The sequence below is a fragment of the Mirounga leonina genome, unplaced genomic scaffold, assembly GCF_011800145.1.
Source record: "Mirounga leonina isolate KUSES-001 unplaced genomic scaffold, KU_Mleo_1.0 Mir_127, whole genome shotgun sequence".
Lineage (NCBI taxonomy): Eukaryota > Metazoa > Chordata > Mammalia > Carnivora > Phocidae > Mirounga > Mirounga leonina.
The window spans coordinates 31,372,922-31,517,100 of NW_023270316.1; the positions used below are offsets into that span (position 1 = coordinate 31,372,922).

General features: G+C 37.9%; 3 protein-coding genes and 1 pseudogene across 7 annotated transcripts in view; 2 read left to right on the forward strand and 2 right to left on the reverse strand.

Annotated features, from left to right (window-relative positions):
- Positions 1–18,481: 18,481 nt before the first annotated feature.
- UCHL3 (ubiquitin C-terminal hydrolase L3) lies at positions 18,482–62,082 on the reverse strand. Of its 2 annotated transcripts, none has more exons than XM_035003229.1 (9): positions 61,758–62,082; positions 61,637–61,643; positions 53,196–53,329; positions 50,152–50,308; positions 49,707–49,792; positions 47,872–47,919; positions 24,508–24,583; positions 19,291–19,349; positions 18,482–18,693 (listed from the first exon to the last, which is right to left on the reverse strand). In XM_035003229.1, exons 1-9 carry the CDS (start codon positions 61,797–61,799, stop codon positions 18,610–18,612), a joined length of 693 nt encoding a protein of 230 aa, XP_034859120.1. In that variant the 5' UTR covers positions 61,800–62,082; the 3' UTR covers positions 18,482–18,609. The 2 variants fall into 2 exon arrangements, with proteins under 2 accessions (XP_034859120.1, XP_034859119.1); XM_035003228.1 differs by having other exon boundaries at positions 53,196–53,324; positions 61,632–61,643; positions 61,758–62,079.
- A 13,362-nt stretch (positions 62,083–75,444) lies between these two features.
- Positions 75,445–92,487, forward strand: COMMD6 (COMM domain containing 6). Of its 2 annotated transcripts, XM_035003231.1 has the most exons (4): positions 75,445–75,589; positions 75,679–75,690; positions 88,508–88,660; positions 92,156–92,487. In XM_035003231.1, exons 1-4 carry the CDS (start codon positions 75,548–75,550, stop codon positions 92,204–92,206), a joined length of 258 nt encoding a protein of 85 aa, XP_034859122.1. In that variant the 5' UTR covers positions 75,445–75,547; the 3' UTR covers positions 92,207–92,487. The 2 variants fall into 2 exon arrangements, with proteins under 2 accessions (XP_034859122.1, XP_034859123.1); XM_035003232.1 differs by lacking the exon at positions 75,679–75,690 and having other exon boundaries at positions 75,481–75,589.
- An 11,096-nt stretch (positions 92,488–103,583) lies between these two features.
- On the reverse strand, positions 103,584–104,458 carry LOC118009336 (annotated as a pseudogene).
- Positions 104,459–117,600: 13,142 nt separating this feature from the next.
- Positions 117,601–144,179, forward strand: part of TBC1D4 (TBC1 domain family member 4) — a 178,139-nt gene continuing 151,560 nt past the window's right edge. For 2 of the 3 annotated variants that reach the window (XM_035003234.1, XM_035003235.1), the window contains exon 1: positions 117,778–118,275. In XM_035003234.1, the coding sequence (XP_034859125.1) occupies positions 117,778–118,275 (498 nt within the window). Of the gene's footprint in view, positions 118,276–144,179 lie in introns of all 3 variants that reach the window. The other variant, XM_035003233.1, reaches the window with a different exon arrangement.

Below are 144,179 nucleotides of genomic sequence, written 5' to 3' on the forward strand. Positions count from 1 at the left end.
TCCTGGGTAGGTGCGCAGGGCTGGAGGGTCGGAGGCTCCTGGTTTGGCTTATGTGAGTTCTTTTCACACAAAAATCAAATCTTCGGAAAGGAACGTGTTCTTTGGTCCAGTCTCCCTGGGACCTCGCGTGATGCTCCTGAAGCCCTATTCAGGCCACATGTTGATGGCGTCACCTTTGGAGGAGGGTAAAGATCAGTTCTTACTCTCGTAAAGGAAACAAATCCTTATTTTCTATTTTTTTCCAGTTGATTGACGTCGTTTTTCATCATACGGAGTAAACAAGCATAGAGCAGGAGACTAATGAATAGCTAAAACCTAGCTCCTATATTGAACAATCATTTGCATTCTGCCTTATTTACTTCATCACCTTCATTTCCTGCTTAAAGATAGATATTATTATATTTCACCCCTAAATATTACAATATACATCTCTTCTACCTAATCGTATTTCCATTTTCACACCTAACTAAAGCTAACATTAATTACCTAGTAGCAATTTATACCCCATCCAGACTCAAATTCCTCCACTGATCCCAAAATGTCTTTTACAGCTGTCTTACTGAGACCAGAATCCAAACAATGACCACACAATTGCATTTGGTTAGGTCTTTTTTTAGCCTAGAATAGCCTCCTCCTTCAACCAACCCCCACCCCCATGGCTTTTTTATTTTTTATTTTTTTTTAAGGTTTTATTTATTTGACAGAGAGAAAGACAGCCAGAGAGGCAACACAAGCAGGGGGAGTGGGAGAGGGAGAAGCAGGCTTCCTGAGGAGCAGGGAGCTTGATGCGGGGCTCGATCCCAGGACCCTGGGATCATGATCTGAGCCGAAGGCAGACGCCCAACGACTCAGCCACCCAGGCGCCCCTTAATTTATTTTTTATTACTAAAATATTTTTTTAATTTTAAGGGTTTAATTTCAGGAGTTAGCATACAGTGTTATATTAGTTTCAGGTGTACAATATAGTGAATTCAACACTTCCATACATCACTCTGTGCTCATCAGGACAAGTGCCCTCCTTAATCCCCACCACCTATTTCACCCATTCCCCTCCCCCCACCCCTCCCATAACCATCAGTTCTCTATAGCTAAGAGTCTGTTTCTTGATTTGTCTCTCTTACTTTTTTTCTTTTAATTGTTTGTTTTGTTTCTTAAATTCCTGCTTTTTTTTTTTAGAATAGCATTGTCTTGTTAGACACTGACTCCCATGTACTTCTAGTTCAGGAGAGGGACAGACATTCCCCAAGCTTCATGAGAATTATTGTTACTACAGTTACTATGTACATATACTCTATGTTTAAAGCCGCTGCTATGTAACTTGACTTAAAGCTTTGGGGGTAACAGCCCAGGATGGTAAAGAGCACATAGACTGGAATCTGAATGACTAAGGTTACCAAGTTACCAGACGCACTGACCTTCAATTTCCTCATCTGAAAAATGTGCTGATAATAACTACTTCAAAGGGAAGTCGTGAGAAATAGGATGATATATGTAAAAGCCTAAGGGCATTGCTTGGCAGAGAGTAGGCACTTAATAAACAATGGTTATTTCCCTTTAGTCTCTCTCTAACAACAGTGTGTCAAATATGAATTTTTCCTTATAAATGGTAATTTCATTTATTTGCTCAAATACTCACATGGAAAGAGCTATAGGGTATTGTGAACTCTGTTTCAAGTCCGTTCAGGCACCAGCCATTTCTGTCTCTTTAATGATGCAGTTTACATCTCAGAAGTCCCAAATCCAAATCTTTGCCTTCTACTATCAGTCATTAGAGTGTTTTATCCTTCTGGAAAGATTTCTACAGCTCTATAGGGAAAGGTAACCTACTGCAAGAATTTAAAATTAAATTCACAACAATAAAACATCAAGAATATTATTCATTTTCCCAAAGAATTTGAGGTACCTTCCAGTATTTAAAAACAGTACAGTTGTCATGTGTTTATACGTTGGTGATAAACTGTTGGTGGGAGAAAGTGATACACTCTTTCTTGAAGGTAATTTGGCAAATATTTAAAAAAAATTTTAACTACTCATACTCTGTTGCAGCAATTCCACTTCTGGGCATTTATCCTAAGAATATGAAGAAAGATCTGTGCACAAAATGAGCAGCTGTGGTGGACACAGAGTCACTGGCCAAACCTTCTTTTGGAGATAGCTGGAGGCTGTCTGCTGACCAGCCCTTTTGAAGTCTGCCTCAGCTGCAGAGTGCAGCCTCCTCTGAGCTCATGGTCCTCCCAGAGCTGCTCTCATCTGGTGATTGAGTGACTGTACGATACAAAAGTCTAGTCATTTCCACCCAAAACAGAGTACCTTTGATGGGCCCTTTCCATAAATATGAGGCCTGGGTCACAGTTCAACTTCTCCCTTGCTCTTTCCTGCTTCTTCCTTCTTCGTTTCACGGGGGTCAATCCCTAATAAATATCTTGCTCTTCAAACTCCATTTCTTTCAGCTTCTGGAGGACTAAACTTGTGATAACATGAAGCATTTGTTAAAAATGAAAATCCCAGCGTGCCTGGGTGGCTCAGACGGTTAAGTGTCTGCCTTTGGCTCAGTCATGATCCTGGGGTCCTGGGATGGAGCCCTGCATTGGGCTCCCTGCTCAGCGGGGAGCCTGTTTCTCCCTCTCTCTGTCATGCTCTCTCAAATAAATACAATCTTTAAAAAAAAATGAAAATCCCAAGCAGTCTAAACTAACAACAGGGACAGTGGAGTAGATTACGTTTTTTCCATAGAGTGGGTTATCATTCAGTCATTAAAAAGGTAAAAGGCAATTCTATAACCCAAGGAGATGTTTAAAAATGTATATTGAAATGGATAAAAAGCAATGTATAAAGCACCCTAATATGTGATTGCATTTTTAAAATGCATTTTGCCACATAGAACGAATTAGAAAAAATCACCCAAATTTTAATGCCAGCTATTTCCAAATGGAGATATTGTGCTTTTTTTTTTACAAGTTTTTTGCAAAAGACATATGCATTACTTTTATAAATGGGAAAATAAGTATGACACAAAGATATGTCCAAATATCTTTTTTGGCTATCTCATCCCACAAACTTCAACCTCCTCCTGCCTTCCCTGACTTGGCAAATGGTACCATGCCTAAAATTTGGTCTTGTCTTTCACCCCCATGTCTACCCCATTCCCACTCTTGTCCATCTATTTCTTTAGTATCTCTCCAATTGGCCCCTCTTCTCAATCCCCATTTCTACTCTCTTAGGTCAGGCCATCATTTGTTCTCAGCTAGATGTCAGAAATCCTATGACCTTTCTAAAATCTTATCATGCTACCAGAACATTCCACCTCCCATTACTCCTCAGTGACTCCCAGTTGCCATTTTATATTTCTCAAGATTTATTTATTTGGAGGGGGAAACCAAGAGTTAGATGCTCAACCAACCGTACCACCCAGGCACCTGTCAGTTGCTTTTTAAGAGTCATTTGATGGTTTCCAGAACATTAAGTGGCATCTTCCAGGATTTGCTCCTGCCCAGACCTCTAACCACATGTTTTGGCCCATATTTCGCCCTTTGTGAGAAATGTGCTTCCCTCTCTCCTTGCCTGGCTTTCTCCTACTTACTCTTCCAGGCTCAATTAAGGTCTCTTGCTTCTCAGTATCCTTCAGAACATCTTTGCAGATCATCATAGGCTAGGTTAGATATCTCTTCTTTATGTAATCATAGCCCCTTTCGTGAAGTATTATTTATTTTTCTTGTTGAACCACGAGCAATTTAGGAGTGTGTGACACATACCTTTCAACAACTGTTTATTGATGGGAGTGTATGTGGGTATAAATATATATATATATTTAATATAACTCTTAATGCAGAGAAGTAATAAAATATTGATACTATCAGAGTGGAAAATACTGTTGATTGCTGCAGCTAATACAAGAATTTCCTTACAGCAGGGTGTCTAAACAGAAGTACAATTAATAACCCAGGCTAGATAATTCTTTATTAGGGGAATTGTCTTGTGCATTGTGGGATGTGTAGCAGCATCCCCAGTCTCTAACCACTAGGTACTAGCAGCACCCCTGAATATTCAGCAACCAAAAATGTTTCCAGGTATTGCCAAATGTCTCCTGGGGGACAGGTGGCAAATCACCCCAGTTGAGAACCACTGCTCTACAGGAAGAGACTGGCTTTGTCAGTTAATGCTTTGGCACCCTACAAGTATAACTGAAGCCCAAGTTTCTTGCAACATGTGGGTGGAGTAGAGAAGAGTTAGGGTGAATTAGAGGACAAAGGCTATTCTGTGTTATAATACAGGAAGGGGCAAGGGAGAACTGGACTGAATGAGGTCTGGGCAAAGATTATAAGAGGAAAGGGATCTGATGACTGAAAAGATGTGTGAGAAGAGACAGGCACAGTGCAAATTCTAACAAAAGAACTGAATCTATACTGTGGTTGGTTATGATTCAAAAAGTACCAGCCCTTATAAGTTCAAAGATAGCCAACATCTGGATTGTATATATATTTCTCATGCTTATATAATACCTTTATTAATGGGAAGATTCATTCCTGGAAGATAGATAAAAAATATATATTAAATATAATAAAAATTGTTTCTGTTTGCAGATGATATGCTCTTATATAAAGAAAAGTCTAAAGATGCCACCAAAACACTTAAAACTAATAAATGATTTCAGTAAAATTGCCACAGAATACAAAATAACATACAAGAACCAGTTGCATTTCTGTACAATAACAACAAACTATCTGAAAAAGAACAATACCATTTACAATATCTTCAAAAAAATAAAAGGCCTAAATAATAGATTTAACCAAGAAGGTGAAAGATCCATACACTGAAAATTAGAAGAGTTTGATGAAAGAAATCAAAGATACAAGTAAGTGGAAAGATATTCATGTTCATGGATTGGAAAAATTAATATTGTTAAAATGTCCATAGTACCCAAAGCCATCTATGGGTTCAGTGCAGTCTCTACCAAGACTATGCACCAGGAAAGGATATTCTCTTCAATAATTGGTGTTAGAAAAACTGGATAGTCATGCACAAAAGAATGAAATTGGACCCTTATTTTTCATTGACGAAAGTTAAGCTGCAAAAGGGGCACCTGGGTGGCTCAGTCGTTAAGCGTCTGCCTTCGGCTCAGGTCATGATCCCAGGATCCTGGGATCGAGCCCCACATCAGGCTCCCTGCTCAGTGGGAAGCCTGCTTCTCCCTCTCCCACTCCCCCTGCTTGTGTTCCCTCTCTCACTGTCTCTCTCTGTCAAATAAATGAATAAAATCTTTTTAAAAAAATTAAGCTGCAATGGATTAATTATAATACCTGAAACTGTAAAACTTCTAAATGAAAACAGGAAAAACTCCTTGACATTAGTCTTGGCCATAATTTTTTGAATGTGACACCAAAAGTACAAGCAACAAAAGCTAAAATAAAGAAGTGGAAGTACATCAAATTAAAAGGCTCTGTACTACAAAAGAAACCGTCAACAAAATGAGAAGGCAAACTACATAATGGAAGAAAATATTGGTAACTATCTGATAAGGGGTTAATATCCAATATATATAAGGAATCCATATAACTCAGTAGCAAAAACAAAGGAAAAGAGAAATGAAAAAGAAAAAAGAAATCTGATTTGAAAATGGGCATAGTACCTGAAGACATTTTTCCAAAGAAGACATACAAATGGCCAACAGGTACATGAAAAGATGCTCATCACTCATCATCAGGGAAATGCAAATCAAAACCACAATGAGATTTCACCTCATACCTGTCAAATGGCTAGAAAAAAAAAAGACAAAAAGTAACAAGTGTTTGCAAGGATGTGGGGAAAAGGGAACACTTGTGCACTGTGGTGGGAAGGTAAATTGATGCAGCCACTGTGAAAAGTAGTATGGAGTTTCCTCAGAAAATTAAAAAACTATCATACAATCCAGCAATTCCACTTCTGGGTATATATCCAAAGGAAACAAAATCACTATCTCAGAGATATCTGCAACACCATGTTCATTACAGCATTATTCACAGTAGCCAAGACATGGAAACAACCTAAGTATCCATTGATAGATGAAGAAATTATACATACACATACATGCTCACATGCACACACACATATGCACATACAAAATGGAATATTCAGCCATTAAAAAAAGAAGGAAATCCTGCCTTTTGGGACAACATGGATGGACCTTGAGGGCTTTATGCTAAGTGAAATAAATCAGAGAAAGACAAATACTGTATTTTTTTTTAAAAGATTTTATTTATTTATTCATGACAGACAGAGAGAGAGAGAGAGGCAGAGGGAGAAGCAGGCTCCCAAGGAGCAGGGAGCCCGATGCGGGACTCGATCCCAGGACCCTGAGATCATGACCTGAGCTGAAGGCAGATGCTTAACCATCTGAGCCACCCAGGCGCCCCAAATACTGTATATTTTTATTATGTGGAATCTTAAAAAGCCAAACTCGTAGAAATAGAGAATAGAATGGTGGTTGCCAAGGGCTGGGGGATGGGAGGTGAAGCATAGAATTAGCAGAAGTTGGTCAAAGGGTACAAACTTCCAGATATAAGATGAATAAGTTCTAGGGTTTTAATGTACAGTATAGTGACTCTAGTTAACAATACTATATTATACACTTGAAAGTTACTAGGAGAGGGGTGCCTGGGTGGCTCAGTCGTTAAGCATCTGCCTTCAGCTCAGGTCATGATCCCAGAGTCCTGGGATCGAGCCCTGCGTCAGGCTCCCTGCTCAGCGGGAAGCCTGCTTCTCCCTCCTCCACTCCCCCTGCTTGTGTTCCCTCTCTTGCTGTGTCTCTCTCTGTCAAATAAATAAATAAAATCTTAAAAATAAATAAATTAATTAATTAAAAATTTAAAAAAAAAGTTACTAGGAGAATAAATCTTAAGTGTTATCACCAGAATAAAAAGAAAATGGTAATTATGTGAAGTGATGGGGTGTTAACTAATCTTATTGTGGTAATCATTTTACAATTATATGTGTATTAAATCATCACGTTGGGGCGCCTGGGTGGCTCAGTTGTTAAGCGTCTGCCTTCGGCTCAGGTCATGATCCCAGGGTCCTGGGATCGAGTCCCACATCGGGCTCCCTGCTCAGCGGGAAGCCTGCTTCTCCCTCTCCCACTCCCCCTGCTTGTGTTCCTGCTCTTGCTGTCTCTCTCTCTGTCAAATAAATAAAATCTTTAAAAAAAATAAATCATCACGTTGTACACTTTAAACTTACATAATGTATGACAATTATATCTCAATAAAGCTGGAAAAATTCATGTAAACAAAAAATATATACATATATAATGATAAAGTCGTAATTATCCCATCTTTACCTGCAAAAATATATCTAATAGTGTTAGTAATTAAAGGATTATGATATTGCCAGTACTTAAATAATGACATTCAGGCAAGTAGATTCAATTCAATGGAAGCCAGAGAGAAAAAAGAAGCTAACGTGTTACAGATAATGATTAAGAAATGAAGATAAGAGGGAAGGATATAGAAGGGGAAAAATCTAGGTGAATCCATATTTTATCACTCCCCCAAAATGTAGACAAACCGTGAGGAGGTTTTTAGTATGCCTTAGGATGGTGATGAGTGCTTTGCCCAGTGGATGAAGACAAGGGTCCTAAATTTTCTTCTGAACCTGCTGGATGGTTAACTGAGAAGGAATAGGTGAGAAGCCCTTGGCTCGTATCAACCTTCCCTCTGTGTTCACAGACATCTCATTAAGAGATCAACTGAGATTGTAACTTTCAAAACATGGGACCAACCCCATAATAAGAACAGTTATTTTCTTCCTACTGTAAAAATCTTAAGAGTTTAGAGTTTGGCTTTTTTTTTTTTTTTTTTTTTTTTTAACATGTAGAACAGTTTCCTATCATTGAACTCAAATTATTTAACATAAAACCTAGGACTTTTTCTTGTTGTTGTTGCCATTAAGATCCTGCATCTGCATTCTAGCCAGAATTGCAAAACCACACTATAATTCTCTAAGTGATAGCAGTGAGATCAAAAGGACTTACCCTAGAATTAGCTTTAAAATAAACTATTGGGGATTCTGGGAAAGAAGGAGAGAATGTGTGTTTACTAAACTTCTCTTCCTGAAGTCCCGTGAAATGAGTAAACTCTATATTTTCCCTAAAAGGATATCTTTAGTAATTATAATCACAGATAAAAATAGTCAAGTCCAGATTTCTCTAAAACATATTTTTTTCTTTGTTATTATGGTTTGGGAGAGAAGTTCTACCTAACTTTTCATTAAGTTTACTAAAAAAGAGCAACAACTATACTATCTGTTCAAATTGTTCTGCTTTTAAAAAGGGAGGGAAAAAAAATAAGCACAGGGTTTACTGTATTAATACTTTAGAATTATAATAACCATTGTTTAATAGTTATTCTGAAACCATTAAACCATTGTTTAATGTTTACATTCTGAAATGGACCCATAGAAGAAACAGCTCATCCTTATAGCAAACTTAATTTTATATAGTTATAGGAAACAATTCTTTTTTTTTTTTTTTAAGATTTTATTTATTTATTTGACGCACAGAGACAGCTAGAGAGGGAACACAAGCAGGGGGAGTGGGAGAGGGAGAAGCAGGCTTCCCGTTGAGCAGGGAGCCACGATGTGGGGCTCGATCCCAGGACCCTGGGATCATGACCTGAGCCAAAGGCAGACGCTTAACAACTGAGCCATCCAGGCATCCCAGGAAACAATTCTTTTAATAACCCTTTCATTCTCCCTATGATGTGAGAACTGGCTACACATTGATAATATATTACCTTCAAAAAGAAAGGATTCAAAAACTACAAAATAGACTGGCCTGAGAAACAAGAGACTCAGGTTGTGCTCCTGGGTTTACCACTGGTACTAGTCTGGCCTCAGTTGTAAGATGACAGATATTTTTAAAAGATTTTATTTATTTATTTAAAGGGAGAGTGCGCACAAGTTGGGGGGGAGGGACAGAGGGAGAAGCAGGTTCCGCCACTGAGCAGGGAGCCTGACGTGGGGCTCAATCCCAGGACCCTGAGACCAGGGCCCTGAGCCAAGGGCAGCCACCTAACCGACTGAGCCACTCAGGCGCCCTGGATGACAGATTTCTAAAAAGCTGTTTCTTATTTTCATGTAGTATGAAGAAATCTTACAAAGAGCCATAAAAAGAAGTCTCCAGAGTCCCAGGATGGCCATGATATCATGCTGAGACAGGTCTGGTGCTCCCTCGAGGATTGGAGATTATCACAGAAGAGGCCAGCCTTAGACCCAGCTCAGCCAGAAGCTTCCGAACGAAAGGAGGTAAAGGGGTTTCCTTGAATGTGGGGATCACTTGAGAATGCTCCCAAGGATCATGAGTGAAACCAGATGGTCAGTGAGGTAAATCACCAAAGTTCCCGGGAGTTCTTGCAGGAAGAATGCTCCATCCGTGACTCTATTATAAACTTCTTTGGTCCCTGTGGACAGAAATAGACCAGTCAGGCCAAGCCATTTCAATCCTATATAACTGAATTCAAAACAAAAACATGACATTGTGGCTTTCTCAGGACAGAGAAGACAACTATCTACTCCATTTCTGCTTACTAAGACAGTTAATTACACTTTGTTATGGATCAAGGCTACACACACATTCACACACACACACACATACACACATACACATTCACACCCCTCCACAGATTGCACATACATGTATCTTCTTCCACTGGATCTTTGAATAATTAAAGGTAGTGATTAGGGCTACATAGCTTTGTTACTTCAGGAAGTATTATAATGGACTCCATTTTATTTTTGCAGAGATAGGCCTCTGGGTATGGTCTAGGTAAGAAGAAGGATATGGGGGAAAAGGCCTAACACTCTGCTCTATAAAATGTAAAGAGCTATTCATTGTAGACAGGAAAAATTCTTTGCAAGATATATTGGCAATGCAAAATTAACCTTTTGTTTTAATTTGTACAACAAAATAATTTTACAGTACTATTTCATGCCAGAAAAATTCTTTGCCAAAGAGGTGGTTTATTCATTAAACCCTCATGGCCAGAGAAAAGCTTATTGGATGCTAAGTCAAAGAGCAGGAGTTATTAATTTTTATTTTTTAAATTTTTTTTAAAGATTTTATTTGTTTATTTGACAGAGACACAGCAAGAGAGAGAACATAAGCAGGGGGAGTGGGAGAAGGAGAAGCAGGCTTCCCGCTGAGCAGGGAGCCCAATGCGGGGCTCGATCCCAGGGATCATGACCTGAGCGGAAGGCAGAGGCTTAACGACTGAGTCACCCAGGCGCCCCAGGAGTTATTAATTTTTAGATCTGTTTTTAATTGATATCCTGACATATTCAGCCAATGCCATGAGAGAAAATAAGCTCTTCTCATGCATAGATTTTTCAAAATCAGACATTAGTATTATCTATGTTTATTGCCCTATCTGTTGAATAGATCTAATGTCAGGTTAGGATGGTGGTCATAAATCAACATGTCACCCACCGTAAGTATCCACTTCTAGTTTGGTCCCTTTGAAAGGAGTCCCAGGTTTATAATTCTTAAAACTCTTAAAAGCATGGCTAGAGTAGGAGCATCAATTATGAAGGTAGTACTTACAATTACAAGATTTAGAAAAAGAATGAGAAAAACTTTTCAAAGCTAAGTCCAGAAGGATCTTAATAATGCTGGGCTCACAAATCTAAACTAAAACTGGCTTTGAGTAGCTTGGTTGACATTTCTGCATGTCCTTAACACCTTGTATGTGATAGCACCTTACAAACTACAACATGCCTTATGCTACCTTAATGTCCTCCATCACCCAGACATAGCCTACTGTTACAAGAGATCAATAATGATTATAAATTTTCCAGGAGGGGTATAAATATTTGCAATATTGTGGCTACTGGCAATAAAAGTTCAGATTGAATATGCCTGGGGATGTTCTGCAAGATTGACTTAACTTTGTCTCAGTTGTAGTATTTACTTCCTAACCTCCTTCTGACTTCTTCTTTTCCATCTGCATGTGTTCCAGAAGAAAGCCAAATGAAGGCATTATGCCTTAGAGCTTTCAAAGCAACAATAGAGAAGTCGTCAAAGAACTATTATTACCTTCTGTGCTGCCGACTCCCTCCGTGGTTTATAGCCAGCCCACACCTACCCAGACATGGGCACTGGTCACTTGCCTCCATATTTCCAGCACTCAGAGATCTGTTCTCAGCATAGGAAGTCCAACTGTAAAAAGTGGAAACATTGAATGTCTGAATTTTCTTTACAGCAGTTGTAATAATAATTAACATAGGTTTATATCACAACCATGTATTGAACTTGTCTGAACTCGTTTTGTCATTCTAGCACCATACTGGAATTTATCAAAATTCAAAGAGCTTGTAAATGAAGCATGAGCAGTTATAATAACTTGAAATGTTGAAATAATTATTCAGGGTGATTTAGATTCTGTAAACATAGCTATCAAAAAGAAAAACAGCATTCTTGGCCCTCAAGGGTAAAAGATTCAGATAAAAATGTTTTCCTAATGAGCAGTATGCTTCAGCATAGTATTATTACAGGAAAGACCAAAATTCCAATCATCCTTGCTAAATTGCATGTCTGCTAACTTCAGCTATTTTGAGATTTTTTCAAGTTAAACCATTTCTGAGTTACAGAAGAAATATGCACAGTTCCCTTGTGCATGGAAACAGAATGTGATCTATTCATTCCATCTTATTCAAATTCTTTAGAAAATTAGGCGAGTCTGATGATTCATGACACAAACTTTTAAAATTATGTTCAATACAGCTTATTGCACTCATTGGGGTGATTGTGATAATAATCACTATCACTTTTGAGTACTGGCTTTTATGTACTACATTTATAATTCTCACAAAAAACCCACAGTAAGAGTACTTTTATCTAATGTGTTAATAGTTTGCCTAAGAGCAACCACACAGAGACAGAACCAAGACTCAAACCATGTCTAACAACAAAGCCTGAGCTCTGTTCCTGAATCAATGACATTTAGATAAATTTTTTGGTAGAACCACTATATTTTATGCCATAACTTCAGTATCATGCTGTCAATTAAGCATTGTGAAAACACTGAGATTCTATCTTTGTTTTATTGGGGGGGGGAGGGGCAGTGGGAGGGGAAGAGAATCTCAAGTAGGCTCCACACCCATCATGGTGACCCTGATACCGGGAAAGGGTACTAATTGGATATTAGGGGGAAAAATTCTCCCTTAAGAAGTTCCACCAGCCAGGATCTCCAGATTCTATAGGGGTTTAATTCTCCTGCCCATGGTTTACTCTTCAGCTGGGTTCTAGAATCACCCTACTCAAAGCGGAGTCCTCAGACCAGCAGCTTGGGGTGCCTGTTAGAAATGCATAATCTCAAGCCCTATATCTATAATGGCTGAATTAGGATCTGCATTTTGGCAAGATCTGGCATCTCCAATCCTCATTCAAGTTTGAAATGCTCTGTTAGATGACATACCTTATCCCACCCCCAATTAGATCCCTCAATCATCCCATTTCTTACCTGTGTTCTCAACTTCTCTCTGCTATTTTTTGTTTAGTATTGTTTACCCTCACATAGAAATACTCTTTTAAAAGTCCTCTGCTGGGTGCCTAGGTGGCTCAGTCAGTTGGGCATCTGTCTTCAGCTCAGGTCATGATCCCAGGGTCCGGGGATCAAGTTCTGCGTGGGGGTCGGGGGGAGGACCCTGCTCAGCAGGGAGCCTGCTTCTCCCTCTACCCCTCCCCTCTGCTTGTGTGTTCTCTTTCTCTCTCAAGTAAATAAATAAAATCTTTTTAAAAAATTTTTTAAATAAAAAAATTTAAAAAATGTAAGTCCACTGCTGATCCTGCCTCCACGTACCTGAGACATTTCTCTTTTCTCAACCATGTGCCTTGAAGGAGGTGTTTGTACTCCTTGAATCTATATCTCCACCTCCTGTTTGTCTCAACCCACTGCAATATAGTTTACACATCAAATACCGTCTGGCCCAACATTGTGCCAGACTCTGAGGATAACCTGGTGTGCAAGAGACATGGTCTTCAAATGACTGTCTCTGAAATTGTTTTGACATGGATAACCAGCTGACTCTCTAAATTACCAACTCCACTTTTCATTCATTATCAGATAGGAGGATTCAGCTGTCTTCCATAAGTCAGAGATTAAAGAGATTTTGCAAAAATGTAAAATACTGACTGCTATTCTGACTTTTTAAAGAGAGTAGTTATTTTTATAATAATTGTTCTTCATGTTAACAAGTGATGGGTTTATTTTTATTTTAAAATGAATTAATATTCTGAAAATGTGTCTTAATATCTAATATTTGTAGGTCAACAGATAACATCCCTATAAAAGTTCTCTCTTTCTGGGCCCCTCAATAATTTTTAAGAATGTGAAGGGGCTTCTGAGACTGAAAAGTTTGAGAGCAACTACATCCCATTTTGAAACCAGCTTAGTTGCTCAACAAATTGCTAAAATCTACATAGCTATCAACTATACAATTAATATCAGAGGGACATGAATAAATTGGCCTAAGCATTTTCTATCCTATGTTTTAATTTGGCTAAAGACGTCACTTTCTCTAGGCATTTCATGCACAATAAGAAAACAATAGTTGACTACTATGCCTGAAAAACTAAAAGCTTTCACAGGAATATTTTTAGTATCTGAGATGATATACGCTCTTGTCTCCTGAAAATGGAAAACAACAAGGTAAAAATTAGAACAGTAAGGTGAACAGTTGGCTTTAAACATTCCTTCTGTCTTTCTTTGCCCACAAGGAATATTTTCTAAAGTTCTTAAAATCAATACCATTATGCTCTTATCTTGAATACTTCATGTGTACCTGATTATCAAGCCATACCAGACTATGGCTTTAAAAGTAATTCTATTTATCACACTAAATGAAGAAATATTTAAGGCATTTGCATTTTGTTTATAAAAGAAATCAATTTCTCAGAAGAATGCATCTTTTAAATTATACCCAAACCATGAAATATGCTTTGGTCTCCACCATAAAAATATGAACAATGTAACATTCCCATTAACTGTGTACACTATTATCAAATGTGTATAGTTCTTTAGTAGTGATGAAGAACAGGATGAACTTCTGGTTCCAAATACTTCACACTGGAGGCGGAATAAAGAAAAATAACTTTCTACTGCTTAGCCCTAAAAGAAAATGCAAATGTAACCTGTTGTCATCTTCTACTACAGTAATTAAACTCTCAGTATGCAGCACAACTTTTCAGCAAACAGGTTTTAGGACATTTTTAAATGGTCTAATTTACAACCTTTGCATGCGTTGCAAGTCTTTCATGTTTAGGATACAAATAAAGCCTCAAGCAATTTTTCATCTTGTTCTTACAGAACATGTGCAGGACAGAGACTTTATCCTTTAGCTCTAGAAGGATACACTACTGAACATAACTGTTATTTAAATACCAACTATGTTCACATGTTGTTAAAGGGCACATTTTGAATCAACTAAAATGTGTCATTCACATTATTTGAGATTTATTCTTGACCACATGGATTTTTATTCTAAATAATTCAATTTATACTCATAGCTGTCTTATAGATTAGAAAGGCTTTATTATATATTTCTAAGCCTTTTAAAGATTTTATTTATTTTAGAGATAGAGCAGGGGGAGGGGCAGAGGGAAAGGGAGAGAGAGAACCTGGAGCAGACTGCTGAGTGTGGGGTCCAACGCGAAGCTCAATCTCATGATCCTTAGATCGTGACCTGAGCTGAAATCAAGAGTCGGACACTTAACCCACTGAGCTACCCAGGCCCCCTAAGCCTTTTAAATAATTGATTTTGCAAAATAGCTGTTAGTATAGGTTATGTATATTTAATGCCTCTACACCAAGGATTCCCAACCAGCCCAACAATTAGACAATAAGGTAATGCTCGTACTATATAGCCTTTATTGTCTACATAACTTCCCATGTATTATCTAGGTGTGGACTACGGACAATGTCATACTGGGGACACTCACCTATAATGTAGGTGGAAGCAACAGACAGGTTCAGAACCACTATCTTAGAGAAGTCCGGAGAAAGACTTAGAATAACTTTTATTTAAAGGCAAAACAAGTAAAAATATACAGGAAACTAAGGCATGGGGATTGGTCTGATCGGCTGGCACCATTGGCACCAAGACAATCAATGTTCATTACACTGAATCATCTACATCACAACAGTTTATGCAGGTCATACTCTGAAATCAAAAGAAGCAAAAGAAATGACAAAACTTACTTTTGGTTTTCTGAAAACTCAGTATTTTCCACACTTGGTTTTTAGTAGTAATTTTGTTGAGAGTACAAGGAACCTCATTTTAAGATCTTACCAGAGAATCTTAATAAAGACACTATTAAACTTTATACATGTGTGTACAAATCCTTCTAAATTAGCTAAAAACCTTCTGCAATGATTACATACTTTTCAAAGTGGTTTTACTTTAATTTCATATTAAAGTAAAGGATTTAAATAATCCACAGAGAATTTAGACCAAAGTTATTTGCCTATTCAAGGTACAAATGTGTGAACATATGTGTGCACATATATATACATGCATATACATATCTATATATTTGTTAGTTCCCAGATAATGATATATACACAAAAATATAAACATATGTACAAATATATATGTGTGTGCATACACATATATACATATATGTAAGCTTTCTCTAAAAGAAATTTCTACAGACAGAAAAATGTTTTAAAAGTGATGAAAATACTACTTTTTGCAATTTTCTCACAAGCACCAATATAAGAATCATAAGCCTACAGATGCTACTTTGAAAGATATTATGGTAGACGGATAATAGCTGAAAATCTCTTAAACTATATTATTTTCAAAATGAAATAAGCAGGTTATGTGTTATACACAACCCAATTACAAAGCTTACCTAATAAGCACTGTACACAAATCTAAGATGGAATGAAACGAAATTTAAATGAGGTTTAAATAATTTTTATATGGTATTAAAAATGGTTTTCATTTAAGACATATTAAAATTTGATTCACCCCAGAATACAGATAACTTCTGTTTTAGTCACAAATGAACATGGAAAATATTAGAGGTTAAATATGGATATCATAAATTCTATTCCAATACTTCAAAGCAAACCATTATGCCCACTGAAAGGTGATGTTTAGTCAATTCCCAAAAGTCCAAGTAAAAACATTTAAAGTTTCAGTTCTATTTAGTTCTATTTCCCCCAAATATATTAAGTCATTAACAAGTTCCAGAAATTACCCATGACTTGACCACCCTTAGTGTCTCTCTACAAGTTTCTATACAAAATTAACGATCAATTTCTTCTACAAGTGCTAAATTTTAAGAAAGTTACTAAACAGAGTATTATAGTTAATACAGTAGTAGGACTAAAATCCTAGACATAAACCTAAGAGAAAATTTTCAAATTTTGAGTTTCACAAGGAACTAGCATCCTAATGTGTGCAAAAGAATGCCAGTCCTAAATGTTGCTCCATAAAATGTCTAGAAAATTACATTCATAATACACAGATTTTTTTAAAAAAAGCTCTGAGTTCTGCAATTGCCCCCACCCAATATAACTATTTTTTTTAATTAACTTTAACCCAATGTTTTCAACAGATACGGAACTTCAAACCCTTCTTGCTCATTAAGTCTGAAAAATTAGTATGCATCACAGCAAACTCTGAGAAATAATGTAAACTTTTGGTAATAAATGCTAGGAGAAATTCAGCAAGGCAACAGGCAGAGAGCTGTTTAGGAAGACTTAAAATTTTAAGATAATATACAAAGTAGATGGGAGTTCAAAATGCAAATAAATGATGGAACAAAAGAGTAGAACACTTGGTTGTTACTGGTAGGACAGAAGCACCATCCCCATACACTATCAGTTGTTTCAGATGATTTCTTCATCCCTATTGCCATCACTTCATTCAGGCACTCTTCAGCATAAGGAGTTTAAAGGTCTTCCAAAGTGATCCTCCTCATTATAGTCTATTTTTTTCTAATCCAGTGCTTCCCAAACTTAATATGCATATTCATTACCCAGGGATCTTGTCGAAAACCCAAGTTCTGATTTGGTAGGTCTAGGGTGGGGTCTGAAATAATTATTTTTTACCAAGTTCCTAGGTAATGCTGATGTAACACTTTGAGTAACATAGATCTAATCCATTCTGTAAGTCACTGCCCCATTACTCTTTCTAAAATACCACTTATCTCAGGTCACTGCCTCAGGAATCTAGGTTACCTCAGTGAATCAGGTATACACATTTACATTCAGTGATTGTTCCAGAACTTCATTCCAGACCAATTTGGTCTTTCTCCTAACTGCTATACTCATTCCAACCCAACTCTGTATTTTTTCTTTTTTTGAGTTAAATATATATACAGTGAAGTACAGATTTTAAATGAACAAGTCAATGAGTTTTGATAATTGCATACACCTGTGTAACCAATACTCTCCCCGCCCCAAAATACAGGGCATTGCCATCACACTAACCCTGTGTTTTGACCCAACTCTATACTCTTCCACCTTTCCTCTGCCTTCCACCTATCCTTTAAGACGCAGCTGAAGCCCTCCCTTCTTCAAAACACACATCAAATTCACACACATAGCTCTGTCTAAATTACCACTTCTTTTAAGATTGAGCCATCACCATCGCTCATTGACCTCCTCACAAATCTCTCCGCCTCCATTCTTACCCGCTCCCTAATATATTATCCACAGAGGAGTCAAGATGATCTTCTAAGATTGTAAGTCAAATCAGGTCACTCTCCTGCTTAAAACCTTCCATGGCTTACCATCACACTTGCAATAAATCCAAATGCCTTTTTCTGTTCTGTATCACTCAGCCCCTCCTCCTCTAACCTCATCTCTTGCCACCTTCCCCTTCACTTTCTATGCTCTGGTTCTAGAAGCCTTCTTTCTGGCCTGATAATCCAGTGAGATTTTCCCACTTGAGGGACTCTGCATTCATTATTCCCTTTACTCTTCTCTACCACCTTTCTCTGATTGGCTGGGTTTTTTTGCTATTCAGATCTCAACTTCACAGCTACTTCCTCGTAGGAGCCATCCCTGACTACAGAATCTAAAGTATCCACTCAGTCACTCTCTCACCCAAATCTGACTTTGCCTGGCATCTAGCATTGGTGTGTATCTTACTGATGTGTTCTTCATATCTTCCCACAAGAACATAGGCTCCACGACTGTGGAACCTGTGGACAGCGTTCACTGCTGCAACTCCTGCCCCTAGATCCGCGTCCAGCTCATGACAAGTCGATGCTCCACAACTGCTTGTTAAGGAAATATGTCAAAATATGTGATATATCATATATTTATACTATGCAGATGGAAATTGTACCTGTACCCAAGACAAAATCTCCCATGAAATTTAAAAGAGAGTAAGAAAGTTATCGCTAGTCCTCAGACAAGGTAAGTCGTTCACAAGAAAGAAAGGGGAGAAAAGAATGACAGCTTTAATGTGCAACAGAAATAAAACACAGATTAAGTCAAAGTTTAATTCACATAAAGTTTAATCAGTCAAGTTAATGAAAATATCAAAATTTTTGAGTTAGTGTATGGCAGCAGAAATTTAATTTTTGTTGCAGATAACACAGTATTGGGTGTTTCCATCACTGACCAGCTATGCTGCAGATAGAGCAATGGCGTTGAATCTCAATTCCTCAGGGTCACGTTCCATAAACTTCTTGCAAACTTCTATGGCATCCTATGGGGAAAAAATGTGTAGTTTTTCACTTTATAAACATGTGTTTTCCTTTCAAATGATAAATAAGTGTTTCACATTTTCCTAATTCATACTAACCTTACATCAGACTTCTTTTTCCAAATGCAAAATAATTTAAAGCACACACCAGAAGAGTGAATGGTTGGTAGCCTAATTTGCTTAGTACAAAACTGTAAGATATAGTTAAGTGTTCTTTCTTAAAGTACTTTAAAGAAACCTTTAACTTGGAAATTACTATTTCTTAGCCACATAATTTGTTCATAAATCTAAAAGTCTCTAAAATCAGGATCAAGATACAAACGATGGTATCTTGGATTCAGTGAAATATGAGATAAGATGTGCAAATCTTCAATACTATTACCTTTTTCAAATTTGATACTTGTTCACACAAAGAGCTCTGAACATCTCTTCATTTGCTGTAGATTTTTAACACTAACTCAGAATTTTCTTTTTGGATTTTCTCAAGAGTGTAAGGATCCAAATTCAGAGAAAATGTTATTTAAGAGTTCTTTAGAGATATTTTAAAGATAACAAGAACATTAGTAACACTTAAAGTAGGCCAACAAGTTTTGTTGTTACCTCTAATAAAGTTTCATCGCTAGTTTCCCCATGGTTAATTGGAAACGGTTTCCGTCCATCTGTGGAAAGTGAACAAAGAGCTGTAACATTTAGCTGCTTATAATGTACTTCCAACTTCCATTTTCCTCTTCCCACAGTGAGGCGGAAGTTCAAAGATATTGAAAATAAAATATCCTAAAACAAATATTTTAAATGTGCTACCTATCAGTATTTTTTACATTATATGTTATTAGAACCTTGCTTCCATGTTTGAAAGCCTAAATTATCTTCATAAACAGAATTTATAAGAAATAAACATTGGCTTTAATTTCCTTAAAAAATGAAAAATTCCTAAGTCAGTTTTTAAAAAGCTACAACCCTAGTTTCTACCCTCAGGAATATGAAACATTTATTTCAAATCAGAAGGTTCCTAAGACTGACATGCTTATACCAATGAAAGGGAGCCACCACAAGATTTATATATTACTTCTACTAATTGTGTAGCAGCAAGGCAGTAAGTGGTCTATACCAACAATCTAAATAATCTAGGGTTATTTCACTGACCACCAATGTTAATTAAACACAATTATAAACATCTTGAATAAACTACTACTTTATGAATGCTATGAAAAAAGGAAAAAGTCCAGTATTATATAAACTCATCCTAACCCAAGTTAACTGATACTCTATATCCAAATCTAAATCTCTTATGTCTTTTAAGTGGCACTTCATGGGGCACCTGGGTGGTTCAGTAGGTTAAGTGTCAATCCCAGGTCCTGCGATTGAGCCCTGCATTGGGGTCCCTGATCAGTGGGGAGTCTGCTTCTCCCTCTCCCCAACCTGCTCGTGTTCTCTCTCTTGCTCTCTCTCTATTAAATTCTTAAAAGAAAAAATGTGGCACTTCAAGTTCAATCCATAAAACACAATCCTGGGCGCCTGGGTGGCTCAGTTGGTTAAGCGACTGCCTTTGGCTCAGGTCATGATCCCAGGGTCCTGGGATCGAGTCCCACATTGGGCTCTCGGCTCAGCGGGGAGCCTGCTTCTCCCTCTGACCCTCTCCCCTCTCATGCTGTTTCTCTCTCGCTCGCTCTCAAATAAATAAATAAAATCTTTAAAAAAAAAACAACAAAAACAAAACACAATCCCTTCTATAATTCCATGGCTTCCAAATGTAGTAAAAATGTCTGAATCCATATACATACACAGTGATAGAGCTGGGCTGGTAGATACCACAGTGAAAGAAAAATATGAGGGAAGATTAACCAAACAAACCAAAAGGCAAAATGAGACAATTATTAAAACTGGAGAAATAAAAATGTATTTATTTTTATTTATTTATTTGAGAGAGTGAGAACAAGAGAGATCACAGAGGGAAAGGAAGAGGGATAAGCAGACTTGCTGCTGAGTGGGGAGCCCGATGCGGGGCTCAATCCCAGGGCCCTGAGATCATGACCTGAATCAGACGTTCAACCAACTGAGCCACCCAGGCACCCCAAGTTTTTTAAAAAGTACATTAATTATGGCTCAGCTGAGAATAAATATCTCCGTGGTCATAGTAATATAACTACAACAGAACCGGGAGAAAGGAAATAATCTATTTCATGATTGGGAGGGTGGGTGAGGAACAAGAGTGACACAGGAAAGCTAAATTCTGATCTTCCTTGTGGGAAGTGAAGAAATAATACTGAGGCTACTTCCACCTCCAGCCAGGTTGGAATAACTGGTACTGGATGAGGCCTTCCACTGGAAACAACGAAAAAGCTGGAGGAAATAGCTGAAACAGTTGTTCTTAAACATCAGGAAATAGGTAGCTTTTATGTGAGCTCAACAGTGATAGCTTTCTGCCAGTTCATGAATTGGAAACCCACGCAGAGCACAACAGTCTTAATGAGGAGACTGAGGAGAAAGAGCGGAGTTCAGGAATTTGCACAATATCAGAAAGAAGGTGGGTCCCCACTTTGCAGAGTTGTTGCTCTGTCTGGGCCTGGCCAGGCAAGGATCAGTTGGGGGCAAGTCGGGGGGAGGTGCAGGGAGCATTGTGTTTGGGTCTGAGTTTTAGGCTGGGGTGGCTAAGAGCTTGTTTATATACAAGAGGAATGGATAAGTCAAGAAATACATGAAGGGTAATGGAGAACACTAGAATAAACTATATACTATTAGATTTAGAAGTGTTAATGGAAGGGCGCCTGGGTGGCTCAGTTGGTTGGGCGACTGCCTTCAGCTCAGGTCATGATCCTGGAGTCCCGGGATCAAGTCCCGTGTTGGGCTCCCTGCTCAGCAGGGAGTCTGCTTCTCCCTCTGACCCTCCTCCCTCTCATGCTGTCTCTCATTGTCTCTCTCGCAAATAAATAAAATCTTAAAAAAAAACAAAAAAAAGAAGTGTTAATGGAAATGAATGCTTTTTAAAAAAAATTTATTGTTATGTTAATCACCATACATTACAGCATTAGTTTTTGATGTAGTGTTCCATGATTCATTGTTTGTGTATAACACCCAGTGCTCCATGCAATACGTGCCCTCTTTAATACCCATCACCAGGCTAACCCATCCTCCCACCCCCCTCCCCTCTAGAATGCTTTTAAATATATAAACAGATATAATTGTGGGTGTGTCTATACTCATATTCACATATATGTATGTGAGTGTATTTTCTAATACATACAAACATTTCCTACCTTTGTCCTCTGAAAGGGCCTAGAAGCAATGATATCTTAGTAGCAATGAGCATACCTACCACCCAGATATTGGTTCTAAATATCATTTTCCACTAAAAGGAACCAGGGCTCTATGGAGAAGCAACTGAATAACAGGGCCAGGGCACATAAAATCAAAGATGAGTCTAGTCTTATTCTACCTGACAGTGAGAAAGTGCTTGAAGAATGAGAGAAACATATCAAAAAGACAAAAGGGCCAGCTTGAGGGGGTTCCCTTCAAGGCCAATTTGGGGAAAATTTAAGCATCAAAATAAATTATGATAATCAACTGTATGTAACCTTTTGAGTGAAATATGAATCCATGAGTCCATTCTGACATTAATGAATGAATAAGGGAAAAAGGAAATGGTGGAGGAATTTTTTTTTTTAAAGCACCATTTGGCAACCATCATAGTGATAATCAATTAAAAATCATTAATGGATGCTAAATCTGATAAAGGCTTAATGAGAAACCACATTTACATAAGCTCAAAGTATCTCCTGATAAAATATTTATTCATTACTTACTAATTAATAACTATAACATATTAACAAGTTTAACAAACTTGTTAACTTTATAATGGAGAAATGCAGATACCACCTAGACCAAATGATAAAGGTCATCATCACCAGTGATGGGACAAATCAACATCATGAGTCTCCTGAAATGATGTGCTGAGAACATAGCACCACTTCTGTGGTGTATGTGCCAAAAATGGATAAATCATGAGGAAATATCAGACAACCCAAATTGAAAAATAATCTCAAAGTAACTGCTCTGTACACTTAAAAATAAATGTCAAAGACATGAGAGAAAAGAAAAGATTGAGGAACCATTCCAGATTAAAGGAGACAAATGTGACAACTAAATACAACACACAATCCTGGATTGGATTCCAAACCTATAGAGGACATTGTAAAAATCAGAATAATTTGAATAGAGTCTGTGAATTCAATTGTAATATGGATCGATGTTAATTCCCTGATTTTGACAGTCATACTACAGTTATGTAAGACAGTATCCACCTGTTTTGAAGAAATACATACAGAAATATTAAAGAATAATGGGGCATTGTGTCTGCAATTTATTTTCAAATGGTTCAAACATATTAACTGAATCTGGGGAATCTGAGTAAAGGGTTTATGGGAACTCTGTATACAATTTCTATAATTTTTATAAAAATTTAAAATTATTTCAAAATAAAAATTTTTTAATGTTTCAGAGTATTCCTGTTACTCCAGGTAGACAATAAATTGTTAGTTATTAGTTTTCTAATCTGATGATTCAATCAGTTCTGAATTCACTTCCAAACCCATTGTTCTAATTTATCCATAAAGGGTAATTTTATCTATTTAAAAATATGTTACTTCTCCCCTCCTACATATGCCATTAATGACATGAAGTCCTAAGGAAAAGGAAGAGGTGACAACCAAAAGATGAATAACTCAGTTCCTTTTACCAGTTAACCTTACAATTTAGTATGGAATAAATATATTAAAGATAACCACTATCCTTTGTGGAATAATTGTCCTGTAGTAATTAACTTGCACATGTCTACAATCATATAGCCTTATTTTTAAACAAATAAGGTCACTTCAAAATGATTTTTTTTTTTTCTTAAAAACCTAGGCTGTTCTCTTAATCACTGTTTTCTTTGTGTGTGTGTGTGTGTGTGTTCCTTCAAAATTTATTTACCTCTCATCATGACTGAGTTTAGAGGTAATGGACAGAGGTGAATGTACTTTAAAGGCCAAAGCTCTCAGATAAGTAGAGAGCATGTTTCAAGAATCTGGGAATACTGCAGGGCAAGAGAAATATATGATCAAGCCCCTGAAGATTACTATTTCATTACATAGGTGATTCTATATTGCCAAATCACAAATAACTATACATAATATATGTTCTCTGTATTAGCAAGTATTGTGTGTGTGTGTGTTTTAATAACTGCTAGCATTTTCTATCACAAATATTTTTTTATTATGTTATGTTAATCACCATACATTATATATAATCACTGTTTTCTATTCACTAACTCAATAGTTCTTGCTCAATATTCCTTTAGTATTTATTAGGAATCCGGGGTGCCTGGGTGGCTTAGTCGTTAGGCATCTGCCTTTGGCTCGGGTCATGATCCCAGGGTCCTGGTATCCAGCCCTGCATCCGGCTCCCTGCTCAGCGGGAAGCCTGCTTCTCCCTCTCCCCCTGCTTGTGTTCCCTCTCTCACTGTGTCTCTGTCAAATAAATAAAATCTTTAAAAAAAAAAGAACGCTGAAGTGATCTATAGTAGTTTCCTATGATTTTTACTTCTCTGCTTTGCTTGAAATACAAAGGTGGTATGCACACTTCTTTGAATTATAACTTGCTTAAACAATCAAAAAAATTATTTTTTTCTAGTAAAAAATCTTAAATGGAAAACTTTCATTATGCCTACTCAATGTTAAAGGGCAATTAATATTAAACACAATAAATGCCAACAGTCCTGTTAATATAGAGACTTTCCCATTTATCATTTACCTCCCCAGAGTAAATTTAAATAGTTCTTACCTAATTCATAGAGATGCCCATCTACATGAACTAATGCAATAAAATGAAGATCTACTTTTTCATCTATACTTGGTGCCTGAAATAGGAGGGAAAAATACATATTATGCATGTTAGTAGTCAAATCAATCAAGTACATGTAAACACATACAAATATGAAATGGCATGAGAGAACATTTATCCAATATAATTCAAGGTTTATTAATCTTTGATATGGTAGACAAAGAATGAACATGACCACATTTATGACAATGTCCTCACCCATTAACCAGGAAAACATCAGCTAAAAGCCTATCTTTCTTAATCTCAACTGATCTAAACACCTTTAATATCGTTGAACCTTGGAAGCCCTGGTGCCTAGCGTAACACCTGGTACCTAGTAGATACATAATGCATACTTGCTGAATGAAATGAATGCATGAACTCATTTGTCTAATTTTTGGTATTTGAAATAAGAAAGGTTAAAAAAATTTATAACATAAACAGTTAAAGAAACTCTTTTCAAGCTGAATTTTAAGACACCAAGAAAGTGAATTCTTTCCTTAATGATTTGAACTTGATAATCTTTTTTGAACAATGTAATATGTCTTAGAATAAAATAAGTCTCATTATTCATTATAGATTCAAAAAGTTTAAAAATGAATAAATGCAGGAAACCAGCCCAAAAGAGTAAAAGGGGGGGGGAAGATAAATGCAAATTAAAGTGCAATTAACTGTAACCTATGATTTTTTTGGCTGCTTTCTTAGTGAACTACTTGAAATTAAAATTAAATTACACCTAGTTTTTTTTTTGTTTTTTTTTTTTTAGTTTACCAAATTCTATCTGCATTAAACAATATCTGCTACATTTCTTAGAAATGTAAATAAGTTACCCAAAATCAATACATGATTAAATGGCACTGTCTATGACACACAATAAGCTGCACAGTTAACACTAATGTACATTAGCTATATCTCAAATCTTAAATGGTTTGAAATAAAACACAATCACTATTAAACGCAAGTGCAAATTTTAGAGGCAAACATTTTGAAGAGGCATAAGTCAAATCACATTTCATATTAACATCCTATAACATAATAGTGTCTGAAATGTACAGTTTATACTTTTTTCACCTTCAGATAATTTTATAATTTTAAGTAGTTTTTTTTAAAGTAGTTTTAAGAAGTTTTCAGAAGGAAAAAATTGAAAGCGACAGAATAAACATTACTATTTTGGATTTACTGAATGTTTCTAAAACATGTACAGATAGAGTGACTCATCTAATCTCACATTATTCTTCAGAGATTATTTCCCTCCAATTATGAATGGGAGAATCTCAACATAACATTAATGTGACAAACTAGCTCTCCTTAACTTCAATTTAGAATGAAAAAATTCCACTGTTGGTAGGAAACAAAATGATCTACTTCTGCTGCTCCAGTAGTAGACTCCTCCCCCGTGCAGCCCCATCTGCAGTGGCCCCTAGGAGAACGGGGGACTGGCACTAGGTTCGGAGGCAGTCCGTTCTGTCTTTGGACAGTTTTGCTGCAGTTATCCTTCATACCGAGACTAATATATGTCTCCCGGTATTTTCCATTATCTTAGAAAAAGCCTAATCCCTCTTGAACAGGATACTTCTTCAAATATTTAAAGATAGTGATAATGAATTTCCTTACTTTCCTGGTCAGAGAATCAAAAAATATTAGTGATCACTCAAATCCAATATCGTTTTACTAATGACCAGAAGAGAATCCAATTTTTCAAGGCTAAACCTAGGCAATTCTACAAATTATAAATTCAGTTCTATAACAAAAAAATACTAGAAATGATATTTTACCCAACTAGAAAAGAGTTTTGTTTTACTCATTTTAAGACAATTCTCCAACAGGGTATCAAGTATTTTAATTTTTTTGAGCTATTGCATTTTAAAAAATTATAAATGATTTTAACACCATCTCTTCTTAAGAAGAATACATCTTATAGCTTCTATTTTTCATATTTTGTCAGTAAATACAACCATGCTAGAGGATAAAGGAGTACAAGTGAGGGTCAGAGACCTGAATATATACCCGATCCCTGTGTACACTGGGTTTCTTATCTGTTTTAAAATTTAAATGAAATGCATGAAAATATTTTGTAAATTGTTAAGTGCTATAAAAGCATTATGTAACGTCACAATATTAATACTACATTATCACAAATAAAAGAAATCAGTAATGTTAGTGACTCATAATGGTGAGTCATTATACCTTTTATCCAAAAGTGCATACTAAAAATATAAAACTCTAAAGAGGGCATGAAAAGCCTTCAAACTTTATTATAAAAGGTAAGTAAAGCTAAAAACTTCTAAGCCTTCCACAAAACCTTGGTACCTACTGGGAGCCTTGCCGTTTGATCAACTTCATTAGTCTGAGAGTGTGAAATTTGCAGTTATCTAACTGCTTAAAAATTGTTCCACTAAAAACAAGAACAATACATAAAAGGCAAAGTCTTCAATTTCAAAACATGACCAAGAAGGCAGAAACCAGAAGCTATAGACTGGATCATGTTGACTACATTTATTTTTATGTATTATTTTTTATGAAGTTCCCTAATTTACAATACAACACTTATTATTATCTCAAACAGTTAAAAATAATGTAACAAATCAATGAGAGAAATTAATTAAATACTAAATATAAATTTCAAATTGTTGAAAATGACAGTTTAAATTTAATTTCTACTAATATGGCACTTAATATATGCCAGGCACTGGCACTGTTTTAAGTACCTTAAATGTACTGACCAATTAATTGTTACATAAACTCTATGAGATAGGTAATATACTCATTTATTCTCAAGAAAACTGTTCAACAGTTAGTAAGTGATGGAATCTGGTTTCAAACTCAGGTGGGGTAGTTTTAGAATCCATGCTATGCTACGAAAATACTTATGAAGCCATAAAGCAACAAAATTAATATGGAGAGCAAAGATCAAAATTATGTAAAATCATATAAAACTGGAAACACCAATTTTATGGTATGTTCACTTTTATTTAGAATATTTTAAAAGTACAAAGGAATCAGTCATATTTAGAGTCAATTGTGCCCAAGTTAGTATTTACAAAATTAGGGTTTTACTCTGATCATATAATTCACCTTATGTCTCCTACTATGCCAAACAGTGTATGGCACAGTAGGGAAGCAACAGATACTAAATCGATAAATGAATAAAAATGGCAAATGCATGTTGTGATCCAATGGGGAAAATGAAATAGACAGCAGTTTATTGATTGATATTCAGCATAAATGAAAGGCTATTTTGATGACCATACTGACATTTGGTGGAAACAGATATTTAAGGAAACATGTCAAGACTCTACTTCACAGTTTGAGTCTAGCTCTGGAAGAGTAAATAAGGGGAAAGAAAGAATGTTTGACACCAACTTTTAATTTTTTTATCATTAAATATATAAGGAATCAGACTTCCTCTGGCTTCAAAAGTTATGATGATTTCCAGAAGCATCAAGTTTCTTATAAATGGATAGCATACACCAAATCTTTCAAATATAGCATTTCTAAGTAGGCTCTGCCAAACCACAGTCATTGCTATTAACAGTCTAAAATATCAGAAAGAAAAGAGCTGGAGTTGCCTAACCCTACAGTTTATTTCAATCATGAGAATTATTAGAATTCCATCATCAGTCTCAACATTTAAGATAATTAGCAAGATTATAAGAACAAATGTACTTTTTTAATAGTTTGTTAATATTATCAACCTAAGAAGGAGAAATCATAAAATTTATGGGAAGCAATTCATAAGGAGAAAATCTTCACCTCCTACTTGGAAAAAGATCTTTAGAAACTGAATAGGCAGGGAAGATTGGATCAAGATTAAACCAAGTACCTGAGACACCTCAGGGAATAAAATAGCTTAGATGAAACACCCTACACCATGAAGGATTAGGTTAAGGAAAGAGTAAGTAAAGTGACCCCAGAGTATGACAAGAGACTACAGTCATGTTCAGAAACATGAAAAAAATAAAGAGATGGCAAAGAACTCAGAAGGTACACAGCATTGGCTGACCTGGGTCAACTAAATGAAATCAGAGAGATGAAGGTTAAGAGAATACATATTTACTTTAACAACAGACAGGAACTTAAACATTATCATGAATGTCGATCAGTACTCATCAAAAGGCAGGCATCCTTATGCTGGCGGGATATGGAGTGGGAAGATGAATGTTCACCAAGGCACTGGTGAAAGTCAAGCTAGACTGCAAAGCATAAAGGTATGCTTGCAATCTTATTGGGGGAGAAAAAGCTAATGGTTGAGTGAACCAAGAGAAAAGCACTTTGAAGACTGAAGAAGTGTAAGGGAAAAAATGGACTATCCTTGTCACTGGAAGAAGAGATGGAAGATTGACTACACTTACAACAGAATGGAGACCCATAGATGGTAGGCGTAAGAAGGGTCGCCAGCGACGAAGACGGAGAGATGGACTGGTAGCCTTTGCAGGGCCTACATGGTTACGTTTGACCCAGGGCAGGGATGCATGGTGACACAATGATGAGGCCTTCGTTCTGCAGTGGCTAGAATGAGGCTGTGATGAGGATGACGAGGAGGACTACATAATTAAAAAAGAGAACATTTTACTTAGACCACGTTACTGGGCGATCATTTATTCTTAAAAGCAACGTATGGTCATACTTGTATTTATGTGGTCTAGTACTTTTAATCAACCATAATCTAGAAAAGGATCATATGTGAATGTTGGTTAAAACTGGATAAAGTGGAAATATATAACTAAGGTATAAGGTTATATGCCATAGCTTCTGTAAGTACACATCTAAAATATTTACCTATTCTCATTTGTGTAGCACAGACTCGTGGAATTATTTAAAAGCCACTAAAATGGAATTATCACATCAAATCATTTAACAGGAACACACACACACAGAACACACAACATGTAACACATACAAAACACAAAGAATAATGTGTAGAAAAAAACAAGATGGTGATAGGCACTGTGAAAAGAATTCTTTAGTGAGAATAAGCTGTAAGTGGGGGGGTGGGACTTTAAAATATAAAGAGGAGTAAAGCAAAATCCTCCAAAGCTGATGACCTGCATAAAGTATCCTCTTACTTAGGCTGACAAGTTAAATGGAAACTATCATAGCCTATTAGCCATCTTTTACTAATCAATAGTGTTTTGTTAAAATACGTACCACTTATTTTGTCCTGGGCACTCTTTTAAAAAGCACTTTACATTATCAATTCATTTAATTAACTCTCAGTAACCCATGAGATAGGTACCATATTCCCATTTTACAAATGAGGAATCAGAAAACATAGAGGTTAATTAGTACAACCGAGCCCATTGTACTAGCAAGTGGCAGGGATGGGAGTCAGATACAGGAAATCTGGTTCTAGAATCCATTGTGTAGAATCACCTTGATGTATAGCCTAATTTTCCAAGAGAAACATTTTATAACTAATTTAATAGACCAGATTCTAATGAGAGGTACAATCCTCTTAAAATTAGTATTTTGAGAATCATGGTTTCAAACATAATTACACCACAAAGGTTGGATATGGCCCAACAGTTTTCCACAAAATGCACATGCTTACAATAAGTCACTTATTAATGGTAACCCAAATGATAATTTTATGATTGCTACCTCCAAAAAATATTACCAGTACATGAAATAAAAATTTAAGGCAGTATGAAAAAATTATAAGTGTTTATAACCATAGTGAGAAGCAGCAATAAGAATAGTGTTATGAGTCCTTGGGAAGCGATAGCAATCACTAACCATGACCTATTATCTTTAGGAAAATGAAGGGTTTCTCCCTGAATGATTTCTAGGAAAATCTAGAAAATTTCTGAAAATTCTGTGATCCTACTTAGTACTTTCAATCTATGTAAACAGTACACTAACCTAAAATAAAAGCTATCACTGTGGTGAGGGTTTAAAAAACATGTTTGTGAACATTTTAGTGGCTCTTAATAAGAACCAGTCAATCAGAAATGCATAAATAAATCCTCTTGGCTCTATACAGGAATAAACTGTCTGCTCTCACAGACATGGTCTAATCAGAAGTTTGTCATATTCAATCTGATTACATTAAAATAGCAGAAAGAAAGGGAAGGAGAGAATGGGGAAAAGAAGAAAAATGGATGAAGAGGGAAAAGAAATGGAGTAAAGAAAGAAAGGGAAAGAGAGATGACTAATGATCAGTGGAACAAAACAACAATCTTCTAAGCATCTGGGAGGGAGAGATTACTAAGCTAGAAGTAGAATGTGTAAGATTTGGGGAGGTGAAATTGGAAAGGGATTCCTGGCAAAGAATTCAGTGTGAGAAAAAGAACAGAAAACAGGGACAAGGAAGACATGTTCACAGAACCAGACCATCGGGTCTGGGATTTGATTTTACCCTTTCAATCAAAAGAGCTGGCCTGTTACTTTTCCAGGGATGCTGGAAGAAGACTTGAGACTCCTGGGTCAGAGAAAAAGGGCTTGACTTCCAGCACAGCCAGGAGCATAATCGTCTATAGGTTTGCATTGCGCTCACAGGAGGGCGACACAGAAGGCCTAGATGGATGGCTGCACAGGAGGTGAGCTGCATTCCAGGAGAGGAACATTGAGTTTGGGGAAACGTGTTTTATAACAAGAAGCAAGCAAACGTACTCTTCCTATAAGCAGACCTTACCTAATCCCTCACAGTTGCTTACTGGGAGAAAAGCAGTTTCCCTTCAAGTGTAATGGCCCTCTTCTTTTGGCATTTTTGAAAAACCTTTTAAGAACTTAAAAACAAAAAACAAACACACAAAAACCCTCAAGCTTATAAAGTTACAAAAACAAAAATAGCACAGGAAACACTGAAATCTTTGCCCATGACATCCTACCCCCCCCCCCATTCGTTTTGTCCTCTGCATTTACACTCTCTCTCTATGTAATTTTTTTCCTGAACCATTTGGGGGTTTAGGGTAAGTTACATATATCATGGTCCTTTACCCCTAATACTTCAGTATTTCTATAAGAGAATTCTCTTACATAACAGCAGTGTAGTTATCACCTTCATAATTTTACACTGCTTTAATATCTTGTCTAGTGTGTCCATATTTTAATTTGTTAGTTGATCTATTCATTTCTTTTAGAGCATTTTCCCTTGTGACCTAATCTAGGAACAGGTACAATGAATTTACTTGCCATGTCTTTTTAGTATTCTTTAACCTGGAATATTTCCAATAGTCTTTCCTTGTCTTTTGACATTAACATTTCAAATACAGTCTCCATCCCCCATTTTTAAATAAACAATTTTCTATATAAAAAATCATGCTATGGAGTGTTATATGCAAACAATGAATCATGGAACACTACATCAAAAACTAATGATGGAATGTATGGTGACTAACAAAATAAAATTTAAAAAAAATTTTTTTTAAATCATGCTATGAATACAGTTTTATTTCTTCCTTTCTAACCCATATGCCCTTTCTTTCTTCTTCTTGCCTTACTGCCAGGATCTTTAGTACAATAATGAATTTCATTGATTTCTGCTTTTATCTTTATTATTTCTGCCTTCTGTTTGATTTGGGTTTAATTTGCTCTTCTTTTACTATCTTAAAATGTTAGATCACTGACTTGAAGCCTCTTTTCTTTTCTACTATAAGCACTTAATACTATGGATTTCTCTTGAATCCTTGCCTTTTCTACTGTAAGCATTTAGTGCTATAGATTTTTCTGTAACTCCTGATTTTTTCTCTTCTATAAGCATTTAATGTTAGAGATTTCTAATTCCTGCTTTAGCTGAAACCTGTATATTTCGATTTTTTAAAATTTTTATTCAATTTAAAATGTTTTCTAATTTCCTTTGTGACTTCCTCTTTGATCCATGAACTATTTAAAAGTATAGTGTTTCACTTCTAAATATTTGGGAATTTTCCAGATATTTTTTGTTACTGATTTCTAATTTAATTCCATTAGTCCAGAAAACATTCTTTGTATGATTTCAACTTTTAAGAAAATTGTTAATTTCTTGATCCAGGATATGGTGTATCCTGGTGAACATTCCATGTGTATTTGAAAAGAATGTCAATTAAGCTGTTTTGGGATGGAATATTCATAAATGTTAATAGGGCCAAGTTGTTTAACAATGTTGTGAAGGTCTTCTATGTTAAGGTCTTACTAATTTTCTGGGTCTACTTGTTCTACTGATTACTGAGAAGAGTGTTGAAATATCCAACTCTATTTGTGGGTTTGTCTATTTCTCCCTTCTGTTTTCTCAGTGTTTGCCTCATATATTTAGAGGCTCTATTTTCAGCTACATACACAAACTGTATGGTATGTCTTATTGGTGAATTGATCTCCTTATCCTTAGAATGTCCTTATCACTGTTAAATATTCCTGGTTCTGAAGTCTACTTCATCTAATTTCAATATAATTATTCCAGCTTTCTTTTGATTGGTGTTTGCATTGTATATCTTTTCCCATTATTTTAATTTTAATCTTTCCATGTCTTTATATTTATAACTTTTTTTTTTTTAAGATTTTATTTATTTATTTGACAGAGAGAGAGAGAGAGAGCGAGAGCAGGAACACAAGCAGGGGGAGTGGGAGAGGGAGAAGCAGGCTTCCCGCGGAGCAGGGAGCCCGATGCGGGACTCGATCCCAGGACTCTGGGATCATGACCTGAGCCGAAGGCAGACGCTTAACGACTGAGCCACCCAGGCGCCCCATCCATGTCTTTATATTTAAAGTGACTCTCTTGTAGACACAGATAATTGAGTTTTGCTTTTTTACTAATGTTATAATCTTTCTTTCAATTTGTGGGTTTACATTCAGACCATTTATATTTTATTAATTTCATGTAATCATTGATATGGTTGACTTAAAACCTATCATCTTGTCAGCTCTCTACTTTCTCCATCTGTTGTTTGTTCCTTCTTTGCCTTTTTTTGGATTATTTCTATGATTCCATTTTATATGTACTATTGTCTTATTGTTTATATTTCTATCTTTTTCAGTAATTGTCCTTGGGTTTAAATATGTATCTTTAGTCATGGTGTACCTTCAAATAATATTACACCACATCACATGTCATCTAAAAGCCTTATGGTAGTATTCCAAATTCTTTCTCCCATCCTTTGTGCTAATGCCATATATTTTAATCTATGCTATAAATTTATAATGCATAGCTACCATTTTTATTTAGACAATTATCTTCTAAAGCAATTTTTTTAAATCACAAAATTTATTTTATATTTACCTTCCCTTGTTCCATTTCCAGCACTCCCCAAGTCTTTGTGTAGTTCCAAATTGTAGTGAAGGTAAGTTGCTAATGAATTCTGTTTTTGTTTGTTTCAATGTGTCCTTTAGTTTTGAATAGTTTGTTTCAATGTATCCTTTAGTTTTGAAAGATATTTTTGTTTCATTTAATTTTTTCAACACTTTAAAAATATCATTCCATGGTGTTCTGGCTTGCATACTTTCTGATGAGAAGCCTGCTGTAATTCTTATCTTTGTTCCTTTGTATCTGACTTGTCTTTTTCTTCTGGCTGCCTTGAACATTTTCTACTTACCTTTCATTTATAGCAGTTTGAATATTATGCATTTCAGTGTATATGTGTGTTTGATTTTCATATTAGCCTATACTATGCCTATGTGTGTTTGATTTTCAGAGGGTGGGGATATTTAAAAAATGGGATGGTACATTACTATATTATGGCTGTTTTACTTTAACCACCTTATAAAGGTCTTAGGCAGGAAAGCTGTTACCCACTATTTTATAGCCCAAGTGTCAGCTTACTATTATTTTTAATAAATAAATGAACATGTTAAGATGTTAAACATTAGAAGTAATAATTCTAAATGTTTAGTCTAGCCTATACTTGGTTCTTTGAGATTCTTGAAGCTGTGGTTTGAGGTCTTTAATTATTCTTTGAAATTGAAAAACAGCCATTAGATCTTGAAATATTTTTTCTGTCCCACGTCTCCATCTCACCCCCACCTCTCCTTTCCTTCTAGGATTCTCCTTTCATGTATCCGATCATTTGAAATTGCCCTACAACTCTTAGATGCCCCGAGTACCCCCCACCACCAGCAGTATATTTTTGTGGTTCTGTATGAGTAATTTCTAGTGATCTGTATTCATATTTACTGATTCTCCCCTCAATTTTGTCTAGTCTACTGGTTGGTGAAGCCATTAAAGGCATTCTTCATCTCTGATACCATATTTTTCATTACTAGCATTTCCATTTGATTCTTATAGTTTCCAACTCTCTGCTGATACTCCCTTTTTGTTAGTACATGTCCACTTTGTTCACATGAGTCTTTAACATATTAATTATAGTCACTTCAAACTACATCTGACAGGTCCAATATCTGGATCATATCTGACTCTGATTCTGTTGACTGCTTTGTCTAATAACAGTGTATTGTTATTTTTCTTCTTTCTTCTTTGTCTTGTAATTTTTGGTTAAAAGCTATACATCTTGTGTAAGAGCAGACTGGGGTAAATACTATTTATGCCTTGGAATGGGCATACCTCTTCTGCTAGACATTTAATGTGTGGAATTGAATCAATCTGGTCAGGAGTTGAGCTGTTTGTGTTTTACTGTGCTATGGTTAACCTTAGCACCCTATCAGCTTAAAATTCATCTAGCATTACTTTGTGCTTAGGGTAGCAGCTGGGTTGCTGGATGCTTTCTTTTTCAATGTTCTTGTTCCACCCAAAGCTTTAGGCTTTTTCTCAGAGAGTGTGCTCAGAGGTCTCTCTCCTTGTTCTTGACTCACTCTCACACTTTTGACACTTGTTTATTGGTGCTTGCTGGTCTTTAATGGTGGGAAGGTGGAGATATTCTTTATTGTTCTGGTTTAGCCATTGCTTCTACCATTATAGTTAGGCTGTTTATCCCGGTATCAAGGATCAGGCTTTCCTCCTCCAGCAATTTCTCTCATAGTTTTCTGCTCCTTCCCCAAAAAGGTGGTTTTATCTATTCCCTTCCCCAAAGAAAGTGTTTTGTCCTAGCATCTTTAGGTTTTGTTCTGTAGGGGAGAAGAACCAAGGCTTAGAGCCTTAACCAAAGTAGAAACTGCTCCCTTCCTCAGGTTTGTACCTTAGGGCTCTCTCTAGTCCTGTCCCTAGCCTATCTTATAAGTACCAGTGAGGTCTGTGGAGTGAATGAGAGCTTCCCTTTTGGGGCCCCTTACAGCAATTTTATAGTTTCATATTAGCCTATACTTGGCCTTTAGCAATTTGTTAAAATTTTTTAGCATTTTGGTTTTTTTTTTTACAAAAAGGGATCATACTCTTCATGCTGCTATTTTCACTATCCATATATTTTGGGCATCTAACCACCCAATAAGTATGTATCTATATCATTTTTCAAGGCAAGTTATTTCTTAAATAGATGTACCATAAATATATATATTATTGTATATTTAGGTTGTTTCTACTTTCCTACATTTATAAACTATGCTGTAAATATGTTCACACAAGTATCTTTATATGTTCACCAGTGAATAATAGTAATAGCTAATATTGTGTGATTACTATTATGTAACAGATGTTCTAAACTATAGATGCCATAGATCCTCACAGTAACCCTATAAGGTAAAAATTATGATCATTTCTTTTTAAAGATGAAGATACAATTTTTGCCCAAACTCTTATCAGGTTATCTATAGGTGATTTTAGCCCTTTTTACTCATTATGTCTTCCAATGTAAGCTTATATAAGAGGAAAAAATGAAAAAAGTACACTTTGCTGAATGAGTTCCACCCTTTAAGTTTGTGTGTGTGTGTGTGTGTGTGTGTTTGTATCTGGCTATGTTTTTATATTGTAGAACATAAAAAATGGGATGGTACATTACTATATTATGGCTGTTTTACTTTAACCACCTTATAAAGGTCTTAGGCAGGAAAGCTGTTACCCACTATTTTATAGCCCAAGTGTCAGCTTACTATTATTTTTAATAAATAAATGAACATGTTAAGATGTTAAACATTAGAAGTAATAATTCTAAATGTTTAGTCTAGTCATTTTTATGTCTACCTAATGCTAAATGAACACAATATAATTGGAAAAGATCAAATTTTTACAGTTTATTCTTGAGTCTTTCAGAAGAGGCATAATAAAGAGTTCACATCCTCAGTTTTTCAGTTCTGGTAGAGGAATCCAAAATTGCTAAAAATTACGTATTTCATTAAATTATTAAAAAATCAACATTTGCCAGAACTTTAACATTGAACCTGCACCCCCTCTGTTGTGTGAGTAATGCAACAGTATAATGTGACTACATATAGAACATTTCACATGTAATATAAATCTATCTCTTTATTACATGATGTTTGGGAACACCTAGAATAGACTTTTCAGAACCTAGCCATTTTAAAAACAGAGTAAATGTTTTGCTCTTTACCAAGAACTCTTAGGAATTTAATAAATTATTATTGCATGAAAGAATTAGGTATAAACATTCATTTTAAGAGATTTTTAAGCATTCTCAGTCTGACTTAAATCCTCTCAAGAGTTAAAAATAAAATACCAAAAAATAAAATAAAATAAAATACAGACACAGAGTGAGTTTATCATGACAATGCTGGGGTTTTTAATATTCAGAAGCACAAAGACTTAGTTGACTTGCCCAAAGCATTCAACTAATGACTGTCAAAGCCAGAGGCAGAACACTTGACTCCTAGCCCTAAATTCAGTGTTTTCATTACATACAAAGCCACTCACCCATCAACTGTCAACTAATTTAACTGATTCATAGAGGGAAATCTATTATTATCTTTATCCAAACACAACTTAAGAGTTTGTTTTCCAAAACTTACAACTAGTTCAGAAAAAAACAACAAAAAAAACCCCCAAAAACAAAATACCTGGGTCCTACAAGGCCAAATTACTTTTCCTTCACAGGTAATGTGCATGTCACTTTGTATATGAGAAAATGAGTCAACTACTCCTTAAACTGTTTAATAACAATAAAAAAAATTAGAAATACCATGAAGGCTAAAAAGAAATGATCTAAACCTTTAATAAAAAGGTGGAGTGTGTCCCTTTAAAAAGGAAAATTACCTTCGTCCAATTAATGTACATGTCTCTGTGTGTAGGAAAAATGAAGATTACTCTTTAAACTGTTTAACATTAACCAAAGAATTAGAAATACTATAAAGGCTAAAAAGAAATGATACAGACATTTTTTAAAAGGGGCAGAGTGTCTGCCTAAAAGAACTTGTCTATTAAGAAATAAAGTGTTTGGTAGGTTAAGTGCTCAAATCTGAATTATTCTAAAATGCTAAAATAAACTAAGTAGATTTTGGCTTACACCCAAAACATCTCATTTTAATGGGCATCCTGTTATTAAGAAAAATATCATTATAACCACGTAATTTTCTGAACATGAAGGGATCATTAACTGGTAGATACTTAAAATAATTACTGTTTTCTGAAATATACACAATATGATAATCAAAAGACTGTGGTTGGTTTATGAGTAAGATTTTATGTTTAATATAAGGAAAAATCTACTAAGAGCTAACTTAGATACAGGGGTAACAAAGAATAAAGCATTCAGCACAACTCTGAATGGACATTTATAATGCATTACATATTTCACTAATTTATTAGCTGTAGAAAAAAGTCAGTCAGAGAAAGACAATTATCATATGGTTTCACTCATAGGTGAAATTTAAGAAACAAAACAGAGGAGCAGAGGGGAAGGGAGGGAAAAGTAAAACAAGAAGAAATCAGAGAGGGAGACAAACCATAAGAGACTCTTAATCATAGGAAACAAACTGAGGGTTGCTGGAGGGGAGGCGGGTAGGGGAATGGGGTCACTTGGTGGTGCACATTAAGGAGGGCACATGATGTAATGAGCACTGGGTGTTATATAAGACTGATGGATCACTAAATTCTACCTCTGAAACAAATAACACACTATATGTTAATTAATTGAATTTAAATTAAAAAATTATTAGCTGTGTTTAACTTTGCTTTTAGGACAAAAACAAAACTTTTAAATTAAAAATCCTCCCTTTCTTCTTTTTTGTGTTAGCAATTTTGATTTATGTTCATATTCTGTTGCCTTCAGAGCATGGTCACTTACTAGCTATGTGACCTTGAACAAGTTACTTCTCAGTTTTCCCACCTATAAAATGGGGTAACATAGATAGATCTTAAGGAATTTAGAAGATTAGTACAGTGTAACTATACTAATCATTAAAATAAGATGGCAAACATACTTTCAAAAGCGGTGAAAATTAAGAAGATGACAATATTTGGAAGCTACGAAGCACCTTAATTTCTATTTGTATTCACCCATAAATGACACCAAGGAGTTACAAAGAAAACTTCCTCAATTGACACTGTGGCACCCAAAATCATGCCTAATGTTTCCAAGCATCCCCAGTCACTTCACAGTGAGAATTTTTTGGCTTCAGAACCTACATTATTTGTGCATCTCTAATCGAGAACAATGTGCGCTTTTTTCACAGTATCTCCTCTTCACAGGGTAGAAATGGGAATAAAATACTGAAAAAAAAAATGAAATTCTACTTCTAAAAATAATTTTAGCTTCTCATTATATGATCATTAAAAATCATGGTTCCTTTTATTGACTTGTTAATAAAATATGTACTTGATCACAATCAAATTTAAGTTATTCCTGAACGTATATGTCCTTTCAGATGTTAGAAATATCACTGAGTCTAAAATGTGGCACACGGACAGAAAAAGAATTAGGAACTTCTCTAGGGCTGCCAAATGCTATGAAAAGAAGTAAAATATAAATGTGTGTGCATACATGTATGAGCACGTGTGTGCACATGCATGAGAACATGTACACATATATAAAACATGAAAAGTTTTTAACTTGAAAAGTTTAAAATCAAAATTATAAATTAATTCTAAACGGATTTCTGTAGATTTTTTAGTAACTATCTATACAATACATTGGATTACACTAAATGTAAGGTCCAAATTTAAAATAGGAAAGTAAAACCAGATTCATGCAAAAGATGCAAACTTTCCTATAGAGTATCCATATTTAGTTGGCAAAGAAGTCAAAGTAAAACACGGGCTACATATCAAAATACACAAAATACCACCACATAGTCCATGGAAAATCTACGTGATGGCAAATTTATTCATTTTGCTCACCTAATAAATCAAAATGCCCACATTCAAGAATGTCTTAAAAGACTTTTTGTCTCCTGGTTTTAACAACTGTGTTTTCTCACCTCAATTTATAATTCTCCAGGTCAGAAATCTCTATTAATATAATGACTTATATCTGTACATGTTACATTAAATTCAACCTTACCACTGTGTTAAGCTGGCCAAACTAATTCCCAGAAATTCTTTTTTTTTTTTTTTTGCAATGTGAGAATAGGTTCTCATTTATTACAAATGAAAAAATCCTAGCATTATCCTCTGTTTTGGAAAGCTGTGGTTTAAAACAAAACAAACAGAAAAACCTCACCATCCCCAAACCTAACCTTGACTCTATGTTTATTGCTGAAGACATTTTTACATAGAGGGTTACAGCTAGTCAGATCTGAAAGAGTATACTCATGAGTTCAGTCTAAGAATTTTCCTTTAAAATAAGTAATAGCTTAATATCTCTGTTTCCAAAATGCTCAGATTGTCAAAAAATAATAAATACGTAAAATGATGAACAAAGAAAAGAATATTTTGATCCATTTTAGGACAAAGCACTTGTTAACCTAAGAAGGGGGGGAGAAAAAGTATAAACAGGATAGAGTAGTAATTACATTTCTTATCCTTCAACAACTAATTTAATCTATAAATCATTTTTTTAGTGAGAGTAAAGAACTGATTACATGCTTGGAGACATGGTGTTAGTGTCTGAATATTACTCAGCCATCAAAAAGAATGAAATCTTGCCATGTGCAACGATGTGGATGGAACTAGAGGGTATCATGCTAAGTGAAATAAGTCAGTCAGAGAAAGACAAATACCATATGATTTCATTCATATGTGGAATTTAAGAAACAAAACAGACGAACATAGGAGAAGGGAAGGAAAAATAAAATAAGATAAAAACAGAGAGGGAGGCAAACCATAAGAGACTCTTAACTACAGGAAACAAACTGAGGGTTGCTGGAGGGGAGGTGGGTGGGAGGATGGGTTAACAGGGTGATGGGCATTAAGTTTCTGCCTAATTGGATTAGCTTCTTTAAAAGACGGGAAAGAAAAAAAAATCCTTAAAAAAGAAATAAATGTGAACATCTTAATTTACCCTAATTCTAACATAATCAAAATCACCAAAACTACTGCAGCATAAAATGAAGTCATGAAAACTACTACATCGAATGAAAATGAAACCTGACACTGTTTTTCTCCGCTGACAGTCTGCACTGATTGGGCCAAAAAGCAGATAAACACACACACACATTTTAGCTTTAACTGTGTATACATATATGAACACATACTTGAAATCACAATTTATTCATTGCTTACCTAACAGTCAAATAAACTTCCTCTTATAGGACAACACTAACCAAAATATATTATCACATATTTCATCATAAAGAATTTACAATTTAATTTCATGATTTAAATTCATTCTGTAAACTTGTAGTAAAGATCTTTGAACTGTCATTAGCAACCAAACTTATTACTTCCCTCTATCACACATGACAAAATTTAAAAATAGAATTCAACACTGGCAAGGGTTAGTTTTGGGGCTATTTCCACTGAAGTGAGAGATCCTTAAAGACACAAACTATCCTATTCATCTTTGTACATACAGCTCCTAGCACAGTGCCTGGTATTATAGGTGCTCAAACAGGTTATGTGGTTGATCAAATGAAAGAAAGACAATTTTATATTCTACAACAAGAATCTTAAAAATGTTCATCCCTTTGTCTCAGTAATTCTACCTCTAAGAAACTATCTTAAAGAAAGAACCTAGAATGAATACTTGGATAATGAAAGATATTTAATGAAGTTATAGTTTTAACTTGAAAAACTGAAAACAATACAAACATCAAAAGTTTAAAAAAAAACCTGGAAATTATGGTTCATTCACATGATAGTACACAGCCACAAAGAATTCTTTATGAAGAGGTCGTGATGAGATAAGAAAATGTTCATGATAAAATATAAAGAAAAAAATCCCACAAAATTCTTTGATCTTAACTATTTTATTAATTTTTTTAAAGATTTTATTTATTTATTTATTCAATAGAGAGTACACCACAAGCAGGGGGAACAGCAGAGGGAGCTGCAGAGGGAATGGGGTAAGCTGACTCCCCACTGGGCAGGCTCCATCCCAGGACCCTGGGATCATGACCTGAGCTGAAGGCAGATGCTTAACCGACTGAGCCACCCAGCTGCCCCTTAACTGTTTTAAAGATAAATTTAAAAGGGGGGGGGGGTACCTGGGAGGCATATGACTCTTGGTTTCAGATCAGGTTATGATCTCATGGGTCATGAGATGGAGCCCTGGGATGGGCTTTGCACTCAGTGTGGAATCTACTTGGGATTCTTTCCTTCCATTCTCCTTCCATCTCTGCCCCTACCCTGACTTTTGCGCACGTGCTCTAATAAATAAATCTTTAAAAAAAAAAAAAACTATAAATTTTAAAGGGGCGCCTGGGTGGCTCCATCAGTTAAGCATCCGACTCTTAATTTCAGCTCAGGTCATGATCTCAGGGTTGTGAGATCAAACCACAAGTCAGGCTCTATGCTGGGCATGAAGCCTGCTTAAGATTCTCTCTCTCCCTCTCCCTCTGACCATCCCCGCTGCCTCTCTTAAAAAAAAAAAAAAAAAAAAGATACATTTTAAAGAAAAGTCTGGAAGTAAATATATATAAATCAAAAAGCATTTTTTGCTACACTTTCCATATTGGCATGTTTATTTAAAACCATAAATAAAACAGTAGTGCCAGGGGGCCCCTGGGTGGTTCAGTCGTTAAGTGTCTGCCTTCGGCTCAGGTCACTATCCCAGGGTCATGGGATTGAGCCCCGCATCTCGGGCTCCCTGCTCCCTGCTCGGCTGGAAGCCTGCTTCTCCCTCTCCCACTTCCCCTGCTTGTGTTCCTTCTCTAGCTGCATCTCTCTCTGTCAAATAAAAATCTTTAAAAAAAAAATAGTGCCAATTTCTATTACTTTTCATTATTATTATAAACTTGAATGGAGAGTTCTGAGCAGTAAAATAAATTTACTCTTTTGTAAAAAGTTAAATAAACAATAAATTATCAGAAGATCTCTACTTTTATCTGGACTGGCTCCTAGACTAATATGGACAAATGACAAACTTTAGAAATTGCTTTTTAGGTAAGCATCAGTGAAATAAAAGTACAGTTTAAAGGCAAGTTAAATACCTTTTTGGATTTTTTTTCTTTTCTTCACATTGGACTTGCAGATTGCTTCCATTATTGTATCACTGATACTTGTTCACAATTTTAAAAACACATAATTTAAGTTCCTCATATCTCATTGTTCTTTTATCTTAAGTGAAAAATGAAAGCAATAATTTTCAGTATAGGTTAATGAAACATAAGTGAGGTGGGGCTAAATTTCTGATTAGCCAGAGTCAGCCTGAGTTCATGGTGGGATGGTGGGATGGCAAAAACCATACAGGTAAACAGACAACTGGTCTGTAGTAGCATATTAAGGCCAATCTTCTGAAGACACTATTGTATCTGGGTGGTTTGACTTACTGATTTCTCATTTAGTCTACAAATCTCTACATGCACTAAGGCTCCTGCCTGCCTACTCCCATGAACATGTTCTGACAGAGCACCAACGATGTCAATGACAACTACCATTGCAATTACACTGTTATTACTGGCTCTTTTTCCTCTAACCACTTCCTTTAATACCAACATGCCTGGGGATTTACTGTGTCCACCACTATTCTCCCTCTATAGAATTCTCAAGGTTCTAACTACTACCCAAATACAAAAGATTTCAGATATCTCCCCAAAGCTTTAGGCTCCATATCCAACTTCTACACAGATAACCCATAAACTCACCTTAAACTCAATATGCTGAAAACAAAACACAACATCTTTGGTGGCTCCCCACTGCCTATAAAATCCAAGCCCCCTCCTTGATCTGGCTTCACCTTATTACTTCTTCCTCTGCCTCTTCCTCACCTTATTAGAGCCTCATCCTCTGCCATCCATATTCATTTTTTCTGAATGCCTAATAAAATTAACCATCTAATATTTATTGAAGGTCCATTACATGCCCAGCACTATTCTAAGCACTTTATATGATTCACTCATCAATCTTCACAGCAATCCCATGAGGTAGATGCTACTACTTTTACACCTCCATTTACACTGAGGAAAGTATCCTGCCTAAGCTACAAAGTAGTGGAGTCAGCATACAAACCTATATCCTGTGCTCCTTACCTTTATATATGTAATTTCTCATAAATGCCTACACATGCCAAGCACTGTCCTGGGTATTCAAGGTGAATGGGACAAACAAGGCCCATGACCTCATGGGGCTTATAGTCTAGTAAGTAAACAGAAAAACAAACAAACAAAAAACCTTATTATAAATCATTTACAAGTTCCAAGAAGAAAATAAATAGGATTTTATGACAGAAAATTCACAGAGGTGGATATACTTAACAGTGATAAAAGAAAAGCCTCTTTGAAAAAATGACTTTTAAGGAGTGACCTCATGGATAAGAAGGTGCCAACTATACAAATAGGAGGGATATATCCAGAAGAGTACTGAGTCAATAGACAGCATAAAGATGGTGTTACAGATTGAACTGTGTTCCCCCAAAATGCTTATATTGAAGCGCTGACCCCCAATGTAACTGTATTTGGAGTTAGGGTCTTCAAGGGCGTAATTAAGGTTAATAAGGTGGGACTCCAATTGGATAAGACTGGTGTCCTTATAAGAAGAAGAGGCGAGATCAATCAATCGATAGATCAATTGATCAATCCCCCCCCCTCTCTCTCCCCCTCTCTCCACATACACACAGAGGAAAGGCCAGGTGAGAAAGTACCCATCTTCAAGCCAGGGAGAGAGGCTCACCAGAAACCAACCCTGATGGCACCATGATATTGAATTCCAGCCTCCAGAACTGTGAGAAAATAAATTTCTTTTTTTTTTTTTTTAAAGATTTTATTTATTTATTTGAGACAGAGAGAATGAGAGAGAGAGAGCACATGAGAGGGGGGAGGGTCAGAGGGAGAAGCAGGCTCCCTGCCGAGCAGGGAGCCCGATGCGGGACTCGATCCCGGGACTCCAGGATCATGACCTGAGCCGAAGGCAGTCGCTTAACCAACTGAGCCACCCAGGCGCCCGAGAAAATAAATTTCTGTTGCTTACGCTATCCAGTCTGTGATATTTTGTTATGGCAACCAAGCAAACAAATACAAATCAGACTTAGTTGTTTTTCAGGAACTGACAAAAACCAGTGTGCTAGAATATAGAGACAATGGAGATAATAATATGTCAAAAACTCTTAAGCCCATAGATGGCAGATGAACCTGAAATAAGATGATCACAAAAATAGTACCTGTGCAAAAGTTTTAAGCTGGTTCATACTGGATTTGAAAATGTATGCTGTGGGTTTTTGTTCTCTCAGTGACTGGGAGTCACTAAAATAGTGACTAAAATACAGTAATTTATATTCCACCGTGGAATGCACAAAATGGCCCCATAGAACAAAGAACTGAACCCTTCCCAAAATGTTAATAGTGCCCTATTGAAGAAAAATGGCTAATGGGTATGTCTTGTTTACATAGAGGACTATGGAAAAAACAAGGATGGGGTTGTTGTTGTTGCTGTTTAGTTCTTACATCACTAAGGATAGCTCTGAGGGAATTATGGTGAAATAATAAATATGTGTGGTGCTCATGTGTAAGGAATGGTGTCGGATATTTTGGAGCATGTCCAAATGAACCAGATACCAATCCTAGGCCTAAGAGCCACAGTAAGGTAGATATGATGCCCCATTTCATCAAATCTAAGGTACCAGTCATTATGTGTCACATTTTATGCACAACTAAGCAAGTTAATTACGACATTAACTGTAAAAATACATCCTAATTTCAGGGCTGTTTAAATGTAGAGAAAAAAAGTGAAAAAATATACATCTTAAACAAATGAAAAAGAATATGAAAATAGCTAAATGCAAATAGAAGTCATATAAAAGAGTCTATAGAAGGCATGTATTGTTTCATGCAGAAGGTAGTATTTAAGCCAAATCTTGAAGAATAGGTAGAAGTAGGAAGAGCAGAGCTTGATGAAGGAATATTTTTAGCAAGAGTAAATTGCAAGAGGTAAAGCATAGCAACAATAAAGTGAGGTATGGCAAGAGAAAACTATTTAAAGAGAAAACACTATTGAAAAGTTAGAAGGACAAGGGCTAGGAAAACCTTGAATACAGCTAGGCTAAAGAGGCTGAAATTTATTGTATATCCTTGGGGAATGGTTCTCAAACACTTCGTTTTTTTACCCCAATACACTTTGGAGCTATATAGTACACATAAAAAAATGGGGCCACTCTAGCAATGATCCTCAACTATAAGAGAGGCAAGATGAGCAAAAGCAATTAATTCTTCTGAGAATAAATATAGAAAAAGCTGTCCAGAAAATCCTAACTTCTACCCTTACCTCACCTTGATAATCACTGCTTTCTACACACTAAAAAAAACCCAGAATAATTTGGGTACCTTTTCAGGAAAGGTAATCCAGGAGAACTGTGTAAAAATGAATGAGTATTAGAATAAAGATTAAGGATTGAGAATCTACATAAGAAGCTGATCTTCCAGGAAGAAGTGAAATAAATTCCTATTATTAGATTAGTGATAATGGGGAAAATGTATGATGCAACTATTACAAGAAACAGGAAAAATAAAGGAAAGAAAAAGTTTAAAATACAACGTAATAAGCTCAAACAAGGACAAGTGCATTCCAAAATATTGGTGATCATTCAGGTGATGTCTAAAAGCATCCAAGATTAAGAAAAGTGGAATTTAGGTCTGGAAAAAGCTGTGAACATCATCTAAAAAGAGTTATTGAAGCATAATATAGATAAAGCCACCAAAAAGAAGGCAAGAGAAGGTACTGCAAAGACAAATTTTTTGAAGTAAACACGTATTAAAGCATTTAGTAGCTTTACTATAAATGTCTTCATATTTTATAATAATCTCATGCTGATCATCATCATTGCTAATTTTAATACTATAAGTTTACAAACAAAAAAGCAAAGCATAGTGAAGATTAAGAACATGCTTAGGATCATACAAAGCAACTTAAAAAGGGAGCATTTCATTAATTTCCAATCCGGTATTATAGTCATTTAGAGATGCCGTGTGTGTGTGTGTGTGTGTGTGTAAACTTAGTCAAAAAGCAAAAGTCCAGACCCCTGAAAACAGAACTTGAGAACAACCAAGATGGTATAATATAATTATAGGGGGAATTAATGTTTAAATTCCTAAGTGGCTTTATTCCAAACACTCAGTTATCCACTTCAATCTATGAAAAACTGCAAGTATATCATAGTATTGAATTGTTTTCTCCTTAAAAAAAAAAAAAAAAAAAAAAAAAAAAAAACACCTTTTGGAGATAGTGAAAATATTTAAGAACAATATTTTTAAATCAGATTATTTTTTCAAGTATTTTTTCAAGTACTGTTAAAGGATAAAGGCAGTATGATCTTTGTATGTGAAAAAATATGGTTTCAAGTCACACATGGATAAGAAAGAAGAAAATCTATAATTTTCTGGTGTTAAGACTTAAATTTGTTACAAATTTACCAAACGACTTTAATTAAACTCTATTCATTTTGACTGAAATACCTTTTGACAAACTTCCTCCGAAAGTGGGAACATGAGGCTTGGAGGGAAAGAAAAGAAATGGAGAGAGAATAAGGGAAACCAAGAGAACAAAAAAAAAAAAAGAGAGAGAGAGAGAGAGAGATGAAGGAGAGGAAAGGTGACCCAGGTGAAGAACTACTAACAGAATGAAGATGGTAGAAATCATCATACTGCCCCAGAACAGATTTATTGAGCAAAGAGAACAATGGGTTTTTTGCTGGAGGTTGGGCATGATAAAGAGTCTTGAAAATCCTACAGGTTCATCTACTAGTACTATCATGCAGGTATTTTTCTCAAAACACTTGCATAAGTCAGAAGAATCTAATAAGGAAGATGCAACCAGCCCACAGTCTGCAATCTGTCTAAATGATTAGACAAACTGAGATGGCCGATATTGAAGTGCCTATTAATAGCTTATTGATACATGTTCTTGAGCTACTTCATGACTACTTTCACATAAGCAAATTCCCTTAAAGGGAAAAAAAGTCCAAGTAATTTTCTAAAACTACACGCCATACAACAACACTATGGTTAAACTTACACATGGCAAGAAAAGTTTTGAAAAATGTGAAATACCTCAGTCTGACCTTCATGGGCACTGGTCTCATGAGTGACTCGAATAGCCTGTAATAAGAACACAAGATATTAATTGGAAAAAATGACTATATCCAAAATTTTAAAAGAAAACAACAATGCTAAATTTTAACATCTAAAGCTTTGTTAAGAGATAACAAATTGGAAGAAATTTAGGAACAGTTTAATATTAAAGAATGATTTCTGGATAACCAAATGAATTGTTCTACTTTCCAACCCACAAATCCCTGAAGACTTAGGAAAGTGACTATCTGATTATTTGTAATTTCCAGACGTGAAGTGGGAGCCATTTAAATTATTTGTTAGAACTAACGTTTTAACATTTTATTCAGCTGGGACTAGAATAAAGTAAGCATCTCACAGATAGAGACTGGAAAACTTATCTCATCTGCTTCTCCAGGTTACATGCTCCTCTGCAGCTCTGGCTGTAGTTATGCTTAATCATGCAGCTTCAGTCAGCAGTTTAAAAATCGGGAGCAGAAAGCATGCATTTATTAGAAGCTAGAGATTTTAGTTTTCTGAACTTAAAAAAAAAATGCTCTTATAATACCCACTATTAGGAAAGATGAAGAAAATGGGCAAAAGTAGTAAATTTCGGGTGAAAGTAGCTTTATGAATGGCAATTTGGCAGTAAGTATCAAAGCCTTAAAAACATGCAAACTATTTGATCCAGCAATTTCTGTTCTAGGAGTTTATTTACATGTAATTGTACATAAGTATATATAATTAAGGATATCTGTAAAGATTTAGCTACAATAATATACCTTGTAGTATTTTTTTAAATAGTGAATAAAGAGGAAAAATATTAAATTTCCAACAATAATTTATTGGTGAAATAAAATACTGCACAATGGAAAGCTATGCAGCCATTAAATGATGATGTCAAATATATACTTACTGGTATGTAATACATTTGTGATAAGTTAAGTGAAAAAAGCTTAAAACAATATTACAGTGTGATCAAATTTTTGTTTTAAAAAATTGTGTATATATATGTATACTCCCTATAAAAAATATGAATAATCGTGGCTATCTCTCATTGGTGGGATCACTGGTGACTTTTGTGTTGTTTATTTTACTTTTGTGTAAAATAAAGATATCTTATGAGATCTGCTGGGTTTTTTTTAAGAAAAAACAATTTAAGATAATCAAAGTGTATAAGAATGCTAAAACAACATAATAAAATCAATTAATTTATTGGGCACAAACTCTGTGTAAGGCATTTTTCTAGCCAAATAATCTGTACACTACACCGCTTCTAATTTCAGAACTTACCATCTACTTAACAGTGTTACCAAAAGGTAAAAAGAACTTCAAAAGAAAAATAGATTTCAAAACCAATGAAATTTAAATGCCACTCTAAAACCATTCTATGAAATGGTACAATCGTTTAAAAGTAGATTATGTAGCCTGTGTCTTCACACATGCAAAAACATTACTAAGAGGATGAAAGAGCTAAAGTATGGTCTGGCATCTACCATTAAACCTTTGCTTTTTCCATTGGTATTCAGCCTTGTTCCAAATTCCCAGTGAAAGACACATAGGGTATTGGCAGGCATATATTTATTTATAGGGAGGGAATGGTAAGCAATAGTCAATCATAAAATATTTTTAATATTTGTCAAACTTTTTTTCTCTCATTCAGCTCTGGATGTAGAAAAGAAGTGGCAATTGATCAACATTTATGGATATTTCAGGTAATGATACAACAAAATCCACAAGTGCTCAAAACTAGTTTCAAGATAAACCCGCAAACAGAATCTACAATCCCACAAAACTGCCCATAACTGAGATCGAGACAAAAAGAAGGTACCAACATCATAGTTCTCTAGGTATCTGGCCCGTTCTTCAGGACTCATTGACACAGACTCCTCGAGGAATTTTTTCAAGGTTGATCCAGATTCTGAGAATATTAAAGAAGATAAAATTGAGAAGGTTTGCTATCTCACTGATATATGAAAATACTATTAGCATGCTAACTTTTTCGGGTAAAAACCTTTTCACTGGTAAGCTGGGAATGTAAGAAAATTGGGATAAATGATAGGCTTTAAGTTGTTTGTTAAACCTCTGTTTATCAATCATAAAAGAATGGGAAAGATGAATACTTCTTCAACACAATATACATTGCCATTATAAAAGGAGAGAGGAAAAGGTTTCCTTTACTACTTTAAAAGAAAGAACTACAGCACCACCTACTGCTCAATAAGTTAACTTTTAACTTAGAGGGGTGAGGGGGCCAAGCAGTAACACAAAATTATTTACCAAAGTGCATCTTGTCTTTATTGTTGGCAATAGCATGGATCAGTCCAATTGTTCCACAGGCATTGCTGATTGTTTGCTTCATGAAATATACTGATGATGTAACATCTTGTCCCTGAGATTTTATTTTTTCCTCCTCCTCTGTTCTGAATACTTCATACTATTAAAAAAAAGGTCCAAAAAAAAAAAAAATAAGTCAATAGTCTTATGAAAATAATACATTAAAAAGTACTCAAACATAAAACTGGGAAACTTCTAATTATCCATCAATAGGGATTTGGTTAACATACTATGGCATATCTTAGTGGAATACTATAAAGCACATAAAAAAGAATGAAATAGATTTACATATTCCAACTCGGAAATTTGTCTGTGATTATGGGGTGATTCTAGGTCAATAGACATTAAAATGATTCTCATTTATGTTTTTAAAATATCTACTTTATAGGGGCGCCTGGGTGGCTCAATCGGTTAAGGCTCTGCCTCTTGATTTTGACTCAACTCATGGTCTCAAGGTTCATGAGAGGGAACCCTGTGTCAAGCTCTGCGCTGGGCATGAAGCCTGGTTAGACTCTCTCTCTCCCTCTGCCCCTCCCCATCCACTTGTGTGCACATGAGCGCTCTTTCATTCTCTCACTCTCACTCTCTGAAAACAAAAACAAAAACGGTTAAGGGGCACCTGGGTGGCTCAGCTGATTAAGCATCTGCCCTCAGCTGAGGTCATGATCTTGGGGTCCTGGGATAGAGCCCTGCGTCAGGCTCTCTGCTCATTGGGGAGTCTGTTTCTCTCTCCTTCTGCCCCTCCCCTCTGCTCATGCTTTTTCACTCTTTCTCTCAAATACATAAAATCTTAAAAAGAAAAAACATAGAAGCCTGAAACACTTTGTATTCCTAAAATACCCACTAGATATCCTTTGAGTGACTTTAATATGTCACTTATGAACAGAATAAGAATACACCAAATTGTAAGAGAGATCCAAAAGTGGCAGAAGCCATTATATTCTCCACTTTAGTATTTTAGAAAATTGTGTTCTTTCTAGCAATAGGCACAATGAGCTTTTCAGTACTGGTGATCCACTAAATGAAGAGTCCAATTGATAAGGACAACATGCTTTTTTTAAATAATGATGACCCACTAAATGAAGGAGATCAAATCCAATTTATTCTTTAACTTAAGAAAGTGAATAAAAAAATAAAAATAAACTTTAAAAAAAAGACAGGTCATAAAACTCAATGTTTTGGGAAATTTCCAATTCAGACCATAAACTCATATCTGTATCACACCAACTAAGAAATCCTAAGTGTTAAGCAGCTGTTTTTTTTTCTTTTTATTATTCCTTACAATTGGAGTCCTGGGATAGCTATCTATTGGCTTACTTTAGTAATCCAAAAAAAAGGAAAAGAAAAGAAAAGAACACTGGACTAAGAGAGAGTAAACTTAAGTGTCCTAACTCCTTCTCAAATTTCAGAATAATTACAACCTCACCATTAAAAGTAGTTTAGTCTAAAAACGGATAATCATCAAGAAATTTCTAACTCTGAATTTCTATATTATAAACAGCAAATATGAATAAATATCCCTTCCTTAATTTTTTGTAGCACCTTAAGTAGAAAAGAGAAATATTTCAGTATTTTTTTATTTATATTGAATTGAGGCTAATTATGGCATAAAGAAAATTATCCAGGAATTTCTAGGACTGAACGAAGCCTAATTCTTATTTTCTGTGAGACTTGGCCCCATTTATTCCTGAAAAATAAGATGACCTGAGCATGTATACACCAAGTCATCAGTACTTCACTTCTCCCACATCTTTCCATTTACTTCCTCATTTTTCACAACTACTGACTTCATCCTGTTGTTTCTAAGTTTAAAAATAAAAATCAGAAGGATATGAACTCAAAAGCTGTTTTAAAAATTAACATAATAAAAAAAATTACTAGCAAAAAAAAAAGAAGTATATGGAGAAAGAAAAAAAAAAGAACTTAAAAGTTCTGGCTCCATAATATATATATCTAGACAAGGCCTGAAATACGGAGATTTGAAATTAAATACAGAACTCTAAGAACAGCTAATTATAATCCCCAACACATCCTAAATCTACCAATAAAGCTGTATTTAAACTTAATGATTTACACACATACTGAGTTTATTCTGAAAAGACTTCTTTTTATATATATATTGGAAATAATTACATATTTTATATACTGAAATTGTGAATATTCTTTATTTCTACCTTCTCTAAGACAGATTTAAGATTATTCTAGTACTTAACATTTCTAAAGCATATACAACGAAATGTGATTAAATGTGATTTCGAAACACGCTGAGGCAAAAAATCATATTTTATAAAAGAAGAAAATTAGCCAAGTTTAAAAGTCTAACTCAGGGCTTTACTGTCAATCTATACATTAAAATCTAAATATCAGCTCTTTTTTTTTTTTAAGTTGAGGAGATACAATTTTTTTTTTTTTAAGATTTTTATTTATTTTTTGACAGAGAGAGACACAGCGAGAGAGGCAACACAAGCTGGGGGAGTGGGAGAGGGAGAAGCAGGCTTCCCACAGAGCAGGGAGCCTGATGTGGGGCTCGATCCCAGGACTCTGGGATCATGACCTGAGCCGAAGGCAGACGCTTAACGACTGAGCCACCCAGGCGCCCTAAATATCATCTCTTTAATAAAACTAGGGTTTTGGGTTTTTTTTAAGATTTATTTATTTATTTATTTGACAGAGAGAGACACAGCGAGAGAGGGAACACAAGCAGGGGGAGTGGGAGAGGGAGAAGCAGGCTCCCCGCTGAGCAGGGAGCCCAATGTGGGGCTCGATCCCAGGACCCTGGGATCATGACCTGAGCTGAAGGCAGACGCCTAACTAACTGAGCCACCCAGGCACCCCAAAACTAGGTTTTTTTTTAAGATGTCTTTTAGATTTCCTCATTTCATGCAAGAAGGAGGTCATCTGTTCTTAAAGAAGAGTATGTTTTTAATTCAACATTGAAAGAAAACATTACATTTACCAGAAACTTTGTTATCTTAGTTAACAATTACCTTTTCTGTAATGGGGAAGAGAAGTAACACTGCACAAACTGGTCTTGGTACCATGCTAAGGAGTTCAGGATCCATTCCATATACATCAACAAACTGCCAGTTAGGATGTAGACCTAATTGTTTGAGAAACTGGTAAAAAGTTGAAAACAAACAAAAACTGTAGTGTTAACAGGGAAATAATGAACATGTATTACTACAAATCTAATAAATAAGAGGGAATGAAAGGTACAATTATTACTGATGTTTAGTAAGAATGAAGTAAAGCAGGTTTTCCATGAACAGGGTGGGAAGAGACAGCAATATATTATACCAATTAAAAAACATTAAAATTTTATAATATATTAAGCAAAATCCCTTTTTTAAAAATCCATTACTTTGGGATTGAACATAATAAACCAGGACTTCACCAAACACATACAAGTTAGTTTGGTTGGTATGTTAAACTCATTTCCAGTACATGATTTTTAAGAAGATGTATTTAGGTCCGAGCAAATAAAGAATTATATTAGATGATCAACACAGTTTATCCTGCTTACCAAAGATGAGACTTGAGGTTTAAAGATAGATATACATCACAAATTATATCAATGAGCAAAAAGTACATAAAGCCAAAGAAGTCCAGTGATAATATGAACACCAGAAAATGCTTGATATGAGAAGTAAACTATGGGCTTCCTGAGCTCTAGTACACAGTGAAACCTATTCAACTTCACTGTCTTTCATACTTGGCAAAACAACTGTAACAAAAGATTAGTGTTTTTTTATTTTTTAAATATTTTATTTATTTATTTGACAGAGAGAGAGACAGCAAGAGAGGGAACACAAGCAGGGGGAGTGGGAGAGGCAGAAGCAGGCTTCCCGCCGAGCAGGAAGCCTGATGCGGGGCTCGATCCCAGGACTCTGGGATCACGACCTGAGCCGAAGGCAGACGCTTAACGACTGAGCCACCCAGGCGCCCCAAGATTAGTGGTTTTTTAAACTCCTAAGATTTCATAGGAAAATAAAATGTCAGACCCTAATCTATTGCAGAGAGAAAAAATGAGAATGATGTCAATTTCACAATGAAGTCTTAATAAATGTGTTGAATGAAGCTGTTAATTTATAAAAATACATCACCACAAAATAAGGTTTAGATGAAAGAAAAAAAGGAGCAGAGGGGGAAAAAATCATATTAAAAATGCATCATGGGGCAGCTGGGTGGCTCAGTGAGTTAAACATCCGACTCTTGATTTCAACTTGGGTCATGATCTCAGGGTTGTTAGATCAAAGCCCATGTTGGGCTCCCCGCTGGGCGCGGAAACTGTTTAAGATTCTCTTTCTCCTTCTCCCTCTGCCCCTCCCCCTCTAAAAAATGCATCATTATATCTTAGTTCAAGAATATAAGTTATTGGGGTGCCTGAGTGGCTCAGTTCAGTTAAGCCTCCAATTCTTGATTTCAGCTCAGGTCATGATCTCAGGGTTGTGAGGTAGAGCCCCATGTTGGGCTCTGAGCTGAGCACAGAGCCTGCTTAGGAGTCTCTCTCTCCCTTGCCCTCTGCCCCTTCCTCCCCTCTCTTTCATGTGCTCTCTTTCTCTTAAAAAAAAAAAAAAAAGAAAGAAAGAAAGAAAAAAGAATATAAGTTATCTATTGATCTAACATTATCTAAAATTTGAAAATAAGACAGTGCCTTGGGTACTTCTCCCTGAAGAATGATTGCATGTACTTGGACCATCAGTTGAGATCTAGCAAAACCAAGAGAAAATGCCATGTTACATAAACAGTGCCATTCGTCTCATAGTCAGGTTCTATAAGAAAAGACTTTCCTAATTAAACAGAGAAACTCCTTCTCTGCCTGGTGAAGAAACTCTAATGATAATATGGTTGGTCAAAAATAAGGTCCTAGATATGTTTAATAAGAAATATATTAAATTAAAAAACTTCTCTCGGCAGAATGTGCTCAACACCTATTAAGTTTATCAAGTCACATGCTCTCCAACAGTCTGGGGCCACAGAAATCAATGGGCTCCTCTGTATTATACCTATTCTTCATCTGATTCCCACTCACTCCAAACTACTCTCTCCATTCTCCACTTTCTCCAAAATTCTTAGTTAATGCCCTTCTCAATATTCAGGTTTTTTTAAAGCACTAAACCAATTTATTTAGTTTTATCTAGAAACCAAAAAGAATTAAAATTGACAAAATCAAGGGAAGGAACTGTGTCTTATTCATTTGTTTAATCCCATCCCCTAGCACTGTACCTGGCTAAACCAAAGACACTCAAGTTATACTTGTTGAACTGAAGATTATATCCCTATTTTAACAAATAATCTTGCCATCTGTATGTCTATGTATGTCCATTAAGCTATGGACACGTATTTAAAATGTATTCATTTTTATTTGTGAAAGATGTATTTGCCTAATCTAAACCAGGCATTCATTTAATCAACTCAGAATACTACCTGCTCAGTCTACAACCATACCACCCTGAACGCACCCGGCTCTTGTCTGATCTCAGAAGCTAAGCAGCGCTGGGCCTGGTTAGTACTTGAATAGAAGAATACTACCTGCCCAGGATTGAGAGCTCTAAAAGTAAAAGTATCATGAACCCTGAAAAGAGGATTTAAATTTGTTAATTTTATATACCCCCAAAAGTCATACAGTCATAAAATTATAAAACAAGATGGTACACATAAGAGAGTAATTCCACATCTGTGCCGCAAACAGCAAGTAACAGTTAAACATTTTAGTGACACTCTGGACAAAACTGGCCAATTACTGTGAAGTAGAGGGCCTTTGTTGTCAACTGACTCCATGGCAGCCAAAGTTATTAAGTACAAAAAGTACCAAGATCCAAGGCAGCAACTGTAGTGAGACTGGTAAGTAACAAACTGAGGAATGAATGACTAAATTAACACAAAAATGGCTAAATTTTAACTGGACTCACACTTTTTAACTTTTCACTCATATTGCTAATCAAATGAGATTGATATAAAAAATTCAATCAATATCTATCAAGTACATTAGTTGCATCCTCTGACCAGATTTCTGTAAGATTCACACAGGAAGTTATCATATGAATAAAAAGAACAAAAGCAGCTATTAATAGTAACTACCTCTGGGAAGTGGAGAAAAGTGGAGAAAGGGTGAGGAAGAAGGTTTTCAACTTTTACCTCTCACTTTTTTTTTTAAATCATGAAGCTGTCTTACGTTGATCATGAAAACAAAAACAAAACCTGTGTTTAAAATTATCCTATGCAAACAGAGAAAGATTGGATGGAAATTTTCTAAAATATTGACTGCAGTTAGCTTGGGTGGTGTGAACTCAACTTTTTTATTTTCCAGTTTTAAAAAAATGTGTTATTTTTACAATAGGTATATATAGTTTGTAAGTTACAAAAAAAAAAAAAAAACTATAGAACTGACACACATATGTATTTTGGCTAAATTTACAAAACTGGAGGAAAACTCAAAATAACAATCTTAAAACTATTCCAAAAAAATCTCTCCAGACTACCCACAGAGTATTCTATATATGCATTTGCAAAGCCATCTCTACACAGTTAGAAGCATCCAGTTTGCATCAAGCAGGATAACAGACTTAAAACCTCTAATACCAGTCTCTTGGCTTTTCTAAACATTGGATAACAAAATAACAAAATTCTGATTGATTAGCTCACTAAATTTTCACAATGCCACTAAAATTTTGTCCAGTCAAGAAAAATGAGTAAATTAGAGTATGTGCCTTTAGGGGCGCCTGGGTGGCTCAGTAGGTTGTGTCTGACTTTAGCTCGGGTCATGATCTCAGGGTCCTGGGATGGAGCCCTGTGTTGGGCTCCCTGCTAACAAGGAGTATGCTTGTCTCTCTCATGCTGCCCCTCCCCCTGCTCATGTGTGCTCTCTCTCTCAAATAAATAAAATCTTAAAAAAAAAAAAAAAAAGAATATGCGCCCATAAAAGATCCTTAGGCCACTTATCTTTTTTATTCTATGGTCCAATGACAAAATTTTCCACCAAATAAATTTAAAATTATTTGTAAGTATTTTTAAAAAGTATGATGTATCAGAAACCATGCTAAAAGGTTTAATGTACTTCACCTTTATTGCAACTGGCAAGGTAGGTTTTATTTTTTATTTTTTAATTTTTTTTTTTAAAGATTTATTTATTTGTTTGAGAGAGAGAGAATGAGAGAGAGTACATGAGAGGGGGGAGGGCCAGAGGGAGAAGCAGGCTCCTCGCTGAGCAGGGAGCCCGATGCGGGACTCGATCCCGGACTCCAGGATCATGACCTGAGCCAAAGGCAGTCGCCTAACCAACTGAGCCACCCAGGCGCCCAAGGTAGGTTTTAATATAGCCTTTTACCAGTGAGAAAACGGAGTCTGAGAGTTTACATGATTCTTTAAGCTCACACTGCCAAAACCCACATGCAGAGCTCCAGGATGCTCTCATCCCCCTATTTACTTTTCTAGCCTCATTTTTTCATTGTCTGAAGTCTCTTTTTTTGTACCTTGTTCTCTAACTTTAGCTACAAAGAACTCTTTGCATTCTCAAAGTGTCTATAACCACCTATTCCCTCCGGGTTTTGCACAAAAACTAGATTTCTCTACCTGAAAAACTGTTACCCTCTGCCCCTAATTTATAATGAATTCCTCCTCCTTCTTTAGGTGACAGTCAAATAACAAAGACTCTGATTTTATAAATTGAAGAAAATAGAAAAATAAAATTCACTTTCCTTTCAAATTTGTTCTAAAGCCACTTTCTCCGGTCTTTAATGGCCTGCTCAGGGCAGCAATAAACTCCTCCTTATTACTTATTTGTTAATGATTTAGGTTTTAACAGAAATTACATTTATTTAGTACTTGCCTGATATTACTACTAATAAACCTATACTACTAGTAATTGCTAGATACAGAAATAGGAGAATAGTAGTTAAATGAGAATAATTTTTTCTATCACTTAACTGGTTTTATTCCAGGTAAGTCCTACCTGCAACATGACAAAGTATCCTTAGAAGGGATTGACAGCATATTCATCAGTAAGAAAAATCATTGCTTATCACATCTACAGAGACACATGGTTACTACTTAATATCTGACAGTTAATAATGATCTCCATATAGTAAATATGGATTGATCATTCTTCTACAAATTAGGCATCATTAGAACATAAAACAGCATTTGCTCAAACTAAGAGTACAATAATAACATATGCAACTATCAAACTGTAACAAGTAAAAGGCCTAAGATTCCATTAAGATAGGGAAATAGTGTGGGGATAGATACTGTTGGGGTTTATCTGGTTTAATTTACTAATTCTCCAAATTTTAAGTCAGTTATTAAATTTCTATTCATTTTCTACCCTCAGTTTTGTCACTAATATACAGAGAATAAAGAAACAACCACAAAAATTTTGGTTAAAACTAATCACTCCTTAGATTTTTTCCCATTCTCCCCTAAAAGCATATTACTTCTTTAAAACAAATTGAACCATGCCAAAGCAAGCCAGAAATAGTATAGAATCATACACTAAATAACATCTTTTCCCTGTTTATGTCACCTCAGAATGGCCTCCTGTCACCATCCAACCTATTATGTTTCTCCTGATGGTCTCGATCACAGTACCCTATTAATTTTTTTCATTGCACTTAAAACAATTGCTAATTGTTTGCTTACTTGTTTATTGTCTATCTTCCCACTGAAATGAAAAGCAGAAAACCATGAATATTTTAATCACCAAAGAATAACCAGCTCCTTCTCAGATACCTGGCATTATAAAAGGTATTATTATTTATATTATATTATATAAATATTATTTAATTAATGCGAAAAAGTACATTTTTTTGTTTTTTTTTTGTGGTTTCTTTTAGTGAATGTGTTTTATAGTTTATTAAGAGTACCTGGGGAAAGTCCAATAGCAGCTAGATCACATCAGAGTTAAATAAGTTTATACCTTATTAATAACAGTATCATCTAAAAAATAGTTTTGTTCATTAGTCTGTTATATGGTTAATTATATTGATTGACTTTTGAATGATGAACTAGCTTTCCAATAACCTGCATAAACTGCCCTTAGTCATGAATTATTATCCTTTTTACATGTTGCTACATTCTCTTTGCTAACATTTTGTTGAAGATTTTTAGATCCCATGAGGGATACTGGTCTGCAGTTACTCATATTATGGCTTGTCTGGTAATGCTGGCCATTAAAATGAATTGGTAAGTGTCCCTCCTCTTCTATGTTTACACAGAATTGGTATTATTTCTTCCTTAAATAATCATCTCAAGGGATGCAGAAAAGTCATTTGAGAAAATTGAACACTGACTCATGATAAAAACTCAGCAAACTAGGAAAAAGAGGAAACTTCTTTATCTGAGAAAAAGTATTTACTGAAACCCTACAATTAATATACCTAATGATGAAAAATCAAATGTTTTCCACCCAAGGTCTGGTACAAGACAAGGACGTCCTCTCTCTCCATTCTATTCAACTTTGTATTGAAGGTCCCAACCAGTGCAATAAGAAATAAAAAGCACACAGACTGAAAAGGAACAAATAAAAAAACAGTCTATTCACAGAGAAAATTATGGTCTATATAGAAAGTTCCAAAACATCCACAAAAAAGCCACCAGAGTAAGTGAATTTAGCAAGGTAGTAGGATACAAGTCAACATATAAAAATCAACTGCATTTCTATACATAGCAATGGACAATTAGAAATTGAAATTTTAAAACAGTATCATTTACAATAGTACCAAAAATCATTAAATATTTAGGTATAAATCTAACATATGTGCAAGTCCTAAATGCTAAAACTACAAAACACTGTTGAATGAAATCAAAGAAGACCCAAGTAAATGATGAGATATACCACCTTAATGGATTACAAGACTCAATATTTTTAAGATGTTAATTTCCCCAAATTAAATCTACATACTTAGACACACATTCACGATTTTTTTGTAGAACTTGATGAGCTGATTCTAAAATTTGTATGCTAAGGCAAAGGAGCTATAAAATAACCTAAAACAATTTCAAAAATGAACAGTGGGAAGATCCATACCATTCGATTTCAAGATTTACTACAAAACTACCGTAATCAAAACAGTGTGGAATTGGGAAAAGAACAGATACATAGATAAATGGAAAAGAACAGAGTCTACATATATGGTAAACTGATTTTTCACAAAAGGTGTAAAAATCATTTTGGATTAAATCTGAGAGAAAAATACCTCCTTCACTATGGCACTAAATCAGAAGTTGCAAATACTGACTTTTTCGGCCCAAAGATTTTTTTTCTCTTTTTACAAAAGTGTCAAAGTGTTTTAAGGAAAAAAATTAACAGCAAATTTCGAAGGGGGGAAACAAAAGAAAATGGACATGATAATGGACAGGGAATGCCACCTAAAGAGTAATATAAAAGATATATGCTGGTTTTCAGTTTTTTACATTTCTAGGTTACTAAAGAGACAGAAGAGTTTGGAGTCATTCTGAAAACATAAAATAAACTGCATAAGATTTAGGATTTGCTGTCAATATTAAAATAAAGCATTTCTATCTACTTTCTGTATATAAGGAATTTTCTACAAGCTCTGAAAACAAAAAAATCAATTAAGTATGTGATGAATCATTATTCCTTGGTGATGAAAAGGAAGATTATGGGGGGCGGGAGGGAAGTATATCGTATGATAAAGTAAGAGAGCAGTAAAAAGTCAATGAGCTGTTGAGAATGAAAAACAGGCCAGGACAAAATACACCTGAGCAAATCAGAAGTTTATACCTGGTAGCACTTACTGTTCTTTTAATCGAGTGGCGGGGAGATGTTCCCTTTTCCCTCACCAAACCTGAACCTTCCACACCCAGGGGAACTTTAAGTGTTTGTAGGTGGGCAAAGAATGGCGCGGGTCCCTATTCCTGCGCTTTCTATGGTATCAAAGCGAAACTGAATTCCAGTTTTCAGGGACTGGAAAAGAAAGGGGGCGTGGCAGGGAAGAGAAGCGACTTGATGGAGCAAGAGAAGATGATTGGAAGATGATTTCATAGTGCGGGCGGTGGATGGAATTACAAGGACTGGGTGGGCGAGTTTACAAAGCTTGGAGTCAGGTAGTGTAGACAAATTAGTCACCCAGAAGGTACAAGGGTTGGGAAATTATGGAGTCGGCACCAGCAGGAGGCAAAACGAAGAGGGAAGAGGTATGGGAATACAGGGTCAACGTGCCAAAGCCTCAGACCCGGCACCCGAGGAAACGTGATGACACGGCAGTGGGACCAGAGGGGGGACTGAGACAGCGGGGAGCATCTCCAGGAGCCAGGTGGGAGGCACACGGCCGTAAAGGGGGCGCACCCGTCTGAAGCAGAGCGAGAGGGCCCTCACTGAATCTAATTCCAGATTCCCAGTAAGCGTAGAGATGCAGGCGGGCAGGGAGGGCTCCGGGGTCCCGGGCGACAGACACCTCACTCACCTGGTTGGTGACCTGAAAACGAAACAGAACACAATTTATAGAAGCAGACGCTCTGAACTAGCCGCGGCAGCCCGCCTCCCTCGAGCCCTGCCCGCGGCCTCAGGCCGAGATCCGAGCCGCCCTCACCTCGGGATTGGCCTCCAGCGGGAGCCAGCGCTGACCCTCCATCGCCGCTCCGCCCGGCCCCTCTCCAAGCCTGACAGCCGCCGCCGTCACAGCCGCCGCCGCTTCCGCCCCCGCGCTTCTTGACCTGGGACCGTCTAACCCTCCGCCCCCACCCCGGGAGGGGGGCTGAAGAACGAAGAAAAGCTTGGCAGCACTCTAGTGCCTTTCTTGCTCTCTGCAGAGCCACACTCAAGTCTTACAAATTAAGATACAATCGAAGAGGAGAAGAGAAGCCACCTCCCTACTGCACAAAGAAAAAGAATCTGAATCCACAGCCAGCTCCCCTCTCACTTGGACTGTTCCTATCCGAGCCAGGCGCTCGCGCGCTACGCATGCGCCATGCACGGGCCTGGGACCGCATGTTCACGCGTGCCCTGCCATTCCTGCAGCTTCATCTGGAGGCGCTAGGGGGAGCCCGAGAGGCGAGACGGGATTGCCACCCACACACATCAGGACACATCAGGAGTACTGAAGGCCACGGATGCCCGGGAATCCTGTCCCAAAAGCTCATTTGTCACGGTGCAGAGGGGATATGTTGGCCTTTTCTGATGTTGCAGAGTCGGGGGGGAGAGGGGGAAAGGGTGCCCTCTATATACCTATTCAATTACGTCTGAAAAAAAATGTCAAGCACAGATTATGAATCAGACCCTGCACTCACCATAGAGTAGAAGAGGTGGACAGAAGAATGAAAAATCACAATGAAGTATGATACATATGTGATAGTGGTAGCAAGAGGTGTAGAACTGCAGAGATGTGCAGCTCAAGGGGGAGGGTGTGTCCAGAAGCTTCCAGCAGAAGGTGTACAGCTGGAGTGAGCCCTTAAGACGTAGTAGACATTAGCCAGGCAGAGGAAGATGCTCTGCAGAAGGGAAAGTGTGCACCGTGGCTGTAGAAACCAGCAGATTGAAGCGCTGAGGCTAGAGGTGATGCTGGAGCGGTAAGAAGGGACAAGCCCATCAAGACATCCGGGCTGCATTCTGAAAACAGCAGGGAACCACGGTAGGATTTTATGCAGGATTTTCTTTTTCTTTTTTAAAAAATTTTATTTTATTTTATTATGTTATGTTAGTCACCATACAATACATCATTAGTTTTTGATGTAGTGTTTCATGATTCATCGTTTGCGTATAACACCCAGTGCTCCATGCAGTACGTGCCCTCTTTAATACCCATCACCAGGCTAACTCATCCCCTCACCCCTCTCCCCTCTAAAACCCTCAGTTTGTTTCTCAGAGGCCGTAGTCTCTCATGGTTCGTCTCCCCCTCCAATTTTCCCCCCTTCATTTTTCCCTTCCTTCTCCTAATGTCTTCCATGCTATTCTTTTTGTTCCACAAATAAGTGAAACCATATAATTGACTTTCTCTGCTTGACTTATTTCACTTAGCATCATCTCCTCCAGTCCCATCCATGTTGATGTAAAAGCTGGGTATTCATCCTTTCTGATGGCTGAGTAATATTCCATTGTATATATGGACCACATCTTCTTTATCCATTTGTCTGTTGAAGGGCATCTCAGCTCTTTCCACAGTTTGGCTATTGTGAATATTGCTGCTATGAACATTGGGGTGCATATGGCTCTTCTTTTCACTACATCTGTGTCTTTGGGGTAAATACCCAGTAGTGCAATTGCTGGGTCATAGGGTAGCTCTATTTTTAGTTTTTTGAGGCACCCCTACACTGTTTTCCAAAGTGGCCGTACGAACTTGCATTCCCACCAACAGTGTAAGAGGGTTCCCCTTTCTCCACAACCTCGCCAACATTTGTTGTTTCTTGCCTTGTCAATTTTTGCCATTCTAACTGGTATAAGGTGGTACCTCAATGTGGTTTTGATTTGAATTTCCCTGATGGCTAATGATGATGAACATTTTTTCATGTGTCTGTTAGCCATTTGTATGTCTTCTTTTGAGAAATGTCTGTTCATGTCTTCTGCCCATTTTTTGACTTGATTATTTGTTTTTTTGGGTGTTAAGTTTGAGAAGTTCTTTATAGATCTTGGATACCAGCTCTTTATCTGTAGTGTCATTTGCAAATATCTTCTCCCATTCTGTGTGTTGCATCTTTGTTTTGTTGACTGTTTCATCTCTCTCCTCCACGAGACTATAAATCCCATGAGGCCTGCAGGAGTGTCTTTTTAAATTCTTCACATTGTTCCCTAAAGCCTAGCCCAGTGTCTGATACATAGTAGATGCTCCATAAATACTTGAGGAACGAATAGAGTCATCAGATATGCTGAAACATAATTTGTCAATAATGTAGGATTATTTGTAAGAGTGAAATGATGAGAAAATTAAGGCAATAACCATGGAGATGGAGAGGTAGGCACAGATTAAAGAGAAACTGTTTTAGGGAGGTATACCTTTGATGAGCAGGAATTGTCTGTTAACTCCAGAGATTTGACCTGGGATCCAGTGCATATTGCTACTCTGTACCCAGTAGAGGGCATTCTGGGAGAGGAGCATTTAGAAGTGAGAAAAAGATAATTTTATTATGCTGAGTTTGCCTTTCTTGAGGAACTTCCAACTCTCCCATTCATGTTCTTCTGGCCACTGTTCTTTGACCTCCGAGGAATTTCCAATCCTTTGACTCCTTTCTCTCCTTATCTACTTGATAGATGCTGTTATACCTACCCGTAAGTGACTTGGTAAATCTGAAATGTCCAGCTTATGATAAGCAGCCATAGTTGCGTAATACTTAGTTGTATGGCCAGGTTTTCAGTGGCATGCCAGGGGCTGCTTTTCAAATAACAGGCTGTCAGTGAATGGCCTTGCTCCAGAACCCTGAGGTTCTGCACTGTGATTCCTTTGTTAGGATTACCTAAGACTCCACATAGCATCCTTACAGACTATGGACGTCGCTAGTACCGTTGGATCTGCTGAGACATAGGGCCAAACAGCAAGCAGCTTGCATTTCAGCATGGACTTGCTGCAGATCACTGTCTTGCTCAGGGACCCACTCAAACTGGCAGCCATCCATATTGCCCAATAAATGTGTTGCAGCTATATTTTCAAGTGTGGCATATGCTGCTAGCGAAAAGCCAAAGAGGCCCAAGTCCTCTGCCTCTTCTCTATTAATAGGAATTGCAAGATGAAGTAAGTTATTCTTCACCTTAGAGAAGCTGTCCCAGTATGCCCCCAAACTTTCAGACTCATAAAAATATTATATAGTAGACCCCCAGTCTTTGTAGGGTTTAACTTCCACACTCTGGCATGAATGTACCTGTCATCATATTGAAGACAGTATTTTTCAAACTTGAATATACAAACATCTGGGGAATCTGAAATGCAGATTTTTTATTCAGTAAGTCTGAGATGGAGCTCAAGAGTCTGCATTATTGGCCCCCATTTTTTTTAACCCTCCTTTCACCTCCCTCTTTCACCTTATAACTTTGAAGTTTTTTCCCACTAAGGGGCAAAGCAGTGTTGATCCTTGTTTTTCATGGATTCTGCATTTTGAATTTGCCTACTTGCTGACATTATTTGTAACCCCTAAATTAATACTCATGTCACTTCCACAGTCATTTGCAGACATGCGCAGTGGCAAAAAAAACTTGAGTTCCCAGCTAAGGTTGAGCAGGCAATACTCTTCCTTTTTGTTTTAGGTCTCGCACTAGAAACAAATGTCCTCTTTGCAATTTTTAATGCCGCTTTTTTTTTTTTTTGCATTTTTCCACTTTTTATTGATGAGTTCAGAGTACATATGGCCCCAAGCATTATGCAGACGTTCTGTCCAGTGTTCCCAAACACAAGAAGGCTGTGATGTGCCTTACACAGAAAATACATGTGTCAGATAAGTTCCTTCAAGCATGAGTTATGGTATTGTTGGCCAGAAGTTTAATGTTAATGACTCAACAGTATGTATTAAGTGAGATGTCTCTAAACAGAAACACATTACACAAGGTTATGTATTGACCCGTTAATGAAAATGTGATCAGAGGCTCACAGGAAACGAACCTGTATTTCCCCTGGGGACAATGGTTCTGTATTTAGTAATGCAGTATTCATGGTGACTTTATAGACCATAACTACCACAAATAATGAGAATCAACTGTGTATTTCCCCACTCCTGGACACTGAGTTCAGCCATGTAACTTGTTCTGTTCAATAAAATAGGGCAGAAATAATGGTGTGCCTGTTCCAAGTCTAGACCTTAACAAGCTTGTGTTTCTGCTTGCTGTCTTGCACTTCTACCATCGCCTTGAGAAGAATGTGCTCGGGCTAGCTTGCTGGTCCCAGAAACACAGTAAAAGACACCTGGAGCACAGCAGAACCACCTCAGCTGAGCCCAGACTAGACTGGCCAACACATTGCTAACCCTTGAGAATTGTAAGGTAAATAAATGTTTGCTTGTAGTATGACTTTGGGTATTTGTGCGTGTTGGGGAGGGGGTCGTTAGTTTGTTTTTACATAGCAACAGCTAATTTCTGTACCTGCCAAAACTTCAAATAATCAAATTAAAAGGAATAGCCAGGTAATTGATACACTTGCCTCAAATTCTAAAAGGCAAATAAAAATGTGAAGTTTTACCTCCAGAAATTTTAAAAATGTATATGGTAATGCAACTTTAATTTGTTAATGAACTGTTTAACTATGTTAACTAAGTGAGATATTATTTTAGCAATGAAGCGGTGATATATATTCAGATTTGATTCAGGCTTTACTCTTAATAGAAACTTTGGCATTTCTCATATATTCGTTGGATCCTTACCACAGTCAAGCAGGCAGGTGAGATAGGGACATCGCCACATTACAAACACGGTAGCTATGGCTTGGAGAGTGTAAATTGTTTCCCAAGGCTGCACAAGTGGCAGAATGGGACTTCAACCTAGATTTCCAGCAGCAGATCCAAAATTCTTTTCAAAGCAGGAAGGAGGCAGGAGCAGTGAAGATGTTGACAAGCCAGGGAGGGTACTCAGAAGATAAGCTGGGGATTGAAGGAAGCTAAAAAGTATTGTTGCAACAGAAGGTGCCAGAATTCCTCTGAACTGTCTATTCAGAAAAATTTCACACCATTGATGAACCACTTAGGTTGGAGATTGAGCCCCAAGGACATCCGAGTCAGCAGGAGGACAGGCAACAGAAATTCATTATTACACCTCTCTTCATGAGAGAAGAGTATGAGGAGGGTTTGAGAAGGTGGGAAAGGAAGAAGGAGAGAGAAGATGAAAAGGAGGGGATAAAAAAAAAGGAGGTAAGTGAGGAGCTTGAGAGAGGAGACTATCAGAGAAAAATCCTAGAACTTAGTGGATTTCAGGATATCTCATTTTATTTTAATTGATGATGAATGAGTTTAGACATTTTTCAAGTTGGTATTGGCTATAACTTCCCATCTGTTCATCTTGGATCCATCCTAAAATTCTTTCTTAAAGCTCCTGTTGCATTTATTATCTATTTCAGTGCTTCCCAAACTTTTTCCCACATGATACATACAGATAAACAATATAATATAATCCATGCCTTCTATTGACTTTAACTCCAACAGACTGATTTTGATGGTTGTCAAGAATATCAAGGTTTTTCACCATTTCCTACTTGACTAAACTCATAGTTTCATTTTCTCAGCCACCGATGAAAATTCAAGAGCTTCTATTCAAAAACAGCAGGATGTTTCTGACAAAGTGATGTCTGACGTCTTAACAAAAGTACTTGTGTCTCAAAACCTGCTAACTCATCCTCATAAATTTCTTTCTTATACTCTGAGGGATTTGGTAATTTATCCAACCTTAAACTGGAATAAGCTACCTTTTTGTTTTATCTACTCAAGGCTATCTACTTTTTTAAGGAACTATAGATTATTTGGTTGTTTTGTGAGAAAACATGGATTTTTGGTCATTACTCCAATGAACCATATTTGCCCTACTGATGCAACTTTACACCCATTGTTCTATTTCCATACGTAGTAACTTTTTGTTATGCCAAATAAAGCATCATCTTTTTAAAGACATTTTAAGTGGCAGTTAAACATAGTAAGTATACAAACAATACCCCTAACTCAATAGAAGTGTTGATCAGCTATGACCAAGTTCATGCATGCACTTGAAAAAACAACTGAGTCACAACTACTGTCTGGCTACCTGTCACCGTAAGAAGCAATCTGATGCAATGTGCAATGCAATTGCTGAGATGTTAAATGTGAAAAAAATAAGAATAACAATGGTAGTTATTGTTATGCAATATTTGTATAACACCTGACAATCAAGTAAAGTTGTCATCACAGTGTTAACCAGCTCAAGGAATCCTCCAGGCTCAGGTCCACCCAGTTTTCCCTAGAGTTATGAGGATCAATTTCTCTATATACCTGTAACTCATTCGTAGTGCACCACCATGACTACCCACTATCTTATACTATTTAATAGGAATATGTCTAGCTATCTTCCTACTGTATGTGTATGCATCCTGTCATCATCTGCCTTGAGCCTGCATTGCATTCCCAAAACACCATCCCCAAACACAGGCTTTTTGCAATACTTAAGAACATATCCAGGGCGCCTGGGTGGGTCATCCCTTGGGCATCTGCTTTCAGCTCAGATCATAATCCCAGGGTCCTGGGATCTGGCCAGCATCATCTGGCTCCCCACTCAGTAGGAAGTCTCCTCCCTCTCCCTCTGCCCCCCCTCCCCCCTGCTTGTGTTTGCTTGAGCTCTCTGTCTCTCTCAAATAAATAAATAAAAATCTTTAAAAAAAAAAAAAAAGGAAAAGAAAAGAACATATCCAAACCTTACATAATTTGGCCTCATCTGCCTGTGGGATGGCTTAATACTTCTCCCCCACTTGATCAGAAGTCACGACTACCACAATCTAGCTATGTTTCTATAAGCCGAGCACTTAACCTACTTAGGTCTCATTTTAAATAAGAGACTCTGTAAGATCCCTTTAAGCCAGAAGTTGGAACCTGTGTCTTGTTGCAGGTTTCACATAAATGTGCAAATTGGCCAGGTGAAATGAAAAGAAGAATGTGGGGACAGTGACAAACTGTAACATGTAAAACCTATCTAAATGCATTCTTACTCAGCTTTTTATATAATTCATTTTGTTTTCTTTGTTTGGTTTTAAATATGTGGGTAGGCCAGGTTTGGCACAAAGGCTAAGAATTTGTGTAATCTGCTTTAAGCTCTAAAACCTACTATGCATCTAGGATCAGTAATCATGGTTTATACCCAGCTCTGCATCTTTGCTTATGTTGCCCATCCATTACTACTACTATCTCCCATGACCCCCACCCCTGCAGTAAAACACACATACAAACACACACACAATCACTCACATTCTTGAATATCCTGGAGTACAAGTAGAACATTCAGTTAGCACAAGGAAGCTGAGAAGGATTTCAGCACGTATTCTGGGAGTTCTGAATCCCTCTGGAGTTCTCTGAAATTAGACTGCAGACTGTAAATTAAAACCAGAGTTTGAGGTTTTCCCTATTGGTGATGTTGCCAAACATTCTTGAACTTAATTTTCTTTTTTTTTTTTAAGTTTTTTTTATTCATTTGAGAGAGCATGAGGGGGGGGGGGGGGGGGGTTGGGGGGGGAGGTGCAGGGGGAGAGGAAGAGGGAGAATCCCAAGCAGACTCCCCCTGAATGCAGAGCCCAACGTGGGGCTCTATCTCGTGACCCTGAGATCATGACCTGAGCCGAAATCAAGAGTTGGACGCTCAACCCACTGAGCCACCTAGGCAACCCTTGAACTTTAGTTTTCTCATCTTTAAAATGGGGACAATGTATGACAAAGATCACTTATATGCTTCTTTTGAGGATTGAATATCATGATGGTTATAATAGGAACCAGTATTTATTGAGCACTTACCATCTTCAGGAACTTTGCTGTGTGCTTTACATATGTGATCTCATTTAACCTTTAATAAACACCTTCTAAGTCAAATATGAATAGCCTCATTTTTACAGATTAGAAAGCTGTTGTTCAGGAAGGTCACCTTTACTGAAGTCACACACCTGAGTGGTAGAGGACAGATTTAGATGTGACTCTCAAGCCTCCAGAACTGTCTTAATTTCCTAGTGCTGCTGGAACAAATTACCACAAACTTTGTGGTTTAAAACAACATAAATTTGTTATCTTATAGTCTGAAGGTCAGAAGTCCAAAATGCGTCCTCCTGGGCTAAAATTAAGGTGTTGGCTGGGCTCTTGCATGAGAGAATCTGTGTCCGTTCCTTTTCCAGCTTCTGGAAGATGCCTGCCTTCCTTGGCTCTTGTCCTCTACCACTGACACTTTCTCTCTGACTCTAACTCTTCTTTCACCATCTTCCACATATCAGGACCCTTGTGATCACACTGGGCCCACCTCAGTAATCCAGGAACATCTTCTTATTTTAAGGTTCTGGGATTAGCAAACTTAATTCCATTTGTAAATTGAATCCTTCCTTGTTATATAACATACTATATTCATAAATTCTGGGGTTTTGGAAGTGAATGTTTGTGAAACTAATTAAACAAGGATGCCATTCGACTGGGATGGCTCTACTGCCGTGCTGGCCTCTGTGAAGTAAACCAAAATCTGTGCCCGTGAAGGCCTCAAGTTTACAAGGTCAAAACACTGAGGACAATCAAAGCACACACAGCCAACGTGAGGCTTCAAGCCATAGCCAATCAATCTCTTCCTTACTTTGCTTCCACCATTTCTCTATGAAATCTCTTCTTGAGCTCCTGTCAGTGGAGTGTTCCTACCATTTCTGGTTTGGCACTGCCTGATAGGAATCGATTTTTTTGTTCCAATAAACTCTTAAAAATTTTTAACAGGCCTGAGTTTATCTTTTTTTTTTTTTTTTTAAAGATTTTATTTATTTATTTGAGAGAGAGAGAATGAGAGACAGAGAGCATGAGAGGGAGGAGGGTCAGAGGGAGAAGCAGACTCCCCGCCGAGCAGGGAGCCCGATGCGGGACTCCATCCCGGGACTCCAGGATCATGACCTGAGCCGAAGGCAGTCGCTTAACCAACTGAGCCACCCATTGGGGGGCCATTATTTTGCCTACCACATCCACTGATTGTATAGTATAGTACAGAGTTAGTAAATGTATTTAGTGGATATCTATTGTTTTTGTTCCTTCAGTATCTTTTCATCTAAGTTTTTTGGCATCATCCTCACCTCTGTCTCCTGTAGAGTACATCTTCTTATCCTTTTTGTTGCTAGTGACTGCCAATTACACAATTCTACCTCCTGTGGCCACAATAGGGGGCAGAGAGAAAAAATAGTAATGCATCACCCTAGACCCAGTATTGGTCCGAGAGGTGGGCATACAACCCAAATAGTCAAATCAGAGTCCTTCTTTAAGAATTGACATGGAAGGGGTGCCTGGGTGGCTCAGTCAGTTAAGTTTCTTTCTTTTTTTTTTTTTTTTTTAAAGATTTTATTTACTTATTTGACAGAGAGAGAGACAGTGAGAGAAGGAACACAAGCAGGGGGAGTGGGAGAGGGAGAAGCAGGCTTCCTGCCGAGCAGGGAGCCTGATGAGGGGCTCAATCCCAGGACTCTGGGATCATGACCTGAGCCGAAGGCAGATGCTTAATGACTGAGCCACCGAGGCGCCCCAGTCAGTTAAATTTCTGACTCTTGGTTTTGGCTCAAGTCATGATCCTTTTTCCTTTGTTCACTTTAACTATGGCCAGGAGCTCAACCCTAATCTCAAGGGTGGGGCTGCAGACTCCTATGAGGGTCTCTCTTAAGGCAGTACTGCTAGTGATCAGCCCTCCCCAACGGGGGCCTTTGAGGAAGCCCAGTAAGGCATTTCCCCTACCCAACTTTTCCTTGAGTAGTCAAGGCCATTCACAGTGGGATGGGACTGATTCAGGGTAGGTGCATGTATTTGCCAAATGTAAACCCTCTCCCGACCACCACCATTTTCCTTATCTATCCATCAAATTAACTCACCTTACCAGTCCCTTCTCAATAATTGGTTCCAGCTAGACAAAATATCTTACACATCTATAAATATACAAATTTTATTCTTCCAGAGGAGCTGTTTTTTTTTTTAATATTCTTTAATCTATATCTTATATCTTTAGGAATCAGCTCATTTATTTCCTGAATGTCCCCATGACACCCTAAACTTGGGTAGGTGCCCTACCTCTGTGCTCACATAGCACTATTTGCTTTCCTTTAACACATTCTAGTGTAACTTTGTTGCCAAAAGATGAGCTCCTTCAGGGATTTTCAACTGTGCTTTACCCATTTCCGTATTACTGGAGCCTGGCACATAGTAGGCCCTCGATAAAAGAAAAAGCCCCCCAGTGTGGGGCTCTGCATGCTGGAGATTCTTCCCCCCCTCCTTCTCCCTCCCCTTCTGTGCCCCCACACCCCCGCATGCACATGCACGTGTGTGTGCTCTCTCTCTAAAATAAAATAAACAAAATCTTTAAAAAAAAAAGAATTGAGATGGAAGAGCAGCTTCCTCTTTCCCTTTGGATCATGAGCCACAGGCTATGACTTCAGCGATGCTAGTGGCCATATATCTACGGGCAGGTACCCTCCTCTACAACATATGGAGAAACCTAAGAGAATAAGCCAACAGACAAACTGAACGTCAGACCACAGATGATAAACAGCGATTGGGCCCTTTTACTATTAAAATCTCACAATTCTGTGAGATTCCTGCAGTTGGCTCCACTCCTACATTTCAGAAGCCACCCCTGTGAGAGGATGATTTGGCTATTTTGCTCAGGCTACTTTGAGCTGGCTTAATATCACTTGACACACAAGAGCCCTAAAATAAAAGCTTAGATTGCAGTACTACTTGCTTCATGTGTGTCAATTTTGTTTTCTTCATTACACTGTAACTCTTGTGAGGTCAGAGTTCATGCCATGGTTTGGAGACATCCTCTACACATCTTTCAGTGCTAGATTTGTTTGTTTAAGAGCTCCAAAAAATGTTTTCTTATTTATATGTCCTACTTACATGTAATCACAAAAAAATAAATATAAATAAAACAAGTTATACAGCTTTAATTTTAGCATTTTTTTACTCTATTCATAAAATCTGTGTTTTCCAAGTCTGAAGCTTGCATAACTTCTGATCTTTAATATGATGGAGGTCTTAAAAATAAACAGTTGATCGTATGTGCTTCTGAAGTGTCAGGAGCACAAGAACAAGATTAATAATTGGCAGAGATTGGCCTAAACACTACTGACATTTTACTCTCCCCAAATTTTATCAATAGATTTTTGAAAAGGGACACTAATGTTTAAAAAAAGAGCAGTTTTAAAAGGAATGTGTGGCTCAGTTGGTTAAGTGTCTGCCTTTGGCTCAGGTCATAATCCCAGGGTCCTGGGATTGAGCCCCACACGGGGCTCCCTGCTCAGTGGGAAGCCTGCTTCTCCCTCTCCCCCTCCCCCCATGCTTGTGCACTCTCTGTCAAATAAATAAATTTTTTTTAAAGATTTTATTTATTTATTTGAGACAGAGAGAATGAGAGAGAGAGAGCACATGAGAGAGGGGAGGGTCAGAGGGAGAAGCAGGCTCCCTGCCGAGCAGGGAGCCCGATGCGGGACTCGATCCAGGGACTCCAGGATCATGATCTGAGCCGAAGGCAGTTGCTTAACCAACTGAGCCACCCAGGCGCCCTCAAATAAATAAATTTTTAAAATCTTTAAAAACAATTAAGTGTATGAAAAATACAGAAAAACACAAAAATTAACTTTTTAATATATGTCATCTTTTCACCTTTTGGGAACATTTTTATGTAATTAAGGTGTGTGTGTGTGTGTGTGTGTGTGTGTGTATGCAGCCCTCCATGGAGCATAATCTCTTGGCAACCAAGAGCTTCAGAGAAATACTCCCTAACAAATGGAATTGACACACCTGGGATGCATCACAGTGTTCTATCTTTCCAGACTTTCTTTCATAGGAAAGAAATCACTGGATTAATTCAGGGACTATGTTCCCAAGTCAGTTAGTACTTTTAATTATGTCCAATAACCTTGAGTCAGTGGCTTTTTGGCACAGATTCCCAGTGTTACATGCCAGGCACAATTCTAGAGGTTTTACATGCATTAACTAATGTAATCCTCCAACAATCCTACAAGGTTGTTTGCTGTAGGCAGAATTTTAAAGATGCTCCTCCCCCTAAGAGTCTCATCCACTGATTATTCAATCAAGTACTAATCTGGGTACTTATCTGAAAAGGTTTTGCAGATATAATTAAGATTATGGACCTTAAGACATAGAGATTATCCTGGATTATCTGAGTATGCTCAATATGATGATTTGAGGCCTTAAGAACAGAACTTTCTCAAGTTGGAGTCAGAGATTGGTGAAAGAAGACAGCAGAGGAGAGATGATGTAGAAGGGGAGGTCAGAGTGATTCAAAGTTTGAGGAGGACTTGACCTATTAATGGCTTTGAAGATGAAGAGCGCCACAAGCCAAGGAATGCTGATGTCCTCTAGACACAGAAAACCCCACATCCAAAAGCCAGCAAGTAAGTGGGACCTGCATTCTGGCAACAAGTGGAAAACAGATCCTCCCCCAGAGCCCCCAGTAAAGAACCAATGTAGTCCCAAGGACTCTTCATCAGTGCAGTTCTAGATTTGAAGAGATTGAGCAGAAACGATAACGATTCAACGGGTAGTTCTTGATTAGATTCTAGCAGTGGGTAAGATAGGAAACAGTTTTAAAGAATACTGTTGAGGGGCACCTGGGTGGCTCAGTCGTTGGGCGTTTGCCTTTGGCTCTGGTCATGATCCCAGGATCGAGCCCCGCATTGGGCTCCCTACTCAGCGGAAAGCCTGCTTCTCCCTCTCCCCCTGCAGCTCCCCCTGCTTGTGCTTTTATATATATATATAAAAGAATATTGTTGGGACCACTGGAGAAAATTGAATTTGGCCCACGTGTTAGATCACAGTATTTTGTCAATGTTAAATCTCCTGAGTCCGTGGTGGTAGTACTGTGATGACTTAGTTAATTGCTTTGTTTTTAGGCGCTATATGCTCAAGTATTTAGAGATGAGGTGCCCTTATTACCGTGTATGTACCTAGAGGTAAAGCAAATGGATAACATGTTAAGTTGATGAATCTAGATGAAGGATAAACGGATGTTCATTGAACCACTTTTGCAACTTTTCTCCAAAAAATTTCAAGTTTTCAAAATAAAAAGTTGGCGAGAAAAAAATCGCTTTAGCTACTGTGTAGAACAGATGTGAGAAGCGTAGGGGGAAAGAAGGAAGACCAGATGAGAAGGTATCCCCGTAGGTCAGGTTGAGAGCTGGAGTAGGTCAGTGGCAGCTTGGTAAAGAAAAGCATCCCCACCCCACCAGCAGCTGGGCCAGTGAAGTAAATCCGAGTGACAAAAGCGAATCATATAGTTTCCAATTGGCATCTCCCTGTCCAAAGACTTCGACGGCGAAAGAGTGTGGTCGTCCAGCTGTTTTTTACACCTGGGGATCAACTGTGCGGCCGCCGGTTTGCGAGCGCGCAGAAGGCGCTTGTGGGGGGGAGGGGGCGGGGCAGACGGGAAGAGTCCATGTCTACAGGTCAGAAGGGTTCCTTAAATTGATCTGTCCTTCCCTTCACAAGGTATCTCCAAAATCTTCGGACCTTTTCCCCACAGAAATGTCCCTGTTGCTGAGTATCTCCTTGAAACTGATGTTTAATTGACACTAAGGGGAGTTACACAAATACGGTTGTTGCCGCGCCCCCACTTCCGCTGCGTGCGCCAGGCCGCGAGGGGGCGGGAGGAGGAAGCGGAAGTGCTGGCGGCCGGGGGACGGTGCGCCTGATCAATCGGGGGTCCGAGCCCTAGACGCTTGCGATGGAGGGCTGCAGCGAGCCGCGACTGGATGCGAAGTCCGAGGTGAGTCCTGGCCTGAGAGGAGCCGGGGCATCGGGGCTCTGGAGCTAGAGGGATCTTTCCCTAAATCGTGTTTTCTGCCTTCATTTCAGGTCACCAACCAGGTGAGTGAATGGCCGCCCCGCCCTCAGCCAGCGTCAGCTGGGCAAGCGGCGGGCGGTAGCACCTGGCCCGCCCCCTGCCGCTGGCGCGGGGGGACGATGCCACCGCGGGCCTTGCCCAGCAGTCCCCCCAGTCCGAGGCCTGTGTCTGCGAGTCTGTGACTTTCATCCCGCCGCCCTGCACTGCTCCTTCCGCTGTGCACCTGCCACAGTAGCTGCTGCCGTTGTAATTTAAGCTCCTCCACCCCCTGCAGCCCAAAGAGTACCGAGCAATTGTTCTTGGTGACCGTTTTTTCAAAGCTACGTACGCAGTATTTTAGAATGTGATACAGAAAGACAAGAAATTGTTAAAATCTACAAAGATAGCACTGCAGACATTTTCTTGGCCTTTAAACGAGGTATTTTGATGATGGAAAGTATACCTCTTTAATTTTCAATGTCTACATTTTTTATGCCAGAAAAAGGAATTTGAATTTTTAAGTATATCTTACGCCTCCTTGTTCTAAGTGTTCCTTACTTTTATCCTGAAACAAAGAATACATGATATGTTAATTTTAAAAAATAAATAAAAAATAACTTATTTTTAGAAAAAAATTTAACACATTTCCCAGAAGAAGAGTACGAAAACTAGAGCATTTTAGGTCAGGAGTTTCCCAGGCCCAAACAAAATATAAGAAAGGGTTGAGATAAGAAATAAGGGGAGTACGATGGCAGAGAGACGTCTGTTGGCTGCTCTCTGTCATCTTTCTCCAGCAGCTGTTGCTTTTCAGGATTCCTGGGAGGTAGGGGAACTCAGAAAGATTAACTAACCCCCTTATCTGTTTGCTCAGAGTTACTGAGTTAGTGCACTTTGATTCAATCTTTCATAAGTCTTTTTATCCACTTACACTAAATTTTATGTTTTTTGAGTAAGATATCCTGAAACTGAATTATGTTGATTATAGACTTTTAAAAATTGAACTCTTTTGGGGGGGGGGGGCGGTGGTGTTTAAAACAACACAGATTTATTATCTGAGTTCTGGAGGTTGGAAGTCCAAAGTTAGTTTTGTGGGGCTAAAATCAAAGTGTTGGCCAGGATGTGTTCCTTCTGGAAGCTCTAGGGGAGAGTTTATTTCCTTTTCTTTTCCAGCTTGTAGAGGCTGTCTGCATTCCTTGGCTTGTGGTCTCTACTTTCTTCGAAGCACAGCATTCCAACCTTTGCTTCCGTCATCACATTATCACTTCTTGTTCTATTACCATCACCACAATGCTTTCTCTGACTCTAAAACTTTGCCTCCTCATAAGGACCCATATTATGTTGGGCCTACTTGGATAATTCAGGAAAAATCTCTCAACCTCAAGATCCTTAATTTAGTTGTATCTACAAAGTCTGTTTTGTCATACAAAAGAACATATTCACAAAATTTGGAGGTTGGAATGTGGACATTTGGTCAGGTGAAGGGGGAGCTGTTTTCAGCCTACTTCTCATTCCTTCCGTGGAATCATTGACAGGTTATAGGATTGTTTACAAAGAAGCCAAGACAAAACAAAACAAAACACCAGGATAATTTACAAACATTAGAATGTGTGAGACTTTAGCAAGGTGATTCATTCAATTGTTTATCTAACTTGACACAGAGCTGAAAAATATTTTTATAAAAGACATCATTTACAACATAAATTATAAAGTACCTTGCAATCAGTCTAACAAAAGATGTTTAAAGCCCTTATGAAGAGAGTGCTAGACATACAGTTTCTAGTCTGGCATGTTAGGAGCTTGGAATATGGAAGACATCACTTCATCATAAAAACAAAAAGCTGAACAAACTGAAGAATTAACAGCTCTTGGATCCATCAGAGATCCTAAGGCAAATTTCTACCCCCAAATTGGAGAGACAGAGGTGAATACAGAGAATTACAACTTCCCAGAATAGAAATGTGTGGAAACCAGTGAGAGGGTAGGAAAACCTAAAGTATAATTGATAAAGTGCTTAGAGGCAATTCTGAGAGTGAAAATTTCAAGAACCTAGTCATTGGGGGAGCAGGGGTAGGAAACGCCCTCACACTTTCATGAGTTTTACCTCCAGGAACTCCTAAATTGAACATTTTTATTCATAGTTCATGATGCAGTTTTAAATGCACTGATAGAAGAAAATGATTATTCAAGAATATTGTTGAGGGAAAAAAATCCATTACCCAATTATACGTCATTTATGTTTGTAGTATGCACCAGATAAAACTAATATTTAGGCTTGAGCTATAACACCTTCTCTCTTTGTTTAGGTATTTCTCACCAGTGTATGAATTAGCCAGGTTAATTGGGACTGTAGGTCCAGTGAGAGTTCATGACCCCCCATACTATCCATCAGCATACTGACTGTTCTCCCCACCTTTAAAATATTCTCTAAATTCATCTTCCCTACCACCTAAGTGCAACCCTCCATCCTCTTGCCTAGACTACTTTGCAGTAGGCTCCCAATTGGGTCTCCTTGCTTTCCTTCTTAAACTTAATGCCCTATCCAGCAATTTGGATGAGCCTTTTGCAGTCTTAAGTTAGACCATGCCTTTCTGCTCATAGACTTTTTTAAGTGATTCCTGTCACACTAGGAAAAAGTCTTACATAGACCATGGCCCGCAAGGCCATTCAAAAACTGATTCCTCATCTCTTACTACTCTTTTAGTTCATGCCAGTCCAGCTACATGGGCATCATTGTTGTTCCCTGTTCATGTCAGGCATGCTTCTACCTCTCTGTCCAGAATGTTCTTTTTTCCAGAGGTTCATGTGGCTTTTTCCTTTCCTTTATTCTGTTCCCTTTCTACTCAAAAGCCACTCCTCAAAGAAGTCTCTCCCAGGTTCTACCTAAATAGCCTTCCTGGTCACTCGCTCTCTTATTCTGCATTTTTTTTTTTTTTTACACTTTTTGTATTTATTTGTTTATTGTCTTGTCTTCCCCACTAGACGGCAAGGTCCTGAGGTCAGGGACTTTGTTTTATTCTTTTTTATATCCCCAGTGGCTAGAACATAGTATTCTTTAGTAAATTCTTATTGAATATAGGAGCATATTGTAACTTGTCCATAGCCACATGGTTAAAAGATAGGGGAACTGAGATTCAAATCAGGTGGTCTGACTTCAGAATTTGAGCTTGTTACTTTGAACAAATCATAGTGCTATATTACCCAGCACCAGAGGTCTCAGATTATCCATTACTACACAGTTCTAATACTTATAATCATTGTTTCAAAGTAGTTTATGATTTTCTTTTGGATGTCTAATTAGAACGCTTCATCATAGATGAATGATTATTCCTACTGCTGCCACTTTTATTGCTTTCCTTGCCAGTGTTATGGTATAAATCAAAAGTAAGATGTTCTGTTAACACTCAATTCTCGTGCCATTTTCCCTCTTCCTATATATGAGACATAGTGACTTAAACTTGTACATTTTATATAGTGGTTCATAAATGTATAACTGTTTTTGTTCTTCTGTGTACATGTGTTGATGTATGAACTGCCCTCAAAGAGTTTACAGTCTAGTGGATGTGGGGGTTGGAGACAAATCCACCTATACAAGGCAGAATGTTCTAGGTGGTAGGGTGTAAGAAATGACGTGAATATTCATAGAAAGTTTGAGTAAACTAGGAAAGACTTCACAGAGCAAGTAGAATTTTTTTTTTAAAGATTTTATTTATTTATTTGACAGAGAGAGACAGCGAGAGAGGGAACACTAGCAGGAGGAGTGGGAGAGGGAGAAGCAGGCTTCCTGCTGAGCAGGGAGCCCGATGCGGGGCTCGATCCCAGGACCCTGGGATCATGACCTGAGCCGAAGGCAGATGCTTAACCGACTGACCCACCCAGGCGCCCAGAGCAAATAGATTTTGAGAGGAGTTTTAAGTAGATGTTTGAGAATTATATTGCAAGTGGAATGAGCACTATGAGCAAAGGTATAAAGGCTGAATGCAAATTTAAAAAAGGGATGCAGTCCTATTTGAGGACGAGTGGGAAAACGGGGACTGTGCTGGGAGATAACTCAAGTACTTGGTAACTAGCTCATGAGGCAGTAAACTTTACAAGTTTTGACCTGTGATATTAGATTTGGTTAATCTATAAACAGTATTTAGAGACCATAGTCTGGATTGGAGCCAACAAAGACCTAGGAAAGAAACTAATTACGAGGCTGCAGTAAAATTTAAGGCAAGATTAAAAAAACAAAACCAAAACCAAAACTATTTGTGTAGGTCTGTAGCAATGAGATTGGGAAGAAGGGAATAAATCTTGGCATTGGCTAAAATAAAATCTTGAATGCCTACCAATTGTTACGTATTTTGAGAAAAATCAAAGTTGACCAACGTTTCAAACCCGTTTAGGGGAATGGGGGTCATCAGTAGAAATGAAATGAGGATGAAAACATTTTTTTTTTAAGATTTTATTTATTTATTTAAAGATTTTATTTATTTATTTGACAGAGACATCAGTTACCACATGCTCCAGAAGTTCCAAACATATTAGTTCAACAAATATTTATTTGAACATTCACTTTGTACCACATATGTTGTAGCGGGAGAGGGAACACAAGCAGGGGGAGTGGAAGAGGGAGAAGCAGGCTTCCCACAGAGCAGGGAGCCCGATGTGGGGCTCGATCCCAGGACCCTGGGATCATGACCTGAGCCGAAGGCAGACGCTTAACGACTGAGCCACCCAGGCGCCCCAGATTTTATTTATTTATAAATAAATAAATAAATACAGACACACAGCGAGAGCGGGAACACAAGCGGGGGCAGTGGGACAGGGAGAAGCAGGCTCCCCGCGGAGCAGGGAGCCCGATGCAGGGCTCGATCCCAGGACCCTGGGATCATGACCTGAGCGAAGGCAGACGCTTAACGACTGAGCCACCCAGGCGCCCTGAGGATGAAAAACATTTTTGAGGAAATGTTGGAGCAGACTTTCATTTTAAAAAGGAGAGAACATAAAAGTAGGTATTTTATGACTCTAGCTATAAAAATTACATACAAAGACTAGAAATTAGAAACACCAATATGTCTGGTGTTGGAGGGCATATGTACTATGAATTTATTAGTAGTGAATGTGTTTAATGGGAAAGGCTTTATTTTTCTGTATTATTTGTACTGGACGTATTAACATCTCTCAGAGGTAACAGGTTACACAAACCAAATCTGAAATATCTTTTAGTTGTTTTTGCTAAGATTTCTAGAAACTAATATATTTCAGATTAAAGAAGTTATGAGAATACATTTTGATGTCATATATTAAATTTATTGACAAAGTTATTTTCAGCCAGTTATGTTTGCCCCGCTTTAGTTACCTATTGCTGTGTAATAAACTACCCAAAACTTAGTGACTTGAAATAACAGTTTAATGATCTTTCAGGACATCAGGCTTAGCTACGTGGTAGCTTCTACTCCCTATCATCTGGGAGCCTAATTGAGCCAGAAACCCAGAGGGCTCACCTACATAGCTGGTGATGACATTGGCTAAGAGCTCAGCTAGAGCTGATAATTGGAGTGACTTGGTTCTTCTCCCTACATGGCTGTTCACCTTAAGGTAGCTGGGTTTCAAGAGGGAGAGTCCCAAGAGCCAGCATTCCATAAAGAAGGAGGCAGACAGTTCTCCTAAGGCCTAGGCTCAAGAATTCCAGAAAGCCTCTTCTGCCATATTCTGCTGGTCAAAGTAATCACAGAGACAGCTCAGAATGGTGCAGAGGGAAAATAAGCTCCACTTAAGTGAGGAGTGACATGTATGTACAGGAGGGGTGACACTAATTGTTTGAAGCTATCTTTGGAGACCAGTTACCACATGCTCCAGAAGTTCCAAACATATTAGTTCAACAAATATTTATTTGAACATTCACTTTGTACCACATATGTTGTAGTAGATTCAGTAGTAAATTGGATAATGCTCTTGCTCTTAGGAAGTTTGAATTTCCTTGGGGAGACAGGTAATAAGTAAACTTGATAATTTCAGATAATGATGAGTGCTGTTGAGAAAATTAAAAAGCAGAGTATGGATAAAGGTATCAGTAAACAAGATGAGGAAGGCTAATGACTTAGCAAATGTTGTATACTTGGACTAGAGTAATAGGAATTCTCAAGTAGAAATTTGCTAATAATTCATGCCTTAATTTCCATGTATAAACACAAGAGTGTAGCATAGCACTGTCCGATAGAACTTTCTGTGATGGTGGAAATGTTCTATGTAGGCACTGTCCGGTATGGTAACACTAGCCAGATGTAACTGTTGAGCATTTGATATGTGACTAGTGCAACTGAGGAAGTGAAATTTTTTATTTTATTAATTTAAATACTCATTTGGGTTATGGCTACTGTATTGGACAGCTTGGTTCTAGCATGTAGAAGATGATATTCTCATGCCATCCTAGACCTATTTACTTTCTTGACCTACTAGAACTTAATTTAATTCCAAGTAGTAATGTTGCAGCTAGGTATAATGAAAACTGCATAGAATATGGAATCAGAAAGATTAGGGTTGGGATAGCAGCTATACTAGTTTTGTATCCTTGGATGAGTTATTTGATCAGTCTTTTCCTCATAGTTACTTTTGAGAGAGGTTAATGTGTGCAGAATACTTAACATTCCTTCCATTGGCAGACTTTCATTTTAAAAAGGAGAGAACATAAAAGTAGGTATTTTATGACTCTAGCTATAAAAATTACATACAAAGACTAGAAATAAGAAAATAGTTTTTAGGATGGAGTAGTGCATGATTGTTTTTCTAATGTATGTTGTATTTTGAAAAAATTAATATTAAACTGAAATGGTCTTTATCAGTATTTTTCATTATAGTTTTTATATGATGTCTTTACGTTAATAACTGCAGCTACCATATCAATTAATTTTTTAAAAGATTTTATTTGAGAGAGAGAGAGAGAGAGAGTGTGTGTGTGTGTGTGTGTGTGCATGAGTGGGGGTAAGGGCACAGGGAGAGGGAGGAACAGACTCCCCGCTGAGTACGGAGCTGGACATGGGGCTCTATCCCAGGACCCTGAGATCAAGACCTGAGCTGAAGTCAGACGCTCAACCAACTGAGCCACCCAGGCGCCCCCAGATCAATTAAATTTTTAGTCACACTAAAGTGACTATAGCTAATTTCTTTGTTTACCTTTTAATATATATTTGTTTTGAGATTATTTTTCTTATTTGTATCATTATTTTAAAAGATTTTATTTATTTATTTGCCAGAGAATGAGAGAGAGAGAGAGAGAGGCAAGCAGAGGGAGAAACAGGCTCCCCACTGAGCAAGGAGCCCAACACAGGACTCAATCCCAGGACTCTGGGATTATGACCTGAGCTGAAGGCAGACACTTAACCGACTGAGCCACCCAGGTGTCCCTCTTTGTATTCATTTTACTTTGGGATGTTTTTATATTTTTTCACTACTAGTTTTTTTTTCTTTGTACATTTTCCTTTTTAAATCATTTTCTTAACTCTACAATAGTTGAGAGGCTTTATTATTCTATCCCTTTTTTTGTTTTTTAAAGATTTTATTTATTTATTTGACAGAGAGAGACACAGCGAGAGAGGGAACACAAAAAGGGGGAGTGGGAGAGGGAGAAGCTGGCTTCCTGCTGAGCAGGGAGCCTGATGCAGTGCTGGATCCCAGGACGCTGGGATCATGACCTGAGCCGAAGGCAGATGCTTAACGACTGAGCCACCCAGGCGCCCCTATTATTCCATTCTTAATATCCTCCATAATGATAAGTGTGCTCTCTTCTGATTTTTCTCTTTTATTCTTTTCTTGTTAAAATCTCCAATGCAGTTAATTAATTCCTATTTAAGGCTAAACCACATTTATTAGAAAATTTGCTTTTAATTTGCATTTAAATGTTCAGTTTTAGAATCATAAACTGAATCCCAGCTTTCTCTTACTCATGAGTACTCATTTTGCACAGTGAGTGTCTGGATGGTAGCTCTCCTAATTTCCTCACCTGACAGTTTCACCATTGTAATTTGTCAGTGGATTCCAACATTGCGTTCCTTAATTGATTTTCTGTTTGAAATGTTCTAAATAATCCAGAGTTTTATTTCAGACTCAGAGTCAAGTGAGTAATGATTTTCTCTACCATTTTCCTGTAGACAGTAAATCATCAAGAAATTGTGCAGGCTGAATAAGTTTAAAAAGTGCTCTGAATTAAATTTTTGGATATCACCATTGATCTCATATAAAAACTATATCTCTAATCACGAACTCCCTTAGATTCTGTTATTGGATTTTTAGCCACTTATTGAACATTCCTATTTAAATATCCTCTATCCCCACTTGATAATACCTTTGGACTTATATAAAGTCTGATTGGTAACATGATATCAACATTCTCCCTGTCATCTGTACTCAGATTTTCATAGTTGTCTTTGATCTCCCATAATTGTGAAGAAAAACATCAGGGCCTGCTGATTCATTCTTTAAGGATCAGCTTAATCCTACTAGTTACCACCTTAGTTCAGGCACTTAAAACTTCATACCTGGATTATTGTATTCTGCTGCCATCAGATGAATATTTTTTAATCAATACTTTCATATCCTTACCTTTACTGAAAAAAATTCAGTGAGTTCCCATTGCATACAGGAAAAGTTTAAGTGACTTAACATATTTTCCATAAGATAAAGTATATGGGAATACTTTGAAAACCTCTGAAAACTGACAATTTGAAAAGAATTATTGGCTTCTTCATCTCTTTTTTCAGCTTTATCTTCCATACTTCCTTACAGGAGCCATCTACTTTAACACAGTTAAATGCTCTCTTACAACAGATATTGACTCTTTCCATCTCTAGTTGGTTCAGCTTAATATTTATTAAGCACTTATTCTTTGTTAGGTGTGTATTTCTGGAATATATAAAGACACATTTTCTTCTCCATTTCAGTTCTGTTTAGTCTTCAAAACTGAGCTGAAAGCTTATGCTCTCTGTAAAGCATTCCTTTGATTACTGTAGCCTATGATAAGTTTTTCCTTTCAACCAGAAATATGGTTTGTAAGGGCGCCTGGGTGGCTCAGTCGTTAAGCATCTGCCTTCTGCTCAGGTCATGATCCCAGGGTCCTGGGATTGAGCCTCACATCAGGCTCCCTGCTCGGCGGGAAGCCTGCTTCTCCGTCTCCCACTCCCCCCGCTTGTGTTCCCTCTCTCGCTGTGTCTCTCTCTGTCAAATAAATAGAATCTTTAAAAAAATATATATATGGTTTGTATTCACTGATTTATATTCACTCCCCCCACCTGATACTTACAAGATAACATATGCAAAAAAAGTACATTACCATGGACAGCTTAATGAATAATTTTAAAGCGAACACCTTTGTAACCACAATCAAGTTCAAGAAATGGAGTATTACTGGTGCCCCAGAAGCCCACCACATGCCCTTCCTCAATCAAACCTCTCCCTTCTCTCCTTTCTAGAGGTAATGATCCTTTTGTGATAATCACATTCTTGCCTCTATGTATAGTTCTTCCACCTGTGTATGCAGCCTTAAACAATATTGTATTTCCTGTTTCTCAAGTTTAAGTGAATGGAATCACATAACTTTTGACTTGTTTCTTTCAACATTTTGGTGTTAAATGTAGCTGAAGTTCATTGCTGTACATATTTATCTAACGACTGATGAACATTTGGGTGGTTTCAGTTTAGGGCTATTATGAATATAGCTACTTTGCTGTGCAGAAGCTTTCAGTTTAATGTAGTCCCACTTGTTTACTTTTGCTTTTGTTGCTTTTGCTTTTGGTGTCAGATTCAAAAAATCATCACCAAGATTTCTATGTCAAGGAACTTACTGCCTACATTTTCTTCTTGGAGTTTTATGGTTTCAGGTCTTATTTTCAAGTCGTTAATCCATTTTGAGGAAATTTTTGTGTATGGTATGATATAGTGGTCAAGTTTCCTTCTTTTGCATGTGGCTGTTCAGTTTTCCCAATATTATTTGTTGAAGATACTGTCCTTTCACCACTGTCTTTCTGGCCTCCCTGTCGTATATTAATTGACGACATATGCATGGGTTTATTTTTGGGCTCCCTATTATGTTCCATTAATCTATGTGTCTCTTTTCATGCCAGTGCTATAAAAATTATTATAGCTTTGTAATATAGTTTGAAACCAGAGAGCATGATGTCTCCAGCTTTGTTCTTTCTCAGAATTTCCTTTGGCCATTTGGGGTCTTCTCTGGTTTCATACTTATTTTAGATTTTTTTCTATTTCTGTGAAAAATATCTTTGGAATTTTGATAGGGATTGCATTGAATCTGTAGATTCTGTGTCTCCAATTTTTTAAAAGACTTTATTTACTTATTAGAGAGAGAGAGAGAGAGAGAGAGAGAGAGAGAGCGAGCATGAATGGGGGAGGGGCAGAAGGAGAGGTGGGAGGTGGAGAAGCAGACTCCCTGCTGTGCAGGGAGCCCCAGGCAGATCTAGATCCTAGGGTCTTGGGATCGTTACCTGAGCCGAAATCCGGAGTCAGACGCTTGACTGACTGAGCCACCCAGGTGCCCCTCTATTTTCTTGAGGTGTAAAGTTAGCTTGTTGAGACCTTTCTTGTTTCTTGAGGTAAGCATTTATTTCTGTGAACTTCCATCTGAGAACTGCTTTTGCGATCCCATAAATTTTGGCATATTAAATTTTCATTTTTCTTTGTCTCAGGTATTTTTTAAATTTCTTTTGATTTCTTCTTTGACCCATTGATTATTCAGTAGCATGTTGTTATGTCTCCACATATTTGTGAATTTTCTAGGTTTTTTCCCTTGTAATGAATGTCTAGTTTCATACTATGTGGTCAGAAAAGATGCTTGATAGGATTTCAGTCCTCTTAAATTAAGACTTTCTTTGTCCTAACAAAGATATGTCTTAGCAAATGTTCCATGTGCACTCGGGAAGATGTGTATTGTGTTGCTTTTGGATGGAATGTTCTGTAAATATCTGTTAAGTCCCATCTGTTGTAACATGTTGTTTAAGGCTGATGTTTCCTTATTGATTTTCTGTCTGGATGTTCTATCCATTGATGTAAGAGGGGTATTAAAGTCTTCTAGTATCATTGTACTGCTGTCTCTCTCTTCCTCTGGGTCTGTTAATATTTGCTTTGTCTATTTAGGTGCTCCTATGTTGGGTGCATAAATATTTACACGTTATATCTTCTTGTTGGATTGAGCCCTTTTTCATTATGTAACTTGCTTTTTTGTTTCTTATTACAGTCGTCGTTTTAAAGTCTATTTTAGGGACGCCTGGGTGGCTCAGTTGGTTGGGTGACTGCCTTCAGCTCAGGTCATGATCCTGGAGTCCCGGGATCGAGTCCCGCATCGGGCTCCCTGCTCGGCGGGGAGTCTGCTTCTCCCTCCGACCCTCCTCCCTCTCATGCTCTCTGTCTCTCATTCTCTCTCTCTCAAATAAAAAAAAAAAAAAAAAAATCTTTAAAGTCTATTTTATCTGACAATAAGTGTAGTTACCCCAGCTTTCTTTGGTTTCCGTTTGCATGGAATATCTTTTTCCATCCCTTCCATTTTTAGTCTATTTGCCTTCTTACTTTGAGAGCTTGTCTCCTGTAGGCAGTATATAGATGAGTCTTGTTTATAAAAGATCCCAAGTTTTATAAAAAGGTTTATTAATAAGCAAAGCTTTTTGCCCTATCAGCATTAATTTGATAGCAAAAAGTATCAATCAACAAGTATTTTTTGTGAGTGCCTGCTGTGTACCATTTATTTGTTTAAGCTTTGAAAACAAGAAACAAAATTCCTCCACTCACCGTCTTATGTTTTTTAGTCAGTGTTAAGACTGCATTTATCCAATCCTGTTTTATGCCCCAGAACACTGAGCAATCATTGACAGAAATTCGATTAAAAGTATTAAGGCAGGTGCACCTGGGTGGCTCAGTCGTTAGGCATCTGCCTTCGGCTCAGGTCATGATCCCGGGGTCCTGGGATCGAGCCCCGCATCGGGCTCCCTGCTCCGTGGGAGACCTGCTTCTCCCTCTCCCACTCCCCCGCTTGTGTTCCCTCTCTCGCTGTCAAATAAATAAAATCTGTAAAAAAAAAAAAAAAAAAAAAAAAAGTATTAAGGCAGCCAGTAGTCAATAAGCATGTAATCCTTGGAGCCAAACGGACTTTGGTTTCAGTTCTGATCACAGAAATGTGTGATCTTGCACACTTTATCTAAGATCTCTGAAATTCAGTTTGTCATCTGCAAAATGGAAATAATAGCCCATAATGTTATGATGATTCAGTGAGGCATTTAATACATGTGAACTACCTAGCACATCACCTGACAGGTGTTCATCATCAACAGTGATGAAATCTAAAACCACCTTATCACCCAGTGCTTATGCTCGTGTCAGGCTGCAGGTGGAGGACCAGGGTGAGAGAGGAAACTGGAATGATTCCCATGTGGGTCCCAGCCACATATGAAGATGGTATGTAACTCATCTTCCATTTTAGGATTTCGGGTTGTGGAATGGGGACAGGAGAGTGATGTGAGAGAGGCCACAAAGCATTTGTAGTCCCCTTAAATGCAGGAGCAAAATGGAGGGAAAACCAGCAATTTTACCACATCTTCCTTCTACTTCCGTTATACATCTGGTGAAGATGGGTGTGTGTGTGTGTGTTTTACTATTGTAATTATGACAGTGTTGTTTTCCAACTCTGTTTACATCCCGTATTGCCTCTCTTCATTTTTATTTGATTATTGTTGCCCTAGCAATATTAAAATGAAGATATTTTCTTTTACTGTGACTGGCATTGAAACTAAAAGTTCAATGTGAGAGCAGTAAAATTGAATAAATAACTGCATTCATGGCAATATTATTACCAATGTATTGTTCTGTAACGTTTCATTATAGCTTGTAGATTTTCAGTGGAAGCTGGGTATGGCCGTGAGCTCGGACAGTTGCAGGTCTCTTAAGGATCCTTATGTTGCCGTGCTGCTGAAAGTGGCAGATCATTCAGGCCAAGTAAAGAACAAGTCCTTTGAAATGACAATTCCACAGTTTCAGGTTTGTGATTTCACTCATTCAGCTGTAGTTCATTGTTCTGTAATTGCTACTTAAATATGTATAAAATCTTTCTTAAGGGAAACTTTTAATTGTTTTTATTTACACACAAAAGATCTGAATTTGTTTTCTTTGGGAATTTGATACATTTCAATATTTTCAATATAATGCTGAATTGGTGTACTGTCATATTTGATCACTTTCACAGTACTCCCCTTCTGTGAATATATTTACGACATTTTCATCTTCTCTGGCAGGATATTTACTTTGCATTTAACTATTTTACTCTTATTCTTTTTAGGCTTAATATTCAGGAATGATAAGCTAAATGAATCTTATCTTTGAACAGTGGTCTTGACCCTCAATTTTCTGATTAATAATGTTTATAAAATGCTGATCAGAGTAACAGTACGTGATGGTAGTTTTATCAATTAGAGATTTGAATAACTCAGTGGTTTATATGTAGAGTTCTCTTATTCATACTATCATTTCTACTTCTTTTCTGTAAGCAAGGAAGAAAAAAAGAGGTTGAGTGAAAAATTAGATTTTCTTTTAAAGGTACATTCAAGGAAATGTTTTTATCATTGACTACTTTAACTGACCTTAGAGTTTTGTTTTTGTTTTGATTGCTTTGGTGAGTGAATACTTAAGAATCCTCACAATAGTTAGTACTCTAAGAAGAGTAAAGTACTCTAAAAAACAACCAACCAACCAAGTAAATGCAATGGAAATATAGTAAGAATTCTTTGTAAAACTAAAAATCTATTGGTCCTAGGCTTACCTTTTAAGAAAAGCCTCTTATATACCTCTTTAAGATACTTTTGATTTCTTCTTTTACAGACTACACTCTTCCCCTAGCATTATTGAGCTATAGTTAACAAAAATTGTATGTATTTCAGGTATATGATGTGATGTTTTGATTGAGAAATGATTGAGATTGAGAAATGATTACCACAATCAAGTTAATTAACATATCCACTACCTAATATGGCTACCTTTTTTATGTATCTGTGTGGTAAAAACACTTGAGATCTACTCTCTTAGCAAATTTCAAGTACACAATACATTATTATTAACTATAGTCACCATACTATACATTAGGTCTCCAGAACTTACACATCTTAAAACTGAGTTTGTACCTTTGACCAACATCTCATTTCTCTTACTCCCCAGCCCTGGTAACCACTGTCTACTCTTTTGTTACTATGAGTTCTACATTTTATCTGTGTCTGGCTTATTTCATTTAGCATAATATCCTCCTAGTTCATTCATGTTGTCAAAAATATCAGATTTCTTTCTTTTTAAGGATGAATAGTATTCTATTGTGTGTATATATGTGTACACACACATACACACACCACATTTTTTAATGCATCCATCTGTCAATACACAGTTATGTTCTTTCCATACCTTAGCTACTGTGAGTAATGCTGCAAAGAACATGGAGTATAGATACCTCTTGAGGTAGTGATTTTATTTTCTTTGGATATATACCCAGAAGTAGGATTGCTGGATCATATGGTAGTTCTCTTTTACAAATTACATTTTAAGGGTTTTTGTTCCCTTTGATTTCTTTCTTTTAAAAGATACCGCTGCTTTCGAACAAAAACCCATGATCACAGATTCAACATTTTAATGCTAATTAGCGTCCTGGAAAGAATTAAGTCTTGGCGAAAAGGAAATATAGTATATTATGATATGTGAATAGCCTTCAACTGAATATAAGGACCAAGTCAACTTAAAAAAAAATACAGGTTTCATTCCTTTATATTGTGAATTATATTCACAATCTTGGCTCCGTTCTTATTTTTCTGTATAGCATTCATGCTCTCTGATTCCACCTCTAAGAATTTTTTTTCCTATAGGAAAAGAATCACAAATGGGACAGATCTTTTAAAGATTGTTTTTACATGTCTTTTAACCAGGAACAGAGCCTTTTAGTTACATTGCAGGACTGAGAGCATAGCAACATTTTTTGAGCTTTTATTTTTTTTTAAAGATTTTATTTATTTATTTGACAGAGAGACAGCGAGAGAGGGAATACAAGCAGGGGGAGTGGGAGAGGGAGAAGCAAGCCTCCCGCCGAGCAGGGAGCCGGATGCAGGGCTTGATCCCAGGACCCTGGGATCATGACCTGAGCCGAAGGCAGACGCTCAACGACTGAGCCACCCAGGCGCCCCGAGCTTTTAATTTATAGCTTTCTTGTAGCTGAAATTTTGACTGTCAGTATATAGCTTCATTCCATTAATGAATTTACATATAAACTAAAACGAAATATATATACTCTTAAGTAGCAAAATAGAGAATTAAGACCACATAAGAAGGAAAATGCAAATTTGTAAATCATTAGAGAGTATTCTAATTGCTGGAGTTAAGTTTCAAATTTGCCTCCTAGCTTCCCGGCAGGTAGAGAAGAAAGGAAAACAGAATTTGTTTGCTTCCTCTCTGAAGAGATTTTGGGAGATGGAAAAAAAAAGATGACTTTTATAGGAGAACAACCATACCAGCTTAATTTTTAAATGAAAGGGAAATATGCTTCTCCCATATAAGCCATTTTCAGTGTTGGGTCTTTCTTATTGTAACTAAACCCATATCTTAAAGAAGACAGCTCCTATCACCCTGAAAAACAGTCTTTCACTAGATTTAAAGTGGTTTGAAGCCTGGAAACTGAACTTTTTATTTTTATATTTTTAAAGATTTTATTTATTTATTTGACAGAGAGGGACACAGCAAGAGAGGGAATACAAGCAGGGGGAGTGGGAGAGGGAGAAACAGGCTTCCCGCTGAGCAGGGAGCCCGATGGAGGGCTTGATCCCAGGACCCTGGGATCATGACCTGAGCCGAAGGCAGACGCTTAACGACTGAGCCACCAAGGCGTCCCTGAACTTTTTTTTTTTAAAGAGCTGCATGCTGTGGGTGTCTGGGTGGCTCAGTTGCTTGAGCATCTTACTCTTGATTTCTGCTCAGGCCATGATATCAGGGTCGTGAGATTGAGCCCAGCATCAGGCTTTGCGCTCAGCACGGTCTGCTTGTCCCTCTGCCTTCCCCTGTGCCCCTCCACCTGCTCTCCCTCTCTAAAATGAATGAATGAATGAATGAATGAATGAATGAATAAATAAATAAATAAAATCTTAAAAAAAAAAAGAGTTGCACGCTCTACCAACTAAATGAGCCAGGCGCCCCCCTTCCCCAAACTCATTTTTGTTTTTACCTTCATTGCCTAGTACAGTGTTGGGTATTTAATAAAAGAACTTTCTTTTGTGCTTTTAAAAATTTTAGTTATGAGCTAATTATCCAACTCTACAATGGTATTTGTCCTTGTGGTACCAAATTGCACCTGTTTGTTTTTTTTATAACTTTCCCATAATAATAGTTAGTGATATAAACTTGAACAAATTTAATATGTCATATGGCCTTTAGTGGTCAAGTATAAGTAAAAGAACTACTTACATATCCTCTAAAAGCTAAGTTAATATTATTTTTCCTTTTTCTCTCCAGAATTTCTACAGACAGTTCAAGGAAATTGCTGCAGTTATTGAAACTGTGTGAAAACTGATTACTTGGTTGATAAATTACTACCATCATTCTAAAATCATGGACTTCACTTTCTGTAACAAAACTGTATAAGGATCAAATGATATTTATTGAATGAAAATTGTTTTTTTGTTTTTCCATTTTTTAATAATAAAAAAATCAGACAAACAAGAATTAGATAGTGGTGATCAATGCAAAACTTTGTGAATGTACTAAAAGCTGCTGAATTGAACACTCTAAAGGGTGAACTCTGTGTTATGTAAATTATATCAATAAAAAATTAAATGAATGATTGATATTGAAGGCAATACAAGTTTATGTATTAGACCAATAATTTTAAAACTTACTAATAATTGTACCCATTTTATAAACAAAATCTTTTATGGAGTCCTATATATAAACTATATATAAATTTAAAAAGTAGCATTTGATTACAATAACATTACAAATTCAATTTTCTAATCTCATTTATCATAACAGCAATCAGTGAGAAGACTGAGCCTACTCCTTCTCGAGCATTTAGATCAGGTTAGGACTGATCATTGCTGCCTTATATTAAGTAAGCACTTAGTTGTTTCTGTTATTAACATTTATAGGAAGTTCAGATACATGCACGGATATAGAACAGTAAGATTTATTTTGAGTTCTACATATAACTGAGTTAACTTGGTGGCACAAATTATTGTTAGATGATTTTCTCTCTAAAATTTAAATTTATAAACCAGTTATTAAACTATTTTATAAAGCCAAGCAAAGGACACTGTATGGCATTGCTTAGGAATAAACAAACAGATCACTGGAATAGACTAGGTGGCCTAGAAATAGATCCAGCCATTTGGGACATGGATGGTATTTCAGTTGGGTGGGAAAATGTGATTTATTTAATAAATTATACTAGCACTCACGACATATGCAAAAGTAAATTCCAGATGGATTAATGCCTTTAAAATATAAAAATTTTAAAAAGTAGTCTGTAAAAAGTTTTACAGAATATTTATGTTCACTAAGGTTTAGGCAGACAGCAGTTCCAAAGCTATAACATACAACATAGATACACTTGAAATACAAGAATTAAAAAATTATATGTGGGGAAAAAAACCGGGCCATTAAATACAAAAGACAAATGCTAGGTGGATGTATAAGTTAGTTCTTGGTCTGGAAAAAAAATTGCTTTAAATATTTCAAGTAGGAAGAGATTTTTTTTTTAATTTTTATTTATTTATTTATTTATTTATTTATTTATTTATTTATTTATTTATTTATTTTATTCTTATGTTAATCCCCATACATTACATCATTAGTTCTAGATGAAGTGTTCCATGATTCATTGTTTGTGCATAACACCCAGTGCTCCATGCAGAATGTGCCCTCCTCAATACCCACCACCAGGCTAACCCATCCTCCCACCCTAGGAAGAGATTTTATACAAGAAGTGAGATGCTCACTAACCTACCAGACTGAAGGGAAAAGTCAAGAGAAATTACTGCTGGCTTTTAGAAATCCAGTGGCGCAGGGTCAGGGAAAACCACAGCCAATAATCTCTGCATGATGCAGGACATACCTGGAAGCCACCGTGCGTGCCATTTCTGCCATCTGTCAACGTGTGTAATGAAATAAAGGCTCCTCGCTTTCTTTGCCCTTCCTAATTTCACAGCAAGAATAACTCTTATTGGTGGAAGTTAAACCAGGACCCTGTTGACAGAATCTGGTCAATTCAGTTTCTAGTCTTCTAGCACTTAGAGAGGAGATTTTGAAAAGCAAGAATGGTGCTGAGTATTCTTACTCTGCTGACAGAAATAGGAGTTCTTATGGTCCTTATGCAAAGTGATGACACACAATGTAGAAATTTCATAGTCCAGAAATGTCAGTCCAGAAATAAATCCTTTGAAATAAAGTTACCAGTACGTAAAGGTATTTGGCAAAATTGGTTGAATGTCATCCATTTCCTCTGTTTGGGCCCACAGGAAGACTGCATTTTCCAGCCTCCCTTGCAGTTAGGTAAGGACCTCATGATTGGGTTGTAGCCAATGGAGTCAGGGCAGAACTGTCCTAAGCCACATCCAGTTTTCGTCATAAATCCCTCTCATCTTCTGGCCAATAGACATACGAGAAAATGCTCAAAATCACTAGTCATCAGGAAAATGTAAATCAAAATCCAATGAGGTATCACCTTACACCTGTCAGAATGGTAAACTTGAAAGAAATAAGTGACAAAGGTGTGGAGAAAAACGCAGCCTCATACACGGTTGGTGGGACTGCAAATTAGGAAGGCCACTGTGGAAAACAGTATGGAAATTCCCCCCAAAATTTAAAATAGGAACAGTACATGGTCCAATAATTTTACTCCTGGGTATTTACCCAAAGAAAATGAAAACACTAATTTGAAAACATATGTACCCCTATGTTTATTGCAACATTATTTACAATAATCAAGATATGGAAGCAACCCAAGGGCCTATCAGTAGACAAATGGATAAAGAAGATGTGTGTGTACACACACACACACACACACTGAATATGATGTAGTCATAAAAAAGGAGATTGTGCCATTTGTGACAATGTGGATTGGCCTAGAGGATATTATGCTAAATGAAATAAGTCAGACTAAGATAAATAGATGATTTCACTCACACGTGGAATCTAAAAAACATAAATGAATAAACAAACAGCAGAATCAGACCTGTGACTACAGAGAACAATCTGATGGTTGCCAGAGGAGGGGCAAAATGGGTGAAAGGGCATGGAAGATACAGACTTCCGCTACAGAATGAATAAGTCAAGGAATAAAAGGCACAGAACGGAATAAAGTGAATGCTATTGCATGGTGACAGATGATAGCTACACTTGTGAGTGTATCATAGCATAGACTTGTCAAATCACTATGTTGTACACCTGAAACTAATGTAATACTGTGTATCAAATACACTCAAATTAAAAATTTTAGTTAGGGGCGCCTGGGTGGCTCAGCTGGTTGAGCGACTGCCTTCGGCTCAGGTCATGATCCTGGAGTCCTGGGATCGAGTCCCGCATCGGGCTCCCTGCTCGGCGGGGAGTCTGCTTCTCCCTCTGATCCTCCCCCTCTCATGCTCTCTGTCTCCCATTCTCTCTCTCAGATAAATAAATAAAATCTTTAGGAAAAAAAAAAATTTTAGTTAACATCCTTCTCATCTTCCAAGCTCTCTCACATCCTTGCTACCAGAAATGAAGTTCTCTAAGAACAAAAGCGTAAGATGGATCCCTGAACCACTATTGGAGGCAAACGCCTTGAAATAATAACCTGACTTGCATCGGACGGTGGTGCAAACTAGAAGCAAACTTTTCTTGTGGTGAGCTGGTGAGCTATTTGGAGTGTTTGTCATAATACAAGTGAGCATACATTTGAATAGCACAAGATATATGAATGAAGATTTTTATTGTAGCATTTCCAGTGGCAAAAACACAAAATAAATGAAAGAGTGAATACCTGTCAATAAATGAATGGTTGAATAAATTTGGCCTATCTATGCTATAACATATACCTACTCCGATTTGAGATATTATCATTACATATTTTTATGTCTCATAAAATGATGTAAAAATGCATTCATAGGTATTTGAATACTTAATGGAAAATTACAAGTGTATGGAAGGATGCCTTCCAGCTTCAAAAGTACTAGTGGAGAGCGTGTCTAGAGAGGGGGTGGAAGAGCAGGTTAAAAAATGTCTTTTGTTGATGTCCATGATTCATGATAAATAAGCATAGTTCTTTTTTAAGATTTTATTTATTTTTTTGACAGAAAGAGACACAGCAAGAGAGGGAACACAAGCAGGGGGAGTGAGAGAGGGAGAACAGGGTTCCCTCAGAGCAGGGAGCCCAATGCAGGGCTCGATCCCAGGACCCTGGGATCATGACCTGAGCCGAAGGCAGACGCTTAATGACTGAGCCACCCAGGCACCCCATAAATAAGTATAGTTTTTTTAAAAAAACCTGAAAATACATGATTTAAAAAAATATTTAAGTATGTTTTTGAAAAGTTCTTATGGTTCTTTTTATGGTATAATATTTTCTTACTTATTTTAATTTAACAAATATGTAGTGTTTAGAAGCAGGATTATTTGTAAAGTGCCTCCCCAAACCAGGATAGACAAACCTGAAATACATCAAATGTAGGCCTAGCCATGCTTTAGAAATGGTGAGCCCAGTTGAGTTTAACATGTTGGTTGGCATTGACGCAAGAAACACCTCTTATACCTTTGTTTCCTCTTCTGATCTTCCCTGTTGGAAATGATGTCTTTTTCGCACTGTCAGCATTTCCACAAGTCCCCTATGTGAATCCACTTTGTTTCTTTCTCCTCTGCCAGGAAGCACACTGCTAAGAGGGGCCCGGGTCTACTGCCTGTTGCTGCCCACCTATGGTACTCAGAACCCACCTGCTTAAAGAGTTAGCCAGCTGGTCATTCATGCTTACCAGCTGCCTAGAGATATACCCTATTACCCACCCTCTGGATGGTAGCACATTAATGATTCTAGGATTCTGAGAAGCCAAAATCCCCTTTCCATCCCTTTTCCATTCTGTGGGGTACCAACTTCATTGTACTTCCAGAAATCAGAGTAGAAACCACCTCCACCCCAAGCTGGGAAATACAACGTACTTACCTTCCCAGACTGTGCATAGGGTCTCCCCATGTCCCATTCACCCAAATTCGATACCTTCCACTCCTCCCCTCTCCATTTGCAGTGTTTATGCAGAGTCCCAAAGTGAGGCCCTGGCTCAAACACTGTGGGTAATGGATCTGATTAGAATACATTTAAACTGTATGTTGAAATTTAACTTTTGTATTTAAAAGGCAAGTTTTTTTTTTCTTCCATAATACAGTTTTATACTATTTTCATTGCCAATGTCTACTTTTGCTTTTTATGAGTTTTGAGTTCACTGGGATGGCCTGGCAATTAACCACTGTTTGTAATAACATTTCTGTGGGAAAATGGGTTTCAAATTTTAAACACTTGCTCTTAAATGTAAACTTTTGGGAAAATAAAAACTTATTCTTAAGTTGAAAAAGGTATTAATGACCTTTTAGTTTCCAAAAGGGAATATATTGCCCTTGAACTCATCAAGCAAAACCCAAGTGTTTTCATATATTCTGCTACTGAGACAAGTTAACTTAAGTATCAGATTTATGAGAAAGAAGGCAAAATAGTCACATTTATTTAAAGGAATTGAAACTTCCAACATACTACCTTGATTTTAAAAGTGCTTAGCATCTAGAATTTTCAGTCTTTGGTTCTCATTTCCCAGTATTAACTGTTTGCCTTTTTTCCCCACTATTCTTTCTTTGGATGTATTATAGATTCAGTACTCCTTTTCTTCCTTCCTGTATGGCTTATCTGAAAAGTTCCTTCCTACATGGCTCATCTGAAAAGTTTTGAAATGTCTGGCAACAATACAAACAATAAAAGAGTTAGAAAACTACTGAGGAAGTTAGGACACATTAAAAGTATGAGTAGGGGTGCCTAGGTGGCTCAGTCAGTTAAGCATCTGACACCTCATTTCAGCTCAGGTTATGATCTTAAGGTCATGAGATCAAGCCCTGTGTCAGGCTGTGCACTGGTCATGGAGCCTGCTTAAGATTCTCTGGCTCTGTCTCCCTCTGCCCCTCCCCCACACTTGTGCGTTCTCTCTCTCTCTCAAAAAAAATATGAGTCAGAAAATACGATAGCTAAAATGAGCTTAGTGGAGAGAAACATGTATGGGATACAATCTGGTACAGTAGTTTAGACTGGGTGGCAATTTACTAGTTTTCTAAAGTTTAAAAAAACTTACCCAGTCATTAGAGTCACTGTAATATAAAAGCAAAGCATAGATTCAAGGTAAGCCTAATTTAGTCAAAAGAGATCCAAATTTTGCCCAGGGGTCCTGCCTGATAAAGAGGGCACTCTACAAAGAGTCAGATGTCATTTTGGATAACATCCTGACAACAGCTGAAAGATAATTTCCTACCAATGCTTTCTAACATTGGTTACACCACTGTAACCAAAATCATAAGTTACAGTTACAATCAATTGTTACAGATTTCTTGATTGACAGTGCTTAGAGAATCCCTAAATTTTCATTAATAATGCATTTAGAAGTCATTTCCTATCTTGAGGTGCAAACAACTAATCCTCAAATTAAGTGATTCTTGTAAAAGTAGATTAGGGGATTGTGTTGGGAGTCCTCAAGACAGCTCTGAGTTTGGGGAATTCTTTAGGAAAACTCACAGGACTCAGCATGTAGTCATACACATGGTTACAATTTATTATAGTGAAAGGATACAAAGCATAACCAGCAAAGAGAAAAGGTACATGGGGCTAAGTCCCAGGTAAACCAGATGTAAGCTTCCAAGATTCCTCTTCCACGGGAGTCACACAAGATGTGCTTAATTCCTCAAGAAACAAGTTGTGACAAATTGTGCAAAATGTTGCCAACTGGGGAAGCTCTTTAGAGAATGAACACCCAAGGTTTTTTGTTTTTTTTTTTTAAGATTTTATTTATTTATTTGAGAGAGAGAGAATGAGAGAGAGCATGAGAGGGAGGAGGGTCAGAGGGAGAAGCAGACTCTCTGCCGAGCAGGGAGCCTGATGCGGGACTCGATCCTGGGACTCCAGGATCATGACCTGAGCGGAAGGCAGTTGCTTAACCAACTGAGCCACCCAGGCGCCCAACACCCAAGGTTTTAACTGGGGTCTGATCATATAAGCATCCCCTGCCTGGCACATACCCAAATTTCAGATTCTTAGAAGAAAAGCAGGAATCTGCAGAAATTATGTTGTTTGTACAAACAGTTTAGATACTGTGAGCCATAATACCAGTTAACAATAGGAACCTTCAAGAAATCCATGTTCCCAGATGTCAGCTAAGGGCGGACTTTTTAAGTAAGGACTTAAACTTTTTAAGTTAGGACTTAACTATGTTAACTTTTTTCTGCACCTGGATAATTAAACTTATTTTAAAATTCTGGAGATAACTTACTAAATAGCTTCTTATATATTGTCTAAAGAAATAACCTACCTGTGTTAGTACTAGTTCATTGGTATTAATTTCATTAAATCTCATGTAATGAATGATGTTAGTGTAAATTTAGCCTATACACTCTACTAAACGGATTAAGAATTCACTGATTAAGAAACTTCAGACATGGGCGCCTGGGTGGCTCAGTCGTTAAGTGTCTGCCTTCGGCTCAGGTCATGATCCCAAGATCCTGGGATGGAGCCCCGCATAGGGTTCCCTGCTCCGCAGGAAGCCTGTTTCTCCCTCTCCCACTCCCCCTGCTTGTGTTCCCTCTCTTGCTGTGTCTCTCTCTGTCAAATAAATAAATAAAATCTTTTAAAGAAAAAGAAACTTCAGAATTTAAGTATTACCTGTTTTCAAATTTGAGTAAGAAACTTTTTACATGTGAAATTGGTTAAATGAACTGTACAGTTTCATATATCATTCTCAAACAAGTGTGCTGATTTTACTAAGACCTTTATTTGATAAGGGGAATATTCCAGCTATGGATTTAACCAACATTTAATAGCACGAAGAAATACTAAATATAACGGATTGCATAGCTTGATTAACTTGATTTTGATTTATGTTCTTTTGAATTACAAGTGCCCTAGAAGAAAGTAGCTATTAATCTTTGGCTAGTTACAATTTCAGTGTATGGAGAACACTGATTAAAGAAAAGCACTTACATGTCTTACTGTGTTTCACATTTCTGTGCCAATGGAAAGGGGAAAGAAATATTTAAGATGGGTCATTAAAGAACTGTTATTATCAAGAAAATAATTGCAGAGGCTTACCATCTATGTTTTCTTCCATAAGTATTAGGTTTATGGTTTCAGGCCTTATGTTCAACTCTTTAATCCATTATGAATTCATTTTTGTGATGGTATAAGATACTGGTTCAGTTTTATTCTTTTGAATGTTACTGTCCAGTTTTCCCAGTACCATTTATTGAAGAGACTGTCATTCCCTCATTGTATATTCTTGCCTGTGTTGTATATTAATTGACATATATGTCAATTAATATGTGTGGGTTTATTTCTGGGCTCCCTATTCTGTTCCACTGATCTATGTGTCTGTTTTTATGCTATTATCATACTGTTTTAATTACTATAACTTTATAGTATAGTTTGAAATCAGGAAGCATGATGCCTCCAACTTTGTTCTTTCTCAATATTTGTTTTGATTATTCAGGGTTTTTTGTGGTTCCACACCAAATTTTAGAATTGTTTGTTCTATTTCTGTGAAAAATGCCATTGGAATTTTGATAAAATTGCATTGAATCTATAGATTGCTTTGGTTATTATACACATTTTAATAATATTAATTCTTCTAATCCATGAGCATGGACTATCATCCCATTTATTTGTGTCTTCTTCAACTTTTTTCATTAATGTCTTACAATTTTCAGTATATAAATCTATCATCTCTTTAGATAAATTTATTCCTAGGTATTTGATTCTTTTTGATGCAATTGCAAATGCGATTGTTTTCTTAACTTTTCTTTCTGATAGTTCATTATTAATGCATAAAACGACAGAGTTTTATATATTACTTTTTTTTAAAAGATTTTATTTATTTATTTAATTGACAGAGAGACAGTGAGAGAGGGAACATGAGCAGGGGGAGTGGGAGAGGGAGAAGCAGGCTTCCTGCAGAGCAGGGAACCGGATGTGGGGCTCAATCCAGGACCCTGGGATCATGGCATGAGCTGAAGGCAGTCGCTTAACCGACTGAGCCACCCAGGCGCCCCTGTATATTACTTTTGTATCCTGGAAGTTTACTGAACTCTTTTGTTAGTTCTTTTTTTTTATTACTTTTTTTTTAAATAGAGAAAGGAGAGAGAACGAGCAGTGGAAGGGGCAGAGGGAGAGGGAGAAGCAGGCTCCCCACTGACAAGGAGCCTGATGCGGGACTCGATCCCAGGACCCCGAGATCATGACCTGAGCTGAAGACAGATGCTTAACCGACTAAGCCACCCAGGTGCCCCGTCTTTTGTTAGTTCTAACAGTTTTTTGATGGAGTCTTTCAGATTTTCTGTATATGGTATCATGTCATCTGCAAATAGTGACAGTTTCACTTCTTTCCTTCCAATTTCGATGCCTTTTATTTCTTTTTCTTTTGTAATTGCTCTGGCTAGGACTTCCATACTGCCATATTGTCTTCATATTATATTTATACATACATAGTAAGTGTTTTATACAAATAATCTTTGTTTCCTCTCTCCTTACTCCCTCCCTCCTTCTCTCTTTCTCTCAGCATTTCTTTTACTGGTAAAATTTGTATTTTTGCTTGGATGGCTGTTTGTATACTAATACCTTTATATCATACCCTTAGTAATTTTCTTTTTGTTCTCTACTATGAGAAATAATTGAAATTGGCTAACCACCTCTTCTTCCCTCCTCCTCTTTCTCTCTCCCAGCATCTGAAATGAAGTAATATCCTATTTCCAGGTAATAGCTATAAGGTAATCAGCTAGCTTTTCCTACTTTTCATATGTTCTCCCCATCTCACACCTACTCCTCCTATGTTTGATAGTTGTATTGTCTACCTTATTAGACTATGTGACCAATAACATATTATACTCTCTCCTTTATATCCATTATTTAGTCTTAGTTCCATAGGTCAATATATATGCAATGCTTACCACCAGTCCTGATGTTGATGTCAAAGTCTGTCTAGCCATTTTGGTTGTTTGAAGCTCATTCTCTAGTAGATAGAAAGGGGCATGGAAACAATATTTGTTTTGTTCATTAATGTTTATAACTGTTTGTCTATGGTCTTTATTCTTGAATATAAGTTTGCATGGTACAAAACCCTTAGGTCACATTTTCTTGCCTTGAGTGTGTTAAATATGTCACTCTATTATCTTCAACCCATAAAGGGTTGAGGTAGAAAGATCTGGCAATTGATATCCTTTCTCTCATAAGTGATTAGTTGTTGTTATTTGCCTTGATACAAAAGAATAAAGTTTTTCTTTAAAATTCATTTATTTTACTAGAACAATTCTTGATGTTGGCCATTTTGGTGTCACTGTTTCCAGGTATGCTTTTCAATATATTTTCTAGGCTTTTTTGTTTTGTTTTGTTTTGTTTTGTTTCCTTCAGGAAAATTTTCTTGGATTACTTTGTTCTATTCTATTGCTCTGGTTCTTTCCCTTGGGTACTTCTGGCATACATATGTAGGAACTTGTCTTTTTTATCTGTTACTTTCTCTCAAATCTGTTTCAACTCCTTCTTCATTTCTTTTTGATTTTTAACATTTTTCTCCTCTTAAACTTCGATTTCCGTTAAAACAGTATTTGTTGCTTTTATATGCTCTTGTGTTTCTTGTTTATGTTTCCTTAAATTTTTTTTTTTAAGTTATGTCCTGAGGTCCCTCATTTTTCCCCCACATAAACCTTTTGTTTTATTAAATAAAGCACATTTACATATGAGGGAAACTACTAGGCCCAAATAACAGAAGCTACTCCTGCTATAATGAATGCTTGCCACATGCATATTAAATCAAAATAACAGAGACTTAGAGGGGCTTATGTTACCCACTCAGGTCCCTGGGCTCTCCAAGCAATAGAAATATCCTAGAGACCAAGTTGGAAGTTCCAGGCAAGGCTTTTATCAGGGCTTATGCTTGAGCACAAAGGAGACAGCACGAAGGAAAAAGTCCTTCATGCTGGCTCTCCAAACAAAGGCTGGGGAAAATTTTTAAAGAGATTGAGGTGGGAAAGGAGGGATATCTAAGCATGTAGGGGCAGGGAGATACAGGAAGTTGGGCACAAAGTTTCAGTGGACAGAACATGTTTTGCCATGCATCATCATGTCTCATTAACATGTTAAATCCCCACCCCTGAGTGTGCTTTTTAGTATTATAATGAGGGAACAAGTCAGTGAAAAGGTCAGCCCTGGAGTCCACCTTGGTGCAGACTGGTTTGGTTTGGTCTTTGCCAGTCTTCCTAGTGGAGTCCCTCCTTTGGTAAGCATCCTGCTTCTGCACTCCTGTAGGTCATGCTACTCAAGAAGCATAGGGTTTCAGCTATCAGGGAGTGCTGTATTTTGTGGTCAGGACTGAGAGGACTCGAGTCCAGTCTCTGGTCTGTCTTACTTAAAACTTTCTAAATTAGATCTCTGGAGTTAGAGAGTGGGCAGAAGACTGGGTAAGTCATACAACCATTGTCTGATCCCCTCTACCTCATGCTCAAAACCACTGAAAGTTGTATTACTTCTAGAATTGGAGGCATGTTCCTGTTTGTTCAAGTACATCTTTTTCCCTATGTTAATGGTTAGAACAAAGGCAATAGCTACGGAAGAGGTATTCCACTGATAAATATAGAACTATATCAGAACAAAGAGGGGGTGACATAGAAAATCTTGTTTTTCCAAATATCAGATGCTTTCATAATATAGTCATATGCAGCGGAGAAAGCTCCACCTCCCACAGGCTTAATCCCAAAACTTTCTGTTGCTATTCATATCAAACAAGGCTCACCATACTTCTGGCATCATTCCTGAACTAAGAGATCCAGCTGGCTTTTTAAGGTATTGGAAAACTTTATTTTGTGACCTCCATTATGGATTTCAACACAGCTGGCTATTTACTCAGACAGGTAGGCCTCCTGATCAATTTAGACTTCAGCAATTTTGCCTATAGGGATCATTTTTTACACTTTAGCCTTTACTAAAAGGAAGTCCTGATTCAATGAACAGTCATTGGAAGCTATAGCAGGAGGGCGGTGCTTCCAGCACTCAGTGCCTCATTGTACATTTTACCACTTTGTTGAGCATCTGTTTTGCTTCTCTTAGGTCTGTAATAAGGTCATTTCTGGCTCAGAAGACTTTTAAATTTGCTTGGTTCAAGTTAGGCATTTAAATTTCCTTCTGCTACACAATCTGCATTTTTTCCTTTCGTGATATTCTGTCACATTTAGTCTTTTTGTTTGCACAAGAGAACCTTTCTAGTGCTTTACATTTCCTTTGCCTTTGCCTCTTTTCCTTCTGCTTTCTCATTGTGTTCTTGTTCAATGAAAGCTATCATGCCAAATCTGCTATTGTGTGTCCATCTTGCTGAGGGCCATGGCAAAACCTAAGAGTTGGCTCAAGTTGATCTTTGAAGGGACAAATGAAAGAGATTTAGAAAGTTCTTTGCATCTTTGCTTTAAAACCCCCGATTCTGGGACTCCTGAGTGGCTAGTTGGTGTAGTGTCCGACTCTTGATTTCGGATTGGGGTCATGATCTCAGGTTCATGGGATTGAGCCCAGCAACCAGCTCAGCGCTCAGCGGGGAGTCAGCTTGAGGATTCATTCTCTCTCTCCTTTTGCCCTTCCCCCCTCCACTCTCTCTCTCTAAAAATAAATAAATAAAACTTTAAAAAAATAAATAAAATAAAACCCCAGGTTCTTATTTTGTATTTTTTGAGTTTTTCTAATGCTAATTTATGTGGTTTTTTTAATGGCTTTTATACTTTTCTTAAAATTTTTTAGCTTATTTTGAAATACTAGATTTTACAGTTTCCCAATTTGTTGGCATGTCTTTCTGAAGTGTTTTCATCATAGTGTATGGGGATTTTATTCTGCCCCTTATTCCTTTTCTTCTTATAATAATTTTGCATGAAATTTGGCCACAGTTCTTTTTACTGCTTATTTTGAAAATGACATAAGTTTTCCCACACTTTTACAATGGGGGAGGTCCAAAAAGATAAATTTTCCCTTATTCCAGGAATCCTTCTGTTGTTTTTGCAGAGTAACAAGAAAAAAAAGAAGAAATAGATCTCTTCCAGAGATCTGCCTCTCACTGCCTTCTTTTTTTTTTTTTAAGGAAAGCAAAGGATCACTTAACAAAGGAGAATTATTTTAGAACAAGGAATATCATAATGGGTAGCTCAGAAAGGAGTGGAATTTTAATAAAAGTTATATATGGAGTTTAATAATCCAAAGCAGAGTTTAATAATTCTTCTCTAGAGTTACAGCCATAACCCTGAAAAATATGGCCTCGTCTAACTAATCTGTTGCACACACATTAGAGCAAACAGTTGTGAAAACTTAGTAACTAATCCAGAAACAGTCCCACCACTTCTTGCAGTATTTTTAACCCCTCAACCATCGTTTGTATCTTTCTTTCATCCCCTCCCTTCATCCATTTGCTTAATAAATTTTCTAGGCCACCTTTTTCACTGTCTTCTCTTTAGTAATCTCACTATTAGATAATCTGCTATTTTGGCCAAGTTCTCTATGAAGCTAAATTTTGAGAAGAACTTATTTAAAATTCCCTAGAGTTTGTAAAAAAAAAAATGCATTCTATACATATTGTTTATTGGTTAGGTAATGACTACAAATCAACATATAGTTTATTCAATCTTCTGTTCAATTTTCATGTTGGGTGGTACTATTTATCCTTAGACAGATTTGGCAGTTCCTCTGATTGTGTAACAAAACCACTCATCTTACGACTATTTTCTTTTTCAAGCGAGTGCTAAGTTTTCTGTATTATATTATTTCCTTGTTGATGCCATGGGCTAAGGTCAGAGTGCTGTAGATTTTGAAGCAAGATCTCCTCTCGGAGGGAGAAGTCCTTTCCACCATCAGCCATGTGGGAAAGTGGAGGGTTTAAGCTCTTAGGAGGATAGAGCAGGGGCCTAAGGGTAGGCTTCTGGGGCCCTTGATCCTCTGCCCAAAGATGACCCTAGTTCTGTGAAAAGGGACTGTGTAGACTGTGAAGTAGGTGTATCTCACTTTTTACATTTTATGCTCAGTTTGCTCCTTTGAAGACTGGTGAGTGCCTTGATGGTTACCCAGTATCTGGGTAGCCAGGTGTTAGAACTGTAATGAGCTATAAGAAATGTCCTCAAGGGGGCATGATGAAACACTGTCCAGGTAGGGAGGCAGAACCGTTGAAGGCTGTGGACTCTCAGGAGCTGTCATGTTTCAAATCTGGTGGAGCACCGCCATACAAATAAAGGAGAGAACAAATATTGAAGTTCGTGGTCTAGAGTTTCAAGTGAGGGAGGAACCGGTAAAGGTGCCAGATGATTGGATTCAATACTGAGGCCCAGTATGGGGAGTATATGCGGGCCAACCCCTTTCACGAGCCACCACATGTACTGCAGAGGTGGACAGGTGCCTAAAGGGCTTTCTTCTGAAGCTTCTTTTCAGAACACGAAACTATTTCATCAACCTTCTTGATGGTTCCAGTATACTTTTATTTCCCTGAGATGATCCCATCTTTCATTCCACAGAGAAAATAGAAGTCATCTGATGGAAATTTCTCCAGTTCTTCATACAACATCTACCAAATGACCTGTATCCACACTTACTTCCTTTTCTTGGCTTTTTTGATAGAAGAGATATCTTACCTCTTGTTTAAGGATAATTCCTTCACCTGGTTTCTGGATTAAACGACTTCCTGTCTTGTCAAGGAATTTACTCCTTTACTTAATAAACACTTAATGAGTATCTACTTTGTAACAGACAGCATGCTCTATCCATTCTCTTTTGTAGATTCAACTGCTCTCATTCCACTGGCTCCTTCCCAATAGCCTTTAACCATGCTCAACGCTCTCTCCCAGTGAAAAATCAACTAGGCCAAACCAACTGAAAAGAAAAATCTTTCACAATACCTCCTTCTTCAGCTACTAGCCTGTAGTTCTTCTCTTCAAAGCCAAACATCTCTAAAACACGGTCTGCACTCAGTGTTCTCATGTCTGCCTATCTTACTCATTCGGCAACCCACAGATTTCTAGCTACTGCTCTTATGGCTCCCAGTAAAAGTGCTTTCACTGTGGTCACCAAGAACCAGCTTGTGGCTAAACTGCATGGAACCACTTCAGTTCTCACTTTGATCTGTATGCAGCTTTTAAAAATGTGGGCCACCTCTTCTTTCACAGGGTTTCTATGATACCACATTCTCCCTATGCATCTGGTTCATCCTTCTCAGTCTTTTTGCAGGCTACATTTTGGTCTGTATTTCTTTTCAGTGTTGATGTTCCTCAGGATTTCCTGGGCAATCTTTCCTTCTCTTTGTCAGCACATTATGGTTGATGTCATCAGCTTCTAAGACTGTAATTATCATCCATATCATGTAGGAAAGATACTTGACATTGTGTTGACATGAAGCTGCTGGAATCTCAAAGACTGCTTTGTTTAAATAGGCCTATAAGGAGAAGGTCAAAATAAATCTGTGAATGAACCCTGATTAGCAATCTATTTCATGCCAATTAAATACCAGTGGAGGGACAAAAGAAAGTTATTAGGTTTATAGTAGTATCTTAGTCATCCCAGTGCTGGGTATATTTTACAACATAGATGTGTACAGCGTACAGTCAATTGTTACAACAATGAAGTTTCACACAATACTGATGTAGTCAAAAATACATGATCATAACAAAATGGAAAACAAACTTAACAGTATTTATTTCCTTGAGTTAATGTTACATTCCGAAGAAGATGATGATGGTAATCCTTTTGTAATTAAAAGGTAGACTATCACAAAAAAGGTTCTTTTTGTCCTTCTCAGTAAACTGTCCAGTGATTCATATTTATAAGGGGCAGAACCTGTATATGTAAATTGAACATGGCCTTCCTCCCACCTGGCTAGTGCTGCATATTCTTTGTGGGTTTATGATATGTGATTTATAAATATTATTAAATCTTCTCCTTTATCTTAACACCTGTGTTATTCTCCATTTACTTATCTAGATACATTGTCTGCCCTTCTCTCCTTTGCTTTATGCCTTAGAAGACTGTCCTTTGAGAACTATATCCCCTGTGCTCCTTTGGTTTGTCCACTGGGAGATACACCAGCAGGAGATGTAACACAGGAGGACAGCAAGGTCAGGGTATTTCTTCTCTGCTCCTGTCCTGCTCAGTGCCACATCTCGGGCAGTAGTTGTGTCCCTTCCCAGCTAAAGGTTCTGCTGGGCTGTGCCTCCCATGAGATTCCATTAACAGTTTTTTTACTATTGACTTTTTGGTCCTAGGTGTAATAATAGTTTCCCATTGTTGCAAGTATCTCAAATCCCTTGATATTCTGTTTTTCCCCGTCATATCATCCCCACCTTTGTTACTCCTTTCATTCAAGTCTTAATTTGAACTCATTTACAGTGATTTTTTTTTTCTCTTTCCAGGAACCTGACTGATATGACAGTGTTGTAAAACTAGCCCAGTGCCTTGCATTCTCAAAAGCACTTGTGTCAACAATTTTGTTTCTATTTGGGGTTCTCATTGAATAATGTGATGTGGGGGTCCTAACATTTTACCTATACTTCAATCAAGGCTCAAAGCTTGTATTTGTACTTTTGTATTTTTACTATGTGCTAAAGACTCTCAAACTTATATATCTAGCCCATATCTCTCTCCTAAGATTCAGGACTGTAGTTTAACTCCTCTGATTCCTCTGCTCTGATATCCCACAGTTACATAAAATTCCAAATGCCCAATTCCATTGCATCTCCTCATATGCCTGTTGAATAACTTCTCAGCCTGTTTCTGTCTGTGTAAAGTTAGGGGTCCAGAAACCTCTTTAAAATCTGAATACTCATGGTCTCTATGAATCTAGCCTGGTAATACTTTTGCTAATACAATTCCCTTAGAACTCTGCGGGCTTTCTATATTTCAGATCAAAGCCCACACCATGCTCTAGAAGCCAAGGCCACAGTTGTTTTTTAAAACAGTTTTCTCCTTTTAGACTGATGTATTGCTACTTTGGTATCAGGCTTCTGTAGGACTATATCTTTGTGCTTTCAAAATGCCATTTTGTTTAGCTGAGAAAGCACCAATTTAAATTCCTTAGAAGCTTTAAAAAAGTGTCTACGGCCATACCTTTGATTTGACCTTTATCCTTAGGCCATGTCTTAATTTGAGAACCTTATTTGCTTAAGAACCTGTAAATAAGAGATAGTTTATATTCCAGACTGGCAGGTTCTAGCCTCTCAGTAACATCTACTGAAGATGTGACCCAAATCATTTCATTGCCAAAACAAGTCTTATGACCCATGCCTAAATTTAAGGGGGGCAGCGAAGAGCTATCTTCCCATGTGTCAGGATGCAGAGAAGATCAAATATTGGTAGACAGTACTAATACTCACTGCATAGTAAGCTGAACATCACAAAAAAGTTACAAAGAAAAGGCTGAAGGCTTTTAGAACAGGAGGCAATAACAGTTAGGATGTCATGTGATAAAAGACAATTCTTCTGTTTTTCTGTCAATGAGTGAAGTTCATTGCTTCACTTTCTTTTACCATTAGGAAATGGTCTGCTGGGGTTCCAAATTTAATCCTAGTTCCCAAACTGGTTGAGTTAGTAGAAACAACCCGCAAGATTTCCAAGCTCTCCTCATCCCACAGATAAACCTAGATAACACCCACATCAGTGTAAATAACCCAGAGAACAACCCAAGACTGGCAGAACAGACTCTCCATAGCTAATCCTAGAGAAGAGGCCACAGCAAAAATGGCATATATCTCCTTAAAAAAAAAGAAAAAATAATAGTACTACCAATCCCACATGGCTGTCATGAGGATTCTTTGTGCAGAGTAAATACTCAACAAATGGTGGCTATTATCTCATTTTTAGATCCATATAAAATAAATGTGTAAAAATGGCTACTTCCAGGAAGAAAATGGGTTGCTGGGGAAAGGAGTAGAAGGAAGGCTTGTATTTTGCTATATTTATGTTTTTTGTAACCTTATTTTTTTAAGAGAGAGAGAGAGTGTGAGCAGGGGGAGGGACAGAGGGAGAGAATCTTCAAGCAGACTTCCTGCTGAGCACAGATTCCCCACACGGGATTTGATCTCATGACCCTTAGATCATGACCTGAGCCGAAATCGAGAGTTGGATGCTGAACCAACGGAACCACCCAGCTGCCCCTATTTTTTGTAACTTTTTGAATTTTCTACCATCTACGTATGTTACCTATTCCAAACAATAATGGGTTTTAAAAATACTATTTGTATATTTGTTCATTTTAATCTGCATTATATTAGAAGCTTGAAAGTTGCATTTTAAAATCATCAAGGAAAATATGAACCAGTTCATCCATGACAGACTTAAAATAGATTCCTTTTTAAGCTTCTTAGGGCCCATTAGAAATAGTAAGTAAGCAAGAAGTCTTACAAGGGGACAGTTTTATTGTAATATCAATATGCTTTTGGTGGCAAAAAATGTCACCAAGTTCAAGAGAAAATAGTCAATAATACCCATGTAAATCTACACAATTTTGAAGAGCATAAATGTGAAATTTCATTCAATGATAAAGGAGTGTTTAGTGGGGAAAATACCTAATCTTGCTACACTACTGTCTTCACTCAAATATGCAGTACTTCACGACGTGTGGCTGATTTCATATGCTTCGTTGAGGTCTGGAGCTGTTTGACTTGAGAGCATGCATTAAATAAATGTTCATTTTAATTCTGTTTCCTTTCACCCCTCAAATAGGTTTTATAACAACCGAATTTTTTAGATAACTCGAGGCACTTCTGAATTATACAGTCAGACAAAAATAGGTATTGTAAAATTATCTCAGCCTTATGGTAAAAGAAAAATCTGTTTCCTCTGTAGAAATTTTTAACTTCTGAAACTAACTGATTCTGTCCTTTGGCATTTGGGAGAGCTTTAAATCCATTCATTCACCAGACATTTATTAATCACCTTCTGTTTACAAAGCACTGTGCATTTGATTAGCAATCAGTTGCTATTCATTCCATTCATTTTCTATCACATTACTTTCATTACCCACTTATTTTGTGCTTCAAATTCCTAATTTAAAAAAAAATGGCACTTTTATAATTCTTGCCATCCATTTATCTGTCAAGAGCATTAATAAGTAATGCCTATATTTGGGGTGTGGGCTGGTGTAAATGAATAACTAGCTAAATTTGTGGCAGGTGTAATTTCTTTCAATATTCCATGAATGTTAGAAAAAAAATCTGTATTCCCTCTTTTTGTTACATTCAAAAAAGATAAATGATAAACTGGGAAAAACATATGAAATATATTTTGGACAAAATGTTACTATCCCTAATACCCTAATACAGGACAATTCTATAATTTGACCCTGGTTTAAAAAAAAAAAAAAGACAAAAGATATTAACACCAAGTTCTTCAAGGAGGAATACAGATGATCAATAGACATGAAGAGACTATTATTTGCTATTCCCTTCTATTGTTTTCCCATTTTTTATTTTCCTAATTTCTAAACTTATCTCTATTATTTTCTCCTCATATTTCTTTGGGCTTCTCCATGACATTTTTTCAATTTTTTTAAGTTGAACTTTTAGTTCAATTACTTTCATTCATTCATTTTTTTTTTTTTTAAAGATTTTATTTATTTGTCGGGGGAGGGGAGAGAGAATGCACAAGCAGGAGGGAGCGGCAGGCAGAGGGAGAAGCAGGCTCCCGGCTGAGCAAGTAGCCTGATTTGGGGCTTGATCCCAGGACCCTGGGATCATGACCCGAGCCCAAGGTGGACGCTTAACTGACTGAGCCACCCAGGCATCCCCATTCTTTTTTTTTTAATTTGATTGTATTATTTATTTTCATCAATACATTTACACGTATTTGACAAGTTTTGACATTAAATTACTTTTATCATTTAATTCCATGTATTAAGGAGCACCTGGGTGGCTCAGTGGGTTAAGCATCTGCCTTTGGCTTAGGTCATGATCTCAGAGTCCTGGGATCGAGCCCAAAGTTGGGCTCTCTGCTCAGTGGGAGTTTGCATCTTCCTCTCCTTCTGCCCCTCCCCCTACTCTTGCTCTCTCTCTCTCTCTCACTCTTGCCCTCTCTCTCTCCCAAATAAATAAAATCTTTAATTTACCTTGAATAATAATCAGAAAACATGATCTATATGATAACAATTCTTCGGAATTTATGGGTCACAATCATGTGACATAGTGTATTGTCATTCTTTGTTTCTTTCACAGGTACTGTATAAAAATTTTGAATTTTCTATTCATCAAATTTATAGATCTGATTATACTTAGTTTATTTAATCTCACTGTATCTGAAAATGATTTGTTAAAATCACCAACTAAAAATGTTGATGTATTTATTTTTCCTGTCACTCTCTTAGTTGTTTTATGTATTTGAAAGCAATTTCCTTAGTGCATATGTGTTTAAAAATATCTTCTTAGTGCTTTCACTGGCAAATCTTTCTTTGTGACCCCCTTCATTAGCCTCAATTTCTATTTAATTGGATATGAAACCACTACTCTGGTTTTCTTTTCATTCTGTGCCTGATATATTTTCTTCTATGTATTTATTGCACATTTTCCATATGGCTGTGTTTTTAAAGTGATTCTGTAAACAACAGATTCTGGATCATTAAGTTGTTATCTTTTGGTGGGTTAGACTAATTTACATTTATTATAGTTACTATTTGGAGTTAGTTTAGCCATACTATTGTAAATTTTCTATTTATCATATTTTAATTTTGTTTCCTTTTTTCCTCCTTCTTATTCCCTTTCCTTTTCCACTGGATGGATAAATATTCTACTGGTTTGGAAGTCATACATTGTATTTTGGTTCCCTTGTAGTTACCTCTTACTTATTCCTTCTTCATCTCCATCTCCCAAGTTTGGGAAAACTTCAAGTATCTAGAGCAGGAGAAACTGACTCAGAGCACATACTCTACATCTTTTGTCTTTCCCAGGTCCTTAGCTTTGAGACCTCAAGGCTAAGAATGGTATTTTTGTTATCTGTATTTTGCTGTGTCATCCTTCCCCTGGAGCAGAGAAGATTCAGTGTCCTGGCTGTCCGGGTTGAGGGAAGGTCACAGGGAACAATGGAGGAAAAACCCTCTTATTATCTCAAAATTTTATTCAGTCACAAACTCTTGTGCTTTATTTGCCACCTCCACTCAGAGCCCCATTACAATTGTTGGAAGGCATCCTATATTTTCTAGTACTTTATAGTTAGTTGGTAGATATATTTAGTATGTTTATGAAATAAGCCAATTATATCATTTGGTATATCACTTCTGTGATATTAAAACTCTCTTTATAATCTTTGGTTTCTTCAATTCTAATTTGCTATTTATTCAATTCATATTATACGCTCAATATCACTCGGCATCAGGGAAATCCAAATCAAAACCTCAATGAGATACCACCTCACACCAGTCAGAATGGCTAAAATTAACAAGTCAGGAAACGGCAGATATTGGCGAGGATGTGGAGAAAGGGGAACCCTCCTACACTATTGGTGGGAATACAAGCTGGTGCAGCCACTGTGGAAAACAGTATGGAGGTGCCTCAAAAAGTTGAAAATAGAGCTACCCTATGACCCAGCAATTGCACTACTGGGTATCTACCCCAAAGATAACAAATGTAGTGATCCGAAGGGGTATGTGCACCCCAATGTTTATAGCAGCAATGTCCACAATAGCCAAACTGTGGAAAGAGCCAAGATGTCCATCAATAGATGAATGGATAAAGAATATGTGGTATATATATATGGTGGAAAATTATGCAGCCATCAGAAAAACCCACGAAATCTCGCCATTTGCAACAACGTGGATGAAACTGGAGGGTATTATGCTAAGTGAAATAAGTCAAACAGAGAAAGACATGTATCATATGATCTCACTGATATGAGGAATTCTTAATCTCAGGAAACAAACTGAAGGTTGCTGGAGTGGTGAGGGGTGGGAAAGATGGGGTGTCTGGGTGATAGACATTGGGGAGGGTATGTGCATGGTGAGTGCTAATGAAGGGGGGGAATCGGAGAGGGAGACGAACCATGGGAGACTATGGACTTTGAGAAACAAACTGAGGGTTTTAGAGGGGAGGGTGCTGGGGGGATGGGTTAGCCTGGTGACAGGTATTAAGGAGGGCACGTATTGCATGGAGCACTGGGTGTTAGACGCAAACAATGAATCATGGAACACTACATTAAAAATAATAATAATAAATTAAAAAAAAAAAGAACCTATTACATGTCAGCTACCTTGCTGGAGGAAAACATGGAACAACAACAACAAAAATAATCCCTCTCTCAAAATGCCCTTGGTAGCTGGTAGGGGGACACACAGACAAATCACCCGATAATTACAAAGAATGTGTTAAGAGCTATAATAGTGGAATGCATAAAAAAAGAGCAAAGAAGAGATGGCCACTGACTCTGGGGAGATGAGAAACAGGTTCACAGAACAGTGAGTTTTGAGTTGGGTCTTGAACAATGAATGGGTATTCAAGTAGTGAAGGACAGGATGGGCAAGGGGGAATTCCACAGTTGGGGGGTTATAGGAAGAAGAGCAACGGGGAGAGGAAGGTGCCTACGAAGCCCCAGAGAGTGAGCACATATGTGGTTGTGGATGGAGAGGCTGACTGGATGTGGGAGTAGGGGAGACAGGAGCCAGATATAAGACTAGAAAGATTTGTGTTTTGAGCTTCAAAAAAATGTATCTTCTTTTAGAGATTTTTAAGCAGAGAAGAAAAGTAGATGTTGGACAGTGACATAGAATGGAATAGAGAGAAAGAGAGAGTCAGAGAGATAGAGCACAAAGTCTTAGCAGCAAGGAAACAAGAACGAGAATCTAGTTTGCTAAAAATAAAAAAAAAGAACACTTCTTTTTCTGCTTTAAAGTTAGAATGATCAAGAGATTGCAACAAACCTTTCCAGTCTTACACACCACACTAGCTCAGGCTTTTATATTTCTCATGTGGCATAAATTTTTTAACTAGGATTTGACCAGATCTTACCACTTCTAATTAACGGTGACACCATTAATTTAGATTGGGATGTTAGAAGAGCACTATTTTTTTGTTTGATGTAAGAGTTCACTTTTGGGTATCACAGGTGGTGGTGCCTATGAGACTAATTCCGGAGATATTTCTTGCAGATTATTGGAAATGTTTTTCTGAACATATTCTTTAGCCCTTTTTTGGGGGGTGGACTGGGGTTGAGAATGGAAGGGCTGGGGGTCAGAGGTTGATTTATTGCTCCACCATTTAGGAAACATCATAAACCTGCATATTCTTTGTAATTCCTACCAAACATTTTAAAATTATGTCTTGTCTTCTTATCTTTTTAGAAATTCAGTGATCAAATATATAATGGAGTACTTTTCATGTGCATGCAATTCTGTAAGGTCCTACGGGTGCTACAATGGGGGTAAGTATAACTTACCATCTAGTTCATGCATGTAATAAATCCAAATATATAAATGATAATAAGACAAGTAATATAAATATACTACAGTATAATAATTTTATTGGACAGGAGAAGATTAACAACAGGGTAGCAAACAACCCCATAATCTCAGTGGCTTAACAGAACCAGAAAGTTTATTTTTCACTCATAAGCAGTGTGCTGTGTGGGTCCAGGAGATTCTCCAGCACAGCGGTCCTTGTGTTGGCTCAGCATTCTGGGCTTTGATCATGAGCAACCTCCATATGGACAGGTTTCTGTGATGACCACTGGAGGGGAACAGTGGGCTGGAGAGGCAACTACTGGCAATTAAATGCTTCTATTGAAGATGTGACCCAAGTCACTTCACTGCCAAAACAAGTCTTATGACCCATGCCTAAATTTAAGGGGGGCATAGAAGAGCTATCTTCCCACGTGCCAGGATGCAGAGAGGATCAGATAGTGGTTGACAGTAATAATACTCACTGCGTAGTAAGATAAATATCGCAAAAAAGTTACAAAGAAAAGGCTAAAGGCTGAGCAGGAGGCAATCACAGTTAGGATATCACGTGATAAAAGATAATTCTGTTTTTCCGTCAACAAGTGGGAGTTTATTGCTTCACGTTCTTTTACCATTAGGAAATGGTCTGCGGGGGTTTCAAATTCAATCCTAGCTCCCTAGCTGGTTGACTTGGTAGAACTCACAAATTTCCATGCTCTCCCCAGATCTTTGTTCTTTTCTCCGCCCTTTTTTGGATCCCACATATGTGGCCTAGGGAAATGGAATTTGTAGAAGAGAGTTACTGGTAAGGTTCTAGAAGGTTTCAGTCTGTATTCCAGGAACTTTTCACTGCATCTTGAAGACATGGGTCTACTTTGCACAAAGATGAGGTGGAGTGGTTAAACCAAGTGACTAAACCTCAACAGTTAACAAGGCTCCATCTTGGAGCTTAGATGCTTATTTACAAGAGAACCATCGGGGTGCAACCAGAAATTCAGCATAGGAATAATGGCAACTGCTCATAGTCATCTTACATAAATAGGATAAAAAATAACTCCAGGACCTTACAGAAAGTGAGCATACCATTAAACTAAAAACAGTAAGAAACCTTTGGGTTTTGGGTTTACATTCCTTACTTTGGGGAAAAATTGGGAACTTTCACTGTCTTTCCCATTTATTTTGTTTACTTATCGAATTCTTCATCATAATTCGGTAAGAGCAAAAAGAACGAGAATCTAATTTGCCAAAAATGAAAAAAAAAAAAAAAAGAATACTTCTTTTTCTGCTTTAAAGTTAGAATGATCAAATTATCCCTAAAATGTCTTCTGAGTACCTTGGAAATATATATTACTACATATAAAAGAGTGAGAAATCTCTACTCAACCTCTGGACTGGGCATATGTGATGGATAGAATAGGATTCTTTTGGGTAGTTATTTGGAAATAAGATTCAGAAGTTATCATGCAAGCTTCAGAAAGAACTGAAACCATGCAAATACTGTTCGTAAAAAAGAAATCCCAATGCCCGCTGGAGAGGGGCCCCCTCGCCAGGGGGCAGGAGGGAGGCGCAAGGGGACGGAGACGTCGGCGACCCGGGAGAGGCGGTGTAGATCCGGGCAGTGCCCGCGCCCGCAGCAGGACTGCTGCCCCAGGGGCGGGGTGGGACAGGGGCCGGAGGAAGAGGCGGAGAGGCGACCTCACGGAAAAAAAAGAAAAGAAAAGCTTTTACGGGCGACCCTCTCCGCCCGCCGGACGGGAGGCGGGGTAGCAGTCCGATTAAAGTAGCAGCCTGGAAGGAAGGAAGGAGCGAGGGAGGGACGGGAACAGTTGGGAGGAGGAGCCGCGAGCTGGGCCGCGGCGCCAGCAGGGGGGAGCGGCCCCGCGTGGCCACGTTTTGGTTTTGTTGTTTTCCAGTGGACCAGTTCTCGCAGGCCCTTCCCGAGGACTGATCGCGCCGAAGCCCGGCGGCCCGACCTTCCAGGTGACAGCCGGTCACCCTGGTAGAAGTCAGCTCCGCCCCAAGTCAGCCGCCCGCCCACAGCCCATTCCCCGCCCAGCCTCCGTCCGCCTGCCCCGGGCGAGCGCGGCGGCCGCGGCGGCTCTGCGGCGCTGGAGCCGGCGGCGACGGGCAGCGGCGCGGTGCCCGCGGCGGAGGAAGGAGGAAGTGCGGCTCCCTAGGCGCTAGCGCGAGCAAGGAGGATGACGATTTAACCCGCGCTCTCCTGCCAGTCGGGTTACGGGACGCCCCCGCCGTGCCCGCCGCCCGCGCCCCGAGCCGCGCCAGCGGGAGCGCCGCATGGGGCAGGGCCGCTGAAGCGCGGAGTTCGTGGTCTCGCCGTGCCAAAGAGGGCGCGGGGGTCGGGTGCGGCAGTTGGCACAGTTTCGGCGGCGCCTTCAGCGCGGGAGTTGGGGGCGCGGCACGCCTACGCGGCCGCCTCGGTGCCTTCGTGAGGCGCGAGTCATGGAGCCCCCCAGCTGCATTCAGGATGAGCCGTTCCCGCACCCTCTGGAGCCCGAGCCGGGCGCCCCTGCGCAGCCGGGCCCCGGGAAGCCGGGCGACAAACGGTTTCGGCTGTGGTACGTGGGGGGGTCGTGCCTGGACCGCAGGACCACGCTGCCCATGCTGCCCTGGCTCATGGCTGAGATCCGCCGGCGCAGCCAGAAGCCCGAGGCGGGCGGCTGCGGGGCGCCGGCCGCCCGCGAGGTGCTCCTGGTGCTCAGCGCGCCCTTCCTGCGCTGTGTCCCCGCTCCGGGCGTCGGGGCCGCGGGGTGCCTAGGCCCCGCGGCGACGCAGCCCAACCCGGCGGTGTTCATCTTCGAGCACAAGGCACAGCACATCTCGCGCTTCATTCACAACAGCCACGATCTCACCTACTTTGCCTACCTGATCAAGGCGCAGCCCGACGACCCTGAGTCGCAGATGGCCTGCCACGTTTTCCGCGCCACAGACCCCAATCAGGCAAGACGGCTGCGGAGGCGCGGGGGAGGGCCCGGCGCACTGGGGAGGAATAGCCGGGCTGGAGACACTGGGGCGCCTCAGGAAGGGCTGACTGACTGTGGTCCGGCTGCTGGCGCGCGCCCTCCACGTGGCGCGCTCGAGCGTCCGCTCCTCGGTCCCAAGGACCCGGAGTCGCGCAGCTAGCGTTCGAGGGTGGGCGGGGTGGCGGGAGCGGACCCCACGCTGGAGCGGGAGAGAGGGAGGGAGGCGGAGAGTGGTCCCGGGGTGGTGCAGGAGCGGGTGCGCCCCAGGAGGACGCGGCGAGCAGCGCGCGTCTCGGGAGGACTGCGGTGTTTGGGGTGTGCCTGGAGGAGGGAAGCCTGGCTTTGGCCTTGTGTTTGCGTCTGTACTTGTGTGAGAGGAGACGCTGGAGAGAGTTGGGGTCCTCAAGGCCCTGCACTCACTCTAAGGCTTGGTCGAGTCCTGCACCTTAACCCACGTGGAACGTTGAGTCCTAGTTACAGCAGCACTTGCAGGACTGGGGGCTGTGAGGCTATTTGGGAGCAGGGTTTAGGGAAAAGTTGGTTGACAACGATGTCAGATTGTCAGCAAGCATGAATCTGCGTTTAGATGTTGAGGATGTTGAATGGAAAGAAAACTTTTTTTTTTTTTCCAGTTTTTTTTTACGCACTAATTGGAGACAGAATCAGTACCAGCTTGGGTGATTTAAAAAGCAGTGTCGTAAAAGAGGCCAAAATCTATTTTCTAATATTTTTCCAAAGTCTACTAAATTGAGGTGTCTGTTACCAAACAGTGCATTTTTACTTCCTTAAAAACAGGCACGCCCCTTTATCTAATGGCTAGGGGAATCTAAACAAAACTTTATAACAGTGATTGTGTCTTTGAAAACTGGTTTTAAAATAAAAGTGTAAAGAGTTTTTACTATGTGATAAGCCCCCAAAATGCTATTCTAAAAATAGCTCTTTAATGTTTGCAAAGTACTTTAGATTCTTTAGAAAAATAATGTTGTCTAAATATAAATAAAGTCTCAGTTGCAACATATGGCAGTTCCTTTGATAGCTGGGGAATTAATAATAGTCAAAGGAGAAAAACATCCTGCAAATAAGGCTTTTTTTCTTAATTCATTATTTTAGTATCTGTAATTGAAAGAGTTTTTTACAAAAGGCCTGTGGCTGAATTGAAGAAAATAAAAGCTCATTGTCTTAGATTTCATCAGTTATTTTGTAAGCTAGTTTAATACTTTAACATTCAAAACTCCCAGTAGGAAGAGAGCAATTTTAACTTATATGACTGCAGTTAGATGTATGTTAAAATACCATTTTTACAAATTGTCTCAACATTCCAACCATGATTAAAATGAATTTCACTTTGTGCTTATTTGTTCAAAGCTTATTTTTAGCTTTCACCTCTGTTGAAATGGGAGTACAGCATGTTCTTTATATTTGGAAGTTGTCACAAATTTTATTGTATTAAGATTTTGGGGTTCTGTCAATAAGGAGGAAGAAATTGCATTTTCCCAGGACTGTAAGGAATGTTTTATGATTTTGGGTAGTTTATGTTAAAGTTATTTTCTTCAGATCTGATACATGACACATCATGGCTAATTTCATTGATGGTCAAAGTTTGCTTACGGGTCATGGCACTTTGAATTCTTGATAGTTGAGTCCTTCCCAGATTCATTGTTAGGGGATCAATTAAAAACATGCCCTCCCCCCCGCCCCCCGCTTTTTAACCTTAATTATGTATTTAGGTGTTTGAGGCTGAATGTGCTATTATTTTACAAATAATAACATACTTAGGCTCATTTCTCCCTTTTGATCCTGTAGGAACAGTGGCAACCGTATGTCCTTTTGATAAAAGAAAAAAACCCTAACTTTTCCTGTTTATTGCCATTTCCTTGTTGAGTCTTTGATCTAAAGATACGGATTCCAGTTTACTCTGAACCTAGAGCATCCCTGGTAGAGGATCCTTAATATGAAAGGCCAGATGGTTGTTCCATGAAGGATTATCTCCAGCCATATATCAGGGTTGCAAACTCAAATGCCTGGGATTTGGTTGAGTGAGGTGGAAGTTGAGTGAGGACCGAGGACCATGGAATGATGGTCATTTCTCAGGGAGTTACTCAGCACCAGTTGCAAATTGCATTAACAAGATACAAGCCTAGTGTTGCCAGAGCCTCTGATTTCCTGAGTGGAAGTCTGGATTTTTATGTATGGCTTCATATTTTATTTTATTTATTTATTTATTTATTTATTTTAGATTTTTAAAATTTATTTATTCATGAGAGACAGAGAGAGAGACAGAGGCAGAGGGAGAAGCAGGCTCCCCGCGGAGCAGGGAGCCCGATGCGGGACTCGATCCCAGGACCCTGGGATCATGACCTGAGCCGAAGGCAGACGCTCAACCGACTGAGCCACCCAGGCGTCCCTGTATGACTTCATATTTTAAAGCATTAGCAAATGTTTTAAACATTTAAGATTCCTATCTGGACCCAACAAAACACATCTGAGGTTGGGATTCAGAGATTTAAGGGCTGCCATTTTGTTTTTCATAAATATTTGTTGAATGGACAAGTGCAATCATCAGACACTGTGCCTTTTGCCACTTTTCCGTTTGGGCATCTGGATTCACTCGATGTGGCTCTCATAGTGGGCGTAGGGCCATTCCGGGGGAAGAATTTATAAGTAACATTCTCAGAAGTGATGTTTCTACAGCTGAACTGGTTAAAGGGATATTCCTCACATTGTTTCCATCTAGGGGTATGCTTCATATAGAGTAGGCTCTGGATGGTTCTAGGCACCTTTGAAATCAGAAGGAAAAAGACCTACGGTTTGCTTTGCTCCTGAGTTCTAAATTTGAAGGGGAGAAATCTTTAATTGGACTTTAAGATCATTGTTAAGAGTCTCTGGTCACTGAAGAAAGTATGGATGGTAGCCTAGAGGAGTAGGCCTCCAAACATCCATGAATAAATTTGCCTTTGGTTTGTCTCTCATGTCTGTCCCTTTTCTGAAATGGGCCTGTCTGTAGGATGGCCATATAATTCATTGTTTAATCTAGGGTGATTTTTAAAAAAGATTTATTTATTTATTTGAGAGAGAGAGAAAGAGCACGTGTAAGCAAGGAGAGGGGCATAGGGAGAAAGAGAAAATTTAAGCAGCCTGACCGCTGAGCGTGGAGCCCAACCTGGGGCTTGATTTCAGGACCCTGAGATCATGACCTGAGCCAAAATCAAGAGTCGGAGTCTTAACTGACTGAGCCACCCAGGCGTCTCTAATCTAGGGCAACTTTTATTGAGAATAGGGACACCACTAATAATTACACAAACATAACAAGTATAAACCTGGACCATATAGGGCAAACCAGGATATACCGGGACTGCAGCTAAATGGCAAAGTTTGTGTTTATGCCTAGCCACTGAGATGGGGGATTGTAGTTTCCATATAAGAAATGATAAGGTTTTGCAGAGTATCTGCTCATATCTTTTGGGGGCTGGATCTACATGTGACCTCTGAGATGGGACAGCTGTGTTAGTAGCTTGGGTCTGTTGTGGGAGTTGCCATGGTGATATGCCCTCTGGCTCCCCCTCTCTTGGTGGGTCAGAGTCAACTTAAGGATGCGGGTCTAAAGGAGCACTCAGCCAGAATGGCCTAATGAAGAGCTATTTCTCCCAGGTGCAAAGAGAGGTGGAAGTCAGGAGCAAACCAACCAGTTCCAGATCAAATATATGCCTGTGCAGATTGGTTCCCATTTATTCAAGCCTGTGTGGTCCTGCACAGGAGGAATGTCAGCTTTAGTACATTCCAGCCAAACTTGGGTATTTGAGTTAGTGAAAGTACTTAACTGTACATAATTAAAAAAATCCCACTGGCATAAATTGAGATATAGATTTAAAACTGGTTGAGGAACCAAGAATATCTGATTCTCTATCTAAGATCTAGGGTAGGTCACTAATATTCTTCAAATTTTTATCTTTATCTACTTTCAGAAAGAGACTATGTAGCATTATCTCAGTTTCCCAATTAAAAAGCAGAAATTATTCCAAGTTATGTCTATTTTACCATATGAAAAAAAGCGAGAGTTGTTAATGTTTATAAATATTGTTAGAGATTAAAGGTGTTAATTATCATTTGCATGAGACTGCATGAAAATTATATTTCAAGATTATAGAATGAGCAATCATTTAAAAAACAAAAACACGATTACTATAATTTTTGTTGATTTTGTTTATGTATGTATTTCCTGAAGCTTGCAAGAATGTAATTTCAAAGAGATTTTATAATTTGTGTTCTTAAAATTCTTTTTTTTTTTTTTTTTAATTTATTTGACAGAGAGAGACACACACAGCGAGAGAGGGAGCACAAGCAGGGGGAGTGGGAGAGGGAGAAGCAGGCTTCCCGCGGAGTAGGGAGCCCGATGCGGGGCTCCATCCCAGAACCCTGGGATCATGACCTGAGCCGAAGGCGACGCTTAACGACTGAGCCACCCAGGCGCCCCGTGTTCTTAAAATTCTTGAAAATGAACTTGACACCAGTTTATTTGAGCTCTAAGTTCTCTAAGTCTATAATATTTTTGTTCCTCATAAAATATTTATTATTTTCTGAGCTTTATTCAGGTAACCAATTTTCAATTTACTTCTGTTGATAGTTTTCAAAAGGGGCCCTTTCTCAGAAGTTCTTACTCAAAGCTGATGGGAATATACTAGTCAGGAAACAAAAGAAATAGAAATCTGGAAGTTTTCACATTTCTCTCCCTGCTTTCTGAATAGTCTGTGCCATCCTAGACAGGTAGATCTCTCTCCCTTCATGTTTGCTGTAGTTGCTTTTTTGTTGTCCCCCCAACCCCCTGTCCTGATTTGAGTTGGAGGTTGATTTGCCCTGGCTCCATTCCATGGTAGAATCTTGACCTTGATATCTGGGGGAAAGGTAAAAAATGTGTGCCCAGAGCCTCCCAGTTGTGAGGCAGTGTTAGTTATAGTGAAGATTGAGACTGGTCAGTATTTGGGCTTGTTTATCATAAGCCAAAGCTCTGGTTCTCAAACTTGAGTATTTATCAGAATTACCTGCAAGGCTTGTTAAAACACACGACAAATCCCTCCTCCCTCAATTTCTGATGCTATCAAGTTCCCCCAATGATGATGCTCAGTCTACTGGCCTGGGGAGCACAGATCGAGATCCATTGCCCTCAGTGATTTTATTCATTTGTTGGGTTATATGACCACATTTGTTCCCTTAGTTATTTTTGCAGTTCTCAGACCTGGAAGTTCAAGGTAAGTGTGAGGAGGAATAATATCTGACTATAGAAGGTTTTTAAGAAACTTTTCAATTTCTAGCTAAATGGCTTTGCATATCTTCCCTAGATAGACATTATTCTGCCAGGCATTCTAAGACTAAACATATGTTGAATGAAAACTTTACTTTTCAAGTTTTAAGTTTTGCAAATGCAATAAACAGTTTTTTAGGAGTATGTCCCAATGTTAAATTATGATAAGATTTTGCAAAAATTAAAGGTTTATTTATTTATATCCAGAGAAATAACAGCATTCAGCATGTTTTGTATACTGGCTGTTAAAATCAAGCAGGGGTGCCTGGGTGGTTTAGTCAGTTGGACGTCTGACTCTTGATTTCAGCTCAGGTCATGATCTCGGTTGTCCTGGGATCGAGCCCCACATTGAGCTCTGTGCTCAGCTCGGAGTCAGTTTAGGATTCTCTCTCTCTCTCCCTCTCCTTCTGCCCCTCCCACCACTCACACTCTGTCTCTCTAAAATAAACAAATGAAATCTTAAAAAAAAAAATCAGGCAAAAAGAAATATAGAGTTAACAATTTGTTGGATAAGATGATGGCCACTCTGAATAATTATTGCAAACAATGTTTACTCATTTTTTTTTCTTTTTTCCCCCAATCGCAGGGTCTTTGCTTTGTTAAAATCATCTGGATGGCTGTTTTAGAGTCCCATTTCGTTTGGGCCATGTTGGCATGTCTGAACCAAGTCAACATGCCAGTTACTTAGGTGTAGCCTCTTGTAAAATGAGGGACAGATCAGTTGTAATATAAGTTAGTAGCATATTCAGAATTATTGAGCAGGAAAAAGATTTTGCTGGAAATACGGTCAACATGACATATTAATAACACATCCAGAAGCATCAACTAAGGATGTCATTGGCTTGTTACTTTAAGGTTATAATGTGATACTATACACCATAGTATGTCTGAGTCACTTTTCCATGCATTTCCTTAGAAGCTAATATTTATTGAGCTCTTTTTTTTTTTTAAGATTTTATTTATTTATTTGACAGAGAAAGAGACTGAGAGCGGGAACACAAGCAGGAGGAGTGGGAAGGGGAGAAGCAGGCTTCCTTCCGAGCAGGGAGCCCAATGCGGGACTCGAGGCCGGGCTCGAGGCAGGGCTCAAGGCGGGGCTTGATCCCAGGATTCTGGGATCATGATTTGAGCCGAAGGCAGACGCTTAACGACGGAGCCACCCAGGCGCCCCAGTTATTGAGCTCTTTCTGGGTGATGGTACTGCCCCCTTAGTGCTTTTCCTAGGTTATCACATTTTATCTTTACAGTAACTGTGCCAATTATATACCAGTATTCCTCCTGTTTTACGGAGGAGAAAACTGAGGTGTAGAAAGTTTACATTGTTGCCCCAAGGACACAAGATTTGTAATAGGAGAAGCAGTTTCCAGGCCAGGCCAGGCCGACCGACCGACTCTAAAGGCTGTTTTCTTATCTTCTACTGTAGAATGCAGTTGTTGAAAAATGAGCTTTTAGTTGTTAGTGTTAGAAACTTTTATACTATCACTTTTCCCACTCTTTTTTTTAATATAGTAGTGTTATTTTCCAGCTTTAGTGAGGTATAATTAAAAAATAAAAATTGTATGTATTTAAAGGGACAATGTGATGTTTCAATATATATATCAAATGAAATGATTACCACAAGCAAGCTCATTAGTATATCCATCACCTCACATGGCTATCTTGTGTGTGTGTGTGTGTGTGTGTGTGTGTGTGTGTGTGTGTGGTGAGAGAATTTGGTGCACCTGGGTGTCTCAGTCAGTTAGGTGTCTGCCTTCGGCCCAGGTTATGATCTCAGGGTCCTGGGATCCAGCCCCGCATCGGGCTCCCTGCTCGAGGGGAGCCTGCTTCTCCCTCTGCCTCTCTGCCCGCTTGTACTCTCTCTCCCTCAAATAAATAAATAAAATCTTAAAAAAAAAAATTTCAAGTATACAATGTAGTATTTTATTAACTGTAGTCACCGTGCTGCCTGTACATTAGATCTTCAGAACTTATTCATCCTACATAACTGACAGTTGGTACCGTTTGACCAATATCGTTCCATTTCTGCCATCCCCCAGCCCCTGGAAACCACTATTCTACTCTGTGCATTTATGAGTTTGACTTTTTAGGTTCCATATGAAAATGAGATCATGCAGTATTTGTCTACTTTTTTCCACTTTTATATTAAAAATATCCACAGTTAAGTATGCTTATTAAATTTGTAAAATAATAATTACGCTTGATGCATGCTTGGATATAGTTATGCCTATATATATAGGCAAATGAGAAGCAAAAGTTCTACATGATTTCTTAGGCTGGGGAAGTTGAACTCTGGTGTATCTTTTATGTAGTGTCCTTAGGAAAGCAGGGAAGTAAATTATGACAGTCTCTTTGTAACTTCTGTAAGTACAGGTTAGAATAAAAATTTAGAATAAGTTTAGGAAAGAATATAAAGTCTTTAGGATGTGTATTTAAGAACAGGTACAACTATGCATTATATAAAGTATATATAAAGTATATAAACATTATAAAATATAAGAAAGTATAAAGTTTAAACTATTAACTTTATTATAATATGAAAGTATACAATTATATAATATAAAACATAAAATTATAAGATATAAAAATAATGCACTGACCATCATTATAAAACATATACGATCAAGCAAGAAACACTGGAACCAAGTTGTGCTATCATAATTACCTTAAGTTAAAGAGAAAAGAATATGTAAATTTTTAAAAAAGATTTTATTTATTAATTTGGGGGGGGGACAGAGAACACCAGTGCGGGGGAGGGGCAGAGGGAGAACCTGAACAGGGAGCAGGATACTGACATGGATCTCCATCCTAGGACCCTGAGATCCTGACCTGAGCCAAAGGCAGATGCTTTTTTTTTTTTTTTTAAAGGTTTTATTTATTTGTCAGAGAGAGCAAGGGGAGTGGCAGGCAGAGGGAGAGGCCGGCTCCCCGCTGAGCAGGGAGTTTGATGTGTCCATCCCAAGATGCTGGGATCATGACCTGAGCTGAAGACAGACTCTTATCCGACTTAGCCACCCAGGCGCCTCAAGAATATGTAAAATTTAAAGTCAAATAAAGCCCAATGACTTGATGGGCTAATGTATGATTTTGCAGGAGTTCAAGTAGAGAAAAGTGGTTTAGAAAAAAATCACAAGGTCCATAGTAACACTGGGATGCTGACCCTGTGCTGTGCCATAGTCCTGTTGTTTTGGAAAATAACATCTTTTATCACGTTGAATTTAGGTTGTTAGTATAAATGGTACTGGTTTAATACTTGTGTTTACTTTGTAAATTCATTTTGGCTTTAGAGTTGTTTAAAAACTAGCTCTATAAGCATATGAAGTTTATATCTAGATTTTTATGAACATATTTAAATAAACTGTGAAATAATGATGTAAACCTCTTAAGTTACCTTTGAAAGGATACTGAACAACCCATAAGTTTGGAAAACTCTGGGTTTAAACTTTTAGTTGTTATTTAATGTATTTCCTGATAATCTATAATCACTTGATAGAAGGGAAAAAATGTGGGATTAAAATTTTGGTTGGTTTAATTTCAGATCATCTTAACACAGGTTTTTGCAGCCGTACCAAGAAGATATGGGAGTTACTATTTTTTAAGTCACTGATCTCTTCTGAGTTTTATTTCTTGTAAGAGGTTGGGTTGGAAAGAGGATCTCCAAGTAATGGGATTTTCCCAGCTAAATATAGAAGCCTAAATTTGCTGCTCCAGTTCTTTTACTTTGTGGCTGCCCTTAACTAGTTCAATAGTTTCCACTTTGAAACTGTTGTGAATTTTTACATGAATTTCTAAAATTCTCAACGTTAGAACCATGGAACTTGTATTATCAATATCACTTTGGAGGAGTTTATTATCAATTTTAGTTTCTAAGTCAAGCTGTACTTCTGGGCAAATCAGGCATTCTTTTGCATCTCACCATTGTATCTTCATAAACATTTTCAGTAACAGGTTATATAATTTGGACAAATACATTTATGACCTAGGCCTTTTATAAGCCAATAAGCAAATTTGTTTTCAGGCCCTAGATGGCTTCCAGCTTTTTCAATTAACCTCTTACCCTGGTTTCAGACACTTCATTCTCATTAGCTGGTCAGCCCAAGAGATTTTCCTGAATTTACCCAAAATTAAGCTGATGGCCTTCCTGCTTGGTTTTCTAAATATTTCTTCTCATTAGGTCTTCAGGAGCATGCTCTGTGCCTGTTGGGATACCTCATCACTCTGTGCTGGGCCTCCCTGGTCCTGCTGCTCACTCTGAAGATCAGCTAGGGCCTATTGCCTAGCTCTTTAAATATTGTGCATTGTCTGCTTGATTGAATTGTTTTCCGGTTGTGGAAGCTAGCCTTCCCTCTTCTGAGAGATGATCTGGTGTCTGGTCCTTGCCCTTTCCTGTTGGCTTCTTCCAAGGCTATTAACCATTGTGTACTGATTTTATTTTAGTTTTCCTATGGAATTTTGCAAAGGCCTGTTGACATGAACATAGCTTAGCAATAATAGTGGGCATGACTCCTCTGTGTTCTTCCATAATTCTTTTTTGTTTTGTTTTGAAGTTTGTTTATTTATTTATTAATTATTTAGTAATCTTTACCCAATGTAGGGCTCAAACTTACAACCCCAAGAACAAGAGTTACATGCTCTACCAACTGAGCCAGCCAGGCACTGCTCATCTGTAATTCTTTTATCTAATTTGAGGCATGTTCAATAGGCAGGTCTCTGGTTTCTAATACCAGTATTAAAAACAATATGAAAATGGATGATATTATATTCTATTTTTTGACACAGCCCTTTATATTTTAATTTCCCCATCGATTGTAAACCTTTTCCAGAGGTCAGATTATTCTGTTAAAATAATAAGTGGCATCTGACAAATTTGCTTATTCTATATTCATGTAAGTACAGTGTGTTAGTTATAGCAGTAGAGACTAGTAATAGCAACATTGAATAATATCCATTAGGGACCTGGGAATTAGTTAATTGGCATTAAACCTGTTCTCTTAGAAGTTAGATTGGAGATATATATTTGAAATTTATTATTTGTTTTGATTGTGAACAGGACTAAATAAAATCTGTCTTAATATATGAGAAAATATAGGAGTTCTTTAGAATAAAGAGTATAAAAAACAATCTTTAATTTCTCAAGTAGTCTTACCTAAGCCCACCTTATATTCTAACTGTTTGTTGTCTCTTTTGCTTGATCTACCACAATTATCCAGCATTTGGTTCTGTCTTTGGGAATTATACTCTAAACTTCTAGGAGCCAGGTTAATAATAATAATAATAATAATAATAATAATAATAGTTCTAATTAGTATGTATTCATTTATTTTCTTGACCATGGGAGTCTCAAACTTTAGCGTGTATCACCTAGAAGGTTTGTGATAATGACCGATTGCTGGACTCCACTCCCAGAGTTTCTGGTTCAGTATGTCTTGGGTGAGGTCCAGAATTTGTGTTTGTGACAAGTTCCCAGATGATGCTGATACTGCTGGTCCAGGATTACCTTGGACAACTACTGCTCTAGACCAGGGGTTGGCAAACTATGTCCTTCATTTTTGAAATACAGTTTCATTTTGACAGAACTCCACTCACCGGTTTACATATTGTCTGTGGCTGCTTTCATGCTACAGTGGCAGTCTTGAGTATTTTGGACAGATTCTCTATGGCCACCAAGCTTAAACTCTTTCTTATTTGGCCCTTTACAAAGTTTGCTGACTTGTGCTCTAGACAATATTTTTAAAATAGGTTTCTTTAATCCCCGTTTTGTAAGTGAGAAAATGAAGTCTGTAATTTTCCCAAGGACACAAGCTAGCAAGGAGCAGATCCGGGATTCCAAACCCCATGCATTTTCTAAAACCCACTTTGTAAATTTTTTTTTTTTTTTTAAGATTTTATTTATTTGACAGACACAGTGAGAGAGGGAACACAAGCAGGGGGAGTGGGAGAGGGAGAAGCAGGCTTCTTGCGGAGCAGGGAGCCTGATGCGGGGCTCGATCCCAGGACCCTGAGATCATGACCTGAGCCGAAGGCAGACGCTTAAAGACTGAGCCACCCGGGCGCCCCACCACTTTGTAAATTTTTATTGATGGCCCCCACATTTATCGAGGTAGACCAGCTCTTTTCTCTGAACTCCAGCTTTTTTCAGTTTCTAAATGCTTATTTGATATCTGCACTTAAATATGTAGTTGCTAACGCTGGTAAACCAAGGAATTATATTGGAGTCCTACTTTTCACTCCTCAATTACAGTTCTGGAGGGACGTCCCATTGATTCAGCTTCCAAAACTTAGTTTTAACATGTCACATCTGTCCACTACGCCTGCCACCACACAGGTCTAACCCCTGTGATCTCTTGCTGGGACTCTTCTCCTCTCAGCTCTTCTCCCTGCTCTGCTCTTGCCCTTCTGTCAGACCCTACTTCCATGGAGCCCCAGGAGTGGTGCTTATAAAACACAAACCAGATCAGGTTCCCTTTGCACTCAGAATACTATGTATTTCCCCTTACAGTTGGGTTGGTCTCTCCAACTTAGACTGTTGCTCTCCTGCTGTACACTTCAGCTATCCTTAAACAAGCCCAGCTCCTGGGTCACTTCAAAACCTTTGCTGTGTGTGGTCCCCATTCTTGTTAGATTAGCTTTTTCTCAGGTCTCAGTTCTTTGCCTAGATCACAAATGTCGCTTACTCAGATTGCCCTCCAGTGACCCTCTATCTAAAGTAGATAGGTATCCCAGTTTTTCACTTCTATCTCAGCCCTGTTTTCCTTCTGACACTAACATATTTAAAAATAAATTTTTTATTAAGGTAGGCCCCACACCCAACGTGGGGCTTGAACTCATGACTCTGAGATCAAGAGTCGCATGCTTTATCAACTGAGCCAGCCAGGCACCCCTAAAATTAATTTTTAAAAACACTTTCTGGGGGTATGTCACCATCTCTAGAATGTAAGCTTCATAGCGAGAGAGCTCTTGTCTGCTCATGGTTATATGCCTGGGACCTAGTTCTGTAATAGAAATTCATTGCAACAGATTGAAATTAAGAATCAGGACCTGCCCTCAAGGAATTTAAATCTACTTGCAAGAGGCTAAAGTCCATTTGCAGGGATGTGCGTGTGTTCCCGTATTTGTTACCTTTAGCTGTTAACTTTAGCAAGAGTTAATTGTATTGTTTGCCCAGTTTTATTTTTTGTTATGAATGTTTATAATTTGAGACATCATACTGCTTATAATATTAAGTGGGATTATAAAGAAGAGTTTTTTAAAAATTAGTAAATTGTGCAATTTCTGAAAAATAATTTCAAGACTAATTTAATTTGGTCTTTTTTTCCCTATCAAAACATGGGAAGTTTACTGAAGCTGCCGACATGAGAACAGGCGTCTCCATGGCCTTTTCTCTGAATGACATGAGTCGAGCATTTGGGCATCTGGAAGATGATCTGCAAGAGTGGTATTGTGAAAATATCCTTGCAATAATTGGATTATTCTTCATTTTCAGTCCAGTTCAGTTATTTAGGCTTCTCAGTGGAAGTATGATCTCATTTGGAAAATTATTAGTTACACAATGTTTTGGATGGCTTCTGTAAGTTTTTACTCCCACATCTAAAACTAACCAATTTCTAAGGCCCTGATTTTTAAGCCTGATCCTAGAAAGGGCAGGGAAGGCCTAAAAGGTATTCAAAACTTTTTATTTTAATCAAAAGGGAAATGAAGGTCTGGAGAGGAGATCACCAGGGCGTGGCCAGGGATGAGAAAGAAGAAAACCATGGCCAATGTCCGTAGTGAACTACTGACCGATAATAAGATGTAGGATTGTATTCTGGATTTCTTTATTTGCTTAAACAGTGTGCCCTTGTGACAGAGTAATTACCTTGTATTCATTTTATGTAATGTTTATAATAAGAACAATTAGATAGGTTGATTCTAGTTTTCATTGGTCACTGGGACATGAACCAAGCTACCAGTAAGATGGGATTCATGTTCTGCAGTGTTCCCATGGAGTTCTACTTTAAAGAAAACAACACAAGGAAAGATGGCTTTATTTTTCCAGGAAAAATTAAGAAGTGCCATAGTCATTTGCATTTATAAATAAGGCACTCTGCCTCTTCCTCAGAAGGGGCATTTTCTCCTCACTCCTTCCTTACCTTCAGTCATGTCTTTCTTTGAGCATTACTTATCTCCAGATTTTCTTCAACTTTTGATGCCTTGCCTCGTCTTCCATTTTGCTCCATTGATGAGACGGTGTGTTTTCTAAATGAGCTTCTGGAGTTTGTCGTTGTCCTTTTTTAATGATTGAAATGATCTTTAAAAACCTGCTTTCCATTAGTATGCCCATTGAAGACATGGACATTGCTAATTGCGCAGGATTTGAAACAGTAAATATAGCTGCTTATTAAGGCAAAAGGTAAACATAAATCGTTTCCTAACGTGTTTGCCCATTTGCGGAGGTGGTTTTCTTTTCTCCTGGGCTGGAGAATAAACTGGCCAGTCACTTCTGTAGAGGGAGTAGCTGTAATGCACATACTGGGCATGGGAGTTGATCTTTGTTAGTACTGGATTTGAGTCATAATACATTATCCCATTTACCTAGGAACCAGTCAGGTTGATAGCTTTTGTGCACATGTGATTATACCAATTAATAGTTTCTCTGGAAACCTTGGTGCTCTGATTTTGCTATGATTTCTCTTGGGAGAGCAGCATTAATTCTGGACATTGATGGTGGGAACTGACGTATGTATAGGCCCTGTGATTTTTTTCTTAGCTGCTTACATTTTCCAAATGATTTATTTCTAAATGTTGTGCTGCCACCATGAAAGAGAATGACAGCAACACTTTATGTATACTTAGATCTTCATAAATCAAGTGGAGACTTTAAAACCGATGAGTTTACTAAAAATTGTTGATTTAAAAAAATGTTTGTGAGATTTCCTTAGTACCTGCTACTGCAAAGGGCTTTGTACATATTTTCAGTTTTGATTCTTCTTCTCAATGAACAAAATGTTTGTCTACTGAAGTTAGGGTAAATGCAGGAAAATCCCATTCTTATATCATTCTCTGTTTTGAACATGTTCATGTATAATCTGCCTCAAAAGAAGTGAGTGACTCCTGCTTGAATTTTCATTTGCAAAGGAGAAAAGACCATTTACTATTGACTCTGCAGGTAGGACCGGGTGGCACAGAGATAACAGGCCTTCAGCTAGAGAAGCCAGACCAGACACAGGAAGTTGAAGCTCTGGATCTCACTCTTCCATAAGCAATCATAGAATATGAGCGATGTTAATCTGGATCTTGGTTTTTCTAGTTGTTCCTTTGTTCATTACCTCATTCATTCATTCATTTATTATTCAAGGAATATTTATTTATTCCCTCAACCATCTATTCATTTGTTTAGTTACTAGGTGAATTGAATGTTTCCTATGTGCCCGGTATTGCACTGGACACTGCTATGGAGTGGTTTGTAAAACAGATGCATTCCCTGCTTCATGGGTCTTACAGTTTTGTGGAGGAGCGAGACAAAATTAAGTAAAAAGAACTGCATAATGTAATTGCTAAGTGCCTGATTGCTGGGACCCAAAGCTCCACTGTGGGTGGGCTCCATAGTTCTGGGCAAGTTCTCGCACCTCTCTGTACCTGAACTCCTCATCTGTAATATGGGGATGATAGCATTGTTGTGAGGATTAAGTGAATCCATTCAAAGCATGTAGAACAGTGACATGTGGTAACTACTGTATAAATGTTACCTACATTTCCATAGCTATCCAATTTCAAATTGTAAAAAGTGTTGTGAAGGAAAAGAATATGGTGCTATAAGAGAATAAGAAGAGAAAACTTATTCTAGATTGGGTTGTGTAGTAGGTAGATTCTCTAGGTCTCTTCACTTAATAAAATCTTACGTTTTTCTAGTTATCTCTCCCTCTGCCAGTCAGTCCAGAATCTACAGGAAAGCTGGACTCAGCCCCAGCCCCAAGATGGGAAATGCCATTGATTTGTCCCAGAAATCCAGGCCCAAGCCAGGTGATGAGTTTGAACCTGGAGCTCCAGTGGTCCCAGGGAATGTGTCAGTTTGTGCCAATGCAAGAGGAGAGAAATTTTCTTGGGGCTCCTAAGAAAGTTTTCTCCTTGGCTGTCACATGTAGATTTAAAATCTGAAACTGTTATAGTTATTTCACTACCAGAGTGATGATGAAAATGACCTGGGCCGTGCGTGTGGAGAGGCCTGGAAAACTGCATCTGAACTCTGATAGGAACAAGCCTGCTTAGCACCTGCAGACTTTTTCAGTTTATGAGTTGAGTTGAGCTTTGTGCTACAAAGAACCAAAAGCGAGAGATGAGTCAGGGAAGGCCTCTTGTGGACATGACAGTTAAGGATGATTCCCAAGTTTGTTGATTTTTTTTTCCTTTTTTTTTTTTTTTTTTTACTAATGGGTGGGTTTGATACCATTTATAGATGTGAGGAAGGCTGGTGGCAGGAGTGGGGGAGAAATAGGTTTCAGGGGCAAAATCAAGAGTTCTCATTTGTAAGATGAGAGGGCTGGATCTTAGCGATTTGCACATTTTTTCTGACTAAAGATAGCTGAGAGAAATGACATCCTCCCATCAGTAATTATGATTTCTAAAGCATTGCCAACCATTTTCACCAACAAGGGGCCACTGAGAATAGCGTCTCAGCAGGGGTGGGGAGAGTGCTACGTGGGTGTTTTTCAGCCTGATTGCATATAAGAACATCCTGCTGAGGTTAAGGGAAGTATGCATGTCTAGGAGATTCTTGGGCCCTTCCCCACATATGTTGAATCAGAATCTCTAGGGTGAGTTGTGAGGACGTGTTTAATAACTGGTAACTGGGTTGCAGGCAGCTTGCATGCAGCTAATTTGGGAAACCACTGCTGTCAGTGATGCGGGGCCCCTTCCCCTGCCAGGCTTTGGATGACAACTCCGGGAACCAGTTTCAGTTAACTTAAGCCCAGGACACAGTGAGAACCATAGGAGTAGCCACAGTACGGTGTTGTTAAAACGCCTCAGCTGCCCACGTGACACTCCTGCTTCTTGATGCTACTTCTGGTCGAATTGTTACATGTTTTCTTTGTACAGGGTGTCTGTGACTGTAGACATATTGGCAATAGAGAGAGTCTTAACAGTTTACACAGTGTTTACATGTTTGAGTTATTAGAGTATCTGTTCGTTAAACAGCTGTTAAAATATCACTTTACATATCAGTAGCTGGGTAAATTCCACGAGAAATCAGGTGGTAGACCAGCCTGTAATCATAGATCATGTTCTAGAGTCGTTGCATGGACATTATCTACCCATGCTCTGTCACCGCTAGATAATAGTAGTAGACATCTGTTGTCATAGTGAGAGGGGTCTTGGAGAAGAAATGGGTCAGGGACACACTGAAGCATAATTAGGATCAGGGTTATAAACAGTGGGAAAGTGAGATGTCTGGGATGGGGTGAGCCAAAGAGAGTACTGGCTCCACGGCTGAGACAGGGCCCCCAAATAATGAGATGGTCAGCAGGAAGCAATTGCTCTAATTAATATAATTAAGGCTTTATTTATGGTCCTTTGGGGTTGCATTGGCAGCCAGGCAATTAGCCCTAGGTGGTAATGATGCTCTCAGCTTTGGAAAATGATGGTTGAGGCATTTTGAGGGAAACTTAGCTCTGCTTTGTCTCCTGCTCCGCCCTCCCCAACCTCTGCCTTTGTAGGTTTATGAATGAGGGAAGGAGAACATTTAGTGCCGGAAGGAGGCAACATGTTAACTCTTCTACCTGGTACGAGATAGGTTTCTGATTTGACTTCCCCGGAAAGAAAGCAAGGTTAAAGATAGCATTCTTCTCTTTGCTTACTTATTTTTGAGGTAGTACATACTTCGATAGTTATCTTATTAAGCTTTAGAACACTGGACACATTTGCGTTTGTTCCTTTGATTCAATTTGCTGTCCATAATTGAAGTGGATTTTATATTTAAAAATTAGTTCATCTGAGGAAAAAAATAATGGTGTCAGTGTAGGATTTTTAGAGGATGATTTTTGGTGATGTGTTTTACGGTGGAAGCCATGACTGTCTTGTAGTTGTCAGAGTGGTTCAAGTTCCTTGTTACCACCAATGTCATCAGCTCCACCATGGCCATTCACAAATACTGGTTGAGGTCAATCAAGTGTAAGATTAGCAAGTTAGCAGCTGGGGAGAAAGAGGTTTAAGTGATTTCTGCAGAAACAGGTAAACAGTGAGAGTAGCATATGCTTGCGTTAATTACGAGGGGAAGCTGTTGAGAGAATGCATATTTGTCAGGCACTCATATTCCTGACATGACATCTGCACTTAGTCTCCAGGAATGTGGAAGCTTCAGGGCCTGGTTCTAGAGTGTAGAGAAAAATGAAAGATAATTAACACTTAAGGTTTTTGTAGGTTTTTGTTCTTTAATGACATGTCACTCAATCTGTTGACTTGTTTAAAATCAGTACATCCACTTGTATGTAGGAGGTAAAGAACTCAGTGATTAGGAAATTTTAATGGTTTTTCTGTCATTCTTAAATTCTTAAAAAGGACGTGGCCATTTATGAATTTAGCGAAGTTAATTTAAAAAAAAAAAAAGGCTCCATGGTGATTTCTGAGTTGCTCAGAAATGTAACGCCACTTTGAAAGGACATCTTGGTAGAGCTGGCAAGTTTATAGCAGCTAGTAATTTTGGAAGCTATGGTATTGAAGAAATTGATAGCTTCATTATATATGGAAATGGGAGTGTGAGAATTTATGGTAATTGAAATCCACAGAGAGTCCTTTACTTGGAGTCCTTTCTGAAATGTGGTAAAAACAGTCTTTAAACCCTTTTTCTTTTAAGCTGTTACTCAAATTTCTTTATGCCCTTATGTATTGTAGATTCTAAGAAGTGTAGAAAAAAAAGTTTTAAAAAGTGGTAAACTGAATAGGAGCTCCTGATTGTTTTGCTGCTTACTTTCTGTGGTACAGACACACACTTGCCCCCCAAATGTACAGCCCAATATTAGATGTGTGCTTGTAAGCTAGTGGCTTAAGTAATCGTGGTAGTTTTGAAGATGATGATGAAAAACCATGCTGACTATTCATGGAAGCATTATGAATCGGTGCTTTTTTTTTTTTTTAAATCTTATTTTAGTTTATTTATTTGACAGAGAGAGACACAACAGGGGGAGTGGGAGAGGGAGAAGCAGGCTTCCCGCGGAGCAGGGAGCCCGATATGGGGCTCGATCCCAGGACGCCGGGATCATGACCTGAGCCGAAGGCAGATGCTTAACGACTGAGCCACCCAGGTGCCCCTGGTGCAGCTTAATATTGCATAATGCTAGTGTCCAGTCTGTAAGACTCTGTAGTCACTGAGGGGGTGAATTTGGTTATACCCAAACTTTTTAACATGGCTGCAGTCTGCCCCTTCTCCCTTCCTCCACCCCAGCTCTGTCTTCCAGCCTTCTCTGAACTTCTCACCATTTCTCATGCCCACTTGGCCTTTCACATCTTTATGTTTACATACCGGTCTTTTTCTTGGGAATGTCCTTTTATCTAGCATCCTGGTGGTGTGGTCTCCTTTACAACGCCCCTCAAAAGTCGCTTCCTTTTCTATAAAATCTTCTCTATCAATTTCCATCCCCTATTCAAAAGTTGCTTCTTCTTCTCTAGTCCTGTACTTACTTGTAGCTTTATTACAGCAGTTCTCCAGCATTCTTATTGTTTATTTGCTAGCCTCTCTCCACTAGTTTGTAAGCTCATTGAAAGTGGGGACATTGTCATTTTTGTATCTTGAGCAACTAGCCCAATAACTAATATGTATGGGACATTCATTATGTGCTTTGATGAAATAATTTTATATATATATCTGTATATATATATATACACACACACACATATATATATATATATATATATATATATATAGTTGTTATTTCTTTTGAGTGTTTTCTTCCTGAGTAGGTTTGTATTATGTATCCAGGGGTATAAGAAATGTGACATTTGACCTGGATCTTAAAGAGGTTTATATTGCAGTTGGAAGAGACAAGACACACAGGGAAGATATTAAATAATTAAAGACAGGGAATGGTTCTACCACTGTTTTAAGAAAAAGAACCCAGAGAAAGAATATAGGTCTTCAGTAGGGAACTGGGTAAAAAATGCTATATTTATACAGAAGGGAAGTGGGATAGAGTATATGCATGTATTTTGGAGGAGGAAAAGCAAGAAAAAAAGCAGTGTCAGACTATAGAGACTAGATGGAATTGGGAGAATTAGCAAATTATTTAATCTAAGTCTCCTCTTCTGTAAAGTAAGAATAATGTCAGTACCTATCTGACAGGATTATGAAAAAGAAGTGAGAAAAGAAGTGAGAAAAAGAAGTGAGATTATGAAAAGAAGTGAGTTAACAGGGTAGCGATTTATCACAACTATTATTATCATTACATTGTGGTGACCAGGCATAAAGACACACTTTTATGAGGGAAGCGTAGACTACGAAGCCAAACAATCAATCAGAAATGTATTTGGAGAAGATACAGATAAGGAATCAGGTATCAGATTAGTCAAAAGGAAATTGGGAATGAACTGGTATCAGATTAGTGTTGGGGGATGGGAAAGAAAGGCAGAGAAGTTTGCAGCTGAGGACCCAACACAGAAAACTAAGGAAATGGAGATGACCTTGAAGCTAAGGCAATGCTTACCCTAGGCTGGTAAAAAAACTGATCTGCTTCCTGCTGGGCATGGAGTGATCAGTGGGTGTGACCAAGCTGGGGCTTGCTGGCAAGGGCAGGTGTGCTGAATGGGTGAGCTGGTAATTAGGGGGACTTGTGGAAAGTGGGGAGCTGCAGCAGGGGCAGATTGTAACGAGAGATAGGGTAGCTGTGGAGGTCGGCAGGGAGACTGTTGAGCTAAAGAATGGCTGAAACGTTTATGGGAAACAGGATCCCAGTTTAAATTGAGGTAGTGCTTTCTCTTTGTACTTCTAGGTTTGAAAGGCAAGGTCATGTAATCCGGAGATGGTGTCAGTCTCCTAGGCCCTTAGGGGAGTCCACAGTTACTTCTCTTGCTTGGCCCTTCTTTCTTGAAATATTAGACAGTTCCTATGTCCAGTGGCTCTACTTCTATAGATTTTTATCTTACTGTATTATTTTATAAGCATGAGATAAAAAGAGAAAGCCTTGTTTGTTGTGCTTATGGAAACATTGAGGGTTTTTGTCATCAATATAGCCAAAAGATTTTCTAAGGTGTATCCGTTAAATATAGCTGTCTTAGAGTGCTGTTCTCAGGCTTACATGTTAATAAAAATCTCCTCAGGTGCTTGTTAGACAATATAGATTTCTAGACCTCACCCCAGACCTACTGAATTTCTATGGAAAGCATCTGGGAATTCATGTTTATAAATGTACCAGGTATTTCTTATGATCAGGCAACTTGGATAAATATTGCTTGTGTCAAATGAAAGACTTCTAAATCCTTCTATCCTTCTAGGTCAAGGATTCTAGTATTTAATTTCTAAGTCATGGTCCGATTGTATTCTGATTCAGACTTTGAGAAGTCATAAGGAATGTTTACTGTATTCTCCTGGTAGACCAGGAATTTAAGCCTTGGTTCTCAAATGGTGGGGGGGGGGGGGGGGGGGGGGGGCGTGGGTTTTATCTCCAGGGGAAATTTAGCTTTATTTGCAGACGTTTTTTGGCTGCCGTACGGGTGCTATGGGTATTACAAGCACCTAATGGGTAGAGAGGCCAGGGATAATGCTAAATATTCTTTTTCTTTCTTTCTTTCTTTCTTTCTTTCTTTCTTTCTTTCTTTCTTTCTTCCTTCCTTCCTTTCTTTTTTTTTTTTTAAAGATTTATTTATTTATTTTAGAGAGAGAGTGCTCAGGACCCCAAGATCATGACCTGAGCCGAAATCAGGAGTAGGGCACTTAACTGACTGAGCCAGCTAGGTGCCCCGATAATGCTAAATATTCTATAGTGCACAGGACAACTTCCCACAAACAAAGAATTATCTAATTACCAATATTGTCAATTGGGTAATATCCCAATTACCAATATTGTCAAGGTTTAGAAACTCTGGTTAGCCCCTAAGGTAGTTCTGTCTGTATTAATTAATAGTTTATTAACTAAGTCTTAAATTGAGGTATAATATCTACCCCACGTGACCACCATCCATGTTAAGATATAGAACCTTTTTTTAAGGCCTATCTTTTGTAGCAATCTCTACACCCAGTGTGGGACTTGAACTCACAACCCCAAGATCAAGAGTAACATGTTCTTCAAACTAAGCCAGCCAGGCGCCCCAAGATGGAGAACGTTTCAATCACTCAGAATGGTGTCTTGTGCCCTTTTCCAGTAGATACCCACTTCCCCTCCAGAAATAATTATTGCAATTTCTGTCTCCATAGATGAGTCTTGTTTGTGCCTAAACTTTATATAAATGGAGTCATACAGTATGTGCTCCTGTGTCTGGCTTCTTTTGTTCAACGTTATGTCTGGGAGATATATTCTTGTTGCATGGGGCAGAAGTTTGTCTTTTTTTATTGTTGCGGTATGTATACCACAATTTAGTTATCCATTTTATTGCTGACAGCCGTGTATTGTGTCTAGTTTGGGGCTATTATGGTGAAAGCTTCTGTGGATATCTTTGTATAAGTCTTTTGGAGAACATAGGCAATCATTTCTCTTGTGTATATTCCTAGGAATAGAATCACTGGATCTTAAGATAGAGTTTGTTTGGCTTTAGCAGATACTACCAAACAGATTTCCAGAGTGTCAGACCCCGCCAGCGATGGGTGACCTTTCTAGTAACTCTGCTTCCTTCCTAGTGTCTGATATCTTCCTATGTCAGTTTTTACATTTTAGCCATTTTTGTGGGAGTGTAGTGTTATCTCATGGAGGTTTGAATTTGCATTTTCAAGATGACTAATGATGTGCTAAGCACCTTTTTGCATAACTTAACTGGCTTTTCGGATATTCTCTTTCAAAGTGTATGTTCAAGTCTTTTGCCCATGAAAAATTTTTTTCTCTTCCCTTTTACTATTGATTTGTAGGAGGTTGATATATATATAATGCAGTCAGTCGGTTTAAGTTGGATACTCTATAAAAAGCCTATATGAGTAGCAGACTGATAATATGTATTATGTTAATATCAATAAGTATAATGGTATTAAGAGTATTATAATAATACTGATTACTATAATATTACATAGTATTAATACATATCTATGTTAATTTTACATGACAAGTTGGGATGGGCAATTGGGGGCTAACATTTTGCTTAAAGTAGGGTATCAGAGAAGACCCATTTCTTAAATATTTTAAGCCAACTACGAGTCCTTTGAGGTAGATTTGGGTCAAGGACCTTTGTTTGCAGATGGTATGTTAGAGAGAGTGGAATCTCTTCCAAAAAATCACACTTTTTAAAGGTTTCTTTAATGTGGAGTCAGAATGAAAAGATACTTGTGAATTGGTCTAATAAGCATAGGATTCCAGTAGGGGGACAGATAAGCTTTCCATTTGGAGGGCGGCGCCCCAACTGCTAGTAGGCAGTGCGCTGCAGGCTCATGGGGCATGCATGACTTATGGAGGCGATGCAGAGCAAGGGTTAATTCATCAACTCACTTAAGGGGGAGGTTGATGAAGAAATCCTCTCCAGTTCTTATTGAGCCCTGTAGTTTGAAAGGATGGGAAGGACGGAAAACTAGATTTTTTGATCTTTTTAATGAATTAGTTATACAGAAACAGTCCCTATTTTATTTAACTTCTCTAAATCCCACAATTAAAACTTAAATTTGGATTTTTCACCAGTTCATATTTTCTGAAAAGAATCAGAAGTGGATAAAAGAGTAGCCAACATATTTAATCAGGGAAAACATACGTTCATGTTTGCATTTTTCCTAGAGAACATAACTTTCATATTCAAAATAATAGTTTGGAATCAGAGGAACCTGACAACTATAGAAGGTGATATTTAAAAACCTTTCCAATATGTATATCCCTTTATTTCAGATCAATATAAATCCTGAGAAGAGGGACTGGGGACTTACAGGCTCTTGTTTGGTCTTGCTTGTCTGTATCTGGAGTCTGCCTTGTCCTAACATGCCAAATTCCACCCCGTACATTCTTTTCTAAAGCAGTCTGCCAATTTGAAGTTGCCTAGTGCTTACTAAAGTCTAGCAGGTCCTATATGTTTTCTGTAGAAGCTGAAGATAGAATCTGTGTTTAATTTTGGAAGTGATACTATCTTCTTTTTTTTTTTTTAAAGATTTTATTTATTTATTTGACAGAGAGAGACACAGCGAGAGAGGGAACACAAGCAGGGGGAGTGGGAGAGGGAGAAGCAGGCTTCCCGCTAAGCAGGCAGCCCGATGCGGGGCTCGATCCCAGGACGCTGGCTGGGATCATGACCTGAGCCGAAGGCAGACGCTTAAGGACTGAGCCACCCAGGTGCCCCGGAAGTGATACTATCTTTTACTTAAAATCTTTGAGTTAAAAATTAGTTGGGGGCGCCTGGGTGGCTCAGTCGTTGGAAGCAGTTTTACATACAGCCTTTAGTGCCCTGTGGACAATAGTTTTATAGACTTTAGGAGGAGTCTTGTAAGAATTTAAAATAGAACATCTATGCTAACGTTTGTCTCAATCTTTTTTTTTTTTTTTTTTTTAAAGCCTGGAAAGACTCTATTAAACAATTATGAGTAAATATGAGTAGATGGTTTAAGGTATGTTTTAAAATGGTAGACTATACACATTTTTAAAAATTGCAATTGAGATTTATTCTATGATGCATTGTTAGAAATAATGGTATTTCACAAAATAGTCCTTTATTTTTATTTTTGCTTTATTTGTTGTTGACAGTTTTAGGTACTGGGATCCATGTGTGATTTTTCTTATTCAACATTATTAAATAAGAATATTTTAAAGTAGAAAATACTTTTTCTTTCCAGTGGGAGCATATGCTTTACTATTCTTATAATTAATATTGTTTTAAGAAAATTGAATAGCTTGGTTTAAATATATCTGAATGGAACCCAATTATTTCACAATATTGTGGAAGGAAAGTATGAATTGGTGAAAAATCCAAATTTAAATTTTATTTGTATAATTTAATTCTTGTATTGAAACTAAAGGCAATTATATATGAAATGTACTGCTTGTTAGTGATCCTTAGGAAATTTTTATTTGGATAGCTAAGAAAACCTTGTAACCAGCTTAACTCCTAAATGTGCTTCCGAATGCTTGGGGATACTTGGAAACAAAAACATTCTACCTAGAAATCTTATTTACACTATTTATAAAGCAGTATAATATTAGACTTAATTAACTTAGATGTTGTTTACTATGACTGATTTGTAACTACATTGGGCCTAAGAATAAAACTTGTGCAAGTTGATAGAGTTTTAATACATTTGAAAATAAAGTTCTTGAAATTTTGCTTATTTTTTGAAATTTACCCTGCCAGTACTTTCATAATTGTCATTGTATGGGTTCATTACACCTGTATTTGTTGCCACCTACCTTACATCATTGTGGTCAGAGTTGCCATTCATTTCTTTTGCATTGTTTTCCTTGTTTTTCTTCACTATTATTTACTGTCAGAATTTCCATCTTTCCAGAGGTATACTTCATTTAATGTAATAGTAACATTCCTGAAAATATGTATCAGATTTTAGTACTGCCTATTTATTTACTTTATAATTTCAGAAGGGAGTGCCAAGCCCTTTAGTGTTAAGCCTTTTAATAGCATCTTTGATATTTAATTTTTAACAGACACATATGTTACAAGGTTCCCTCCCCCAAGAAATTACAAATGGAAAGCGTGATAAAATTGTAATACTGGTTGATGAAGTTGAATTAAAACACCAGTTGAAAACGGGGGAAACAGAATTTGAAATATTTATTAACTGTCATAATAAAAGCAATAAAAATGAGTATGTGGTTTAAGGAAAAATCATTTTTATTTCATAGTTTTCTAAGAACTTGTCAATTTTTATGATGAACTATTAACCCACATATTATTGCATAACTATTCCATAAAAGTTGTTACAAATAGCCACAAGTAATTTTCATCAGAGAAACTGGTGGAGGTTAAACTCTATCTTAAAACACTTTAATCCTTCATATGTGAGTGAAGTGGAGGAGGGAAGTAATTATCTGGATCACAGGAGATAAGATAACATTTTAATTGTGGTTATCTAGAAATGGCATATCAAAGTCTTTTTTCTCTCTGTAGAAGTGTCTGTTTCCAGCTTTCTGTGTGGCCTGTGGGTGTGCTGGGGAGATCGGAGGGGAACCGCAGGGCCATAGTGTCTGGAGGTCTGAGACCTCTCACTCTATGTCTGCAAGCAGAGCAGCTGGTTTTACTGGATTTATATACTGAGAGGCTATGAAAGATACCTTTTGAAAAAAAAAAATTTTTTTTCCTGAGTCCAAAACCAGGCTGGTTTAGAAACTGCTGGCCTAAGAGAATATTTAGGATTTTTAACATAAAGTGATCAGTTGAAATTTATACTAGAACATAGAGAAGCAAGGGAGGAACAATACAGATGGCAGAGAACAGATTAGCTGCCCATCCACACCCCACAGTGAAAATGGGAAAATGTAATAGGATTATTTGGCTGC

Excerpts from the sequence above, each read along its gene's own strand:
- UCHL3 (XM_035003229.1), bottom strand. The coding sequence starts at position 61,799 with ATGGAGGGTCAGCGCTGGCTCCCGCTGGAGGCCAATCCCGAG. Across the intron at positions 50,309-53,195 it reads TCTTCCCCATTACAGAAAAG|TATGAAGTATTCAGAACAGA; the intron begins GTAATTGTTAAC and ends TTTTTTTAATAG. Across the intron at positions 18,694-19,290 it reads GCGATGAAACTTTATTAGAG|GATGCCATAGAAGTTTGCAA; the intron begins GTAACAACAAAA and ends TTTTCCCCATAG.
- COMMD6 (XM_035003231.1), top strand. The coding sequence starts at position 75,548 with ATGGAGGGCTGCAGCGAGCCGCGACTGGATGCGAAGTCCGAG. Across the intron at positions 88,661-92,155 it reads TGACAATTCCACAGTTTCAG|AATTTCTACAGACAGTTCAA; the intron begins GTTTGTGATTTC and ends TTTTCTCTCCAG.